We start from the raw sequence: 102012 nt of genomic DNA, 5'->3' as shown, positions 1-102012 counted from the left end.
GCCCGCGCCCGATCGCTTGAGCCGTCCTCAGCCACTTCTGCCCGAGAGCCCCGGCCTGGGTCCGTCCTCTCTCCTCCAGGGCCCAGGCCGCCGAGAGCGAGTCTTAGGTCCTGCAGACCTTGGAGCAGAGGCCTCCACCCGCCTCGCCCAATTCCACAGACCATCATGTCTCTTCCGTGTGAAAACCCTCGCAAGCCCTTCCTGGATCAGCCATCCCGGGAACACCCCCGTCCACCTCTTCCTTCTTGCTTCACCGCCAACGCCGTAGTGGAGTTGTCTGTGCCCTACCTCCAAACTCCCTCATCTCCCTCTCTCCTCCCTGCTTCCCCCAGGCTAGGACATCAGTCTTCTTGGAGGCCACCGGTGAGGCCCAGCCCCTCTTCAGTGCCCCCTGAAGCACTGTGTTTTCGTTGCTCCTGGAACTGCCCTTGGCCATTCTCTCCGTGAAGCCTTCCCTGCCCAGGCCCCACGGTCCAGCCCTCCTCCTTCTCCTGTTGCTTCACTGCAGCTTCTTTAGGCCCGGGAGTCTCTAGGGCCTGGTTTTCTCTAGTGGGGGTTGGGGTGTGTGTGTGACCTTCATGAAACCACCATCCCCCTATTCAGAGTTTCCAAAACCCACCTGTCCAGCATCTCCTCTCTCCCAGTCTCTTAGATTCCTTTTCATTCACTTAAGCGATATTGGTAAAGTGCTTTGGAATCTGTAACTAAGACCACAGGTACCTAAAACTGGATAGTGTCTCCGTTTCCTCCTCTGTAAAAGGGGATAATGATAGTCCCCACCTTACAGGGTTTTTGTGAAGATTGGATGAGATCATGCCTTATGAAGTAGTTAGCTTTGCTGAAGCACATAGTAGGTGTTTCATAAATTTTAGCTTTCCTTATGATTTTTTTAAAAGATTTTATTTATTTGACAGAGAGAGACACACAGCGAGAGCGGGAACACAAGCAAGGTAAGTGGGAGAGGGAGAACCAGGCTTCCCGCTGAGCAAGAAGCTGATGGGGGGGGCTCGATCCTAGGACTCTGGGATCACAACCTGAGCTGAAGGCAGATGCTTAACAGACTGAGCCACCCAGGCGCCCCACTTTCATTATGATTTATGGAGGACTCTGTGTTTACCAGCCCTGTACCCAGTGTGGGGGAGAAAGCCACAAGATCAGCCAAAATAGACAAGGAGAAAACCCTCAGGAACCTAGCAAAGTACAGTCCCACGCAGCACGTGAACAGAGGGCGCTGGGCTTTGAGAGGAGTTCCTGGAGCTGAGCTGGGAAAAAGGGGGCTTGAGAGAACTTGATTGCTGTGCTTAACAGAGTAAGGAGGAATTTGGAGTTTATAGGAAGTAAGATGAGAGGAGGTGGGGAGCGATGGTGGGTGTTGCCCCACGTGGGAGGGTAACAGGTGGAAGGAACTTCTCTGAAATAGGGTGGCCAAAGTTGTTGATTTTTATGTTGTTCATTTCTTCATCTCTTTGTGGGCTAAACACACGAAGGCCTCATGGGAGTAGGTTTTCTTCTGTGTGTGTGTAAATTATGGAAAGGGGATGCTCCTTACATCTGGATAGCACACATGAGTGTATTAGTTGTCTATTGCTGCATAGGAGGAACTCTGAAAAGCATAGTGGCTCAAAGCAGCAATTTCTTGGAGCAGGAATTCAGGAGTGTCTCTGTTGATCAAGGTCTGTTACGAGGTTGCAGCCAGATGGTGGCTGGGCTTGGCTCGTCTAGAAGGCTTCTTCACTCGTGTGTCTGATGTCTGGACTAGGAAGCCTCCAACAGCTGGAGCTGGAACAGCTGGGATTTCTTGGGATGCTCTCTCCTTTATCTGTTTGTGGGCTTTCCATAGGGTCTCTCCAGCATGGCAGCGTCAAGGTAGCCGAACTTCCAACACAGCAGCTCAAAGAGAGAGGGAAACACCAGACCGCAGCAGAATTGCCTCTGAGGACTGGAGTCACACAGCATCAACGTTACCACATTCTTTTGGTCCAGGCCATTTCAAGGGGTTGCCCAGTTTCAAGGGGAGGCAACAGAGACTCTACCTCCTGATGAACCAGTATCAACATAAAAACATTTTGGGGCACCTGGGTGGCTGAGTTGGTTAGGTGTCTAGGCATCTACCTTCGACTCAGGTCATGATCCCAGGGTCCTGGGATGGAGTCCCACATCACATCCAGCTCCCTGCTCAGTGGGGTGGCTGCTTCTCCTTCTCTCTCTGCCTGCCACTCCCCCTGCTTGTGCGCTCGAGCTCTCTCTCTCTCTCTCCCTGGGTCTCCTGCATACACGCGCACTCTCTCTATCAAATAAAATATTTTTTTAAAAATGTAAAAACATTTGAAGAGGAGCGTAGAGTATATGTGTGTGGGGGAGTGGGATAGAACATATACCAGTGCAGCCACCATTGGATAATGTAACCTATCACACTTGGGCTTAGAACCTGAACCATTTCAGTGGAAAGTGAAACTCAAAGCAGGGGCTGATCAAGAGAAATTGTAGGGAGGGCTTTGGACCCACAAATCATGGACTAGAGGTTGGGCCAGTCATATATAGCTCTTAAGGGGCAGGGAGAACCTGAATAAATGGGAAGTTATATACCCACATTCCTGGATAGGAAGACTCAATGTTGCAAAGATGTCAGATTAACCTAGGGGCACCTGGCTGGCTCAGTTGGTGGAGCACTCAACTTTTGATCTCGGGGTTGTGAGTTCAAGCCCCATGTTGGGTAGATATTCTAGGAGAGAAACGACATGAAATAGTCAAGAAAATTTGAAAAAGCAAAAGAGAAATGTCTTTCCCCACCACAGATCAAAGCATACTATCAGGGAGTGATCCAAATAGTGTTTTATCAGCCCAAGAATAGATTTTTTTCTTTAAAAAAAAAAAAAAGAGAAAGACCACACGTGTGTGCCTGCGCGCGCGCGCGCACACACACACACAATCATGTTTAATTTATGAGAAAGGTGTATATATTTAGTTTATGATAAAGGTTAAATTTGAAGTCATTGAGGAGGGGAACCTAGGTGGCTCAGTCAGTTAAGCCTATGACTCTTTTTTTTTCTTTTAGATTTTATTTATTGATTTGACACAGAGAGAGAGATCACAAGTAGGCAGAGAGGCAGGCAGAGAGAGAGGAGGGGAAGCAGGCTCCCTGCTGATCCCAGGACCTGAGCCACAGGCAGAGGCTTAACCCACTGAGCCACCCAGGTGCCCCAAGCCTATGACTTGTGATCTCAGCTCAGGTCTTGATCTCAGGATTGTGAGTTTAAGCCCCATTTTGGGCTCTACACTGGGCATGGAACTTACTAAATAAATAAATAAATAAATAAATATCACTGAGGAAAGAGTAGCCCAGTTAGTACATGTTAACGCAACTGGATACATAGTCAGAAAAAAATTCAAGTTTTGGGACACCTGGGTGTCTCAGTCAGTGAAGTAAGCATCTGCCTTTGGCTCAGGTCATGATCCCAGAGTCCTGGGATCAAGCCCCAGGTCAGGCTCCCTCTCAGCAGGGAGTCTGCTTCTCCCTCTCCCTCTCCTTGTACTCATGCTCTCTCTCTCTCTCTCAAATAAATAAATAAAAGATTTTTTAAAAATTCAAGTTAAGGGTGCCTGGGTGGCTCAGTGGGTTAAAGCCTCTGCCTTCAGCTCAGGTCATGATCCCGGGGTCCTGGGATCGAGTCCCGCATCGGGCTCTCTGCTCAGCAGGGATCCTGCTTCTCCATCTCTCTCTGCCTACCTCTCTGCCTACTTGTGATCTCCGTCTGTCAAATAAATAAATAAAATCTTTAAAAAAATTTTCAAGTTAAATTTCTATATTAGTATACAAAAATATATTCCTGGATAAATTAATTAGGGATCTAAATATAATGATAACAAACTATTAAAACCTGGAGGAAAGTGTTTTTTTTTAAATTTTGTAGTAAAATAAATCAATAAAAACAAATTTGTGGTAGGGAATACTTTCCTGAGCAATACACAAAACCATGAAAGGATGCTCAAGTTTGACTCCATAACCTTTAAACATGTCTTTATAATAAATATGTATGGGGAAAATTAAAAGACAGAAAGGAAATATTTATAATATATATTACCAGACAAAGAATTAATATGGATGGCTTACAAAGAAGTCTTACAAGTCAACAGGGCAAGCTCTAGCAAACATTTATTTTTTTTTAAGATTTTATTTATTTATTTGAGCTAGAGTGAGACAGAGAGAGAGAGCACAAGCAGGGTGGAGGGGCAGAGGGAGAGGGAGAAGAAGTCTCTGGGCTAAGCGAGGAGCCCAATGCAGGGCTTGATCCCAAGACCCCGAGATCATGACCTGAGGTGAAGGCAGACACTTAACTGACTGAGCCACCCAGGCATACCTCTAGCAAACATTTAATGGAATATCTAATTTGAATCTCCTACAAGCTTTTAGAGAATGAAAGAATACAACACTCAAACTCATTTTGTGGGGCTAATATAACTTTGATTTTCAAACCAGTAATGGGAAGCATGAAAAAGGATATTAGTGGCCAATCTGTCTTATGAACACAGATGGAAAAGTCATGTAAAGTATTAGAAGACTGAATATAGCAATCTATTAAAAGATACATTATGACCAAGTTGGTTTCATAGCAGGAAAGTAAGGATACTGTAAAGTTAGAATATCTAGGGGGGCCTGGCTGGCTCAGTTGGTGGAGAGTGCGACTCTCAGTCTCGAGGTTGTGGGTCACTTTTCCTCACTCACTAATGATTCGGGCACTTGGGTCGCACCTTCCCCTCCTCTCAGAGTCCTGCCATTTGGGGTCCTTCATTATTTTCTCAAATGACTCCAACACCTTGGATTCCCAGTGCCTTAACCACCTCCTTCTTTTCTTTCTTTCCCTCTCTTCTTCTCTTTCTTTCTTTCTTGAGAGGGAGAGAGAGAGAGAGACAGCGGGGGTAGAGGCAAAGGGGGAGAGAGAGAGAGAGAGAGAGAGAGAATCCCAAGCAGGCTCCACTCCCAGCCCGGAGACCAACATGAAGCTCAGTTCACAACCCTGAGATCATGACCTGAGCCAAAACCAAGAGTCGGGCACTGAGCTGACTGAGCCACCCAGGTGTCCCCTAACCACCTCTTTTCTAGTGACTGTCTCCTCCACTCCATGTCAGCCATATTCTCAAGGCCATCTCTGGGGCTTTGGTCTCATTTAGAAGTGCCTCATCTCTGAGAAATTAAAATCAATCAATGCTGGGATCCCTGAGTTGCAGTGTAAGAAGTCTGACCATCCTGCCGGGGAGACTACATGGAGAGAGAGGCCCAGCTGATCCCAGCCTTCCAGCTGTCCACCCCAAACCACCAGGCATTTTGAACCTTCCGGACCAGACTGATCACCTGCTAAGTGCACCTGACGGCCTGAGCAAACACCGCAGGGGACAGAAGAATTGCCCATTTAAGCCCTAATTCCTAATGCAAAAAATTGTGAGGTTTTCTTTTTAAAGATGTTAAAACCTTTTTTATTTTGAAGAATTATAAACTCACAGGGAACCTCAACAATAGTACAGAAAGGTCGCATGTTCCCTGTACCCAGTTTCTCTCAATCATAGCGTCTTACATAACCATAGAGCAATAACCGAATCAGGAGGTAACAGCACGATCCCCACGCATCGTGATTTCCAGCAAACATGTACTGTATGGGTTCAGATAGTAGTTCTGTAGTTTTGTTATATATTATAAATATACAATTTCTAAGTGATTGTGAGTGGTATTGTATTTTTTTTATTAGCATGCAATGTATTGTTTGCCCGAGGAGTACAGGTCTGTGAATCATCAGTCTTACACAATTCACGGCACTCGCCATAGCACATACCCTCCCCAATGTCCATAACCCAGCCACCCCATCCCTCTCGCCCCACCCCCCAGCAACCCTCAGTTTGTTTCCTGAGATTATGAGTCTCTTATGGTTTGTCTCCCTCCCAATCCCATCTTGTTACATATTTTCCCTCCCTACCCCCTATGATCCCTCACCCTGCTTCTTAAATCCCTCATATCAGAGAGATCATATGAAAATTGTCTTTCTCTGATTGAACTTATTTCACTTAACATAATACCCTCTAGTTCATCCATGTCCTTGCAAATGGCAAGACTTGGGTTTTTTTTTTGATGGTTGCATAGTATTTCATTGTGTGTGTGTATATATATATATATATATATATATATATATATATATATATATATAATATATATATACCACCTCTTCTTTATCCATTCATCCGTTGATGGACATCTAGGCTCTTTCCATAGTTTGGCTATAGTGGATATTGCTGCTATGAACGTTTAGGTGCACGTGCCCCTTCAGATCACTACGTTAGTATCTTTTTTTTTTTTAAGATTTTTATTTATTTATTTGACACAGAGAAAGAGAGATCACAAGTAGGCAGAGAGGCAGGCAGAGAAAGAGGGGGAAGCAGGCTCCCTGCTGAGCAGAGAGCCCAATGCAGGGCTCGATCCCAGGACCCTGAGATCATGACCTGAGCCGAAGGCAGAGGCTCAACCCACTGAGCCACCCAGGCCCCCCACCCCCCCTTTTTTACATTTGTATCTCCAGGATAAATACTCAGTAGTGCGATTGCTGGTCACAGGGTAGCTCTATTTTCAACTTTTTGAGGAACCTCCATACTGTTTTCCAGAGTGGCTGCACCAGCTTGCATTCCCACCAACAGTATAGAAGGGTTCCCCTTTCTCTGCATTCTTGCCAACATCTGTCATTTCCTGACTTGTTAATTTTAGCCATTCTGACTGGTGTGAGGTGCTATCTCATTGTGGTTTTGATTTGTATTTCCCTGATGCTGAGTGATGAGGAGCACTTTTTCATGTGTCTGTTGGCCATCTGGATGTCTTCTTTGCAGAAATGTCTGTTCACGCAAAAGATTAGTTCCTAATTTCCTTGATTTTCCCTATTGTCTTCTGTTTTCAATTTTATGTCTCTTGTTATCTTTGTTAATTACTTCATTGTTCTTGCTTTGAATTTTGCTCTTCTTCTAGGTTGTATGGTGGGAGCTTTTTAATAGACTCTTAACCATACTTTTCCTGGTTATTTTTAAGTCCTTGGCTGATAATCCCAATATCTGGGGGTTGTCTATGGCTCTGTTTCTATTGACGTACTTTTGTATTTGACCTCACATTTTCCTGGTTTTTTGTTTGCTCATTTAGCAAGTCTCTTAGTTTTTATTGTATATTGGGCACAAATGATGTGTTGTAGAAACTCTGAATTGTGTTATAGTCCTCTGGAGAGTGTCCAATGTTTTTTTCAGCAACAGTCAATTTACTGGTGGATTATCTTGAACTTGTGTATGCTGAATTTTACTCATTTTTAGGGTAATTCTACTTTTGGCTTTGCTCCTAATCCTTGGGTATATCTTTTAGTTACATGATACAGAATTTTCTCCTAAGGTATCACCCTTCTGGGACTTTAACAGAATGCTCTGGGTGTTTACCAAGCACTTCTACATTGGCATAACTTAAGCTCCAAACTGTCTTCCTTGCATTAGGCAGTAGCTGAAATCTTGGCTCAGTTCCTTGATCCTTCCAATCACTGATTTCCACATGGGTTATTTGGAATCTTGTCTGTGCATGTGCTGCTCAGAGGTTAACCATGAATTCAAAAGGAGTTAGCTGATGGACAGATTTTTGGCCATCTCTCCTTGTGGCTTTTTTATATCTGGGGTTTTTCCCTTGATCTTTTATCCACTGTGGCAGCCCTGAACTCTGTTTTCTGATTCATCAAATCCATAGAATCCTAGCTTTTTACTTGATTTTTAGCTTGTCTGTTCTGTGAAGACTAATGGATCCCCTTGGCAGAAAATCCATATAAATGTGGACCATATCTAATGTGGTTCTCTTCTTTTAAATGCTGAATCCTCCTCCAGTTCATGGTTGCTTTTGGTCACTTTACAGTTTTTTGTTACATATTTTGACAATTCACTGCACCATGACCAGAACTGGAATTCAGCCCTGTTTAACAATTAAACAACTATTTAGTGAACATCTGCTTTGTACAAAGTATGTATACTTTTGAGTAATATAGATAGACACAGTTTCTGCCTTGACAGCACTCACACTGGGAGACAGGGGCTCAAGTAAGAAAGAAGTGTGCTGAGGGCTGTATTTGGGGAAATCTGGAGGACTGCTGGGACCTAGAATATATTGATACCAACTCTCTACTAAGCATTTTGCTAGGGATCCTGTTTGCAGCCCCTTCTCAGAGATCCTTAGTGAAACTCAAAACCTCCTTGAGCTTTTCTTTCATTCTTCTCTCTTTCCTTTCTTTCTCCCTCATTTCTTTCTTTCCTTCCTTCCTCATTCCCTGTCTTTTTTTCTGTCTGTCCCTAGGCACTGTCCTGTAGTCCAAAGTTGTGATCATCCTTAGCTAGTCCTTAAAGACTCCACCTCCAGAAAGCCTTTCCAGACTATACAAACTTTACAGCCCAGAGAACAGGATTGAAATTCATTTTTAAAATGTTTTATTCCACCAATATTTCCCAAGGACCTGCTATGTATCAGACCTATAGTGTGAGGAAATGATTAAATAATTGACATAATCATAAAAAGGGTAGCTAAGAGCTACTAATTATTGCAAAGATTTTATTTATTCATTTGTTTTTAAGTAAGCTCTACGCTCAATGTGGGACTTGAACTTGCAACTCCGAGATCAGAAGTCCCATGCTCCACAGACTAAGACAGCCAGGTGCCCTTCGGAACTACTAATTACTGCTAATAAAATGTATCATCTGCATAGTTTTATGATTATAATTATTTTATATTTATAATCATACTTATTGAGCACCTGTTATAGGACATTGTACTAGTCCGTTCTGTGGGTTTTGTTGCTAAGTCCTCACAGCACTCAGTGAGGTAGGTCTCGTGACTATCCCCATTTTATGTAAAGTCTAAGGCTTAGATGAACAAATGGTTTTCCCAAGGGCACCCAGTTGTATTTCCACCATTTCTGGCTCATGGTAAGTACCAATTATGTGCTTTTCCTCCCTCCCCGCCCCTTCCCCCCAATGATCACAGCAATTTGGGCTCTGCGCAAAAACGGATGACAGAGACGGGAGTGGGGCTGAAATCCAGTCCCAGCCACAAGCTTGCTACAAGCTTTTATTTTGCTGGTCCTCGATTGATTTGCTGGTCTTCAATTGGGCCACTCCAGTGTACGATCCTCAGACCTCTAATCTCTAACCTTCGGATTTTCTGCTCTTTTCTCCCCCACTCTGATGGGGAGGAGGGGTAGGCGTGGAGAGTACGAAGAAAAGGCCTGGCTCCCTTGTCCACCGCCCCGCCCCCGCTTTACCATCCCCCCTCGCCCCGACCGCGGTTCCTGTTCTTCAGGTAGTCCAACTCAAGGCCAGCAGGAAATCAGGCTACCTGGTACTCTGGCGCCACCTAGTGGTTCTCTGCTGCAGCACACAGTGCCGACAACTTGACAAGTTGGAAAAAAAAAGCCTCTATCTCAGGGAGAAAAATTCGCGGGGACATGAAATGGGGAGAGAAGAAAATAAAACACGGTGGAAACTCAAGGAGGGAGCGATCATAGCTTTTGGGGAATTAGAGCTTAGAGTTTGTATTCGGCTAGACTGGGGTCCTGATTCGACTGCATACGAATTGTGTGACCTTGGGCTAGTCCCTTCACTTCTTTGAGTCCTCCGTTTCCTCGCTGGCAAGATGGGGGAAAACACCAATGCCTCTTGATGTCCGGGAAACGCTTAGCACAGTGCCAAGCAAGCTTTGGATATTTACTTTAGGCAGAAGGAACTTTGTAAGCAAAGGCAGGGTACAGGGCTAGTGTTTAGAACACAGGGTAGGTGACTTGATCCCCCTTCCCTGCTAGAATCCTTTCCTGGAAGGGAACCAGGTGCCCATTCTAGGCTGAGCTCCAGTCCTAGGTAGGTTTGCTCACTCTGGACTCCGGCTGCTGTCATATGCCTGGGCAGAAAGTGCCAACCTCTGTATTCCCTTCTTGCACTGGAGCAGAGCTCCTCCAGACTCCTCTAAGCTGCCCAACCCTGCTCCTGGTTCCACCTGACCCCCTATTTGTTCCATCTGATTATCTCCCAGTGCTGGTGCAACACTGACAGACTGTGGTGCTGGCTCCCATGAGCTATTTTCTCCTGGTTTTCCTCCTACCTCTATGGCTGTTCCTTCTGATGTTCCTTTGTGGGTTTCCTTTCTCTGTACACCCTTACTTACCACTCCGAAGCATCCTGTCCTGTCCTTCTCTTATTCCCCATGTTCTTCCTGGGCCATCTTACCCCCTCCTCTGACTTTTACTATCACTTCTGTGTCTTCTGCAGAGCCTCAGACCCGCTTATCCAACAGCCTTTTGGATGTACCATAGGCAGTTGATACGTTCAAAATGAAATTATCTGTTGGCTCCCAGACCCATTCTTCTTCCTGTCTGGCCTACACAGCCAATGGTTTCTCTGCCCTATTGCTTACGTCAAAAATATGGGTGTCAGCCTTGACTCTACTCTTTCCTCCCCCGGCTTTATCACCGTGCTCCACTCACTATACTCATGTATGTTTATCTAATTCTTCCACTTCTCTCTCCCCCTGCCTCTGCCTCAGCCTGGACACCATCCTCTTTTGCTCATTGAAGCTGCCTCTGAATTTGACTGTAGGCTTCTTTGCTTCTTGTGTTCCCTTCTGGAAACTCTAGGAGAGAGTCCATTTCCTAACACTGTTATCTTTTAGAGGCCTCCCACATTCTTTGATTTATGACTCCCTTCCTCTATCTTTAAAGGCAAAAAAGTTACACCTCTCTTATCATTCTCCCCTGGTTGGAGCTCCCTCTACTTTTCTGCTTTCTTCTTCCACTTTTAAGGACTCTTGTGTTTGCACTGGACCCACTCATTTAATCTAGTGTAATCTCTCCCTCATAAGATCCTTAACTTAATTATATCTACAAAGACCCTCTTGCCGTGTAATCTAACAAATTCACGGTTCTGGGGATTAAGGTGTGGACATCCTTGGAGGGCTCCTATTCTCCTACCACAGTCTTCTCTCTGACCCCCAAATATTCATGTCTCTCCTGCATGCAAAATACACTTACCTCGTTCCAAAGAGTTCCCAAAATTGTCTCAAAGTCTCAGCCCATTAAAGCATCAACTCAAAGTCCAAAACCAACCTCATCAGCTCTCTTTCCCGGGTCTCATCATCAATATCATCTCTATTAGCTATACAGTGAGACTCAGTGTGGTCTATGCTGAGGTAGAGCTCCTCTCTCTGTGTGGACCCAAGAAACTAGAAACAACTTCTCTCTCCCAGAATAGAATGTCAGGACCTGCATATGGTCAGAGTCAGAGACATTCCTGTGCCAACAGAGAGCAAATGGAAGAAATAAAGGAGTCCTGGGTCTCACGTAATTTCAAAATTAGGATGGTCAAGCTCCTTTAGGCTTCAAGTCCTAAGATGATTCTCTGTAGTTTAAGGCTCAGCTCTCTGAGTCATATTTTTTTTCTTTCTCATGAAAGACAGCACCTGCTTTCAGCTGGACCGTTTTATCAACCTGTCTCCTGCCTGCAGAATTTTGGAAGTCCTGCTGCCTTCTTTTATTTCAGACTCTCTCCATCCCTTTCAGTCCAGGTGCCCCCAGTTTCACCCAGTGTAAAAGTCCCAAGAACCCTGTGGGTCTCTCATGTGTGTCTCAGGGAATCGCTCCCTCACACCAGAGGCTCCTTCACAAGATGCTCTCTGGATGATTCCATTTCTGCTTTTGGCTTCCATTGAGACAGCTGATGTGATCTATGAGTCACACACTAAAGCTCTTCAAAAAGCCTTTTTACGTGACCACCTACTTGGACCTTCACATCTTTCAGAGATGCTAACAAAAGGTCGCCCAGGCACACCCTCAGCTTTTTCTCTAGAATACCCTTTTCCTGACAGTGACTCTCTTCCTATTAATATAATTTGTGATCTAGATAGGCTGCGAATTCCCCCACAGCACCAAGGCCCGGTTTGTGTTTGTCTGATGGTTCTTTTCTCTTCTCAGTGTACCTCTGTCCTCTCCCACTTACTGCCAGCCTCAAGAAGCCAGGCCACACTCTTAAAGCTTTGTTTGGAATCTTCTCAGCAAAATACCCAAGTTCGTTGTCCATAAGTTCTGCTTTCCACATGACAGCAGACATGCGATTCGAGGCTTCTTACTACCGTGAAATGGGTTTCCAATAACATGTTCCTCATTTCTTTCTTAGCTCTTATGGGCAGCACCGTAACATCCTTTAACATCATAGTTCTTTCAAACTGAGATAAAATCAAAATGTGAGCAGGCCTGCCTCCTTTCTGAAGACTCTAGGGGGAGTCTATTTCCTTTCTCTTTTTACCGTCTAAAGTCTTCCCACATCCCTTGGCTTGTGGCCCCCTTTTGCCATCTCCAAAGCCAGCAACCATACATCTTTGTCTTCTATCACAAAATCTCCTCTGCCTCTCTCTTCTTCCTCCCTCCTCCCCTGTCGTGATGCTTGTGGTTACATTGAGCCCAGCTCGTTGATCCAGGGCAGTTTCCTCTTCTCAAGAGCCTTAATGTAATCACCCCTGCAAAGCCCCTTCTGCCTTGTCATGGAACATATTCACTGGTTCCAGGGATTGGGATGTGGACATCTGATGGAGCACTGTTCTGCCCACTGCACCCTCCAAATGTTAGCCAGTGTGATCTCACTGAACGGACTCGGTCATATATTTCTCCTGTTTTAAAACTTGTAATGGCTACCCATGGACTTCGGGATACAGACCAAATTCCTACCTCGGCTGATCTAGAGCAACTTTTGTGATCTGGTTGTTCTTGCTGTTAAACACTGTCTCTCATCTTTCCCTCCCTCCCGCCTCAAGCACCCTGCATTGCAGCCCCACTGCCTGCTGGCAGCCTCACAATTTCCACGATGCCATCAAGGTCATGGTTCAGCTAGCTCTCTCTTATTGTTCTTCGGGTTGAGTTTAGGCTTCATCCTCTTCCAGAAGCCTTCCCTGGGTTGTGTGACCCCCCTCTCACCCCCTCTTTCCTCTGCAACATGCTCCAGCACTTTCCCCATCAGGGTATACTGTATGGCATTGGCATGACCATGAACTTCTCAGCCTCCTCTGGTAGACCGCAAATGCCATGAGGGCAGAACTGTGTCTGCTTCTTTGCTACATCCTCGGAGCCCAACCCAGGTCCACTATGAGAGAGGCTCTTCATGAGTGTTTGCTTTGAGACGTTAACGGGAAGGATTCCTCCCAGCTCACGCTTTCCGTTCTGTGAGGTCTCATGGCAGGACAGGATCCTCATTGCTCGAGGACTTTGGCAGAGGTGTTGAAGGCAATCATCATGAGCTGTGAATGGGAGTGGCAGAAGCGAGAAGGCTGAGCGGCGGGCCAGACCACTCACTAATGGCGGTGCCAGTTTCAGCTCATTCCCAGCTCAGGAGACAACACGGTGACCTGCTGCTGTCACACTCCAGATTAGTCAAGGAGGAGTTTCTTTTCTGTTGCTGGAAAGGGACTTGAAAGGTTGGTGCTTATTTGCTTTACGCTGCGTTGTTGTTAGTAAAAAAACAAAATAGTAAATAGCATTCAGATTCCCACCTCTTAAAAATGTCCCCTCTCAGCTTTCTTGATAAACTTGATCAAAGAGGTAAAAGACCTAAACTCTGAAAACCATAAAGCCCCGATGAAGGGGCTTTGAAGATGATACACAGAAATGGGAAGACATTCCACGATCATGGATTGGGAAAACAAATATTGTTAAAATGTTTGTACTACCCAAAGTAATTTACACATTAAAAAAAAAAGATTTTATTTGTTCTAGAGATTGAGAAAGCATGAGTGGGGGAGGAGTGGAGGGAGAGGGACAAGCAGACTCCACGCTGAGTGTGGAGACTGATGAGGGCCTTGGCTCCATCTCACAACCCTGACATTGTGACCTGAGCCAAAATCAAGAGTCAGCTGCCTAACAGACTGAGCCACCCAGGGCTCCAGCAATCTATACATTTAATGCAATCCCTATCAAAATACCAATAACATTTTTCACAAGACCAGGACAAATAATCCTAAAATGTGTATGAAACCACAAAAGACCCCAAATAGCCAAGGCAACCTTGAAAAAGAACAAAACTGGAGGTACCACAATCCTAGATTGTGAGATATACTACAAAGCTGTAGAAATCAGAACAGGATGATATAGGCACAAAGATAGACACATAGATCAATAGAAAAGCAGGGACAATAAGTAAGCCCATGATCATACGGCCAGTTTATCTATGACAAAGGAGGCAAGAATATGTAATGGGAAAAAGAAGGTATTTTGGGGCGCCTGGGTGGCTCAGTGAGTTAAAGCCTCTGCCTTCAGCTCAGGTCATGATCCCAGGGTCCTGGGATTGAGCCCCACATCGGGCTCTCTGCTCAGCAGGGAGCCTGCCTCCCGTGCCCCCACCCCCACCTGCATCACTGCCTACTTGTGGTCTCTGTCTGTTAAATAAATAAATAAAATCTTAAAAAAAAAAGAAGGTCTCTTTAAATTGTGTTGGGGAAACTGGATAGCTACATGCAAAAGAATGGAACTGGACCACTTTCTTACACCATACACAAAAATAAACTCAACATGGATTAAAGACCTAAATGTGAAACCTGAAACTATAAAAATCCTAGAAGAGAGCACAGGCAGTAATTTCTCTGACATTGGCTGTAGCAACATTTTTCTAGATATGCCTCCTGAGGCAAGGGAAGCAAAAGCAAAAATAAACTATTGGAGCCACGCCAAAATGAAAAGCTTCTGTAGAGTAAAGGAAATAACGAATAAAACGAAAAGACAACTTACTGAACGGGAAAAGATATTTGCAAATGGCATATCAGGTAAAGTGTTAGTACCCAAAATATATGAAAAACTTATACAACTCAACACCAAAACCCCCAAATAATCCAATTAAAAAATGGGCAGAAGACATGAATAGATATTTTTCCAGATAAGACATACAGATGGGGGCACCTGGGTGGCTCAGTGGGTTGAGTGTCTGCCTTCAGCTCTGGTCATGATCTCAGGGTCCTGGGATCAGGCCCCGCATCGGGCTCTCTGCTCAGCAGGGAGCCTGCCTCCCCATCCCTCTCTCTGCCTCTCTGTCTACTTGTAATCTCTCTCTCTCTCTCTGTCAAATAAATAAATAAATAAAATCTTAAAAAAAAAAGACATACAGATGGCCAACAGACACATGAAAAGATGCTCAACATCACTCATCATCGGGGAAATGCAAATCAAAACCACAGTGAGGTATCACCTCACACCTGTCAGAATGGCTGAAATCAACAACATAAGAAACAAGAATTGGTGCATATATGGAGAAAAAGGAACCCTTTGGTGGGAATGTAAACTGGTGCACACACTGTGGAAAACAGTCTGGCGATGCCTCAAAAAATTAACAATAGAACTATCATTTGATCCAGTAATTCTACTACTGGCTATTTACCCAAAGAATATGAAAACACTAGTTTGAAGAGATATATGCACCCCTATGTTATTGCAGCATTATTTACAATAGCCAACATATGGAGGCAACCCAAGTGTCCACTGATAATTGAATGGATAAAGAAGATGTGGTATGTATGTGTGTGTATACATGCAGACACACAAACATGCAGACACACAGACACACACAATGGAATATTACTCATCCATCAAAAGAATGAAATCTTGCCATTTGCAATGACATGAATGAATCTAGAGGGTATTATGCTAAGTGAAATAAGTCAGAGAAAGACAAATACTGTATGATTTCATTTGCACATGGAATTTAAGAAACAAAACACATGAACAAGGGAAAAAAGAGACGAACCAAAAAACAAGACTCTTAACTAGAGGGAGCAAACCAAGGGTTACCAGAGGTGAGGTGGGTGGGGGAGGTGGGTGAAATAGGTGAAGGGAATGAAGAGGACACTTATCGTGATGAGCGCTAATGTATGGAATTGTTGAATCACTATACTGTACACCTGAAACTAATTTAACAGTTTTTTTAACTGTTCAATTTAACAGTTTAATTTAACAGTAATTCCAGTAAACTATACTGGAATTAAATCTTAAAATAGAAAGAAATCCACTTTCTTGAATCTCACTCAGCTCTAGACTATTTCTACCAGGTCATGCTGACCATCCCCACCCTCCCACTCCCCCACCCCCAGCAGGAAGCAGGTGGCTGAGAGTGGAACACTCCAGTTTACAAAATAAGCTTATGTCACAGTCTTCTTTTTCAGGTCCCAAGTTTCCTATTCAATCTCTCTGAAAGAACCAGTCATGTCTCCATTTAACTGCATCCCATTACTTATTCATTCTATAAGCTTTTTTTAGAGTGCTCAGTACTGAGCCTGCAACAATGAAAGTGATGTTTTGGCAGTACTGTGCAGATAAGTAGAAACATGATGGACATTTCCTTGAGTGTCTGGAGCAGGATATTAATTTGGCACCACCTAAGCCAATCGTCTTTAAACATTTATTCTAAATTTATTTAGCAGAGAGGATGAATACTATAAAAAAAAGGTTGGAGAAGAAGATCTTTGGGGGAAGTATTCTCTTTCTCTCTTATTATATACTAAGCAATTCAGCTCTGGCCCCAAACTCGCAAAACAAATGTTCTGCAACTGACTAGACCCACCCACCCTCTTTATCTTTTTTTTTTTTTAAGATTTTATTTATTTATTTGTGAGAGAGGGAGAGGGAGAACACACAAGTAGGGGGAGTGGGAGAGGGAGCAGGAGGCTCCTGGCCAAGCAGGAAGGCTGATGCAGGGCTTGGCCCCAGGACCCTGGGATCATGACCTGAGCCAAAGGCAGACATTTAATTGACAGCCACCCAGGAGCCCCTCACCCATCTTCTTTAGAAGTTGGCTTTGGGGTGCCTGGGTAGATCATTTGGTTAAGTGTCTTTTTTCAGCTTAGATCATGATCTCTGAGTCCTGGGATGGAGCCCCACATCAGGCTCTCTGCTCAGTGGGGACTCTGCTTCTCCTCTTCCTCTGCCACTTGCCTTGCTCATGCTTACTTGCTCTCTCTCTCTCTTAAATAAATAAAATCTTGTGTGTGTGTGTGTGTGTGTGTGTTTGCATCACCTTCAGTGGTTCCTTGAGCAAAGTCTTGGAGCCTCAAGCCCTACATGCACACCCAACAGTTAAACACAGTTCTCTTGAAAGGAGTTTAACTTTTTTTTTCCTTTTTTAATACAACCAGTATTTATGTTTCCAGGGTTTCTGCTTATTATTTGGGGTCTAGATCTGCATGGGAGCTGGCCAAGGGAAGAGGAGAAATGAGGTAGGGATGAGGGGTATGAAGTAAGGTATGGTATCCAGGCAGGAGGAACAGCAAATGGAAGCCCATAGGGGAGGAGAATCCTGACCCTTAGAAGAACTGAAATTGCATCTGGCTGGAGGGCAGAGGTAGGGAAAAGTGTGAAGTCAGTTTTTCCCTCCTCTTATATATCCTATTAGAAAAATAGTCTTCAGGGGTGCCTGGGTGGCTCAGTTGTTAAGCAGTTGCTGTTGGCTCAGGTCATGATTTTAGGGTACTGGGATCAGGCCCGTGGGCTCCCTGCTCAGTGGGGAGCCTGCTTCTCCCTCTGCTTGCTGCTCCCCCTGCTTGTGCTCTTTTTCTGTCAAATAAAGAAATACAATCTTTTAAACAATTTTAAAAAAGAAGTCTTCACACTATATGTCATACTTTTCAAATCATTTTTTAAAAGATTTTATGCATTTATTTGAGAGTGAGAGAGAGTACAAGTAGGACAGAGGTAGGCAGAGGGAGAAGCAGGCTCCCCACTGAGTAGGGAGCCTGACATGGGGCTCAATCCCGGGACCCGGAGATCATGACCCAAGCTGAAGGATGCTTAATGACTGAGCCACACAGGCTATCCTCAAATCATTTTTATATCTATCTGTGATATCCACTAGAATATGCATGAGGAACTAGATGAGATCAATACAACTGGTCTCCTTGCCCTCTTCCTCCACCCTCACAGAAACACATTACTTAACTAACCTCTACATTTGCAAAACTGTGAATAATGCTGTGAAGAAAGTCACAATACATAATTATTAATGGATTTGGGGGATCGTTTCCTTCATATAGTGCTAGAATTAGAGCACAGGGTCTGATCTGTTTTTTATATTTTCATTTTCTTAATAATATACTTAGGAGTGGAATTGCTGGGCAACAATTTTAATCTTTAATATTACATGTTTATTTTTTTAGTTTATTTTTAATTAATTAATTTTAATGAACATATAATGTATTATTTGCCCCAGGGATTTTTTTTTTAAAGCTATTTAATATACTGCTGGAGGTTTTCCAGAAAAAATTTTTAAACCAGTTTAAACTTCGAACAACAGTTAGTGGAAAATATATAGTTCCCTATATACCTTAACAACACTGGGTATTATAATTAAACTTCTTTTGCTGACTTGGTGCATTTCTCTTAATAAAGCTAAATATTTTTCTTATGTTTATTAACCACTTATACTTTTTCTGTAAATTGCCTTCAGATAACTAACTCTTTGTCTTTTTTCTATTTGAGATTTTTTTATTTGTAGTGGTAGGACTTTATTTTGCCAATTTTGTGGTGCATATTCAAAAACAAGCTTGTTGCTTGCTTTTAAACATACTTTTTGTTTTTTAACATACAGATTTCATTCTTTTGGCAATGTGAATTCTACAATAGTTTTTATCCTTAGGAAACTGTGGTGGTAACCTCCAGATAATCACCTTTTAAAAACTGATTTTGGTGTGTTTCCAATTTTTCAGTATTATAAATAGTGCTTAAAGAGTATCCTTGTGGGGCGCCTGGGTGGCTCAGTGGGTTAAGCCGCTGCCTTCGGCTCAGGTCATGATCCCAGGTCCTGGGTTCGAGCCCCACATCGGGCTTTCTGCTCAGCGGGGAGCCTGCTTCCTCCTCTCTCTCTGCCTGCCTCTCTGCTTACTTGTGATTTCTCTCTGTCAAATAAATAAATAAAATCTTAAAAAAAAAAAAAAAAAGAGTATCCTTGCATTTAGCTGTATTTACTGCTTTAGGAAAATTCCTGAAACCAGAATCATCATGGATATGCATTATTCTAAGATATCTAACATATATTCCTGAATTGTTCCCCAGAATTGGGTTAATAAGTCACATGCCCCTGGGGCGCCTGGGTGGCTCAGTGGGTTAAAGCCTCTCTGCCTTTGGCTCAGGTCATGATCCCAGGGTCCTGGGGTCGAGCCCCGCATCGAGCCCCGCATCGGGCCCCCTGCTCAGTGGGGAGCCTGCTTCCTCCTCTCTCTGCCTGCCTCTCTGTCTACTTGTGATCTCTGTCTGTCAAATAAATAAAATCTTAAAAAAAAAAAGTCACATGTCCCCGCCTCCAGCAATATACAAGATTACTGGTTTTCTACTTTCCAGCCCATAAGAGGGTATTATAATTTTAAAACCTTTGCCAAAATGACAGATGAAACTGATTTTATTATTCCATTAATTTGTATTTCTTTCTAGTAAGAGCAAAATTTTTATTTATTGATCATTTTGTTTTTCTTTTCTTTCTTTCTTCTTCTTTTTTAAAAAGATTTTATTTATTTATTTGACAGGGTAGTGAGAGAGGGAACACAAGCAGGGGGAGTGGGAGAGGGAGAAGCAGGCTTCCTGCTGAGCATGGAGCCCAAAGCGGGGCTGAATCCCAGGACCCCAGGATCATGACCTCAGCTGAAGGTAGACGCCTAACAACTGAGCCACCCAGGCGCCCCGTCATTTTGTTTTTCTTTCATCAAAGTGCCTGCTCGTATCCCCTAGCCTGTTTTTCTATTGGGACTTTTAATTTATAAAATTTTCTCACAATTGCATTTCTGTGACTTTTTCTGAGATCAGTATTTCTGCTTTTCGTTGATGTTGCTGCTATGTTATTTAATGCATAAGCTTTTATGAGTTCAGTGATAAAGTGGAGGTTGAAGTAGCCCAGTGTTCATAGTTAAGACATCATTTGTTAAATACCCACAATATCCCAGATCCATCTCATATATTCTTTCAAATTTTTGTAACCACTCCTTTAATCCCATGTTAAGGAGGAGGACACTGAGGCACACAGAGGTTAAATATCTTGTCTGTGGTCACACAGCAAGTAAGTGGAGGGCACTTTATAGTTTCTAATCCTCATGTTCTTTTCTGTGCAGTTCAAGCACCCTCCCCCTGTCCATTCTCAAGTCACTTACAGGAGACATTTCCCAACATGGTAGCTCGTAGGGAGCTGTTGGAAAGCAGAGGGCTGGTAAGTCATAAAGAAGACAAGTGTTGTCTCCAACCATTCCACAGAGTTGAGGTTGGTGGAGTGGACTCTCCAGCCCTCTAAGAGGCTATGTGTTAGGGGGTGAATCTTGCTCTAGTGAAGACAAGCAGGTATGTGTCCAAGAGATCCCAGTCTCAAAAAGCCATGAAATGGTAGCCTAGCTAGGTGCTCTGAATTTACTGAATGAGCCACAGGATGAAGCCAATAGCTACACATCATTAGTACCAGAGACCAGGCCAGTTGACCCAGCAAAGAAATCAGTGGTTTCCTCAGCCATGACCTTCAGCAGGGATCAGCAAGGTACTCAAACAGAACCAGCTGTGCCTCAGGGTGCATCAGCACCAGTTACACGGGACTCAGATCGGACCCATCACACCATGTTGGAGATTAGCAAAGGGAACAAAGGGCAGTGAGCAAACCTGAGGTCCCTGCCCCATGACACCGTAAGATCATGACCAGAAGAGACCCAGGAACCAGTGAGGACTTTGGGAATAGAGAAAAGTGGGCTGACTTGTCTCTTTCTGGTAAGAGACAAAACCAAGAGGAAGATGGTATTCTTGGTGCAAAACTGAATCTTTGCAATAGTTTGCGAATCTGGGCCACTTCCTGTTTAGGCACTAGTTGGATCATATGTTTGGGTAAGTGGGGCCCCGACTAGCTGGGTCGAGGGAAGTTCTTACCTAATCAAGGGCACTAAGTGTTGAGGTCTTTTGAGTCTACTTGGATGAATATTTCCAATGTGTGGTACCCAAAGGGCTAAGAAAATAAAACTCGGGAATTAATCCCAAAGAACCCAAATAACATCATTGGTGAGCAGGCTTAGCCATGTGAGGGACATTTCTGTGTCCTCTTCTGAAACAAATGTTTTTAAAGTTCTGTTGTTCATTGTGATTTTTGTAAAGAAATTTCTTTCTGAGTTAAGAAAACTAAGTGATAATATTCTGCCCCATCCACCATGATTGCCCACTCATTACGAAAAATGATTGCAAGCCTCCAGAGTTGAGACTTCTGAAGACTCAAGGTTGGGAGCAGATCCAATGATCCCACACTTTACCAGGAACCACAAGGGCAAATCATGGACAGATTCTCTTGCACTCATCCTACTCCCCTTGGAAAAAGGTACTCCGGTTCCATTTTCTGGTGCCTTCCTGGGGTGCCATTCTGGAGTGTCCCAGCTATGAAGGAAAGCTGGTAGAGCTTTTTCACAGGTGTCCCATTCCTTCATTTCTCATTGTATGGGTATGGTGACAGTGACAGGACTGAGAGAGGAGGAACTCTGTGACCTGGCAAGCATTTCTCCCATATTGGAGGAGAACCTGTCCCTCTCTTGACACTTGTTGGAAATTGTCCATTGCAGAAATTGCAAAGAAAGGGCTCTGGATGGGAAAATGGAATCCTGGTTCTAGTGTGAGGTCTGTCCTTTTCTAGTTAACCTGGATCTAGAATCTAGAGTCTGAATTTATTCTGGTGATAAAAAAAAATAATGACTAATTCTTTGACTTCTTAAAGAAGTGATTCCTAAATTAGTCTGAGTTACACATGTCTTTGCAAATCTAGCACCCACTCCTCAGAAAAGTACACATACCCACACAGCCAAGAAACTTGTCATATGATTGCAGAGCATTGACAAAGTGCCAAAGTCCATTTGTGGACCCAGATAAAGATACTCTCTGACCCTTAAAGATACTAGGAAGAGTGTGGAGTCCAACCTCCTCAGCACAGCACACAAGGCCCTTTGTGATCTGACCTCTGCTCCTTCTCCAGCTTCTCCTGATGCCCGTCACATACATCCTCTCTAACAATTTGCAATTCTCCTTTCTCACTTCTGCACTTTCATGCATGCTAATTTCCCTGCCTGACATGTTCTCCCTGATTGCCTGGAAACTGTGATTAACTCTATTAAGGAAGAGTTAAGCACTTCTTTTTTTGTGTGATGGGTATGAAAACGGGGCATTTTGATGGGCCATTTGGCCAATGATAGCAAAGTAACCACAACGTCAAATCTCCATGTTAGAATGTAAGAAGTTTTTCTTTAAGCCATGTGGCAGGACAGGTTTTTCTGTCCTGTCTTCTCCATCGTTCTCTCCCCTGGTCATTTCTGATGGAAAGGGAGCCTTTCGACAAAATGAATTATGACCAGAACCACTATTCCATGAGAGACTGATAACATCAGTAAGAATGAGATTTCTGCCTTCGATTCTCCTATCTGAAGAATTTGGAAGTTCTAAGCCTATTCTTGCAGATCAGTGTTAAGATCTTTGGCTACTTTCCCACGTGAAAGTCAGGAATGAGGTTATCTGTGGCTCTGACTGCCACAGGCCCTGTGGCAGACGTTATCTTCTGGCTGGCCACAGCCATTCCCAGCTCTTTCTCTTCTGCTGCCTCCCACTGGAGGGGCTGGAAAGCTAGATACATGCTTTCCTGGTTGCCTCTGTAGTTACGTATTAAACCATGAAAACTAGTTCTGGCCCAGGAGTCCTAAGAATTTTTAGGAGAAGTTTTACTTTCCTGATAAAAGGAACATCCAGATTGGAGACATCCCTTTTCCCTTCTTCCTGCCTTCAAAGATGTTGTGATGTTTGGAGCTGTGGCAACTATTTTGTGACCATAAGGCGATTTGCATGAGAAGTGGTTCTCAAACTTGAGTGTGCATCAGTATCATCCAGGGGGCTTCTTAATATATAGACTGCTATGCCTCACCCCCAGAGTTTCTGGTTTCTGGGTCTAGGGTAGGCCTGGGAATGAGCATTGCTAACAAATTTCCAGGTGATGCTGCTGCTGTTAGGCTGGGAGCACACTTTGAGATCCCCTGAACATGTGGATGAAAATTCCACAGGCTGATGATGGCAAAACAGGATAATAGAGTCTGGATGCTGATGGCCTTGTCAGGAAGCTGAATAAATGTAAAACAAAACAAAACAAAACCCTGCTTCTGGATTTCTTGTTCTGTCAAAAAGTCACTATTTATTATTATTATTTTTAAAAATATTTTATTTATTTATTTGACACACAGAGATCACAAGTAGGCAGAGAGGCAGTCAGAAAGAGAGAGAGAGAGAAGGAAGCAGGCTCTCCGCCAACCAGAGAGTCCAATGTGGAACTCCATCCCAGGACCCTGAGATCATGACCTGAGCCAAAGGCAGAGGTTTAACCCACTGAGCCACCCAGGTGCCCCCAAAAGTCACTATTTATTTAAGCTGTGGTTAGTTGGGTTTCTTAAGATGTACATTCAAAAGCATTCTGAACTTTCAGGGAGCTGGGCACTATGGAGCAGGCAAAAGGAGAGAAAAATCCAGAAGAACACTCATCCTGACTTAGCATGGAGTCAAAACTGCCTCAACAGGAAATAGTTTGAAACATCTCTTAGCAACATCTTACCTTTGATAAAGGTAAGATTGTGGGGTTTTAAAAATGCTAGGGCCAATTAAATTTTTTTAAGTCAAAGTAAAACTTGTACATAGCTAAAAAGTCAAACAGTTATACAAGGTTTATAATGACACATGATAATGCCCTGCCCCACACTTAACCCATCCTGATGCCTACTCCTCCACGGCAGTCATTCTCAACTTTTGTAATGCTTCTTCTGGAATTTACAGATTTACCTAAATGACATGCTTATACTACCATTCCATACCTTTTTGTCTTTGTTTATTCACTTTCTGCTCTGGAAGATAAGAATTCAGATTTCTTTTTGTATATCCTCCCCTCTTTCCGTGCCATAAGTGTCTTCTCCCACATTTTCCCAATGTTAGGTAATAACATTTTGTTACATTAATGCTTGAGGTCTGTGACGTTATGACTAAATAGTATTGGCAGATGAACCTTAATTACACCTCTTTTTTGGTTAGACTTGTCAATAATCACCCCATTTTTTTTATTCGCTTCATTTTTATGAATCTCTGATGAATTCATCCACGTATCCTCTGACAAGAGGAGACCTTCCTTTTAGTTCCAGCATATTGGCTCATCTATATGTTTCAATTTTCTTGGCGCCATCTGTTTTAAAGTTTCTGTCCTGCAGCTCCAAGCAAGAATAGGCATTCTGCAGAACCGTCACCCAGGAACCTCCCCTCGCCAGCACACTGGGAATGACCTTTGTCTTTTCCTGTGTTAAGTGCTCTGTTTTCTGATTTGATGTTTTACTTTTTTTTGTTTGTTTGTTTATTCTGATACACAAGGGAGGTGACCTGGTTAGAGTTCCAAGAGGAAGCATGTAGCTTGATACTAAAGAGGAAATTGAAGAGTTTACAGAAAGGGCTTTTTTTTTTTTTTAAAGGTTTTATTATTTATTTGACAGAGAGAGGGAGAGAGCACATGCAGGGAGAGAGGGCAGAGCCAGAGGGAGCTGAGCAGGGAGCCTGATGTGGGGCTGGATCCCAGGACCCTAGGATCATGACCTGAGCCTAAGGCAGATGCTTAACCATCTGAACCACGCAGGGGCCCCAGGATTTTTTCTTTTTTTAAGTAGTCTCCATGCCCAGTATGGAGCCCAATGCAGGGCTTGAATTCATGGCTCTGAGACCAAGATCTAAGCTGAAATCAAGAGTCAGATACTTAACTGACAGAGCCACCCAGGTGCCCCTAAAGAAAGGACCATTTTAAAAAGTACGGGCAAGGTTAAAAACACCAACAAACAGCATGATGTACATTGGGGCTAGCAACAGCAAAAAAGCTGTTATCCCCAAAGCCTGAAAGGGTGAGAGGAGAGGGTATTCCCAGAACAGCCTCGGCTGTAGGAGAACGCCACATTCACAGGAATCTAGCTCTCATTTAGGGATGTGATGTTTCTGCCAGCAGGGAGGGAGCAGAGAAAATAGCTCTACCTCTCCCTACCTCTGCCTCTGACTTCCCTGTCATGCCTCCCATTGGCTGAAGCCAAATCAGAAGCCAGCAAGAGTCCAGTGGATGTCTTACCCAGAGGTTGCCTCTGGGGGCACAGAGCTTCCAGGAGAGTGGAATGGAAGTAGAGGGGCAACAGAGCACAGCCAGCACAGGAGGTAAAAGTTTGAAATCTAGTGTATCTAAAACTGTCTCTACTCAACACACTGCCTCTAGAGAAATGCTGTGGCTCGTGTGGAATTCTGGGTTGGTGACTCTTGTTTTCCTCAGAATTTTAAAGGCAATGTTCCATTGTCTCCTGGCTTCCAGAGTGGCTGTTGAGAACTCTGTGCTATTCTGATTCCTGATCCTTTTCATGTGACTTGTTTTTGCCTTCCTGGAAACTTAAGATCTTGTCTTTTCCCCCAGCATTTTCCAATGTGGTGAGGGGTGAGTTTCTCTCATTATACAACAGGGTCCCCAGAGTAGGCCAGATCAGGTACACTTCCTCAGTCCCTTGAAGGCCCTGAAAAGGCCAGAAATATAGATGTAGGTGCCCACTCTCCTGCATCAGTACATAGCTGCAATGCAACTGCTCATGTGTGATGTCTGGTCATTATTAGGCACCTGTGGACAATACAGCAAGATTGCCATGGTAGGGAGTGAGGCTGGCACTACTATAGACAACTCTGCCTCCTCCCTCTCCCAGAATCTGAGCTGGTTGAGGGTAATGGGCGATAATATTTTAAAACTAAGGGTGAGGAGGGAAGAGGGAGATATTTGGTAGGAGTAGTAGGAGTAGGGGGCACAAACTCTTTTGAAGAAAGTGATAGGTTGGTATGGTCTGAAGTCTGTTCCCATCAGGCTCCTCTGGTCCCTGGTGTAGGGCCTGAGGCCCTAGATTAAAGGGAGAGGTTCAAAAGCCAGCCAAGCTGTCTTTAACAAAGACTGTGAGATGGCACACAAGTCATTTAGGACCCAAATGACAATGTGTGACACAGAGTTGGAGAGAGGCCATTCAATCCTTGGCAAGGGATTGCCTGGAATCCAGAAGAGTCTTGGTGCTATGGACATTAAGAAATAGCACTGTTGACATAGACACCAGCTTTCTCATAGTGGGCTCCATCAGCAATGGAAAATTAAGGCTCTTCCAAGAGTGTCAGGTTATGGACATTGACAGCCTATGCACTAGGAAGTGGGCTTTCACCAGACATGAAATCATTTGCTACATTGATCTTGGACTTCCAGTCTCTAGAATTGTGAGAAATATATTCTGTTGTTTATAACCCACCGAGTCTATCGTTATGGCATTCTGAACTAAGAAAAACCACCATTTTGAATGTTGATGGTTGCCACGACAGAGGGAAAGAGAATCAGGGGAGTCTCAAAGTAGCAAATAAGTGATTTGGGTGTGAAGCGACACATGTCCTTTCTGCTTAAACTCATTGACCACATAAGAGGGCCAAGAAATAAAATCCTACCATGTGGCCAGAAGGCAGAGAGTCAGTAATATTTACTGAAGAGAATTAATAGTTTATCACTCACTTTGCATCAAGAGCTGTTCTAAATATATTACAGGCACTAACTCAGTTAAGCCTCATAACATGAAATAGGTTATGAAATAGGTCTATGAAATTCTATGAAATAGGTCCCATTAATATCATCATCCCCTTTTATAGATGAAATAACTGAGGTACAGAGAGGTTAAGTAACTTGATCAAAGTCACACAGACAATAAAGGTGAAGCTGAATGAATATTTAAACCCAGTCATTCTGGTCCTGTAACAGGACTATGGAGTCTGTCACTAGATGGGAAAATTTGAGAGGCACAGTCAGAGGTGATGGAGAGTCACTAAAGGATTTTTAAACAGGAGGGTATGATTTAATCAGATTTGCTACTGAGAAAGCTCTCTCCAGAGAGTAGGGTGAAAAATCGAATTGAACTAGGGTTAAACTAAGGCAGGAAGTCTATTTGCATAGTGAAGGGATGGAGATGAGGAGGATTAAACTAAGGCACATTTACTACAATTAACTGAGTAATCTTGAGCCTCCATTCCATCAGCTTGAGCCTCGGTTTCATCATTTCTTGAAATACAATTATGGTAATACCTATCTTAGTGGATTTTTCTGAGGATTATAAAAACAACATAAGCAAAACCTGACGGTTCTATGGCTCTGGAATTACAGACATCTGAATTAAAAATCCCAGCTCTACTACTCACTAGATCATTAGTTTAAGTCTCAGTTTGTTCATTTATAAAACACGTGTTTAAGTCAGAAACGTTAAATGAGTTAAAGTAAGAAAAATGATTACAAACTGGTTGTAGGTTGAGAAAATTAGCTCAAGAGAAATGCAGAATTCCGTCTAGAAAAATAACCGAGATTTTGTTTAGGAAAAATACCTTAATGAACTTATGTGTTTACAAAAGTCAAGTCTCTGAGGCATGACAAGAAGGGAAGAGATTTAGACCAGAGAATTAAATAATTTTGATTAATAAAGTAATAGAAAATTTTGGTTTTCCCCTGGTGAGATGAAAGTTTTGAGGGAAACCTGGGCTTGGGAAAAAGTAAAGATGGAGGGGAAGATTTCACTGGAGAGAAATATGAGCATCTGGTCTTAATCAGTTTCCCTGATCCATTCTTCCCCTGGCAGCCAGAGTAAGCTTTTTAAAACCATTAATTAGATTATGTTGTTCCCTTACCCCTAGCCCAGTGCCTGAGACTTAGGAGTTTCTCAGTAACAATTTGTTGAGTGAATCAATGAATGAAAACATTTGCCAGGGAGCAGGTGAATCCCCAAAGAAAAGGACTTTTTTTTTTTTAAAGATTTATTTATTTTAGGGTGCCTGGGTGGCTCAGCGGGTTAAGCCGCTGCCTTCGGCTCAGGTCATGATCCCAGGGTCCTGGGATCGAGTCCCACATTGGGCTCCTTGCTCAGCGGGGAGCCTGCTTCTCTCTCTGCTTCTCTCTCTGCCTCTCCCTGCCACTCTGCCTGCTTGTGCGCGCTCTCTCTCTGACAAATAAATAAATAAAATCTTAAAAAAAAAAAGATTTATTTATTTTAGAGAAAGAGAGTGAGAGGGGGTGAATGAGGGCAAGGGCAGAAAAAGAAACATCAGGCAGACTCCCTGCTGAGCACAGAGCCCCTTGTTGGACTGATCTCAGGACTCTTGAGATCATGACCTGAGCTGAAATCAAGAGTTAGCTACTTAACCAACTGAGCCACCCAGGTTTCCCAAGAAAAGGACTTTTGTGGAGGAGTTCTGTGTAGTGAGGGTGGTTTGGGGACGTTGATATTTTTTAGTTTTATTTTTTAAAAGATGTATTCATTTATTTAGGAGAGAGAGAAAACGCACAAGCAGGGGAGCAGAAGGCAGAGGGGAAGCAGGTTCCCCACTGAGCAAGGAGTCCCATACCAGACTCGATCCCGGAATCCTGGGATCATGACCTAAACGAAGGCAGCCACTTAACTGACTGAGCCAGCCAGGGGTCCCTGAACACTGATGTTAGTCAATTAAGTAGTTCTCTATTGTGTGTGTGTTTTTTTTTTTTTAAGATTTTATTTATTTATTTGGCAGACAGAGATCACAAGTAGGCAGAGAGGCAGGCAGAGAGAGAGGGGGAAGCAGGCTCCCCGCTGAGCAGGGAGCCCGATGTGGGGCTTGATCCCAGGACCCCGAGATCATGACCTGAGCCAAAGGCAGAGGCTTAACCCACTGAGCCATCCAGGTGCCCCTCTATTGTATGTTTTGCTGTAATCACCCTACCTTTTCACCACAACCCTCCAAATAACCTTCAGTGAAAGTCTGCTGCACAAAACTGCACTGTTTGGGGAGGATTTAAGAAATGAAAGAAAGTATCCAGGCACCAGGTAAACAATGTCCGAAGATGGCAGGAAATCTAATGAACAGAGGAACCCAGAGTTCAGTGGGAGCAGCAAGAGGTAACCAGAATCCTCTGAAAACTTGGGGAGGACGTGCTGTCCCCCTTATCCTGGATTAGGGGGTTTGGCCTTGCATTTGGCTGTTGAAGAAAAGAATAAACGGATGACTTTGGAGTAGCTGCAACCCTTAGGTTACATAAGAACGATAAATATTTAACTCATAGAGACATTTTGAGGATTATATTGGGATAATTCTAATAAAGCGCTTAACACAGAGCCTGGCACCTAGTAAGAACTCAGCGAATGTTAATTGTTGTTTTCCTTCACTTTCCTCCACTCCATTCATTCTTTTCCAAGGACACGCAGGAGGCGTGCCCACTCCTCCCTCCGCCCACCCCAAGCTCCGCCCCTCACTTCTGCCCAGATTGGCTCCTGAGAGGCGGAACCGAGGGAAGAGCCCTGTGCGACGCGGTAGGGGCGGGGCGCATGCGCGGGCTGGGCTGGGTGGAGGTGGAGAGGAAGAGCTGCCGGAAGTAGGCGACCGAGGTGGTGGCTGAACAGGCGGCAGCTGCCAGGGAAACCGAGGCGCGGGACGCGCGGCCCGCAGACAGGCCGGCGGAGAAGGGGGGGGGTCGTCCCTGCGCGCTCCGTTTCCCTGGGCTGAGGGTCTCTAGTCCGGCACCCTCCTCTGGACTCGGGCCTTTCCCTAAGTCCGCCAGGGGGCGCCGCACTGAGGGGGCTGCAGAGTGGGGGGCGAGTGCGGCTGACGAGAGAAGGGGCGCGGGGCCGGGCCCGAGTGGAGGGGTTTCCCGCCCCGCTCAGGAGGTGCCCCTGGGCGGGGGACCGGGAGTCCTCACCTCCCGTCTGAGGCAGAGGTTCCTGGGGGCGGGCAGGGCGCATCGCCCTCTGCCCCCGCCGGCACCCTGGCCATGACGGGCAAGTCGGTGAAGGACGTGGATCGGTACCAGGCGGTCCTGGCCAACCTGCTGCTGGAGGAGGATAACAAGTTCTGCGCGGACTGCCAGTCCAAAGGTAGCGTATCCCTTCCGGCGGGCGAGGGGTCCAGCCTCCCGCCGCGTCTGGGAGGTGACCTGTGTGGGAAGGGGGTTTCTGGAGCTTAGGCCGCCCGAATCCTGGTAAATGGTAAGGCGCGCTCCTCTAACTGAGGAGGCTGCTGGGTGTTCTGCGGCGCCGGCGCCGGGGTCGGCGTGGGGAGAGGCTGCGAGGGCGAGTGTGAGTGCTTGGCCGGAGGGGTGGGGGCGGGAGAGCGGTGGGGGTGGCAGTGGCGTGGTGTGTGCAGGTGAGAATGTCTGTATGTTAGGGCTCCGAATGAGTTCCGGGCGGATTGTCTTTCCCGAGGCAGCCCAGAGCTCACCGCCTTATACTTACAAAACGGGGGGATGAACTGCAGTGTGTGTGTGTGTGTGTGTGTGTGTGTGTGTAGGCGGGGGGGGGGGGCGCGGGAAGAGGCTGAGAGAGGGGGAGGAAGAGAAGGAGGGAGGGGGAGGAGGGAAGTGAGATGACGGCAGGAAAACCGCTTAAATAATTTTTTGAGGTGGTGATTGTTGCTGCCCGCTATCTGCTTAGCAGCTCCCTCTGTCATTTTACAGTCTTGCTGAGATCTGACAGAGCATAGGTGGCTTTCTTCTTCCTGGATGTATGAAGTGGGAACCTGCCTTATGCAGTGACACAGTGCGGATTTCTAGACAGCCTAGCCCTGGCCGTGGAGTGCGTTGGAGGCCGTGTGTGTGTGTGTGTGTGTGTGTGTGTGTGTGTGTGTGTGTGCGCGTGCGCGCGCGCGCGCTTGTGCGGTGGCAGAAATTAGCAGATTGTGGCTGTAGTGCAGGATTCGTTTAATCAGTGGAGAGAAGGAAGCAGGGGATGCATCAGATTTGTTGCTTCCGTGGTCATTACCCTTCCAAAGGTGAAAAATGATCACTGTATATTGTTAGAACGCTTTAGTCTTTGTTTGCTGTGCCCTCCAAGATGCAGGATTTGATCTGATTAAAAATCAGTAGTATAGGAAAGCTGGGTTATAAGTGAAAGCTTGGTTATTAGCACTCAAAATTTATAGATACAAACTTCTGTAAATATTTTGTCTCCTTATTTTCTTTCTGAATTCTTTGGAATGTAATTGGAGAAGTTGGGAAAATTCTTTTCCCTTTGGAGAGAAGGGGAGAGTTATATTTTGGGAGCTATTGTTAATTTGCTTCTGTTCATAATGCAGTGGATTTGCCACCGTCGTTTGCCATGTAGCATTTTGGGTGCATAGTATACACCAAAGATTCAAATGTATTTGTGTTTATCAATATTGGGAAAGGAAGTACATGTCTAATTGATGCCTTTGGGTAATTACCTTTTATTTTGGAAAAAAAAGATTATGTAAGGAGAACAGGGGAATGATACATTGGCTTAAACATCTAGTAGTATATTTTAATGTCCTCTGCCAATAAATAAATGGCATGTACTTTTAGGAAAGCATGTCTCCAGACTTCTTTCTTGCATTTTTGCCTTAGTGAGAAATTGCTTTAAAAAGTATTTTAGAATCCATTTATGTTGAGTAGGTTTAATTTCTTATAGTTGAGTCTTGTTAAATCTCATCCTAGACTTTTTGGAAGATTTAGTTTAAAGTTTAGGAGTATATTTCCTGGCTTTACTCAAATTTCCTTTGACCTCAGTTGACAGATCATGAGTCACAGTGAAGCATCCCACCAGAGTGAACATTGCTACATTTGGGGAGTCAGATGCCATTTTGATGATTAGTACTACCCCCAACTCTCTGTTTCTCCTACCACTCATACTTACTCATATTCCAGTGAAATATAGCATATGGAAGAGAGAGCTTGATTCATGACTTCTTCCCCCAAATTTTCCATTGCTCTTTATCAATAGCATTAGTAGGGATCAGATAATGAAATATTAGTTACTTCTTGATGAGAACTAGTAACTGTCGGGTTGTAAACTTTGTTAACCCCTATCAATGGTAGAATCCTGGTTCCTGAAACGATTTTTCAAAAATTAGTTTTACATTTTGGCTTGGTGGCTTCAGTGAATTGGCCATTGTATTAAACATGAAATGATGTGTCAGTCATCTTTCAGTTCAGTTAAATAACATGTTGTTTAGGCCTCAGTTTATCCAGTTTGTATATTATCTAGCTCCTTCCACACTTTCAGCCCTTCTCACTAATTTTCCTCCTCCTTTTCCCTAATTTTGGTCGTCGTGATGATCACACAGACAACTACTGGATCATACAGAAGGAAAAGACACTCGTATCAGATTAAGTTACCTATTAGCTCTGGTAAAAAAATACATGTAGTGGGAGAATGTATTTAAAAACTATTGGGTTTGGAAAATGAGATTTGTTTTTTTTTTTTTTTTTTAATTTTTTTATTTTTTTATTTTTTTAAGATTTTATTTATTTATTTGTCAGAGAGAGAGAGGGAGAGAGAGCAAGCACAGGCAGACAGAATGGCAGGCAGAGGGAGAAGCAGGCTCCCCAATGAGTAAGGAGCCCGATGCGGGACTCGATCCCAAGACGCTGGGATCATGACCTGAGCCGAAGGCAGCTGCTTAACCAACTGAGCCACCCAGGCGTCCCGGAAAATGAGATTTGGATCTGAGTTTATCCCTGTCTCATGTTGTTTCTTTGAAAATTGAGAGCTAATCATATAGGACTTGGTGAGTGATTGCTAATCTATTAATATTAAATCAGATGATAAGGCCCTGGACCACAGACTATATGAGCAGTACTTTTCTGATGTTCTAAAATAACCCTTTGGCAGTGGCTCTTCTTTTAAAATCTTATACTTGTTTAAGGATCTTACTATCTTTGAATATGTAATGTGAACATCAAGAGTAGAGAACAAGCACATGTCTTTACGTAGTACGAGTTTTGTTGATTCTGGGATTTTTAACTCTTTTGAGCATAAGACACACCGGTTTCTGGGACCCCTAAGGCATTGAAATAACTCCTGTGTGGCAAAGAAAGCTGCTTAGATACTGCCTTAAAAAAGTGCTTTGATTTACTTTTAGGCCCAAAGATATGGTTTCCTCATCACTCAAAGACACTGTGACCTTTAGGGTAAATTTTTGAACTGACTTAAGTAGTGATAGAACAAAGGACAAACATACTAAAAATTCCGGATACGTCAAGTGGTAACTCTACCTAGTTTAGACTGGGTCCCATTTTTAGATAGATCCTTGTGAGGCTGTACTAGTTCAAGGCTTAATCATCAGCTCTGCGGTTGCATATTCTATCAGTGTGCCTGGAATAACTCCTAATCAACCTCTTCAGAGACCGGTTTAAACAAGGCACTCTTATTTACCATGTAAGGATCTATCTTCCTGATGACCCGAGTTCCTGTGTCCACTACTGGGATATTACTTTCTCAGTACCAAAGTTGGTAAAAAAAAAAAAAAAAAAAAAAAATTTGAGAGCTTTTTAACAAGCAAAGAATTAAAATAGAAGAGATTTGATGGTCTTGTGGAATATTTACTTTGGTCTGTGAAACCCCACCTGGAATTCTGGAGCTTGGCAGAAGCTTTGTAATATTTTTTGTACTTTTCCCTTCTGCTGCATCCTATCTCTGAAATGTTTTACCTTGAATTACCAAACCATTGCCTCTGTTCCAGTTTCTATTATATACTTTAAGATTTAAATTTGCTTTTTGGAAAAGGTAGCACTTTCATGTGTTCAAAATATAAAAGGTTGGGGCACCTGGCTGGCTCAGTGGGTTAAGCCTTCGGCTCAGGTCATGATCTCAGGGTCCTGGGATCGAGCCCCATATCAGGCTGTCTGCTTGGCTGGGAGCCTGTGCTTCCCCCTCTCTCTCTGCCTGCCTGTCTGCCTACTTGTGATCTCTCTCTCTGTCAGATGAATAAATAAAATCCTTGAAAAAAAATATAAAAGGTCCCGAGGTAAATATGTACAATGAAAAGTTGTGTTCTTATTCCTGATCTCTTAGCCACCATTTTCCCTTCCTAGAAGTAACCACTTTTGGTAATTTCTTAGGGGACTTTTAAGAAAGAATATATGTGCAGGCAAACAACTACATTTAAATATATTCTTTTGCAGTGCTTTTATCAAGTCGTAGTGTATTATTCACAGTCCATGGCACCTTGCATTTTTCAATCAGCAGTATAACGTGGAAAGCATGAAAGTGCTCTCCCCATGCATGTTGAGCTTTCTTCATTCTTTCAAGGGATTTTCTAAGGCTCTATCTAGGGTTATCTTGATTAAGTTGAAAGATAGGCCGAAGTGATTTGGAAACATCTGCTCTTGTTGAAGGCATCTTAGTGTCCTAGGCTCATCCATAGCTCATATGAACCCACCTTTGAGGTGGCAAAGAAGCAAAATAATGGAAGGGGCCGTCGACTTGATGTTGAAACATCCAGTTAAACTCCTTCACTCTGTTTATTTTAGCTTTGTGACCTTCAGCACCGCACTGAACTTTCTCAGTTAAATTTTCCTCATTTGGAAAATGAAATGCCTGGGAACTAAAGTGTTACACACATGTAAGCATTGCTTATTACCACCATTGCTGGTCTTATTTATTCTGTCTTGGTTTTATTTGTTTCACTTTCTGACTCTATTCCCTTAAATACTGTGGTTACTGGAAGCCATGGTTAGAATGACTCACCCAATAATTCCCTAGTCTTTAAGCCAAAACCATCTCATACATATGGGGGTTCTGGCATTTTTGCAGATGGACTTTATAGTACCCTTGAGGATGGACTCTGGATGCTTCCTCACTCTTTAAACTTGTATGAAAGATTAGACCAGGGAATATTTGTGTAGAAATTTTCTACAGTAGTCCTAAATTTTTTTTTAAAGAATTTATTTATTCATTTGACAGAGAGAGATCACAAGTAGGCAGAGAGGCAGGTAGAGAGAGAGAGAGAGAGGAGGAAGCAGGCTCCCCGCCCAGCAGAGAGCCCGACGCAGGACTCAATCCCAGGACCCTGAGATCATGACCTGAGCTGAAGGCAGAGGCTTAACCCACTGAGCCACCCAGGCGCCCAGTAGTCCTAAATTTTAACTCCAGTAAATTAATCTCTAGCTTTGCTTTATATTTGTTTCGTGTTGATAGATAGCTAAGTCCTTGCTTGTTAAATAGTATTCCTTAGAACATGAACTTTCCTGTCAATTTTTAATTATTTTACCTCTATCTGTGGCACCTTTTGAGAGGTTAAATAAAAAATTCCATCAGATTTGGACAACAGAAGTTTTGTGTCCATCTCTAGTTGTTAAACACCCTTCTCCAGCGAAGATTAAATAGCTTTTCTGGGTTTTTACAGCTAATGCACCTTAACTCGGACAGTCATGGTTAGGTTGACACAGTTACACTGAAAGTAATTTATCAAAGTCCTCATTAGATTGTCTTTTAATATCAACTTGTTAAGCCTGTTCCCTGGGAGATACCTTCCTGTTTGTTCTCCTTGTCCTTTAAATATCATTCTGTGGCAGTGGAATAGAGAATAAAAAATGCCTTATCATCTAGGGGGAACTCTGCAAGCCTGCAATCCCACACTATATATATATTCATTCTGAAAATATTAAGCACTTACTTTGTGTCAGACACCGTATGAGGATATGTAGTAGATTCAAGGACCCTGTCTTTGGTCGAAAGGATCATACAGTTGAATGGGGAAGCAGATGTGTAAACTGATAAATGATGCACTGTGGTATTATCATGATGGCATTGTGTGTAGGGAGAATTGAAAGCTCTGGAGAAAGCAAACAAGTCTGCCTCAGGAAGTTATGGCTTCAAAGAGACAAGTAGGCTGTCTTGAATGATAAGCATGACTTTGCCAGGTGAATTTAGGGAACTTGGCTTTCTAAGCAGAGGAAACAGAATGTGCAAAGCCTCTAAGGTATTGAATGTGTGTGTTGGGGGGTGGGATTCTCTCGTGTATTTTAACTGCATCTTGGGGCGTGGCAAGGGATAAAGGTAGGCAGGGGCCAATAAGGTTAAAATCCTAGCCCTGTAGTTCATTTCCTGTGTATTACCGAGATTATGAATATGCTTTAGACTCTATGTTGTGTAAGAACCCCATACCATTCGAAGTCTACCTGCTACTCAAATGAAATTATAACCATTGCAGACATGAAATGTTTCCTAACTGATGAGTAGAAGAAAGATCTCAGTATTGTGCCCACAAGACCAACATGGAAGTGTACATGAGTACATGAAATTATCTTACAAAAGTCTAGTGAAATGCCAGCAGTAGATATTATGTCATTTCTGAGTTGACACTGAGTTTTTTGAGGCTGAGTGCGCTTATATACTCTAGTGGTCTAAGAGTGCTGAATATCTGATGTGTGCTCTTGGTTGCTCGGTGCTCAGGAAGTGTAAGCAGGTAGCTGCAACCTGATCTCTCGGTATCCTTTTCAGCAAACCTATTGCTTTCCAATAAATGAGAAAACTACTTTCTGCATTTTTCATCTGATGTCATTATGACATGTAGGTGGCAGCTTTCTTGGGCACAGTTGTCTATATAACTAACTGTTCACCACATGAGTCATTGTCTGTTTCTATTCTTCTGCCTGAAAATTCCGTCTTGGAAATGATGTCATGCAATTAGTGACTGCTGCACTTTACTCATTATGCACATTGCAGCTGGCTCTGTATGTTATGTTGATGGACGCCACCTATGCCACAGCCAAGGGACAAACTGACTTGTTAAATGGACTCAGACTCAACTCCTCCAAACATCCCCTGTAGAAAAGATGCTAGGCAGTAATCTGCATAGAACACACATATGTTTTACATTTTAAGCATACAGTGCCTAACTTCTGTTATTGTGTCTGCTTAAATCCTTATCACAGTTGTACTTCTGTTTGAGCAAGTGGCCAGTTTAAGTAGATACTAATTTTGAAGAAGTTCTGTATTGGCCTCTGGAATGTGACAGTTCAGCTTACCACACTGAAAAGGTAGGAACGAAATCTATGTAGAGTAGAACACCTTAAGGTTAATTCACTTTTACCAAATTCCTCTATTGTTAAAGAAATATTCCTATATTGATAAACTTTTGAAAAATTATACTGTGCCACTGTTAATGTGTCTACTAGAATGTAAGCTCCATGAGGATAGGGTGATTGTGCTTGTTTTAATTCACCGAAGTATTCCCAACACTTAAGAGTAGTGCTTGGTATAGATGGAGCTCTTAGTAAATATGTGTTTGAATGAATGAATTGATCCTGTCATCTATAAATTGTTTGTTTTTTATAAGAAGAAATCTTAAACAGGTTATCTGAATATTTGTTTAATTCTTAAGAAACCTAAGTTTTAAAACATATTTTAAAGTCAGGGACCTAGCCGAGAAACAAACCCCACTGTAGATAGTACAAACAGAGGGAATTTTTTTAAACAAAGATTTTGTTTATTTATTTATTTGAAAGAGAGAGAGAGAGAGCACCGAGCAGGAGTGGGGAGGAGAGGGAGAAGCAGGCTCCCCACTGAACAGGGAGCCTGATGTGGGGCTCCTTCCCAGAACCTGGGATCATGACCTGAGCTGAAGGCAGAGGCTTAACTTACTGAGCCACCCAGGCGCCCCAAGCAGAGGGATTTAATATACAGACTAGGTTTCATGGATGATGTCAGAACTTAGAAGGTAAATGGGCTGGTGAGGCAACCCAGAGATTAGCAACACCTGGGAGCTAGTGTGTTTTTAAGGAAATTAGAAGGTGCTGATGTCACCAAAGGCCAGAAGTCTGAGCTATCTGGTATGAGCTAGAAGCATGGAAAGAAAAGCTGGTGGCAGCAGGGGCTGTGACTCTATTAAGAGAGCATTACCCTGGCTTCCCTTTTCCTCCTCCTCCTTTATCTTATCCTTATCTGTTACCTTCTGTTGATGGAACTTACCCAAAAATTGGTTGGCAAGAGAGCCTGGGAGTTGTAGCTCCCACTGATGGAATGGAACAAGGTTAGGATCCAAGTGGAAACATGCTGAGGCACTAAGGCACTTAAAAAAATCTCCCAAGATGTAATTCTTCTTCCTTGTAGGTAAATGGTTGAGTTATTTTGAATGAGAGATAAGGGTTTTTAGGCAGATACAACCTTTGTGCTTCTAAAGAATCTTAACTTGCTGAAGTAATACTTAGTCCGAGGAAGTACTGTAACGACTCAGTCATTGCCTAAATAATTAGGATGTGTGTCTAGGAAAATTGGCTTCTGTTGAATCTTCCAGGAGCAGTTTATCAATTTGGTTACTCAGGAAATAAGTTTCCCATCCTGTTGATCCTGGGATGCCTTGGGCATGATTGTGTGTGTGTGTGTGTACACGTGTACATATGTGTATGTACACGCATACATTGAGCTTGTCCCATCTACAACTGGAAGACTTGAATCAACACGTAAGATGTACAAAGAGAGTTTTGAGGATTGTAGCCTCATGGTACAGATTAGACTTGCCTTGACAGTTACGGAAATTACAGTAGAGCTAATTTTCCTTATGCCACATATCATTTTAACTGGTCTTATTGGTTTGTCTGGGGTTTTTCGCCCACGGCTTCAGAGAGGTTAGCACTAGGGGAGGGAGTTGAGACCACTGATAACTTTCTTCTGGGCCTGAAAAGTATTTTTTGTTTTATAAGGAAGGTTGCTGCTGCTCCATTTAAAGGCCAGGCTTTCCAAGTTATTGCTGGTAGTTTTTCTTTTTGATTATAAAGTGTTTAATGAGTTACGTGATAGAAGTTGGGCACTTTCTCGAAGGGCATTTTTTTTGTCAATCAGGTCACCTGCCTTTGGGCCCCTGCTACATTAATGGAATTGGTGGAACTAGGCCAGCGAAGATTTTTAGTGGAGTGTGAGTATGTGTCTTCTTAGGCTGTTATTTTCCACAGAGGCCATGGGTAGGGGACTCTGAGTAAAGTTACCGTCTGTAAAAATTGCATAGGGTTCATTGTTTTTCTCTTTTCTACAAAAATTAATTTCTTCTTGGCAGGTATAATTCACAGATGTAATTAAAAAGTAATTTGGTTCTAAAAAACATATCAGACTGCTTCCCAGAGTACCAGTTCTTTTCAGCCAGTTCATTTCAATTTAAGAGGTACATCTGCATTTTTGATGCCTCATGTTTAATAATTACGACATTTTGCTACTGTATTTGACTCTTCCGTTTTCCAAACTTTCTCCTTCCCTACCCCACTTTTCTGGCTCCTGTATTTCCCCACAGGCGTGTGGATGCTGGTCCATTGATGGCTGAACTGCAGGCCCCTTCCCAGTGGAAAACCCCAGAGATGAGCCAAATCTGCCTTCAGCTGTGGCCATCCATCAGTGTAAGGTTGCCCAGGCGGTTGTCTTCAGTTTGTCCAACACTCCTCTGCCCTGCGCCTTCTCCCCACCCTCCCTCATGTGTGGCCAAAACTTGCTCTGGAATCCCACCTTTGTAACATATCAGTGGGTAGTAATAACATTTTAATATTGCTGCTGCTTTTCATCTCCAAGTAATGTTAAGTAGTTCTCCGACCATTTTTGTTGACCATAGCCCTTCCCCGCCTCCAAGTCTGCATATTTCCTGTGTGTGTTCTGGGTGCTTTTTTTTTTTTTTTTTAAAGATTTTATTTGACAGAGAGAGATCACAAGTAGGCAGAGAGAGAGAGAGAGAGAGGAGGAAGCAGGCTCCCCGCCTAGCAGAGAGCCCGATGCGGGACTTGATCCCAGGACCCTAAGATCATGACCTGAGCTGAAGGCAGAGGTTTAACCCACTGAGCCACCCAGGCGCCCCTTCTGGGTGCTTTTAAATGCATGTAGGATACAGTTTATTTAGGAAGTTTTGGATTTCATAAGCCCAACTGGAGAATGTTGATTTTTCAAAAATTTCAAGTCAGGACTTTCAAAAAGAAATTTCTTAATCTGAAACAATGAGAATTGGATCCCTCAGGCTCCATGTCCTTTCTCCTCACCCAAAAAATAAATGTGTAGGGGCGCCTGGGTGGCTCAGTGGGTTAAGCCACTGCCTTCGGCTCAGGTCATGATCTCAGTGAGGTCCTGGGATCGAGTCCTGCATCGGGCTCTCTGCACGACAGGGAGCCTGCTTCCCTCTCTCTCTCTGCCTGCCTCTCTGTCTACTTGTGATCTCTCTCTGTCAAATAAATAATAAATAAAAAAATCTTAAAAAAAAAAATAAATGTGTAATGTTCTCATTTTATGATGTGTCGAAAATAATAAGGCAGATACAGGAGTAAGACAGACCTCTTCTCAGCTATAGTCAATAAGCCTGGCCTAGCGTGATTTGAGGAAATAGAGCACCTTTTCTTTTTTTTCTCCAAACTAACATGCTGTCTTTCACAGCTAGTGTTGGGAAGACCGTAAAATCCCCAAGCCTCTACCACAGAGCTTACATCTTTAGACTGGGGTTTACTGATATTAATCCTACAGTGTTACTTCCTGAAGTGCACTGAAAGTACATTTTGTTGTTCAACTTCTTCCTCTTTCCTTGCCTTACTGGAAGTCCCTCCATGTGTAGATTTAGAAATGAGTTCTCTGGTGTTTCAAGCCTTGAGTTAAACATTTTGTCTTAATATTGTTTAGATGGTTGCTTTCCTTCTTACGCTTTCAAAAAATAATTTCTTACAGAATTTCCTGTGTGAGCCGGTAACATCTTAGGCTGCAGTGTGAAGCTCGGAGAGGAGAGGGTGCTGTCTTCTTCTTATGGATACTTTACCACTTGGGTCATAACCGGCACAAGCCCTTCAGTGAGAAATAGGAAGGAAATCCCCTGTTCTTACCATGATGCTTTTATTCAAAATAATAATGAACAGCACAGTTAACGGAAAGAAATTTAAGTGTGACGGCTGATTTGAGAAAGAAAAAGTGAAAAGATTCAGGCACTTCTGCTATGTTGAAAGCATATTTGTTGAAAGAATAGCTATTTGGAACCGGAGACCCTGTCTCTCTGAAGGTAGGCCTGAGGAGTTTGGTTAGAGGAGCTGTTTCAGAGTGAGGAAAATTGTGGGAAAAACTCTTTCCTGAAGTGCGAGTGCTGTGTTAACATCCAGCTTGTAGGTGAGAGAAGGGAAGAATTATTAAAGAAGCACTGGAAGGAAGATTCCAAAGCAGTTCCTCTGAGCTTTCCGACTTTGTTCTGAGCCTAGTTTCTGGACAGGAGTCTGACACAAGTGACTCAGATCAAGGGACCATGCTGTGGGCAGAGTAAAAATAGGGCTCAGTTTCATTAGGCTTCTTAATGCATTGAAGGAAGAGAAAAGATTCATTACCATAGACCAGTTATTTTTTTGTCTTGTGGGATATTGGTGAGTGGGGAGGTGTGAGCGTCCATACACTTATTAGCTAGACGTTATTAAATGCTATTTCTTTAAAAAACACTTCGGGGTGCGCCTAGGTGGCTCAGTCAGTTAAACGTCTGCCTTTAGCTCAGGTCATGATCCCAGTGTCCTGGGATCGAGTCCCACATCGAGTCCTGCATCGGGCTCCCTACTCGGCCGGAAGCCTGCTTCTCCCTCTCTCGCTCCCCCTGCTTGTGTTCTCTCTGTCAAATAAATAAATAAAATCTTAAAAAAAAAAAGACTTTGTGGCGCTTGGGTGGCTCGGTAGGTTGGGCAGCTGACTCTTGATTTTGGCTCAGGTCATGATCTCAGGCTTGGGATCAAACACCCCTCACCCCCTCACCCCACCCCGTCACCCCTTCGGGCCCTGTGCACAGTGCTCAGCAGAATCTGCTTGTCCCTATCACCTCCCCCCACCCCCGAGTTCTCTCTCATAAATAAATAGATAAATAAAATCTTAAAAAAAAAGTGCACACTTTTTGTGAAAACAATCTTTGTGAAAAGATTTGGAGAGAAAATCTTTGGGATGTGAAAAATATAATGATGGAGAAGATATTTCACATAATCCCTATCATCCATTTTTTTTTACTTGCACTTATTCCATAATAACTTTATGTCATTATTATTTTGCTTAACATTTATCATAAGCATTTTTCATGACATTAAAAACATTTAAATGGGGCACCTGGGTGGCTCAGTCATTAAGCGTCTGCCTTCGGCTCAGGTCATGATCCCGGGGTTCTGGGATCGAGCCCCGCGTGGGGCTCCCGGTTTGGTGGGAAGCCTGCTTCTCCCTCTCTCACTCCCCCTGCTTGTGTTCCCTCTCTCGCTGTGTCTCTCTGTCAAATAAATAAATATTTAAAAAAAATTAAAAAAAATAAAATTTAAATACTTTTATTATGTTCCATCATTTGAATATATCATTACTCACTTAACTCCTGCCCAATTGTTAGACATTTGAATTTTTAGATTTTCAGTATTATAAATAATGCTACAATGTAAATTTTTCTGTTGCTGTTAGACTAATGGATTATTTATGTGTTCAGAGGTGAGTGGTCACGGGGGACCTCTAATTTTAAAAAAAGTTTCAGGACGTCCCCTGGGCTGAGCCCATGCAGAGACAGCCCTGCTGTGGGGTCATCATTCTGAACTGCTTCATTGTAGTGGACATCTGTTGAGGCAAGGAGTGGAGAGCTGCAGAGAATCCTGACTTGACCATAAGGAACAGATTTATGGAACATGATCACAGAGAGATGGGCCAAGATATATTCTTTTTTTTTTTTTTTTAAGATTTTATTTATTTCTTTGACACAGAGAGATCACAAGTAGGCAGAGCAGCACACAGAGCGTGCAGGGGAAGCAGACTCCCTGCTGAGCAGAGAGCCTGATGTGGGGCTCCCTGAGCTGAAGGCAGAGGCTTAACCCACTGAGCCACCCAGGTGCCCCCCAAGATATATTCTTATCTCATGCACCGTCCTCCACATTATATGCTTAATACATGGAGATATTGTTGGGTTTTGATCAGCATCTTGTGTTGTTCATACAGTCCTCCTTCACTTAACCAGGGCACTGGGAAGGTGGAGTAGAGGTCCTACATTGGTAGAAGGGGGTTAACACTACCACGTTTTTGTTTTTTTGTTCTTTTTTTTTTTTTTTTTAAGATTTATTTGAGAGAGAGAGAGCAGGGAAAGAGGGAGAAGGAGAGGAAGTCTTAAGCAGATTCAGCACTTGAGTGCGGAGCCCGGTGTGGGGCTCAGTCTCAGGACCCTGAGATCACCAGGAGTCGGGCGTTTAACTGACTAAGCCACCCAGGCACCTCTGTTTTTTTTTTTTGTTTTTTTTTTTTTTTTTGTTTTGTTTTTTAAATCAGAGCTTTCCTAGGACTAGAAATTCCATCAGGACAGGGACTATGTCCCTTGTATATACGTATGTCTGATGCAGCATCAGACACACAGGGTCTGTGCCTCCATTGTGAGCTCTCTTATTCTATTAAGGTGTGTTTGGATCATATTCTTTTTCTGTTTTGTCTTCTGAAAGTCAGCCTCATGCTGTTAACTCAGATATTTGAAGATCTGTGACATTCCAGGAATCTGAGCAGGTGAATTTCATGGCTGCTTTGTTGTAGTTACTTCTTTGTGCCATTTCTTTTTTGTGCTTTTGGCATCCGTGCCGCATTGAAAGCTGGAGCCAGTCACGAAGCTAGTACTCTGCCCTCTCAGTGGGAGGTTTTGGTGTGATGCATCATCTTGCATCTTGGGAGAACGGTAGCATGGGGTGTGAAACAGGAGGCTGGAAAAGCACTCCTTTAGCCTTTTTGTGGGATGGGAGTAAATATTTAGACACTGTTTTCAGGTGCTGCAGAAATTAATAATAACCTTGCAGCAGTTTTAGAAGCTCTTCTTGTATCCCCTGGAACAGGTTTGTTTAATTTGAAGAACCTTGCTTTAGCTCTTTTGAGGCTGTGATTTTTTTTCCTAGAGACCTGCCCTGGGTTCTTCTACACAATGTTCTTTTCACAGGACCTTTCTATCCACACACGGCTGACATCTGCCCCACCCCCTTGCACCACACCTGATCTGAATCTCATTACACCCAATTCTGAAACATCTAGTTTTGAAACGTGGTGGTGTTTTCTTTTTGAAAGGGCCAAATCTTCACCCTTTGTTCTCCTCCCTTAAACCAGGGCTGTTTTGATGACTAACATTTAGCTTGCCACTGGACTGACTGTTTGTACTTTGATCCCAGGATTAATTTCTTGTCTGCTGTTTGTTTGGAAATGAAAGTTCTCCAGCTTGTTTGGGTACAGTTGTGATTCAGTTAAACTGGCACTGATTTTTCCACCTGTTTGCCATTGGTTGACGCTCCTCTGATGTGTTAGGAAAGCTGCTGCACACCATTGGGGAGAGAACGTCATGTGTCCATGGTCTTACACAAGGCTTTGTTTGTGGACTCAGGTTTTGTGTAAAACTTCCTTTTGCTGGAAAGGCATGAGCCTCCCTTCAAATAATTGAAAAGCACATTCTTCCTGGCCACTTGTTCTTTTTTTTTTTTTTTTTTAAGATTTTATTTATTTGACAGAGAGAGATCACAAGTAGGTAGAGAAGCAGGCAGAGAGACAGAGGGGGAAGCAGGCTCCCCGCTGAGCAGAGAGCCCAATGCGGGCCTTGATCCCAGGACCCTGGGATCATGACCTGAGCTGAAGGCAGAGGCTTTAACCCACTGAGCCACCCAGGCACCCCCTGGCCACTTGTTCTTGAGCTCTAGTATCTTCTCCACTTCTGGGCTTCCTTTGAGGAAGAAGAATGTGGGTAGGAAGGGGTGTAAACGAACCTTCATATACAATCTTAGATGTTGGGCTTCCCAGTGGTAGAGAGTGAATTGCATATCACAATAGAAAAGACCACCTAAAGAACAGGATATCAGTTTAGCCACCATCATTGAGCATCCATGTATAAGCCATAGTCGGGGTGTATAAAGATGATTCTAATTCCAGTCCAGCTGCTGATTTCTTCTATGAACTTGGGTAAATGACTTTATCTCTCTGGACCTTAGTTTCTCCAACTGTGCTTGACCAGATAATCCTTAAGGTTCTTGCCAGTTTGGGAATTCTGTATCTAAATGTTTATCTGTTACAGAACAAGAGAAGAGACTCTTCCACAGAATTGGTAGTTCTTCATCTCACATGCTTCAAACTAAATGGCCTAGAAATGATGCCTGTAGAGAAGGATTTCTGAACCTCAGCATTGTTGATATTTTGGATGCTTCTTTGTTGAGAGGTTATCCTGTGCCTGGTAGGATGTTTACCAGCATCCCTGGCTTTGCCCACTAGATGCCAGTAGCATTCTTTGCCCCTGTTCCTACCCCCCAGCCAGTTGTGATAATTAAAAATGTCTCCAGACATTGACATTGCCCCTCGGGGGAAATTGCTTCAGTTGCATTGCTCCAGGAAGAGAAGAGGGATACTGTTTGAAGGTGGGCTATTTTTAATATGTGTTTTCATATTGTTCCTCTTTTGCTTATTACTGATCCTGGGGATGGAGAATGAAGAGCAACCTCATTGGTCAGGGGCTATATCACTCTTCTTTAGTGGCTTCTTTTTAAGATATGCCTTTCTTAACGGGATGGGCTCCCTTTGCATCTTCAGTATTTTTTCACAGTATGAGTAGATGCTGGTTGTTGCCATGAGAAAATTAAGGCTTTAACCTGAAAGAACCTAAAAAATATACAGAAGTAAATGTCCTTAGAGGGTGAAGACAATGACTTCAGGTGAATCAGATGAGCTTTTGTTACCTGAAATGAGGTCATGAGTGATAGGAAATTCTTTCAATTAAAGTACCAAGTTTTGAAACACCAGGTCCACTTGGCCAACTTTGAAATGATTGCCTAGGGGCACCTGGGTGGCTCAGTTGTTAAGCGTCTGTCTTCAGCTCAGGTCATGATCCCAGGGTCCTGGAATCGAGCCCCATAACGGGGTGCCTCCTCAGCGGGAAGCCTGCTTCTCCCTCTCCCGCTCCCCCTGCTTCTGTTCCCTCTCTCACTGTGTCTCTCTCTATCAAATAAATAAAATCTTAAAAAAAAAAAAGATTGCCTAGCTTTTAGCTCAGTGAGCCCTCCCTGTACACCTCCTTCCCACAGCCTGCTGTTAGCCATTGAGGTAGTGATTGAAATGTACTAGTTCTCTTATGAGATCTATTTTTAATACTTGTTACTTTTGCTGTAATATGTTGATTTTAGGTTGAATGACTTTTCACCCACCCCATGCCATCTTTTCCTCATTTCTTGCAAATCCATAGTCTTGACTGGGTTAGGTACTGCTTGTCAACTGGGCAGAGTACGTTTTGTGGGCATCCTTGCTGGGATGCTTTGGGATTCCAAAGCCATGACTGAGACACTTAAGCCTGTGTCAGTCCCTATCCCTCCATCCTGGCAGGCTCTGTGTTCCATCCCAGCTGAGCCTTTGCTGGAGTAATTGCCCACAAAAAGCCTTCAAGCCAAACAATTGTTCGTACTGAGATAGTCTCAGTGTTTAGCTCCTAATGAAACAATCTCCTTCCTGCCCCCAATGAAAGCAGCTATTTTTTTATTTCCTCCCTCCCTTTTTGGAGATGCCATGTCTCACCCAACACTCTTCTATCTTATTCATAAATGCTTTAAGCAGAGTCTTTGTTCAGAGGAAATTGGCTAGAGCTAAAATATCATGGGCTACCCAGGAGACAAAGAGCATTAAGGGCATCCTTAAGGATACCCTTTCCCTAACTTTATATGTAGGATGATATGTATTATCTTTGTGTGATTTTCTGAGTAAATAAGCAATTTAAACCTCAAGTCCACATAAGAAAGATACTAGGTTTTTTTTTTTTTTTAAGTATACTAAATTAGTTGTTACATAAAGGAGCTTACAGATATAAACAAAGATAAAAATAAAATCCAACAACAAAATAGCCATAGATGAGTGCCACAGGACAACAAGATGCTCTGGGAATCAGGGCAGGAAGGAGAAGAGGCGAGATTGGGAAAGTGGGTAGAGCAAGATTTTAACAAAATGATGTTTTGCAAATAGAAGTAATAGCCCAAGTACAGCTATTTGTGAGAAATCCAGAGTTAATCAGGAAAGTATAGGTAGTCCAGTTTTCCTTATTGACCAAAATTTAGAGCCTCCAAAATACGAATTCAGGAAGGAGTATCCAAAGTAGAAATGATAGGTGCCCAGGAAGCTCCAGTGTGTCCTGCCTGCTTCTCTTTCTCACTTGGGGTTGCTTCTCCTGGATTATCAACGCTTTCGTCATGTTGCCATCTCTGTTCTAAAGCTCTGGCTCGTATAGAGACACAAATCACTTCCTTTGATTCTTTCCCCTTAGCCCTGTTAAGACTGTTTAGAACTCTGAGTACAAAGGGAAAACAAAAAAGGGAATTTATTAAGAAATATACACCCCTAAAAAATAATCCACTATTTTTGGACTAAAAAATAATCACCCTTTCAAAATTTAATTGCTGATCCTCCCTTGGTTTGTTCCTAGTCCCTGTTCTACTTCCTGATCCTGAGGTCTCCATGCCTTAGCTTTATGGGACCAGTGTAGCTTCCTGCTTACTTGGCTTGATTTTTTTTTTTTGCTGAGCACCATGCTCTCTCCCATGAGAAAGGTACTATCTAAGGATCCACCATCCAGAAGTTTACTCTCCAGAGAACTTGACCTGAGGTAAAATCCAAATTAGCCTTTTAGTGCTGCTGCTCACATAGGGCTCTTTTACTCATTTCTCTGTAGTTAGGCATCCAGGTCTCTTCCTGAGGTGGTTGACGTGATAAGAGACCTCATCCTCCAGGTGGAAATGAAAGTTCTCCAGAAAGAGTGGGACTTTCCACTTGGAGGCCCAGCAGCATGTACTACAGCTTGTATACTGCTCTCTCATGGGAGCATTTATTTAACAAGAACTGTTTTTTTTTTTTTTTTTAAGAGGGGAAAACTTTTATTTTGACTGCCTTAAAATTTAAAAACAGTTAAACAGCAAAGCACATTTTTTTGAAATAGCAAAGCACATTCTAAGTGAAGTAACAATGGTTAAAAGGAAATTTAAAAATTAAGAAATAATTGCAAAATGTTAATTCTGCTAAATTTATCTATGAATTTAGGGCTAAATGAATATAAATATTACTAAGTTTAGCTGGGGGTGTCATTTGCCTTTTGTTTGTGTTGAATTGTTTTTGTTTGTATTGAATTGTTTTTGTTTGTATATTTGTTTTTTGGGGGGGTGTCAGAGGGAAAGGGAGAGAGAATCTCCAGCAGATAGGGCTCGATCTCACGACCCTGAGATCATGACCAGAGCCGAAATCAGGAGTCAGATGCTTAACTGACTGAGCCACCCGGGTGCCCCTGTGTTGCATTGTTTTTAAAACTAATAAAAATTTATTGTGATAAACGTTAAGTTACTTTCGTAAATTTTGAATTAACAGCTCATAGCATTTCCTTTATTGTTTTAAATATCTCTATGTAATCATGTCAGACTTCAATTAATGGTTTAAGTAATAGTGAATATTTTATTTACATCAAAGTGCAATAATTGTACGGTCCAATTCTGGAGAGCCCAATGAACTGGAAATAACATGTTCCTAAGAATGACATAAGCAGTTTCTTAGGAATTACAATGAAAGCAAATGCAGCATCCATTAAATAACAGCCATTTCCTAAAAAGAGATAAATCAAAATTACTTTTAAAGAGAGAAATAGGCAAATGTCCCATGGTTGGATGTGGATGTTCAGGGCGCAGCTGCTGTAGAAGCTAAATCAAACCTACATGTGCCCCTGGGTCCCTCGGGCCTCATGGTTTAACCCTCCTCTTTCCTGGGGAACCTGATGAAGGAGAGGGATGCCCTGGCCCTTTCAGGCCTCCGCTTGTTGAATAGCCACTGGGGAGAAGTTGGAATTTAAACTCTCTTTTTAGCCAATTTTTGTCTGCTGTGACCAGTTTCTTTTCTTAGCTTATTGAGCTTTCCTCTCAGTCGACAGGGAAGCCAACCAACTTTGTTGAGCTTTTTTCTCATGGGACATACTCCATCTTTGGCAGAGGAAGTGTTTCTTTCCAGTTCTTTCTCTAGGTCTTTGGCCCTCTCTCCATAGAAGCTGCACTGCTGATGTATACCGCTGATGCTTTTGTACACTTTGGGAAGTTTCTTCATTTCTAAGCAGTACGTTACCTTGTTGATTAGCTTTCTGCACGTTTCTTTATATGTTCTTGCTGTAGCTGGGTCAGTGTTAGAAGTTTCAGCTAAAGCTCTTGAATGTCACTTGTAAGCTGTGAATCTTCAAACTGCAATGATACTTGCTCAGTTTGGAAATTTCTCTTTGGACCTGTAAGCTATTTTTTCATTAGATTTTCTTCACATAATTTTTAAAATGTTCCTAGCTTTTTCCCTTCGGGACTTTTTAAGGAGATGTTTAAGTCATGGATGAGTTTCTTCAGTCGACTTTGGACTTTGGACTAGGTGGTCTCCATTTTCTGATCCACTCTTTCTGTACAATCCCAATTGCCATCAGTCACGTATCTCTAAAGAGAGCAGGCAGGCATGTCATCTCCAGCACAGTCTCAGTCGGAGATTTTTAGCTGGCTGTCCGTTTATCATTTACAGCCTATTTCATGTGTGTCTTAGAATTTTCAAGCGTTTTTTTCCCTCCAGTTCCCACACTCTTTGCTTCCACCCTGCGGCTTCTTGGGAAAGCAGCTCTAGGCTTTCCTGAAGGTAAGTATTTTCAACCATACCATCCATTCTTTTCCTCTGAAGTTGTTCTACATTCTTCCAAGATGCTTTTAGTGTTTTCGGCGCCAGTCAGTAGGAATAGGAGAGATATTGATGTCTCTTTGAGTGGCCATGTGTGCGTCCTTGAAGACAAGCCATCATCACTGCATGAAAGGAAAGCTTAGGGGGCTCACTTTTCTGTTCTTTTTCAAGAAAGCCTATTGTGTCTTCAAACGAACAGGTGGCCATGTTCAGATTTGTATTTTTTGTGGTATTCTATGTTCATAACATCAGAGGACTGGCCTCCATTGGAGGTATCAGCTTGTGTAATCAGCTGAATCTTCTTACTGACTTTATGAGATTCTTCAACCCTGGCCAGAAAATCTTTTGACTAGCTCTTTTTCCCTCCTTAAAATATGTTGGCTCTTTACTGTAAAAACAATCATAGGAGCACATACCAGAACTTCCCAGGGAAACCCCAAGAGACTTGGGCCTTGTTTCAGGCTTTTAGACAGCACTACCAAGAATACTGCACAGCCATTCCAGGACTGGCTGGAGGCTCTGTGGTTGGAATCAGGGACTCACCTCGCCCAAGAGTCCCTCTGTCTGTGCCCCTTTCCTGAATGTGAAAAAGGCCTCTGGGTGTCTGTGGGGAGGATTTACCTTCAGACATTTCTCTGTAGCTGGAGCATAGCAGCCGGTATTGTACACACAGTTTTAAGGGGGAATTGATGTCTTTATTGGCATATAGAGGTGAAGAGAGGAGTAATAAGAATTAATTCTAGAAGGGCATGAATCAGGCAAGAATTTAAGCCACACTTAGGAGTTTGAAGTTCACTAAACCGTGGGGGTCCAGTTACATGTCTTTGAATGGGGTGATAACATCATCAGAACATACCTTGCTAGAATGTCCTTTTCAGAACCAGGAAAAAAAAAAAAGGCCGTACTGGACCTGCCCTTCCCCTTCTGAAGTGTTCTGAAGAGTTGAGTAATAGTGGTACAGGTTGGTTGATTGGGTAGTTTTTTTTTTATTACTAGAAACATCACCTAAGTATGCACTAGTTATCCACTGCTGGGACAGACAGGAAGGAATAGTTACAGCCTAACCTACAGTGAATCCCCACCTACTACTAACCAGGACAGTAAGACTGGTGAGGCCCTAAATTTACTAGAAGTTAACTGCCCTTGAGTCTTTTCAGAGTAGCTCAATGAATTTTAGAGATAATGTTACTACCTTTGAGAAGAGGTAGGTTTCAGAGATAATCTTATCTAGGTAAGGAAATTGACTCTTGGAGAAGTGAATTGACTTGCCTGAAGTCAAACAGCTGATGAGTGGCACAGCTTAGATAACCCCTGTCCTTAACGTTGTGGCTGTGGCAGCGGGGGCTAAGTAAATATCAGGAGGTCTGTACGGGCATGTTTCTGACTAGTTCAAAGCAAGCACTGTTTTTGCTGGGATATCAAGGAAGTCAAAAGCCACCGTGTAAAGTTGCTGAGCAAAGCTGCTGCATGCGGCTGTAGACATGTGCCTTGTTTTGGCCCCTGGCCTTTTGGCTGTGTTATTATTTTGGAGTGATTGCTTTAGGCCCCTTTTCAGTGGTATTTAATTTTTTGGTTCTCCCTTACCCAAGGGCTGAGCAAAGTCAAGGCAAATCCAGGTCTGTAAGCCCTACTAACACCTATAGAAAGATGAAGAATGTCTGCTTCCCTGTTGATTTCTGAGCTTTAATGTCTTTAGAGAAAAGACATTTTAAGTTAACTGTTGGAATAGGTTTAGATGTAGATTGACTAATCATTTCATCAGTGAGTGCTTGGCAGCGTTGTACTTCACTAACCTTTTTTTGGTTTACCTGGTAGGAGGATATGTTGCTTTGCTTCATCTCCACTGATGTCATAGCAATCTGGTTGCTGTCTCTGTTCTATCACTGACCTCCTGGATTGAGTTGGCTCATCTGTTTCATCCTTGGTTGTGTGTATGTGTAGCTGCTATCTTTTTTTTTTTTTCTTTTTTCTTTAAGACTTTATATACTTATTGGAGAGGGAGAGAGAGTGGGGAGAAGAAAAGGGGGAGGAAGAGGGACAAGCAGACTCTGCACCAAGTGTGCAGCCCCATGTGGGGCTCTATCTCAGGACCCCGAAATCATGACCTGAGCTGAAACCAAGAGTTGGATGCTTAACCGACTGAGCTACCCAAGCGGCCCTGAGTAGACACTATCTTAAGTTCCATCTTTATCTTGCATACCTTGTTATTTTATATAAATATGGGAGGAGTCTAGAAGAAGCACCAGGAGATAAAAATGCAGAATAATGGGATTCAGTATTAGGAAGGCATCTCTAATAGTGATTGTCATCTAACAGTGAGTATAACCACCTTTTGAAATGGTACATAACTCACTTAGCACTGGAGCTGTTCAAGGAAGACCCAGATGGTCTCCTGTAGAAGGATAGCCTGCATTCAGTGAGGGATTAGACTCAGTGACTGCTAAGGTTCTTTCTACCTCTGATTTCCCAATTTAAAATTCCTTCATGTAGTATTTACCTTTATTCTCTAATCGGTCTCATAAAAGTTTCAGTTTGCTTTGTCTCAAAGATTCAAAAAGCTTAACTTCTGCTTTTCTCAAATACATGAACGTGGACAGTGTCTCTTTTGTGTAAGAGGAAACAGCATTTTTGTAAGACAGACCGGATGGAAAGGAACTTCTCTTGCAGAACATTCTGAGAGCAGAGGTTGATTGAGTAAGCCCTTATTTTGATCTGATGGTTCCTTAAAATGTTCATGCATACAGACATTCAAAGTTACTGCTTATTGTTATTTTAGAAGAGGGAACTAAGTGAATTTTCTTTTGTGTAGATGAAAATTGGCTGGTAAACATACCTCTCAGCAGCCTTCCTTAATTTCTCCAAGATGACTCTGGTGTTTCTGCGTATTCTTTGTATTGAATCAGGGGGTGAAGGGACATGATGAGTGGAACTGAGGTAACATTAGAATTGTTCTTTAAATAATCACTGCTTCTTTATCACTCTGACTCCTAAATTTTGTGTTGGGATTTAATGACGGACCAAGTCAAGTAACCCCTGTTTTCAAACCAGAGTTTGTTGATTTAGCTTACTCATGTGTCTGTCACATTCAGGCCATTTTTCAGTGCCAGTCACAGGCTCCACAAACTGACTTTGATTCAGTTCCTTAGATTCATCAAGACCTAACATCTTCATAAATTGATTATCTCATGCTGCATTCTCAGAGCCATTGAAGGTCCAGAAAGGGACCCCCAAATTACCTACAAATCAGCTAGTAGAACTGCGGTGTAGAAGTCACCTTGGGGCTCGTGGTTTGCCCATCCACTGTGCAGGTTTCTCTGCTGTCCCTGAGAGATGTTCGTCCAGCCTTTGCTTGAACACCTGCACTTAACTGGGTTCTACCATTTCTGGATAGGCTGCATTTGTTTTCACACAGCCTTAATTGTTACAAATTTCTTCCCCAGAGTGTGCTAAAATTAACTTCTACTCACTGGTGCTAGTTCTGCCTTTGGAGCCTCACCAAAGTAACCAATCCCTTTTCTGTGTGGTAGCTTCACCTTTAAGGTGCTTGAAAACATTCATTTTGCAAAACAGGAAAAAATTATATATACTTTTATTGATGACTTCACTTAACAAATATTAATTTTGGATGTACTGTTTGTAAGCATTGGGCTAAATATTTGAGATAAATGATGGAGTGTGGTCTCTGCCTTCTAGAGCTCCCAGTCTATTTAGGGCAAGAGAGACTCGTAAGTAACTAGGTATAATAAGATATTAAGTATTAGAAGAGCAAAGCATACACTGACTACTAACCATGAAGAAGATCAAGGTTTATTCCATTAGAGGGCCTCAGAGAGGAGGTGACGTTGGACTGGGTTTTGAAGTTTGTGAAGCAGGAAATGGGGAGAAAGCCATTTCAGGTAGGAAGAATGGTATAGGTAAACAGGTGTGAGTACATGGCAAGTTTCAGAATGATGATTTGCCCAGCATGTGTAAAGCACAAGCTCCTGGAGGGTTTTATATGTCATGTTAAGGTGTTTCAGCCTCTCCTGCAGCCAATAAGGAGTCATGGATGGCTGTGTTGTTTTCTAAATATCTGTACTGTTTTTTCTGATTACAAAGTAATAGAAGTTCATTGCAAACAATTCAGTGAGTACATAAAAATATAGAGAAGAAAATAGGTGTTTCACAGCCCTACTGCCCAGAAATAATAGCTTTTAATATTTTACATATGTTCTTCTAGACATTTTTTCTGTGCACATGCATATATTTATTCACACTCTTTAAAATGGAATTGTTCTGCATATACTGTTTTGAAACTCAATTTTAAGATTAGTATACTGTGGGGGCATCTGGCTGGTTAAGTCAATGGAACATGCAGCCCTTGATCTGGGGGTTGTGGTTTTGAGCCTCATGTTGGCTATAGAGATTACTTAAAAATAAAGTCTGTTTAAAAATTAGTGTAACATGGGGCACCTGGGTGGCTCAGTGGGTTAAAGCCTCTGCTTTCAGCTCAGGTCATGATCCCAGGGTCCTGGGAGAGAGTTACAACATTTATGTAATTTGTTATTTCTAATTTTTATTAAATAATTCTAAATATATTAATGAACGTTCTTAATATATGTGTTCTTGACCTATTGTTTCCTTGATGAATTCTTACCTGTTCTTTTCCTGATGAATTGAATGGGTTGGGAGGGGGGAGTCAAAGAATTTATTTACTTTTAAATAATTCTTGCTCTCTGAGGAACTATGGCATGTATGTCCTGGGAACATGACAGCAAACATCACAGGTCTGCTGTCTGCTCTTGTGGCACTTGGTTAGTGGAGAACACGTGTTAAACCATTACACAAATAAAAATATGATAAAGTGTGGTACGACTACTTAGGAAAAAGCAAAAGTAAATGAAATTTTGTAACCTTTAAAAAGTCCTGTCTTTTACTGATGTACATGAAATTATATACAGATCAAATGGTATGATATTTGAGATTTGCCTCAAAATGTTCCAAGGTTGGGAGAAAGGGAAAGTGTGTGGGAGTATAGCTGAAAAACCATTAGCCAGAGGTTTGTAATTGCAGAAGGTGGTAGTTAATCATACTCTGCTTTTGTGTGTTTGAAATTTTCTATAGTAAAATGCTAAAGCCAGAAGAAAGATTAACATCTGGTTTAGATTGGGGGCCAACGAAAGGTTCGTTTGAGGAGGAAACTTTACAGCTATGACCTTTGGTATATATAGGAGTCGACCAGGCTACAAGTGGTGGATAGGGGTCAGGGAAAGAGTTTTTTAGGCAGTAGGGTCCACGTGTACAAAGGCCAAAAGCCCTATGTAAGGAGCATGTTGGTTTTTTGAGGAAATGAAAGAAGACTGGTATTAGAGTTGGGAGGCTGGGGAATGTGGGCATGGGCTAGATCACATAGACTTTGGAGACCATGTTAAGTATTTTGTTCTTTAATCCAACAGTGATAGTAGAAAGTCTTTCACAGTTTTACACAGCTGAAAGATAAGGTTGCTTTTGCTTCTCTGAGAGTTCAAGCTGGCTGTTTTGTGGAAAATGGTTTTGGTTTGGGGCTAGAGGGGAAGAGAACATAAAAATAAAAGTGGAGAGACATCAGGAGGTTATTGCACTAGTCCAGGAGATCTGGAGACTTCATATTAGAGAAATAGCATTGCCAACAGAGAGAAGGGATTCTGAACTGAGAGATATTGTGGTCTTGGTGATAGCGTAGATATGGGGGATTGAGGGAGAAAGGTGTACATTTCTGAGTGGTACAGTTGAATGGATGGAATTGTAATTCACTAAGATCCTAAGAAGAATGGAGGAAGAACAGGTTTTGTGGCAAGGGATTGAAAGCTTAGTTTGGAATATGCCATTCAGAAAATTCGCTCCAGTCTACATTTTCACATTTCTATGTGAGACCTGTGTCACGTTTCTTTCAGGGTTCTGATCTGTACAGATTTGAGTTTTAGAAAGATTATTCTGGTTGGAGGCTAGAGACCAGTTAGTCTGTGAGCTTTTTGAGTCAGGGAATCTTACCTGTACTGTGTCTGCCTTTGTATCCCTGTACCTAAGCAGGCAGTGTTGGCATATAGTAGGTACTCAGTAAATAATGTTCAAAGAACAAGTGCTTATAGGTGAGATAGGTTTAAGTAGAGATTGATAGACTTGGGAGTTTCCAGGGTAGACTCAACAGGGCTTGGATGTAAAGATGGAAGAAATTTTTTTTTCTTCCTTGGCCCTTGGTGTTGAAGAGCTTTTCAATTGCTCCAGGATGCTAGCAAGTCTCAGTATGTGTAGCCATCGATGTATCAGTGTGGTTTTTTTTGCTCAGTATTTATTTGTTTAGAACTCCATCGGTTAGAGATCAACAAACTGTAATTATTATACTACTAGCTTCAAGCTATTTGTAACTGTAGTTTTTTTTTCTCTCTCTGCTAACTTCTCAAGCCCAGAACCCTCTAAAAGCTTAGCAGCTCTGGTGGTGGGGGAAGTTGTAGCAGCAAAGGAAATTTATAGCAGAGCAGCAAGCAGTAGTTGGTATGTAGAAGCTGTCCAGTAGTTGAATGTAAATAGGATTTACTTACATGCTTTCCATTTTACAAATGGAAACATAAGCCCTAAAAAGACTTGTCAGAACATATGCAACTACTCATTGTAAGCCCAGATTTCCCTGATCCTGAGGTAGTGCTTACCACAGTCAAATTCTTGACAGATCAACCAAATCCATATACTTTTAAATTTTTCACGGATTGCTAACATGACTACATGTTAGTTTTACTACTACTTAATGCTTCTGGAACCTGCTCTTCGGGGCCTGTGGAATATGTTCACTTAGCCATGACCTTGTTCTTGTGTTGTGCTAACTACTACCAGTTTATATCGCTTCTCTATCCTGTTTGCTTTCAAAATGGTTGATAATATTGCCTCTCAGAGTCGCTTTCCATCTTCAACTTGGAAAGGGGTATCTTTTGTTATTTCCTGCTTTGTTGCCATGACCAATGTGTACTGAACAATTGTTTTTATCTTTGAAAGTTTACCAGATTTAAGTAGGCTGGCCTTGTTGCAGCAATCCCAGGTACTGTGGAATCCAAGTCTGTCTGTCAGATTGACATTTGGGGCCTTTATATGTGTGGTGAATACATGTGTGGGCACAAAGGCAGGGTGGGCAAGTACAGCAGAGAAGGGGAATAGGTGGAGGTTTAGATAGTATATTTTCAAGGAATATTTTCAGAAAGATAAAGGAATCTGCTTATAAAATTTCATGTTTTGTAGAATATTTGAAATTGGATCCAGGGTAAATTTTTTCTTTCAGATGTTTAGTCAGTCAGTTTTGGTTCTGACATTTTAAGACTAGAACTCATATTTCTGTCTAAAAAGAAGCGTTCTGTGGTGTTGCATAGAGTGTTGGTATATGCATATTAATGAGTTAACCAGCCTTTACAGGAAAGATGATGAATGGGAAATGGGTACTTGAAATCTCATTCTATACCATGTTATTACATGTAGCTCTCTTATATTATCATCCCTCTGTATTCTGTGAGGTACGCATTTTATAGATGATGAAACTGAGGCTTAGCAAGTTTAAGTATCTCTCTGAAGGTCATGCAGCTAATTATTAATGGAGCTAACATTTAAACCTAAGCTTTTTCTGGCTGCAAAAATTGTACTTTTAAAAAAAAAGATTTTATTTATTTATTTGGCAGAGAGAGATCACAAGTAGGCAGAGAGGCAGAAAGCGGGATGGGGAAGTAGGCTCCTTGCCGAGCAGAGAGCCAGATGCGGGGGCTGGATCCCAGGACCCTGAGATCATGACCTGAGCTGAAGGCAGAGGCCCAACCCACTGAGCCACCCAGGTGCCCCCAAAATTGTACTTTTAATAACAAAATTTTCCTGCATTTTCAGATATATAAAGTAACTTTCATCTTTTGTGTTTTCCTCTTCTCCAGTTTCATAATCTTTTACGGTGCATGTAGTTACTGACTAATCAATCTAGTGGCTTAAAACTAAAGGAGGCTGAGTGAGCTACAACTGTCACTATTCCACTGGGAAAAGGTTGTGGACAGATGTCGGAGGGGATCAGAGGAGGCTGTCTGACTTTTCATGAAAATAGTATTGCCTGCATTTCTGTACTGAGGTCTTGTTAGTGGCTCCATAGTATCCGGTCTTGGCCCTGTGTTTCTCAGAGGCAAAGAGACTTTACATACTCTATAATGGGATCTGGAGAAATTCCACAGTTGTGACAGTGGCTTAGAGGATTGGGAATCAGCGTCTGTGGACTTAGGGCCTGGAAGCAAACAACGTAACATTCCACAGCTAACTTTTAGTTAGTGTTGTGGCTTCTGGTTGTGTTAGCAAACAAATATATTTTAACTATCTCCTTACGCGTTCTAGAATCTGGAGCAAAGAGAAAATGGTAAAGAATCACGAAATATTAGCTTTTGGTCCCATTATTAATCCCCTATAACTTAAATCATACACCTGTATTCCTTTATGAAAACTGTAGCCCAGTGTAGACACACAAACCCAGAGAAACCTCATTTTTATCTGTTGAGGCCTTTCATTTTGTTTTTATAGAGTTCCTCACCAGTGAAAGATATGTATTCATCATTTGTGTGTATTAGCTGTGTGGCAGACCCTCTGTGCAAATCCATTTAGGGATTTCAAGCGGCTGAAGGTCTTTTCAGAAGATAAATCTGAGCCTATCAAGATAGTTGCAATAAGAAGTTACTGGGATAAAATTTCAGGCAGAGAACACCATCTGGTGGTTATAGGGAGGATTGGAGCTTTCTGTATTTATAGTATTTGCCATAGCATCTGAATATTAAGAAAATTACATTCTTATTTATAATTGTGAATTCAGATTTCTAAGAATAATTTTTTGCCATACAGTTCTAGCATTGTTTCATTAAAGTGGCTGTCAGAACCTGCAGACTAACCAAGTAATTGTGTCTGGCAGAATTGAAGTCCAGTGCCCTTGGCTCTTCCAACAGATCCTTTTTATCTCTGTAAAGAATCATTTGGTGTCTTTTCATTCTTTATTGCAACCTCTAACTTTGATATCATGCTTATTTTATATGGTAAACCTCTGCCTAGTGGAATGATGGAGAAGGAAACACTAGTGACTTTTCAGTAATTTTTTGGCAGGTATCATATAAAAGCAAGTTGTTTTTTTCCTGCTTAAAAACTATGAAGAGGAGTTTGATGATTTTCCAGAGTGATTAATAGAATGAGCAAAGTTGGCAAGGGGTGGGAGATTATATAAGCTTTTATTAAAATGTATACCTGAGATTTCTTTTTTATTGCAGTAAGCATCTTTGTTATTTGACAGTCTTGAATTGAGAGAGTTCTGTAGTTGGGTAAAGTGGGGACATCAGCTCAAGGGGAGAAGAGCCTATTAAGTTAATCAGGATGCATATTTTATAGGCCTGGTGGGGAGGGGAAGATAAACAAAGTTTTAAATTTCAGGCTGAGACTTGGGCTGGCATGGCATGTCTGTATCTTTTTTCCTGGTAGGAAAACTGAATCCAGGCCCGACAATCATTGAAAAGTTTCTTGAGAGAAGGCTATTCACACAAGATACTAAATGGAATGTGATGTGACTTTGCACTGTTCTCCTGGAATACTTTTTTATATGAGTAACAGTGTTATAACATCTGCATTTTAGCAATCATATTATCAAATACTGTAAAAAGCTGCTCCATACATACATGCCCACATACTATATAATTCCACTCACATGAAATATCCAGAATTGGCAAATCTATAGAGACAGAGAGATATGTGGTTGCCAGGGTCTGGTGGGGAGGAATTGAGAGGAAATAGGGGGTGCCTTTTAATGGGTTTGTGATTTCTTTTGGGGGAGATGAAAATGTTTTGCAGTTAAATAGTGGTAATGGTTGTACAACTGTGTGAATATACTAAAAAAACCACAGTACTGTATCTTTAAATTTAAACTAAACTTAAAAAACAAAAAAGGCACTGATCCTTGGAGGAGTGAACAAAACCATTAAAAAAGGTGAATGTGGTAACGGTTCCCTCCTTTATGTTCTAGCAGAAATGTTGTCTGATAATCTAAGTATTCCCACTTGGGCCTTGAATGTTGTTTTAATTTGTGTTTTATTGCCCTGTTCCTGACCTTCACAGGGCCACGATGGGCCTCCTGGAACATTGGTGTCTTCATCTGCATTCGATGTGCTGGAATCCACAGGAATCTGGGGGTGCACATATCCAGGGTAAAATCAGTTAACCTCGACCAGTGGACTCAAGAACAGATTCAGGTACTTACATAGCCCAACAGTGAGTCAGCTGTTCCCCTATTTCCATGTAAGAGTAGTTCCATATGAATTTCAATCATGTAGGGCACAAGGGTGAAGATAAAAAAAAATTTAGTTGTGAAACACTTATGTCAGATTCTTCTACCTTAAGAGAACATTCTTACTCTTTCTGTTTAAGATATAAGTTATTCTACCCATATTTTCCCTCCTTCAAAACCCAAAGTCTGTAGTCTAGGACCCCATGGATATACCCCCAAGGTATAAAGGGGGCTCTTTGGATTATTTTCTAAGGCCCCTGGGATGTGCAGATCTAACATTTGTAGTTTTAGATAGTTGAGCGCACGCACACACACACACACACACACACACAAATACTCCAACTTACAGACATATTTTATTGCTAAAATATGTGTGTGAATCTTGCTTGCTGTTAGGTTGGTGGGCTGGGAGTAAGACACTTATGTTGGTGAGTCTCGCTGGCTTAAGACCTGCAGCTCTATGTAGCTTCATTCTTCTCTGTTCTCTTCCCACATCAAAACTTTTAGAAGTAATTAAGACTTTTTTCTTTTTTTAGTGGGGTGGGAATGGGAAGAAAGGATCCAAAGAAAATAGTTGCTACAGTTGGTGATGGAAATAAGAGGTTTTCTTAACCAGAAAAGACTTTAGAAATTACTTTAGACTGCTTTTATAGAGTCATCAAAGTCTAAAAGATTATTTGTATTTTTCAGTTACACTTTACTATATCTAATGAAGGAAATTACATGCCATGGAGGTAGTTGGGAATTTGAAGATAAAAAATTCAGGGATTTGTCCCTCACAAGTGTTAAGGAATCTATTTAAAAGGCCTAATAGGAAGCACATGTCTTGGTAATAAAGCTGAATAGATTAACAGTATAAACTCAGAATTCTAGTTATTACTCAATTATTGCCTGCCTGATTACATACTGATTATTGCCTAGCAAGTAGACATTTTAATTGGTAGTTGCGTGTCTTGAGATTTCAAATGGGGTATTGAATTATTATTGAATTAAATATATCTTGTCAAATTTTTCAATAAAAAGCACGAAGGGGTGTGTGTGTGATGGACAATCATGGAGGCAAATGATCGGCACTGGTGTGGAGAGAATTGTGGATGGGAAATCAGAGTATGCACATGGATCTTGTTCTGCCACCATCGGGTTGGTTCTTCAGTTGTAAAATGCTGCAGTTGGGCAAGAAGTTTTTCAAGTCTTTCCTCATCTGACATTCCATGTTTCTACATCTGTTTGATTGCAGTGCATGCAGGAGATGGGAAATGGAAAGGCAAACCGACTTTATGAAGCCTACCTTCCTGAGACTTTTCGGCGACCTCAAATAGACCCGTATCTTTTCTGGAGCGACTTAGAAGGCTGACTGGTATTTTGGTGTTTTGGGAGAGTCACACAAGACTCAAGCCCCTTGATCCGACTGGGCCATCTCTATGTGGTGTAGTCAAAGTCTTGCTTTTTTCTCTCCTGCCACCAACACATAGAAAAAGCATATTTATACTTTCTAACATCGGAATGGTGCTGTCACATGGGGAAGACTCATTTGGGAATTAAGACTGCAGTGGCTCACTGTGAATTCTCCCATAAAGTGACATCTCTGATAGTTTTTGAATCTTTGAAACTATTGTGTGCCAAAAAGAATAGATTACTGTGCTGTATTGAATCAGCAAAACTACCATTCATTCTTAATGCCTTTTCTGTGTCCTCTGTGAAAGGACGAACTGTTATTAACCAGTTAATCAATAACTTTCTTCCCCCATCCCCTCAACAGGGGGTAGCACCCTACTCACAAAACCAAATGTCATAAAGGCAGTGCTTCTCAAAATGTGGTTTGTAGACTTTCTTTTTAGAGTTTGCTTTTTGCTGGGTGTGGGTGGAACCTGTTAAAATGCAGATTTGGGGCCCTTCAGAAGAGATACTGATCAGAATCTGGTCATGGCGCACAAGGGCTTATAGTTTTAAGGGGCACTCCAGGTGCCTTTGTATAAGGCCTTTGACCCAGGGGCTTTAAAATGGATAATTGGCTGCTTTACCTGTATTCTAGAAGAGCCTCAGGTTCCTCTGATGTCAGTATGAAGATTAATCCCATTTGCTGTTATCATTATCCTGAAGGAAAATCATAGGAAATGGTGATTCCCTGCAGTAACCATGAAGGAAGCATTTTAAGGTTGTGGTCAGGAAAACTGCATGTGAAGAAACAGGAGCCATATGGAGAAACGAGGCAGGAGGGGAAGAGGAGGACAACATTCTGTTGAATACAGATCGACCTGTTAGAGTCATCCTATGGGAAAGATTTGTTTGATTTATCCTTAATAAGCTTTTGCAGAGCTGTCGAGGGATTTATTCGAGATAAATACGAGAAGAAGAAATACATGGACCGAAGTTTGGACATCAATGCCTTTAGGGTTGGTTATAAATCTTTCAAGCTTTGTTCAAAATAAGTAATTTGCTTATAAATCAGGCCAGGGAAGAATTTAAGAGCTACTGAAATACTCCAAAATCATAAAAAAAACAAAAAAAAAAGAAAAAAAAAAAGCTAATTATTGAATCAAGGCCACAAGATATCATGGAGCAGACTTTCATGTCAGGGGCAGACAGGGCAAACCATCAGTGAGTTCTTTGCCTTGACCTGTATTTAGGCGTTAGTGATTCCCAGTTCCAAATTATTCCTTCAGATGGAGATGTTGGACATACTAGTAATATGTCTGTGTATCTATGTGTATACATGTCTGTGTATATATGTATTTTTTTTCTGTAAATGAAGTCAACAAAATTAACTAAATCACCAAAGTTTTCTTCAGTTTAACCAGTGTGTATTACCAGTGTGTTGATGGACACAGTGGGACCCTGTTCCCAAAAAGGGTTTTAGAAGGAGACTACCAGTTGCCAAGCTCACTTTCCATCCTAGGCATTTGGTTAGAATATGAAACACAGTGTAACTAGGACAAGAATAACATACAGGTGAAATACAAAAGGTTTCTGGAAGAAGGAAAGTTGCCTGACTAGTGACAACTAAAGAGGAACCAGTATGACAACCTTAAAAAGCCTTTGATAAATTCTATAGTAAATTTGCTTAGGAATAATTGACTATTTCTTTAGCTTCAGAAGTATAGAGTATGGGATTCTCCAGCTCTAACATAAGTCCAATCTATCATCTAACAGTTTTGTATTTTAATGGAGGATATACAGGACTCTAAGCCCTTCCAGGTAATTTAAAGTCAAACTAATTGGAATCTGCTCCGGATTGATCTTTTGGGTTTTGTGAAAAGGGGCATCAACTAGCAGGTGAGTTTCAATGTAGGCAAGTAAGTGCAGGGTAATATATTTAGTTAGGTAAAGATAATTCCTTCTCAACTTAGTATGAGGGACTCTTACTTCATAGTCATCCAGAACCTGTCATAACTGTTCCGTGAAAGAATCAACCCGGTGTAGAGCCACAGCTTGGATGGCATCATCAAAAAGAGTTTGGAACCAAAGCACACACATTTCCTTTGATTTGTAGAAAACTCGTCTGTCTGCTCAGTGCTGTTCATTGTACCAAAAGATATGAAATCAGATGAGGTCAGAGATGAGTATCTGAGATAATCCAGACGATGGGGGAGGAGGGAAGAGTTGCTATATGAAGATAATGTTCATTCAGACTTACATTGCTGGTGTACCATATCCATGCAAACAGCCTGTTTTACTCACTGAATGTTTTCACTTAGGAAAGAAATACCTTCTGTTTACCAAAAAGCTCTTCCAAGAATTTTTATTTGATGTACTTAGTTTTTGAAAATATTCTTGTGAAGATTTATATGCCGAGAATTAATATTTGCTAAGTGAAGGCAGGTAATAATCAAACTGAAAAAAAGTGACTCTGTTAGAGTATTATTTTTAAATGGACAGATAAAGTATTTTTCACTTCAAGAAATAAAGTGTTCTGTATTAAAGCACTACATCATGTATGAAACAGACATAGCCACATGTGTTCTTTGCGATTATAATATCATATTACAGATAATAAGAAAATTAAAGTGGAAAATCCATGCCTACCTTTATCATCTTTACCAGTGATGATCACCTTGGTGTGTTCCCTCTTTTTTGTAGTTACTTTTAGGAAGCACAATTATAATAGTTATATAAATTATCTACTATTTTCATTCAGTGTAGCATATTATGTATTTTTATGTTACTTATATAATGTTCATAACTTAATTGTTACATCCTTCAGTGAGTTACTAGATCACAGTATATTCTATATCACAGACAATGTAGAAGACAAGAAAGGTTGTTTAAATGTTTCTTCAGCATAAATAATTCTGGGACGAACTTCTTGGTGCATAAGGTTATATTTCCACATTTTGGATTATTTTCTTAAGATACATTACAAGATATGGTATTATCTATGGTATTATCTAGTATTTGTCTCTTTTTAATTTTGCCAATATACTTTCCAGAAGTTGCACTGTTTTATGCTGTCTTCTAGGCATTGTAGAAGAGTGCTAGTTTTACTTGTTCCCTATCAACACTATTATTACTGAGATCTTTCTCCCCTCAAGAAAGTATTTTATTTAAAAAAAAAAAAAAGAAAGTATTTTATTTTATTTATTTTATTTTTTTAAGATTTTATTTATTTATTTGACAGACAGAGATCACAAGTAGGCAGAGAGGCAGGCAGGGTGAGGCGGGGAGGCAGGCTCCCTGCTGAGCAGAGATCCCGATGCCGCGGCTCCATCCCAGGACCCTGGGATCATGACCTGAGCTGAAGGCAGAGGCTTTAACCCACTGAGCCACCCAGGCACCCTGAATATTTTTTTGAATGTACTTCCTCTTATAAGTCCACGTTCTCAAGTTGGTTCTGAGGTTCTCTTTTGCATTTAGGTATTTATTTGATGTTAAAAATGAGACCAATACATTATAATCTATGAAAGAATTATGAAACGGCCTCTGGAAGTAACAAAAACTGAGAGACTTTCTAACCTCTTATTTTTGATGTGCTTTTTTTTTTTTTTTTCAGGCAACTCTTTCAGGACCCCCTAAAAGGGATACTTTAATCCTTTTGCTCTTTTTTTTTTTTCCTTTGGCCTTATTTCCTTAATTTTTTGTCTTCCTAATATTTAAGCTTGAAGTTACAGTTTATTTTCTGATTTTAAAAAGAGGAGAGGAAGATTGGGAGGATTTATGATTGAATTTAAAATCACAAAGGATGGGGCGCCTGGGTGGCTCAGTGGGTTAAACTTCTGCCTTCGGCTCAGGTCATGATCTCAGGGTCCCGGGATCGAGTCCTGCATTGGGCTCTCTGCTTGGCAGGGAGCCTGCTTCCTCCTCCTCTCTCTGTCTGCCTGCCTCTCTGCCTGCTTGGTCTCTCTCTGTCAAATAAATAAATAAAATCTTTTTTAAAAAATTACAAAGGATGTATGTCAGATAAGATGAACACGAATTTATTTACTGGTGTACCAAAATGAGGGGGACCCCTCAAAGCATAAGCAAGTTAAACTTGGGTCACAAAGGGGCAGCAAACTGGTGAACGTTTTTAACTTCCGTAGGTAGCTGGATTCGCATTTCAGGAGTCATAGGTGAGTTAGACAGAACAAGGAGGTACTTAGTAATATGTGAAAGATGCCTCTTACAGCATTGAGGCTACTGTGGTGCAAAGAAACCCCCATGTTTGTCAGACTCCTGCGTCAGATTCAACAGGAATTTTTTCTGTCCTTTTTGCACATTTGGAATTATAATTTGTCTAACTGTTGGTCACCATGGGGCCTGTGTTCTTTGTCTTGTTTTGTTAAATCATTACAGAAAGAAAAAGATGACAAGTGGAAAAGAGGAAGTGAACCAGCTCCGGAGAAAAAAATGGAACCTGTTGTTTTTGAGAAAGTTAAAATGGTAAGTGGGAAAGTCTTCGCACTGGGATGGCCTGGGGTTTGTGTATATGTGGAGGGGAGGGGAAGGAGGCCTTTTGGTGGGTGGGGTGGGGTTAAGAGCATACTGCACCATTTTACTTGGGACCAGAGGGTTCCACATTTAGATTAGATTGCCTGGTGCCATTTCTGATGTTTTCCCATTGCCTTGTTGCCTAATCTGCTCTGTGACTCTTCTCTTTGGGGCCAGTGAGGGTTTTGGGAACGGCATCTTGCCCCATCTGAGCTAGAGGCACGTTCCATGCCAGAATGTGTGATACCTCCTGAGTAGATGCTCTGTGCATCCTCTCTCATTAGACGCTCTCTACCTCATTTTCCTGTTGCAGTTAAGAGCAGTCCAGAAGCTGGGCTGTACTGATCCATTTTAATCCTTCCTGTATTCTTGCTCTATCATCTTGAAGTAGACACCTTTCTTTTTTCCACAGGACATTGTGGCTATAGTAGTGGATACTCTAATGTAAGAGCTTGGAATCTTGGGAGAGAGGACTTTTTACTGTTTGCTTAAGGAAGAGTCTTTGATTGTCATTCTGAATCGCACTGTCTGCAGAACACAGTCATTAATGATACGGGCAGAGTGAATTAGGTAATCTTTAAACTGATCTCCCTTTTGGTATTAAAGTTTTTCTAATCACTGGGAGATTTGTTGGCTCTGGGCTTTTATACCCTCAGACACCTACCTTTATTCTTGGCTTTTTCTGGGACCGAAACCTGCTATTTTTGTAGGATCTTCTGATCTGTGGTTGTCTTGGTTTCAGAAAGCCAGACAAGCACAGATGATACCTTTTTCACTTTAGGTTCGGTTTATGCACTTACACTTCCTGACTTGACACTTGCTGAGTTTTCTTTCTTTGGAGCTCTGAGTAACGGCAGCCGTACCACAAGAACACCTGTGGCTTTACAGTGCCGAAGGGAAAAAAGCGTTCAAAAACACATGCTTATTTCTTTCTTTAACATATTTTCACCTTAGCCACAGAAAAAAGAAGATCCACAGCTACCTCGGAAAAGCTCCCCGAAATCCTCAGCCCCTGTCATGGATTTGTTGGGCCTTGGTAAGAGTCAGACTCTCCCACTCCCATACTCTTACACATTATGATGAATTCTCTGTCACCCTGGGAAGATAGATAGTGATGGGATTCTTTATTTTGTGTCTTCATCGCTAAGACGGTTCGTTCATGTTTTTCCTGTTGTTTCACCTCTCAGCAGTCATTCTAAGAAATGTTTACACTTTTCAGAGCAATAGTATAGCGTAGCGGTTTGGAGTTGGAGTCCCATCTCTGCAACTTACCATATGTGTGACCCTGGGTAGTTTACTTAACCTCTGAACATTAATTTCCTAATCTGTGTCATAAGGATGATAACCATCTCTATTTCAGAAGTGTTGTTGGGAGGATTCAATGAGATCGTTCCTCTCAAGCTCTTCGCCCCTTCCCTGGCACGAGCTAAGTATTCAGTAAACGTTAGCAAGTTTCACTAAACCAGCACCCATGAGCCATGCCCCCATCCCTCTCACTTTCAGGTGCAGTGTGTTTCTGAGATGGCCTATTAACCTTGTGGTTATTTTTCTCCAAACCTTTGAAACCCTGAACTAGTGGTCTGCCCCTTTCAGAAATAGAACCCATTCTTTACCTTTCACAGATCTCATGGCTGTACTTTGGTTTCAGTGCATTTCTGCTGATTTAGATTCTGGGCTATTTAGGTTTATAACTTTTATACCTTCCATTTATCTCTGAAAAAGAGAAAAGCTACGCAGCTGTTCCCCTCAAATAGCCAGAAGGGAGCCAGCCAGCCCCTTTGCTAGGGGGCTAATAAAGCCTTCAGGTCTGGGTTTCTGCTGCCCCATCCCAGATAGCTGGGCTCCAGCCTTCTCCAGCATGCTCCAGGGAAGGTAAGGTGAGGCCTTTTTTGAAATGCTACATCCAAGCTAGGTGGTGTCCAAAGCCTAGATTTCCAGGTCCCTGATGGAGCATATAGGTTTTCTCTGTGCACTTTGTGTCTAGAGTAGAAGGAAGTCATGGGCTTAATGAGCAGTGCTACAGTTGAGCTTTGCTATCTCTTACCAGATGCTCCTGTGTCCTGCTCCATGGCAAATAGTAAGACCAGCAATACCCTAGAGAAGGATTTAGATCTTCTGGCTTCTGTTCCATCACCCTCTTCTTCAGTTTCCAGAAAGGTGAGTCATGTGGATGCCTTAGGATTAAAGAACATTCTGAAAAGGATAATTTTGATAAAGTGGAACCAAGCCATACTTCTTTGGTGGAGTTGGACTTAATTAGTTAATTAATTAATTAGCTTTCTTAATTCTTGATTCTTCCCTTAAACCTTGTGTCATCTCTGTTACAGCCTAGGATTACTACTCATTCTCTTTTGTCTCCTGCCCAAAAAAAGTGGGTCTTTTGAGTGGGCTTCTGTTGAAGGTGTGTCTCACTGTAAAAGCTGATACTTCAGGTCAGCTCCCCAGCATGGGGGTTACTGCCAGAGAATTTGTAGGTGTGAAAGACTTAAAACTGTTAATGACTACCATTGGTGGACTACCTACTTATGACCAGGCACAGTGCTAAGTGATTTTGTATACCTGTTTGCGTATTTCTTTTATAACTTAAAATATTTACCACAGCCCTGCAAAATGGGTATTTTATAGATGAGGAAACATTAATTCAGAAAATTTATGACTAGCCTCTCGTTATGCAACTAGTAAGTGGCTGCGCTGGGATCTAAACTCAGTTCTCCGTGGCTGCGTCATTTGTAGGTTGATTTTTGTTTGTTTTTCACCGAATCCCTTGTTCAACTGTGGAATAAAGAATTGCACCAGAGCTTAACTATCAGGCGTTTTCAGTATTTGTGTGGTAGAAACGTTAGGAAGCTATTAACTTGCCCATGAATTCTTATTGCAGATGTAGAAGCAGCAGAGAAATGAGGGCGGTCCTTACCGAGACTTCTGTGAGGACCGTTCCAATTCTCCCCTCTCCCCCTGCCCTCTTTGCCCTAAGGTTGTAGGTTCCATGCCAACTGCAGGGAGTGCCGGCTCTGTTCCTGAAAACCTGAACCTGTTTCCAGAGCCAGGGAGCAAATCAGAAGAAACGGGCAGGAAACAGCTCTCTAAAGACTCCATCCTTTCACTGTATGGATCCCAGACACCTCAGCTGCCTGCCCAAGGTAGATTTCACGGGGATGACAGCATTATGCCAGACAGAGACATGAGGACTTACACAGGAATTATTTGTTGTAATAGGGTGTAGTTGCCTTGGGGGCACAGGACATTATACCCTAAACAGGCCTGAACATGACATTCCTTGTGAGGTTACAAAGTGTCAGCAGGTAGATATTAATGTAACTCAGAGCCATACTTTCGTGGGGTCTGGAGTCCCACTGCTGTAAAGTCTGACTTAGGGTCTGGACCTGGACCCTGAAAGGAAAGTGGCTAGGTCAGCAGTCCACTGGTAAGCCATCGCGTCTTGTAGGGAATCTCACCGTTCTGCTATGTAAAAGAGCATTCTGAGTTGAGTAGAAATGCTACTCAGAAATTTTAGCTGGCAAGGAGTAAGTAGCCAGTGAGCTTGGACTGACTTGGTGTCCTTTCCTCTTAAACGGTTCTCTGTTTATGTTTTCTTGGCAGCAATGTTCATGGCTCCGGCTCAGATGGCATATCCCACAGCCTACCCCAGCTTCCCTGGGGTCACCCCTCCTAGCAGCATCATGGGGAGCATGATGCCCCCACCAGTAGGCATGGTAGCGCAGCCCGGAGCTTCTGGGATGGTTGCCCCCATGGCCATGCCTGCAGGCTATATGGGTGGCATGCAGGCTTCAATGATGGGTGTGCCAAATGGAATGATGAGCACCCAGCAGGCTGGCTACATGGCAGGCATGGCAGCTGTGCCCCAGACTATTTATGGGGTTCAGCCCGCTCAGCAGCTGCAGTGGAACCTTACTCAGGTAAGCTACCCCATTTTCCTCGGGACAAGAGTTTGGAGCCTCCCTCAGGGCTGTCTCACGTCACCTCTTCCTTATCCTTTGAACCCTTATAACGTGAATGAGATAATGCGAGACATTCTTAGGTTTGCCACCCTCCCCCACCCTTTTTATTCCTAGAAGGTCTACCTAACATCAGACTTTCTGAGGAGTTCTGGGTTACTGTAGAATGAGGATAATTGCCTCAGTCTTAATTTCTCCACACAACTCCTCAAAACAAGAATTTTTTAAAAATCTATATAGGTAAATAAGGAATGCACATAAAACCACTCATAACCTATGACTGCCACATCTAGTAGATGGTATACTGCAAACTTCACATTACGTGGCAATAAACACCCAAATCCAGCAAGGCCAGCATCAGAGAGACTATGTGGAAAGAGGGGAGGGAGCAGAGGGCTGGAGGTGACAGAACACAGACAAAATCACCCCCTGGAAGGAAGGCCTATGAGATACTAGAGGGATGATGAGAGGAGGTCTGAGACTTGCCAATTAGAACTCTGGTTATGTGGAGAATCGAAAATGAGGGTCTTGAAATATATAAGGTTAAAGGTGGTAGCTCTGGAAAAGCATTTCTTCTAAGTAATGGGGTTGACTTAGAATCTTAAGCAGGCTCCATGCCCAGCCAGTGTGGAGCCTCACTCAGGGCTTGATCTCACAACCCTCAGATCATGACCTGAGCCAAAACTGAGAGTTAGATGCTTAACAGACTGAGCCACCCAGGAATCCCCTGTGGGGGTGACTTAGAAGGGAGAGGCACTCTTTGGGGACCTGATAGTGAAGGGAAACTAAGAAATGAGAAGTGGAAAAAGGGAATCACAAAATGAGAAGATAAACCATCCTTTCCCTTCCTTCCAAATAATTTCACTATACCAACAGAAGAGGGCACTCTTGAACTAAGAAATCTAGTAAGCCTCCCTGAACTCTCACACCCATTTATTATTCCTGATTTCAGAAAAATAAGGCACTACAAAATAAATAGAAAGTGGCAGGTCACATTTATACAAACTATTACTAGAAGAAAATAGAAAATGAAAATCAAAACACACCAAGAAATGAAAATTCTCCCCCCAAAACAACCATGAACAGAAGAAAACTGTTACACAAACCACCAGCCTGAATGAGATGTCCTTTAACACTTGAAGACAAAAACAGCTTGAATCAGAAATATAAAAACTCAGAACCAAAATGGACAAAAACTGGAATTTATGAAATGAAACTTTCCGGAATTCAGGAAAGAAATTGAAGAGACACAATTATCTTAGAAATAAAGTCTGAATTACAAGTTAAACAAAGGAGAATAGATTCAACTGAAAATATACTTGGCATTGAAGAAAGGCATGACACAGGTCAGAGAATGGAAACTAAATATAAGAAGCAGGAAAATAAATCTAAGAGAAGGTAAAATAGAAACTAAGCAAAGAAGGCCTAACATAAATATATTTGGAGACTCCAAAGAAGAAAAACTAAATAGTGGAGCAGAATTAATATATTTAAATCTATAATACAAGAAAACGTCCTATAAATAAAAGAATAAAATATTGAAAGAACCCACTGTGTAAAAGTTGACCCAGAATGGTCAACTCTAACATATATCCCTGTAAACTTTCAGATTTTATGGAACAAGAATAATTCTCAGGGCTCCAACACTCTATTTACCTCCCATCCCCCCAGATCTGCCATTTTTTATGAGACTGACTTAGGACCTTAGATCTGCCATTTTTAATTTTATTTATTTATTTATTTAAAAGATTTTATTTATTTATCTGACAGAGATCACAAGTAGGCAGAGAAGCAGGCAGAGAGAGAGAGAGAGAGGAGGAAGCAGGCTCCCTGCTGAGCAGAGAGCCCAAAGCGGGGCTTGATCCCAGGACCCTGGGATCATGACCTGAGCCGAAGGCAGAGGCTTTAACCCACTGAGCCACCCAGGCGCCCTGATCTGCCATTTTTTAAAGATGAAAAGAACACTCAGCTTGACATTAGACTTAATGGCAGAAGACATTAGACTTCTAACTGCAGCATTAAAAAAAAAAAAAAGACAACAATGGGAGTAGTATTTTCAAGATGCATCCATGTCAGACGAGTATTTCACAGCCAGACAAGCAATCCTTCAAGGATTGAGGCTATTTTCAAAAAATCATGGGGCGCCTGGGTGGCTCAGTGGGTTAAAGCCTCTGCCTTCGGCTCAGGTCATGATCCCAGGGTCCTGGGATCAAGCCCCACATCGGGCTCTCTGCTAGCGGGGAGCCTGCTTCCTCCTCTCTCTCTCTGCCTGCCTCTCTGCCTGCTTGTGATCTCTCTCTGTCAAATAAATAAATAAAATCTTTAAAAAAAAAAATCTTGAATATGCAAGAAATCAGAGAATATCCTACATATAAGTCTTTCCTGTGGAATGTACCAGAAGATAAACTTCATCCATCTAAGAGATGAGTGGGGACATTTTGGCAAAAGGGCTGATAGTGAATATATGTTTTACTCAGAACAAATAATGGTAACAGGAGGAGAAGGTAAAAAGGAGGAGGTAGGATCAATTGATTTTGCATAGGAAATAGGTGGGAGTTGAAGGGTATAATAAGCTGACATGTCAAATGGAAGAAGCTTGAGTAACGAATAAAGGAAGCAAAAGATAGAAGTTATTAGTATAAAGTTAACCACTAGAACAAAAAATGAAACTTTATAAATACCCGAGGAATACTTTACGACAAAATGGAGTACGTAGACTATGAAGTACAGCAAAACACAGTAAAAATGTGACATGATAGAATCAAGACCAAACATCAGTCATATCAACAGGTAGCTCTTTTATGAAAAGAGAAAGATGTTTGGCTTACAAAGCAATGCCTAATTTTACACTGGATACAAAAATATCCACTGAAACAAAGTGATTCAAAGTCTGAAAACAAAGAGATGGGTAAAAAGAGGTATTATCGGAGCAGCATGTGTGCCCACACGTATGCGTGCACACACTGTCTTTCTCAGGTTTGGGTGACAATGTTTACCTGCTGTATAAGAACTACTTTCTTGTTTTCCTTTCTCTGTAGTCTGGAATCATTTATATAGGTCTTTGGAGATTGGGTAGAATTCCCACATGCAATTGTGTGGACCTTTGTGTAGTAATTTAATAGCATTCTCTCTTTGTTCTGTGAAAGTCAGTTTTGGAAAACTCTGTTTACCTAGATTAGCTAACTCATCTGGGATTTAAATTCATTTATCAAAGGTTAAGCCAAGTAGTCTGTTTCATGATTTTTTTAAAGTTTCCTCTTTCAGTGGTTATTTCTCCCTTGTCATGTCTTATTTGGTATGTTTGTGGTTTCCTTCCCTCTTGCCATTTCTATTAGGCTAACTAGTGGTCTATTTTGTTAATTATACATATATATATATTTTAAAAACCCATAGGATTTTGTTTTATTTAGTCTAAATTTTTTCTTTGCTTGTTTTTGACTTCAATTTATGGTTTATCTTTATTATTTCCTTTTATATGCTGCCTTTTGACTTACTCTGATCTTCTTTTTCTAGCTTTCATAGTTGGGATTTTAATTTGCTCTTTTCAGTCCTTCATGTTTATTTGTATAAGTAATGAAGTGCTATGAAACTGTTGAGAATATGTCAGGACCCATGAGCCAACTTCTAGAGGTTCCAACTGTCCAAATATGGGACAGTTTGAACATCAAAAGGAATGACACTGATGGATTATAACATTAAAGGAAAAGAAATCCTGTAGTGATATATTTTTTGAAATGGGTATGGGAAAGAGGGAAGGAAAGCCTTCTTTACAGAGAAGAATGGCAACTAGTAATTGTAGAAAGAATGGGATATTCACATATTCTCAAAGAAATACCCTTTAGATTACTTACTAATTACAACAACAAAAAAACCCAAAAACCTCATGGTGGATAGTACCCTAGTAGAGTGCTCAAACGTAAGATTACCAACAGTGGGACAAATAAACATTATGTGCTTCTTGGTGTCTGGTACCAAGAAGGACATGATATCACTTCCATAGAATTTTTTGCCAAAAATGTTTAACTTGGATCCAATCATGAGAAAATGTGAGGTAAAACCAAGTTGAAGGATTTTCTGCAAAGTAACTGGCCTGGATTTCGAAAACAACGTCAGGAAAGAAAAAGTGGTGGGGGAACTGTTCTATATTAAAGGAGACTACAGAGATATGAAAATGAAATGTAACCTGTGTTAGAGTATTGTGATCATATTAAATTTTTTATATTGTGGGTTTAGGAAAGTGTTCTTTATTATGAGCTCCTCCTGACTTACTAATTGGTGAAATGTCAGGACATCTGCTGTTTTCAGTGCTCATCAAAAATGTACACTTAAGGCACCTGGGTGGCTTAGTTGGTTAAGCAACGGCCTTCAGCTCAGGTCATGATACCGGAGTCCCGGAATCAAGTCCCGCATCAGACTCCCAGCTCCAAGGGGAGTCTGCTTCTTCCTTTGACCTTCTCCCGTCTCACATGCTCTCTCTCTCAAATAAATAAATAAAAATCTTTAAAAAAAATTTTTTAAACAAAAAATTTTAAAAATGTACACACACACACATATATATATATATATATATATATATATATATATATATATGTACAAAGGTCCCATACAAGATATGCAGATCTCAGAAAATAGAACAAGGTATTAACAATTGTGAATTTAAGAAAGGATATGTGGGTTCCATTATATTGTTCTTTCAACTTTTCTATAAACTTGAGGTTTTTGTTTTTTTTTAAAGTTGGTGGCAGGAAAATAGCCCTTCTCCTCAAGAAAAGAATTTAACACAGAAATGTACTGGGCTTGGGAGATTTAAGGCATTTTTCTTGATAAATAGTTTCCTCTCTCCACTGCCAGAGGCCAGTCTTTCAGTCTCATTCATAAAGAGGTCCTAGCCCTGCCCAGACCTTATTCCACTGGTTCTTTTCTCCCAACAACTTCCCCCTCACACATTGAAGACCCATTGGCCTTTTCTTTTTCTTTTCTTTCTTTTCTTTCGTTTTTCTTTTTTCTTTTTTTTTTTTTTTTGCCTGCCTTTGTTCATTCTAAACAGTCCAGTTCCCTTTTCCTTTTCTCTCGGCTTGAGCACACACAAGCACTTTCCCTGGCACTGACAGTCACGACTCTGCTGGAGATAAGACAGGAGCGCTGCTGTGGGGGCTCTGCTGCATACTCTCGGGGCTGGCAAGTTCACAATAGGCCCCTTCTTTTTAGGATGAGAGACTAGAAAGGAAAAAGAGAATAACGTCTCATGCTGCTTTTATGTTGGCTAGCTCCGGGACTGCTTTCCCTCTCTGAGCATTAATCTCTGCCAGCATCTCCCTTCTGGGAAGTCCTTATTTACGTGGTCTGGAGCCCTCAAAATGGTCTATTAAGGTTCAGGGCAGATCTGTACCATAACAATTTCCCTTTGTCTCATTCAACCCCTCCCTGCAGACGGAAGGACTCCTACCCTGCCTTTTTGCAGTAATTGGCTGCATGCCCACAGCCGGATCTGAAAGTCTCCTCTCTCCCTTTCAGATGACCCAGCAGATGGCTGGAATGAACTTCTGTGGAGCCCACGGCATGCTGACCTATGGACAGTCGATGAGCGGCGGAAATGGACAGGCAGCAAATCAGACTCTCAGCCCTCAGATGTGGAAATAAAAACAAAACACCTGTATGGCTACCACTCTCCTCAGTCCTCTCCCTCCCGGTTTTCCTCTTTCCCCAACTCCCCGATCCCATTCCTTTTTCCTACCTCTCTGTTTGGTTTAGAAATTGCTCAATCTGTCATTTGGGGTTTGGCATTCTGCCCAGCCCAGCCACTTCCGGACACGCAGACCTCTCTGTTGCTTTATGTTGTATGTGTCCCCTCGCCATCCCGACTTCCTCTGCAGCCTCAACCCCAGTCCTCTCCTGGCACCAGCACCTTAGGAATTGTTGGCAGAAGGCACTTAAACTGTGGGAGAAAGGTGCATACCTTTGAATACCTTTCCCCTGAGGTTAAACCTCCTATCAGACTCTCAGAAAGGTCTGGAGGTGTTGTCTTTTAGGCAAAGAGGGGAGGGTTTAGAGGTACTTATGTATGTGTTGCTAGGCTGTTTCTACATGTTTGAATTTTTGGTTGAAGAGGGAGATATCATGCTCCCATAATTTATGGGAATGAAGAAAGTACTGAAATCAAATTAAATACTCCTTGGGTCTTAGATCACGTTGGCCCTAGCCCTGGGCTGAGGCAAACCCCCTCCTGTGGGGATGAGCAAAAATATTACTCTACTTTGCCCTGAATTGCTTTCTGGATCTGAGGCTTCAGGACTCATTGCTTCAGTCAGCCTTTATTAGCACCAAAGACTTCACAAAGGTCCCACACAAGAACACACCCCTGCCCCACCTCCATCCTACATGCAGTGGGATCTGGCTCTATGGCTGGAGGACCAGCCCCTCCAGTGGGAATGCAGAGCTTAATGTGTGTACTGCTTGTGTGTGTGTGTGTGTGTGTGTGTGTGTGTGTGTATTTCACCTCCCACTCTTTCCCCATCTGCTCTGGGTGTTTTTGTTTTTGTTTGAGGTTTACACAGAGAGGAGTTAATTTATCAACAGCCTGAAACTGTTGCCAGTTTTTCGTATAGTTTAAAAAAAATTGCAATCTCACGCACAGCTCCCTTCCTCCTCCCCCACCCTCCCGATCTGCCAATCACCCTTTCATGCCTGTGTATCCCAGGCCTCTCTGTTTCCCCACCTCCTCCAGGTGTGTGAGGCAGAGAGCCTGGACAGCTTTCCTGTCAGTCATTGTTCACCCTACTTGAAAATTAAAATAAGAAAACTTTGCTTAAGAGATTTCACCTGTGGGAACCACAATTCCTGGTTGCCTTTCTCCTGTGTATGTGTAAATTCCTTAATAAATATTGCAGGGAAGGACCCTTTGCTTGGCTGTTAATGTGTGTCACTCATGGAGGAGGGTGAGTTGCATCTTGGTTTCCTGCTTTCCAGTCGTAGTTCCCCCACTTCCTGTATTTTAAAAAAATTTATACTGGGAATGCCCAAGGACCAGGCCCAGGCTCAAGCAGTCAGAGAGGGGACCTTTGTCCTTTGCCCAGTGGTGTCTGGAGTTGTGAGCTGAGGAAACTGTGGATATCTGCTTCTGCTAGAGCCACAGAACATCAAAACTAGAAGTCCTTTTCTCCCCCACCAGATAGAGAAGCTGAGACCCACTTCCTTTCCTCCCTCCCTCCCTTCTTTCCTTTGAGTACACCTTTTAAATATTTCAGAGGTAAATGAGAGGATAGCTCAGTGGCAAAGGAAGTAAGCTCTGGATCTGGCTGCCAAAATTCATGTCCCTTTCTGTGCAAGCTACTGAACCCTTGGGTTTCAGTGTAAAATGGAGCCTAATGGTCATATTTAAGGTCAAATGAAGCAATTCCTGTGGTACATTCTGCACAGTATCAGACCCTTAGCATTCGACTATTAACAAGTATCATGTGCCAGACCTGTGTTGGGCATTCATTCAACAGATATTTAATAAGTGTTTTTACAGTGTGCCAAACACTGTCATAGGCTCTGGAATAAAGCAGTGAATCAATACTTACCAATTTCATGGGATGTATGGGTAGGACAGACAATAAACAAGTAAATAAACTGTTTAATTTCAGATATAAGATAAGATGAGTAAAGGGGAGAGTGTGGGTGTGGGACCTCTAAGATGGAGTAGTCAGGAAGTGACATTTGAACTGAGACCTGACTAAGCAGCCACTTGTGTGGAGATCTGGAAAAAGAATAGAGCAAGTGTAAATGTATGCTCTGGAAATTGTTTGGCTGGAGGAATCAGTCTGGGAGTCATCAGGGTATGGATGCTATATAAAGCCATGAGATCAGATGAAATACCTAAGGAGAAAGCATAGGGAGAAGAGGACTCTGCCTTGGGGGCCCATCAGCTTTTAGAATTTGGGAAGAACAGTTGAGGAAAAATGAACCTGACATAGTTCCTGCTCTTAAGAAGCTCACAGTCTCATGGGGCAACAGACATAGAATTGCTTAGATGGTGTATTATGGGAGCCAAGGGGCCTCTAGCCCAGTCAGGGGAACCTCTCTAAGGATAAGGGCATTGAGTTGAGTCCCAAAGGAGAGGTAGTAGTTAACCAGCAGGTTGGATGGGAATAGGGAGAAGAACATTCCAGGCAGTAGCACCCTGTGAACAAAGACCAAGACACCTACAAGAGCACAGCTCATTTGGGGAAGCACAAGCAATGCAATGTTTGTAAGGTCTGGCGTGAGATGGTATGGGGAGAGATGAGACTGCGGTGTGGCCAGCCCAGACCATGGGCGTGTCCTATACCCTCGGAGGGAGTTTGGCCTTAGTGTTATGAATGGTGGAGGGACATGGTCAGAGTTGAGTTTTAGGCAGCTCACCCGTGCATTGCGGCGAACAGTGTGTTTGAGGGAACAAGCCCAGACTTGGAGCAGAGAGATGACAAAAGCTGAACTAGGGCCATGGTAGGTGGGGGGAGGAGGGATGGAGTGGCTCAAAGCAGGCTTTTGAGCTGCTTATGAGGCATGGGAGATGCTAAAAGGCGTTCCACAAAAATGTTGAAATAAGTCTGGGAAAGACTACATGTTCTATCACCTCTTGTGCATCTAGAATATAATATCCACATAGTAATGGCTCTGGAAAGTCCCATGGTAAAGACTTAAAAAAAAAAAACAAACCACAATAGATTTTATTTAAGGCAGTTTTAGGCTCACAGCAAAATGTAGTGGAAAGTACAGAGAGTTCCCATATGCCCCCTGTTCCCCATTCCCACAGCTTCCTTCATTATTGGTATTCTGTGCCACAGTGGTACAAATCCTCTGTGCTCTGCCTGCTCATCCCTCCCTCTTCTCTAGCCCCTGGCAACCACCGAGATACACACACACACACACACACACACACACACACACCTACTTTATTTTGTTTTGTTTTTTTAACTGTCTCCATAGTTTTTTCAGAACGTCATGTAGTTGGAGTCATGGAATATGTAGCATTTTCAGATTGGCTTCTTTCACTTAGAAATATACATTTAAGATTCTTCCATGTCTATTCGTGGTTTGAGAGCTCATTTCTTTGGAGCAATGAATAGTATTTCATTGTCTGGATATACCATGTTTTATCAATTACTGACAGACATCTTGGTTGCTTCCAAGTTTTGGCAATTGTAAAGTTGGTGTAAACATTCAAGTGCAGGTTTTTGTGTGGGCACAACTTTTCCAGTCATTTGGGTAAATAGTATGGAGTATGATCACTGGATCATATATCAAGAGTATGATTACTTTTGTAAGAAGCTGCCAACCTCTTTTCCAAAGTGGCTGAACTATGTTGCATTCCCATCAGCAGTGAATGAGAGTTCCTATTGCTCTGCAGCCTCGTCAGCATCTAGTGATGTCAGTATTTTTAATTTTGGCCATTCTAATAAGTGCATAGTGGTATGTCATTGTTTTAGTGTGCAGTCCCCTAGTTCAAATATGTTGAACATTTTTTCAGATGCTTACTTTGCATCTGTATACCTTCCTTAGTGAGGTGTCTGTTGAGGTCTTTGCTTATTTTAAAAATTAGGTTGTTTTCTTAGTGTTGAGTTATAAAAGTTATTTCTGTATTTTAGATAACAGTCCTTTTTCAGAGGTGTGTAGTTTCTCCCAGACTGGCTTGTCTTCTCATTCTCTTGAGTAAAGACCCCTTTTTTTGTGGTTTTCTAGCATTTACCAAGGTGTATTTTTCCATGAAATTCATTTTTTTCTGGAATACCTCATAACCATAGAATATTATTTGGGAAAAACAACCAGAAAAAGTATTTTAGGAAGTAGAATGGGGATGAGATGTGGGATGGAGGGAGAGAAAGGAATCAAATCTCCCATGTTCCTAGCATGAGTGAGAAAGAATTTACAGGAGGAGAAGCTGACTTTCCCCTCTTAGAGGGTAGATGTAGGAAATTAGAAGTTTGGTTTTAGGCATGTTGAATTTGCATTGCCTGTAATATATTCAGGTTTGGTTGACCAGCTAGAAATGGATTTGAGTCTGAGGTTTGTTCAAGGAAGAAGCTAAGATGGAGAAATGAACTTGACAGTCAGCCCCATGGAGGTGGTAATTGACGCCATGGGAGTGGAGGGGATCATATAGGATGGATTTTTAAAATACTGGGCCACTGGGACAGTATCTTGGGGAAAGTACTAATTTCTAATTAGGGTTAAGGAGGAAAGCCCCAAGAAGGAGAGGAGGTGGTATGGGAATGAGGAGGAGGAGCAATTAAGGAAAGCAAAGCAAAACAAAAAACTCCCAAGGAAGGGCAATGTCAAGGAACCCTAGGGACATCAGGGAGGGATGATCACGAATATCAAGTTAGTAGGAAAATCCATTGAGATACAGACTGATAAAAGGACTATTGAATTCAGCATTTGGAAACTTCTGCAGGAGCAGTTTTAGTGGAATGGTAGGTTGAAGAGTGAATTGAAGGAGTTGAAAAAGTAGAGAAACAGGCTCTATTCAGTTAAATATACATGTTAGGTTTTAAGGGTTACTCTTAAGAATAGAAATAGGGTGTAAATCACCAATCAATGAAGAGGGAACCTTAGAATAAGACAATGCAAATAAACAAAAATATCAAGCCTCTCCCTCAAGCTTCAGACAGTAAGAAGAAAAAGTAAGCATAGAGAGGTGCCTGGGTGGCTCAGTTGGTTAAGCATCCAACCCTTGGTTTCAAATCAGGTCTTGATCTCAGGGTCGTGAGATTGAGCCCCAGGTTGGCTCCGTGCTCAGCATGGAGTCTGCTTGAGATTCTTTCCCTTTCCTCCCTCTGTCCCTCTGCCCACTCACACGCTTGCACATGCGTGCTTTCTCGCTCTTAAATCTTTCTTAAAAAGTAAGCATAGAAAAGTGGAACGAATAGAAGTAAAAATGCAATAAATGGGCTATTAAAGATATTGAGATTGTCAGATTGGATAATTAAAATAAATTCTTTGGCATCCTAGACCTTTCTTCTAAGACCACTTTCCTTCAACTGAAGTATATCCTTTGAAGCTCCTTTAGTGAAGGTCTCTTTGAGTCTTGCCTGAAGTATAAGGATAGGAAAATGTTTAAAATAAAAGAATGGAAAAAGAAAGAGCAGGCAAATAATCAAGAGTCAGCAGGGATCAGTATATTGACAAAATAGACTTTCAGACAGCATTATTAGAAACAGGATTTCTATGTAAAAATTAAAGGTTCAATTCAAAAGGAAAATATTATTCTAAACCAGTATGCATTTTTAAAGCCTCAAAGTAAAGCAAAAATTTATAGAATTTCAAGGAGAAAGAGACAATCTACCATCAGTGCATAAAACAAGCTCCACCAGGCTTTTTTTGTAGGTACTGAGAGTCTAATGCAAAGGACCTAAAAAAGCATGATGATTTTGGAAGAAACAAACATTTGGAGAGACAATACTACCAGATTTTAAGATTTGTTATGAAACTAGAGTAAGACTGTAGAACTGGTACAAAATAGACATAGACCAACAGAATAGAATACAGAACCCAATACACATTGATTTATGAAAGTGGCAATGCAGAGCAGTGAAAAGAACAGTTATCCCAATAAAGGATGCTGCAACATTAGACATAGAGACAGGAAAAAAGTGAAAGTCGACCCTCTACCTCACACCATAATGAAAATGACTTCTAGATGGACTGCACATCTGAATGTGAAATCAAAATGGTAAAGCTCCTAAGACATAATAGAGAATATCTCATTCCTGGCAGAAGGAAAAACACTGAAACAGGACTTAAAAAGCACTAATCATGAAGAGATTTATAAAGTTGGCTAGATTAAAAATAAGAACTGTTTATCAAAAGATTCCATTAAGACAGTGGAAAGGCTTGCCACAGAATTAGGGAATATATTTGAAACACATGATAAAGGGCTTACATCCAGAATACATGTAGAACTCCTGCAAAATAAGAGACAGCCAACATAGTGAAAACTAGGCAATAGAGGCCTGACTGGTCGCTTCAGGGGGTGACCCAAATGACTAACAATTACATGAAGACATGCCCAAGCTCATTAGTAATTATTGAAGTACAAATAAAACCACAGCGAGACATTACTAAACACCTACCAGATGGCTAAAATGGAAAAAGATGATCCAAGTGTTGACAAGAATGTAGGAGCAATGGGAACTCTCCTACACAACTGGTGGGGGTATAAACAGATGCAAGTACCCAAATGTCCATCAGCAAAAGAATGAATAAACTGTGATATACTGATACAACAGAATACTAAACAGCAATGGAAATGATCAAACTATAGTTCTATACAACCACACAGAGGAATCTCACAAGCTTAACGTTGAACACATTTTTCACTATATCATTGTTTTACCCCTAAATATTTGAGCACGCCCTTCCTAAGAATGATAATAGTCTCCTATATAACTACAATACCATTTTCATACTATTGTAAATTAATAAATTCCTATCACCCAAAATTCAGTCCATTTTCAATTTTTTTAAAAGATTTTATTTATTTATTTGTTAGAGAGAGAGATCATGAGCACAGGCAGACAGAGTGGCAGGCAGAGGCAGAGGGAGAAGCAGGCTCCCTGCTGAGCAAGGAGCCCGATGTGGGACTCGATCCCAGGACGCCGGGATCATGACCCGAGCCGAAGGCAGCCGCTCAACCAACTGAGCCACCCAGGCGTCCCCATTTTCAATTTTTGCCACTTATCCCAAGAATGTCTTTTGTTGCCTTTTTTTTTTTTTAAAGCCAAGGTTCAATCTAGGTTTAGGCACTGTAGTTGGTTGCTATGTGTATTTGATTTCTTTTTGTTTGGAACAGTGCCATCTTCTTTCCTCATGCCATCGGCTTTTTGAAGGGCTCAAGCCAACTGGTAGAAAGTTCTACATTTTTTATCTACCTGGAAACTGAAAATTAGGACTAGAGGCCCAATTAGATTCAGGTTAAATATGTTGGCAGGAATATCTCATAGTTTATTTTGGGTACATCATATCACACCAAACAGCAAATAATACCTGGAGGAAGGGGCTTATGTATACAGTCACTGGCAAAAAGAAGATGCACTCATATGAAAATATTGAGGGTGTTCAATCAAGAAGAGAAGGATATAATTTATAGTATAGCTGTATTTATTAATAGGGATGCACCTACCACAGAGCTTAGATTTAATGTCATGCATCCAGCATCTGGGCATGCTTTACAGACAAAACTAAACATAATATTGACCAATCCAGGATCCTGAGATGATGGAAGTCCTTTGTCTAACGTGGAGAAAATTTATCCAAGACTCAGGGAACTGGAATGAATTACCAAACATGTCACCCCTTTTTCCAACCTATCCCTAGAAGAACCCTGAAGATATTACCTTTACCAAAGGCTTGAGGTATCTTTTGTTATAGAAGTACTAGAATAATTAAAACATGACTTAGCAGGTGTTCCCTGTAGGTCAAGAATGCTAGTGACATGTACTTCCTATTTTCGGGAAAGTTGGGATATTCCAAAATAGAAGTCTTTAACAGTGACCTGCATGCAATTTATGACAATCAGATTGGACACAAGATCTTTAGAGGTAATTAATTGGGATAGAGTCCCAGATAAATGGCTGCACACTAAAGTCTTATTTGACTGTATAGCAAAAATTTCTCCAGGCCTAGAGAGAGATGTCATCAAGATAGAAATGCAGCCCTGCATTCTGTTGTTAGACCAGCACTAGTTCACAGATCTAGAGCTGACTGAATAATGTGGAGGCCAGGTATCCTTGAAGGGGGAGCTTAGTAAGACCCCTATAAAAGCACATACTCCTAGCTCTCCCCAAAGGGACCCATTACCATTTTATCTGGGTAACTACACCAGGGCAACTATGCGAACACTTGGGCAACATTTGGATACTAGCTGTTAGATATCACTAATTCCTGAGTACCCAAAATGTTACTGTCCATAAGTTTGGGTGGGAGCTTATGGGGATCAGGTAATGGAGTTTTACCCAATTCAGCCTCACCATAGGCCTGGTGGAATCTTAAGCCCTTAAGTTCCTGCGTGTTTAGTTGGAAAAACTGTCTTTAGCAACTGATGGAATTCCCACATTGGTTTGTTGACCTGTGAAGTAAGAACTCCTAAGGAATGAATGGAGAAGAGGAAGCTCCTAGAGCTCTTCCATCCCAAACTAATGAGTCAGTAACAGTACTACATCTCTGGGGAAATTGTAGAGATTATTGTGACCAGAGAGACATAACAGATGCATTGTGATGCTTCCCATCACATGTCCATTTAACTTGTCCATCTAGCTGGTGCAGCAGATGGATGGGTTTGGAAGAAGACAGATTATCATTAACTTAGTCATACTAAGAGCTCCAGACTGAGTGATACCCACTGCAGCTGCTCTTCCAGAACTCATTTCCTTATTGAATCAAACCAGGATAGTGCATGACACTTGATAGACAACCAATACCATGATAATTTGTGAGAGGGCATCTATCCCTTTTGTATATATTTTGACAAAAATATCAGAAGCAGTTTGGCCCCACCTGATAGAACAGCGTATGAGTTTACCCTTCCTTCTGGAGAATATGCCAGCTCTTAGATCTATGCCACACTTAGTCTATAGAGGCCTTGACTGCATCACTATGGTAGATTATATTTTCCAGAGATGGCTCACTGATGTATATCCCATCACACATGTTCATCTTATAAGATGACGTTGGCATTCTTCCGTTGAAAGGTGGGATCATTTTCTCTCCCCTTGAATAAGTAGAACTTCGTAACTGCCTTGACCAATAGAATGCAGCAGATACGACCCAGTGTGACCCCCGAGGCTAGGTTATGAAAGGGAAATATGGCTTACCATTCCCCATCCACCTCGGGTTTCTTGCCCTTCAAACTCAGCCACCACATTTGGTAATGAATAAACCTTCAGATGATTCCAGCTTTTTGCCTTTGAGTTTTTCAGTTAGGCTCCCAATGTCATAGAACAAAGGCAAACTGTCTGCTCTGTGCCCTGTCTAAATTCTTGATTCATGGAATCTATGAAAGATTGTAAATGACTCTTGTTGTTTTAAGCAGGAAGTAATAGGCTATCTGTACCATAATCCAATCTATAGGGAATACAGCCACATCAATGAATTATTTTAGGCATGTTGGGATAACCCCTTTAAAGTCCTGAACTCTCTACCCTCTGTATTAAAAGAGAAGTACAGTACTTGGTAGTCTCTTTGGATTTGTTAAGAACATGTATTGTTGATGGGTGTGTTAGTCCAGCCAATTATTGCACTGACCTGAAAGGCAGTCTACTTCAAGTAGAGCCCAGAAAAGGGTTTCTTCTACTTCAGGCTACGGGCAGCTCTGCCCTCAACCCTTATGATTTCTTACATCAGTAGCAGATCAGAAGACTGAATGGAGACTCTTACAGCCCCAATTAAAGAACCAGGAAGGAGGCAACTATGGATTTTGAAGCTATGCCCTCTTTGGCAAGTAACTATTTTCCCACTTGGCCCTGGTGGGGATTGAATCCCAGATCATGAGACTTAGGTGCCTTGAGACCAGAGCTGCCCATCATGAACTGGGCGGTGGTCTGCCTGGGCCATATCCTTGGGGAACACCCAGTATCAATAATACTTAGATCTTTTTCTCATAGGCCAATTGGAGTCATTGGAGACTTTTTTTTTTTTTTCTAATTTGTTGCCCAGGGAATATAGATAGACCTGAGTGGAAGCATTCTGGAAAGAAGGATGGGAGTCTTGAGTTCAATATGTACATTTTCCTTTAACCTTGCCCCATTGTCTCTTCCACTGCTTCAAGTGCACCTGGTGTCCTTCAGTTCAGAGACTCTTCTATTTTATCCTCCCCTGAGACTACTCTTCCAGTCCCCTGCAGAGAAGTAAAAGGATAGTCACTTTGACTACATAGTGTAGAGGTGTTGGAAATCTAACTGCTTCTGCAACAAATTTGTAATATTCTTTTTTAAACATCACTTACCCCATTTTCAGAGGTACCCAAGGCAACTCATTGCTTTGCTTTTTGGGATTCTGCAATGTAAATTGGATTGCTTCTTGGCTTTCTCCACTGCTTGCCTCATATCCAACCTTTTCAGAACTCATAAGTCTGTCATCATTCATCCATCCATTTTCTAGTTTCCAAAATTTTGGGTTTTTTTTTTTTTCCTCTTCTCCATTCAGTTTGTCCCTGTGAGTTTATGGCTTTGGTTTCTCTGTGTTATGATGGGATCTTGTGAGGGAGTAGAGCCAAATACATGCATTGCATCTGTTTCCGTTGGTTAGACTGTAAGATCACAGGATAAAGACTGAGAAGGCAGAAAGGCCAGGGGATGAGACCCTTTTTTTGTGAGGGTGTATTGTTTTCCCACAGGAGGGAATTGCAGACTTAGAGCCTCAAAGCAAAGTGTACCTATGGGATGGGGGTTGTGACCACAGTCCTTGAGAAGTACCATGTTGTCCAGTACTTTCTCTTTAAGAGAGTTCAAGTTAGGGGCGCCTGGGTGGCTCAGTGGGTTAAGCCTCTGCCTTCAGCTCAGGTCATGATTTCAGGGTCCTTCCCTCCCCACTCTCTGCCTGCCTCTCTGTCTATTTGTGATCTCTCTCTCTCTCTCTCTGTCAAGTGGATGGATAAAATCTTTAAAATGAGAGAGAGAGAGAGTTATTTACAAATTGAGTTCTGAATTTCCCTGGCTGTTCCATAAAATGTGTCACAAAACTATAGTGTCTGGTTTATTCATTTTGTGGGGACTTAAGCAAAGCAAGATGAAGATGGCTTTGTTCTGTCCCATTGTGTCCAAGGATGGAGAAGGGGCATTAGCTTTGAGGACCTACCTCTAGTGAAATGAGTAGCTGCAAACATAAAAGTCTGAAGATTGTTCCAGAGAAGATCAGAGAAGAGAGAATAACTTCTGTTTACTCTCATGTATTAGTGAAGTTGTCCCCTGAAAAGAAAGGAGGACTCTAGCAAAATTCTGGATTATTTAAGTGAGGCGGCAAGATGATTTATAAACTGAATGAATTCACTAGAGGAAGTTCAGAACCAGGGGTGACTGTGGCTTTGAAAGACAACTTTGTTACATATTTATCTTTTTAATTGTTTAATTAAAGTGTACCCTACGTGTAGGAAAGTACACAAATTATAATTGTATAGCTTGATAAATGGTCTATGTATTCATTTTAATATGTACTAAAAGAATTAGAACTGGTACATTAAAATTGTAATTTCAAGGTTATTGCTTGGGATGAGGGTAATGCTGCCTGGTAAGGCATGATAACTCACCTTACAAGGAATGTGTAACTTACAGGATCATTGTTTAGGCTTTCAGTGACTGATCTGGGTTCTCTTCGAAGCAGATTCTGAGACAAGGATGGAGTGCAAGTAGTGGATTTGGGAAACACAGGAAATACCAATCAGGAAGTGGGGGAAATAAGACAGGCAAAGATAGGCAGCCAGTAAAGTGCATACTGTTAAACTAGTTGCCACTGTCGGAGACAGATTAGTCTCACCAAAACTCTGGGAAACTGCAAAATACAGACCTCAGAATTATGCCACCTAGTGGTGACCAGACTGGGCATTCTCTTAGCAACGCCAAGAGTCATTGGTGTAGGAGGGCTGGTGGTTGTGGTGGTGGGAGGGTAGTCAGTGTTAATTCCTAGACATTGGAGGCAGCCCAGCTTCAGGCAGAGAGGTGCAGACACTGGCAACTGACATCCACTGGAGCACACTGGAAGGTCTGAAGGATATGGCACAGGACACAGATAGCATTAGCTACCATAACTACATTTTCCATCCAAAATGCTTGGAAACATGGATAATATAGATGATCCTGAGTGCTAGCCTGGATTTCTTCTGCATTCTCTTCAGCATTCATCTGCTAGAAGTTGACAATCACTTGTTACAGAAAAGGTGTGGAAGGCTGTATCATTGTAAATTGGAATTGGGCCTCTCTATTGATAACATTAATTTCCTTTTAACCCGATCATAAATCAGTGGTTTTTTAAAAATGGCATTTCTAAGAGATAAGACTAAAAATTGTAATGAAAATATGAACAGTTGTGGTGTCTTGAATGAAATACAGTGTTTATGCCCAAGGAGAACCTGGGGATGAATGTATATGACAAGTACATACTGAAGCTGTTAAGATCGTCAGTCATCTGAGAGTGCGTCCCTGAAGTCTCACTTTCTCTCAGTTCCATGAAGAGATGGACAATGATTTTGAAACAGCTTCTGTTTCATTCAGAAGCTCATTGGTTCTCCCACAGAAGAACCCCCATTTGTCTCTTCAAGATGATAAAATGACTTCCTGTTTCTGGAACACATGTACTTTGTGGGAGCATGTGCCTAAGAGGCACTGGCTCAGGATATAGTTATCACTTTGTGAAAATGTGTGAAGGAAACCTAACTCAAAATGGATTCGGGAAGCCATGAAGGGAGGGCTCTCACTAGCATCACTAGTCACAGCTTGCCTAGTCCAACAGGAAGAAGGGAGATGTCCAACAGGAAGACGAGGTGCCTGGCAACAGCCTGTGAGAGGCCACCACCACTTCCACCTCCTGCAGGCCAGTGAGAAGCTACCACCACCTGAACTCTCGCTTTCCTTCAATGCATTTTGGTTCAAAACAGCCCCTCCCAACTTCCTTCTTTCCTCTATAAAAGGATGCTCTCCTCCTTTGTTCTTTGGACCTGCCTGTTCTTCGGACCTGTTCTTCTTTGCTTATCCTGAATTGCAATTTCTCTGTTATTCCGAATAAACTCGATTTTGCCAGCTGAATTACTTAGTTTTCTCTTTCAAAATGTTGACAACTTGAACAATCTAAATTCAGACCTGCAAGGCAAGGTTTGTACCTGTTTTCCACTTTAAGGATGGAGTGCATTAAATTCAATATTGTGTAACTGGAGTTGGGGGCATGCCTCTTTAAGAGTGAGCTGGGACATTTTCTTTGGATGATATGGTTAATAACTCAACTGAACTAGTCCCTGAGTCTATATTTTGAAGATTATGAAGAGACATATGAAAGACTTGATAAAATGTCTTCATAAGGGTTTTCTGATCTAATGGACTAGGTGAGGAGATTTTCCCCAACATCTATGTAGACATAAGCAAATATTTTGAAGAATGTATTCTAGATATTGAATTAGATGTCCTATTGGGGATAATTTTGGTGAGTTTCCAGCTCCATGAGAGAATACAGTTAAGTATCTTGCCATCATACACTATGCATGGATTTCCAGCGATGGCTCATATCAAAATGGAAAAACAGAAACTTATTAATATAGAAGCTCACTTTCTTTCTTTCTTTCTTTCTTTCTTTCTTTCTTTCTTTCTTTCTTTCTTTCTTTCTTTCTTTTTTAAACTAAGGGACATGAACCTAAATCTCTCCTCCCTTTTGAGTTGATAAACAATTCTGTTCTTTGCATTGAGAAATTTATTTTCAGATATGTACTTTAAAAATTGTAATTTAAAAATTGACTGTTTAGGGGACACCTGGGTGGCTCAGTCAGTTAAGCATTTGCCTTTGGCTCAGGTCATGATCCTGGGGCCTTGGAATCAAGTCCTGCATCAGGCTCCCTGCTCAGGGGGGAGTCTGCTGCTTCTCCCTTTCCCTGCATCTCCCGTTGCTTGTGCTCTCTCTCTCTCTGATAATTAAGAAAAATCTTATAAAAATAAAATAAAAATTTTAAAAAATTGACTGGATTTAGTAATTGTTTTATTTATTTAAAAGTTTAATTTCTTCTGGGTGGCTCAGTCAGCTGGGCATCTGCCTTTGGCTCAGGCAGTGATCCCCGCATCCTGGGATTGAGCACCGGGCATCGGGCTCCCTGCTGAGCAGGAAGCTTCTCCCTCTCTCTCTGCCCTCTCTTCTCTCTCCCTCTCTCTCCGCCCCTACCCCTCCATTCGTGCTCTCTCTCTCTCAAATAAACAAATAAAATCTTAAAACAAAATATTATAAGTTTAATTTGTTGGATTTAATATTTTTATTATATTTTATGGCATTGCTGCTTTCCTATTTACAGTAGACAAATCATTCTCTTGTTGAGTACATTTGTTGAAATAAAAAAGAGATGTGAGAGCTTCAGTGGGATACAGCTAACATCAATTGGGATAAATCCCCAGTTCGAGCTTACGGTTATAATAGCCTGCTTCTAGATCATGTTATATTGCTTTTGTTTCATTGTACATGTCAACAACCTAGTATGTATTTTTCTTTATACCCTATATTCACATAATCCTCACTATTGTGTATGCATATATATGTGTGCATATACACACACACAATTACATATTGATGGGATAATTATTAGGCTTAATCATATGAAATTGCCTTTTTGTATGTTGAAATTGATTACATACCAGGAAGCTCATATGGTTTAATCTAATATTTTCTCACTTAAAAATATCTCATGGAGGGGTGCCTGGGTGGCTCTGTCGGTAAAGTGGCCAACTCTTGATTTTGGCTTAGGTCATGATCTCAGGGTCCTGGAATCAAGCACTGAAGGGGCTTCTGCACTCAGCAGGGAGTCTGCTTGAGAGTCTCTCTCTGCCTCTTCCTCTGTCTACCCTCCTCTTCACGAGTGCACTGTCTCTCAAGTAAATAAATAAATCTTTAAAAAAAATCCCATGGAAATCCTGCCAAGTGATGTATAGCTCCAATTCTTTCACAAGGCCTTGGTGTGCGGGTATATCATGATTTATTCAGCGGTTTCTGTACTCTTGGGCATTTACCTTCACATTTTCCGCTGGTAGAAATGTTCTGCAGGAACCATCCTCCTACATTTGTCCTTTGTAACAGTGCTTTTGTTTCCAAGAGAGCGTGAATGCTTTGTCAAAAGAAGTATATATTTTTTATTTTAAGAGATATTGCCAGATTGATTTCCAAAAGGCTGGTGCTTACTTTTTCTCTCTCTTTTTTAATTTTAATTTTTTTTAAAGATTTTATTTATTTTTTTGACAGAGAGAGATCACAAGTAGACAGAGAGGCAGGCAGAGAGAGAGAGAGGGAAGCAGGCTCCCTGCCGAGCAGAGAACCCGATGCGGGACTCGATCCCAGGACCCTGAGATCATGACCTGAGCCGAAGGCAGCGGCTTAACCCACTGAGCCACCCAGGCGCCCCTTAATTTTAATTTTTTAAGATTTTATTTATTTACTTGACAGACAGAGATCACAAGTAGGCAGAGAGGCAGGCAGAGAGAGAGGAAGGGAAGCAGGCTCCCTGCTGAGCAGAGAGCCCCATGCAGGTCTTGATACCAGGACCCTGGGATCATGACCTGAGCCAAAGGCAGAGGCTTTTAACCCATTGAGCTACCCAGGCGCCCCCATATCTTTTTTTTTTAAAAAGATATATTTATTTGAGAGAGACACAGAGAGAGAGAGCATGCATGAGCAAGGGAAGGGGTAGAGGGAAAGGAAGAGGGAGAAAGAAAGACTCTTCAAGCAGATTCCCATGTGGGGCTTGATCCCAGGACCCTGAGATCATGACCTGAGCCAAAATCAAGAATCCAGCATTTAATCAACTGAGCCACTCAGGCACCCTGGTGCAACTTCTATTAGCAACGTATGGGAATAATCTCTCTCTGCATTCCCATTTGCAATAGCTGTTATACTTCTTATTTTTGACCAATTTGGGTAGAAAGCAGTATCTCATTATTACTTTTAATTTCCATGTTTGGCTATTTTTCATATGCTTGCTATTTGGATTTCTCTTCTGTGATTTATCTAATTCTGTCCTTTGCCCATTGTACTGTGGAGTTATTTTTTCTCCCTCTGCTCCCACCCCCTTTTACATGGCTGAAGCTAATCTGAGATCAGTAGTTGAGATATTGTTATCGACCGTGATTGCCGAGGCATCAGTTATGTGCACTGTTGGTTCTAGATGTGTTGAGTTTAATTGCTATTTTATTTTACCTTTTTTTAAAGATTTTTTATTTATTTATTTGACAGACAGAGATTACAAGTAGGCAGAGGAGATAGGCAGAGAGAGAGGAGGAAGCAGGCTCCCCATCGAGCAGAGAGCCCGATGTGGTGCTCGATCCCAGGACCCTGAGACCATGACCTGAGCCGAAGGCAGAGGCTTTAACCCACTGAGCCACCCAGGTGCCCCTTAATTGCTATTTTAAATATCTTAATAGTTAGAGAGTGACTTGGCATTACAATGAAAAAACTGTTATGTTCAGAAAGAAACAGAAACCCAGCAACATGAGATGTGATAAAATGGGGCGCCTGGGTGGCTCAGTGGGTTAAAGCCTCTGCCTTTGGCTCAGGTCATGATCTCAGGGTCCTGAGATCAAGCCCCGCATCAAGCCCCGCATCGAGCCCTGCATCAAGCCCTGCATCGGGCTACCTGCTCAGAGGGGAGCCTGCTTCCTCCCTCTCTCTCCTCCTGTCTCTCTGCCTACTTGTGATCTCTGTCTACCAAATAAATAAAATCTTTAAGAAAAAATTGATGTGTAAAAAAATCTAAAGAGCTCTTTCATTAAGTGTAACATAAAATTCTAAGCTAAAGAAAGCATTGTGCATTAATTTAATTGCAGGATTTTTTTGTATTAGTGCTACATACATAATGGTGTATTTTACCATAAATGGTATTTTAGAGTCAATCAAATACCTGTTTTGGCACGCCTGGGTGGCTCAGCGGGTTAAGCCTCTGCCTTCCGCTTGGGTCATGATTTCAGGGTCCTGGGATCGAGTCCTGCATTGGGCTCTCTGCTCCTCGGGGAGCCTGCTTCCTCCTCTCTCTCTCTCTGCCTGCCTCTCTGCCTACTTGTGATCTCTGTCTATCAAATAAATAAATAAAGTATATTTTTAAAAAGTTTTAAAAAATACCTGTTTTGTCTGTCATCTGGATTACACATGTATTTCATGTCATATTGACTGTTTCAGACATCTTTTGCTTATAAAGGTATTTAATTTTTATATAGTCAAGCATGTTAGTTAGGTTCCCAGACTTGGTTAAAAGCATTTCTCTCACTGTTAAATTATATATGTACTCTCTTGGATTTTCTTGCAAGATTTTTTTTTCTTGTAAGATTTTTGTTCTGTTTTTACATGTAAGGGTTTAATGCAACTGGCATTATTTCTTAATATGGGTTAAGAGAGAGATCTATTTTTGTTTTCTCTCAGATTGCTAAATACTAAAATTCTATAAGCTTCATTTATTAAACTACCATATTTGTCACTTACTGAAATCTCATATAAACCAGAACCTATTTTTGGATTCCCAAGTCTGTTACATTGTTTTTTTGTTTGTTTGTTTGTTTTCTTTGTCATTTCTCACCAGTATCATAGTTACATGGCCATAATGACTTTTTGGTATGTTGTAATATCTGGAAGGCAAGTCCTTGATCACTGTTTGTTTCCTTTTCTCTTTCCAAAAAAGAGAATTTTTTTCTCTTCTTGGACCTTATTCTTAAGATCTTTTTAATCTAGTTCAGGAATCAAAGTGAAACCCTGTTGGAATTCTAAGAGGAATTGCAATGAAGTTTTATATTACTTGACAATAATGATCAAATCTCCCTCAAGTGTAATATACTTTTTTACATTTATTCAAATCTTGTTTTATGACTTTTAATAATGCTTGTTTTTACTGCTCTCATCTACATTTCATTCTAGATGCTTCTTTCTTTCAAGATTTTACTTATTAATTTATTTATTTTAGAGAGAGAGAGAACATTAGCAGGGGGAGGAGCAGAAGAGGAGGAATAAGCAGACTTTGCCTGAGCAAGGTGCTGGACATGGGTCTCAATCCCAGGGCCCTGAGATCATGACCTGAGCCGAAATCAAGAGTCAGTCGTTTAACCAACTGAGCCATCCGGGCATTCCTATATGCTCATTTCTAGAGTGAGAAAGATATTTATTTTGTGTGTATTTCTTATGAGGCAAGTCCCTCACATGAAAGTCTCCCATTTATTTTAGTTTTTATTCAAGACTCGGGTTTTTCTAGACGGTCTGTCATATATCATATTATCAGCAAAAGGACACATATAGCTCTAACTGTTCTTTTCCAATATATTTGCTAGCTTCCTTATATTATTGTATTTGATAAATCCTCCAAGACAATGTTTAAAAATAATGCTCTGGCAGATTTCTGATTTTAATCAAAATGGTTTTAGTATTGCATCATTTTAGAATACTATTTGCTATGGTCTTTTGTAAATAGTTTTTTTATATTCAAGTAGTTTCCTTCTAGTCTTCTTTTAGTTGGGTTTTCAGTATATTAATCAGAACAATAGTTGACAAAGAGTAAGTGCTCTATAACTACTTGTTAAATAAATGTATATTAGTAATGACTGCTAAATGTTATTAATGCCTTTTGATTTTATGATTTTGCTCTTGACCTTGCTTGGTCATATATAGTATGTCTTAAATGCATTGCTGGCTTTATTTCCTAATATTTTATTTGGAATATTTGAAATAATCATAAATTTATCTATTTGGGGTTTTTTTTGGTACTTAAAAATCATGTTTTAGCATCTTTCTTGCATCATTCAATGAATCAAGGAACATGCATATTTTTTCTCAGTCTGGAACACTTCTTTGTTGAGAACTGCCCCCTACTCGTGGGGGTGAGTGCCCAGAAACCAGGTCTACTAGGACCCTGCCTGCCCATCTGGTCACCACTCACTGATTAAATTATCTTGCCAAGATCTAGAATTTTGAATTGAGCAACAGACACTAGGAGATGCTAAAACTGAACCATATTAAGGGTGGTGGTATAGAGTGTAGAGGGCAACCCTTTGAGCACTAACCAGATACACTGGTCCCTAAACTTCCACAGACTGGGCTAATCACTTCTTCCTTGGATTCCCAAAGACACTCAAGAATCCTGCCAATTATTATCACCACCACCACCATCATCCTTTTAACTTAGAAAGCAATTCTGGTGAACTTGTTACTTGCAAAGAGGCTTAATCACAAAACTATTTGTAGAGTCACCTCTCTGAATATTTCAAAGCTTAACTTTCCCAAAATTACATGATATCTAACATGTATAGTAGAAATCCCATTTGATTTGTTCCTTTTATACACCAGGTGTTTAGTGTCCCAGCCAAATTCAAATTCATGTTGAACCCCCAAAGGGACTATATTTGGAGATAGGGGCTTTATGGAAGTATTTAAGGTTGAATGAGGTCATAAGGATAGGGTTAGTGTCTTTATTAGAAGAAATACCAAAGAGCTCCTTCTTTCTTCCCACATACACACAGGAAGAGGTCATGTGAGCACACAGTGAGATGGCTCCCACCTACAAGAGAAGAGGTCTCAGATTGCAACCTATATTGCCAGCACCTTGACTTTGGACCTCCCAACTCCCAAACTGTGAGAGAATAAATTTCTGCTGTTTAAGTCATACAGTCTGTAGTATTTTATTGCAGCAGCCCAAGCAGACTAACACAATTCCCTCAAATGGCCAACTAGTGATCTAATGTCACTTATTGAACCATCTATCATTACCCCACCAATTTGAAATATCACTTTTTATAATATATTAAGTTTAAAAAAAATTATCAAGTCTGTTTATGGGCTTCCAAAACCATGTCATTAATTTATGAGTTATTTTGACACTAGTTTTATCTTGATTATTGTCCCTCTATAATACAAGATTATATCTTACATCATATTGGTAGGGCAAGTTTGAATTTATTATTGCTGCACAATTTTATTGGCCATTCTAGAATATCTGCCATTCCAAGTAAACTTCAGCATCATTTAACTGAGTAGAAAGAAAAGTTGAGGTTTAGTGGAGGAGCATTAAAGTGGAGGAAAAGTGACATACTTAGAATGCTCCATTTCATTCCATGAATGTGGTTCTTGTCATAGTCTATCTAAATCAGTAACTTTTGTAGTTTTATTTATAATGTTCCACATAATTCTTATTCTTTGCCATATTTTCCAATGTTTTATTATGAAAATATTCAAACATACAGAAAAGTTGGAGTAATTTTACAGTGTGCATTCATGTATCACTACCTACCATTAACATTTCACTCTATTTTATGTGGTGTTTTTGTTAGGCAGTGAATGGGAGCATAGACTGCCTGGATTCACCACCTGCAAAAGGTATCATGCAGGGCAAATTACTTAACTTTTCTTATCTGCCAACTGGGAATTGCCTCAGGGGGTCTTATGAGGACTAAATAGGTTAAATACATAATGCACTGAGAACAAAGCCTCGTGCTCTGTAACTACTGTATGCCAAGTGCATTAAACTCCTTGGGCCGTTATAACTAAATATCATAGACCTGGTGATTTAAATGACAGAAATTTACTTTCTTACATTTGTGAGGCTAGAAGTTCCAGATCAAAGTCTGGCAGGGTCAGTTTAGGGTGAGAACTCTTTCTGGCCTGTAGATGGCACCTTCTTGCTAAATCCTCACATGATCTTTCCTCAGTGCCTACACCTTCAGAGAGTGAGTCCTCTGGTGCCTCTTCTTCTTCTTTTTAAAAATTTATTTATTTTTCAGAGAGACAGGCACAGCGAGAGAGGGAACACAAGCAGTGGTAGTGAGAGGGAGAAGCAGGCTTCCCGCGGAGCAAGCAGCCCGATGTGGGGCTCAATTCCAGGACCCCGGGACCATGACCTGAGCTGAAGGCAGACGCTTAACGACTGAGCCATCCAGGTGCCCCTTCTTATAAGGACACCGATCCTGTGGGACACGGGACCCACCCTTATTGCTCCATTTAATCATAATTACTTCCTCACTCCACATACAACTACACCAGGGGTTTAGGGCTTCAACATATGAAATTGCAGAGGTGGGTGGGGAGACACAAACATTCAGTTCACAACAGCTAGCAGGTACATAGTTTCATTTTATTTTCTAAATTTTTTGTAAGCTATTGATGTAGAAGTGTTTTTGGAATGATGTACTCCTATTTTGTTGAGGAGACAAAACTCACCAATAAAAGTGCACTAGAGTATAATCATTTTTTAGAGAATACATAAAAATGCATGAAAAAAACATGTGTGTGTGTGTGTGTGTGTGTGTGTGTGTGTAAGTCTGCACCAAATGTTAGCAATGCTTATCTCTGCTTGATGAGATTCTAGGTAATAATTGGTTTTCTTTTGTGTATTTTCTGGCATTTCAGAACTATAAGGAAAGCAATTAACATAAGAATGTATTGAGGGGCGCCTGGGTGGCTCAGTGGTTAAAGCCTTTGCCTTTGGCTCAGGTCATGATCCCAGGATCCTGGGATCGAGCCTCACATCGGACTCTGCTCAGCAGGGAGCCTGCCTCCTTCTCCTCCTCTCTCTCTCTCTGCCTGCCTCTCTGCCTACTTGTGATCTGTCTGTCAAATAAATAAAAATCTTTTAAAAAAAATGTATTGATGGCAGCACAAAAAACGACCTGATCATGGTATTCTTTTAGTAAGACACGGGATTCCATTCCATTCTCAGTCTTTTCCACGTACATATGAAGTAAAAGCACAATGGATTCGTTTATAGCAACGTTGTTCGGGAAAAAAAGTGATACAGACGTTTCCCTTTTGTTAAGGGTTTCCAGTCTCCCCATGGAAACATTCACTTGCTTCCTGCCGGCCGAGGGCAGACGGCTCTATTCAGTAGATTGGGTGGGGACAAGAGCACCGGCTCCCCACTCCTTCAGCAGGAGTGGGGATGCCGAGCAGCAGCGAGCCTGGAGCGACGGAGCGACCCGGCCGCCGGGCGAGCATCCTGGGAGACGCCGCGAGCGGGACGCAGCCCCGGAGGACGCTGGGAACCACGCGCGGAGGCCGCTATCGCGCATGCGCACCAGCCACGGCTGCGCTACGTGGGAGCATCTCCGAGCTGTGCGGAGGGCTGCTGGCCCCGGGGCGAGGGAGCAAGGAAGGGCAAGCGGGGCTAGCGGACCAGGGGGTGAGCGGGTGTATTGTGCGGGGTCTGGGGCGGGGGCCACGGAAGCGCCGGCTCCGCCCCGCCTGCGGTCCCCCGTGGCGCGTGGTGCGCCCAGCGGCCCGGGGTCGCGCCCAAAGGATGCGAGGTCCAGGCTTGGAGAAAGCCTTATTCTCTCCGTTGCGGGAGGAAGAGACGGGATTGCAGGGGTTCCGTGATTTGCCTCGGCCAAGCGAGGCGAAGGAGCTGGGATTCAAACCCAGCGCCTTTGGGATTCTAAATCTCAAGACTAGTTTAAACATAACTACCTACAACAAAGAACTGGGCTTTCGTCATCTCTTTGTGCTTCACGACACCAGCACAGGGGTTTGGACCGCGTGGGCTGCGTAGACCCACCATCTCCTTGTATCTTTTGTGAAAAATATTCGCTGATTGGTGTAAGTTCTAGAATTCTGACTGTGGACTCAGCTTTCTAGATGCTTTTGCTGACTGATATTTTCTGTCCAGTATTCCCAGGGGGCTGCTTAGAAACCTGGAGCCTCCAGCTGCCTGCTGAGGAGAAGGATGGAGCTCAAGACGAGAAGGTCCTTGCGAGCCTAGACATTAAAAGGTCCAGACTCCGGATTTTGGTACTGTATGTTCCCTGGGTGTGCGAGAGTGGAGGACTCCAGCACAACAGTGAAGCCCGAGGTCCCAGCAGTTTGCGTACCCAAAGTGGCCCAAACCAGATAGGACCTTCTGCCTTGCGGGCTGAGGCAGAGAGCCCCAGAAAGGAGTGCTGAAGTCATCATGCTACAGCAGCTCCTGATCACCCTGCCCATGGAGGCCAGCACCTGGGTGAAGTTGCGCCATCCAAGGAAGGCCAAGGAGGGGGCGTCCCTGTGGGAGGACGTGACTAAGATGTTTGAAGGAGAAGGTGAGAATAGACTGTTTGGCGGGAAGGAGGAAAGGCAGTGTCCTCTAGTGTGAGAAGGAAGGTAGAGAGCTGAGCAGAAGCATTCTTTGGGGAGGCAATTGGGTAAAAGGTCTCTGGAGTTCTTGATTATGGCTCCTGGCCTGGGGTTTTCCTGAATAGTAGTGGTCAGTTCAACCTGACCCCATGATCTAAGTGTCATGGCTGTATATGTTATTTCTTTTTCATTTTCCCCATGGGGGTATGGGGCAGGGAAGACGTGCCTAATTTTCTTTATTTTACAGTGGGGAATTTTGAATCAAATGAGAGACCTGTCCAGGCACTTGGTGGCTTGGTCAGAAGTAGAAGGCAGCAGGGAAAGTACCAGGTGAGCCTGGAGTATCTTGTGCTAGAAAGCGAGGAAGAGGGCAAAGACTAATGGACGTGTATCAGCAGGATGGCAAGTTTTGACAAACTTAGGACTGTTTAGTATCCAGATTGATTGTAACACCTTGAATAAATAAAATTCCATAAGTTCATGATGAATCTTAAAATAGAGAAAGGGGAAAGACTCATTTACCAACAGTGGTGGTGATTCATACACTGATTTCTTACTTTGAAAATAAACTGTTATGGGAATGAAGAATGCATTTACCTTGGATTTTAGATCATTTTCAGTTGCTGAGGAAAAGCTTTTTACTGAAAATAACTGCCAATAAAAAGAATAGAGGGGCACCTGGATGGCTCAGTGGGTAGGCCTCTGCCTTTGGCTCGGGTCGTGATTTCAGGGTCCTGGGATTGAGCCCTGCATTGGGCTCTCTGCTCGGCGGGGAACCTGCTTCCTCCTTTCTCTCTGCCTGCCTCTCTGCCTGCTTGTGATCTCTGTCTGTCAAATAAATAAATAAAATCTTAAAAAAAAAAAGTAGAAGGAACGATAGACTATTTTGCTATAAATGAAATAATTGAAAAGCTAATGGGGAATAGGGCATTCCCAGGATGCCAAAGTACTGCCCCCATAAATTACTTGCTAAAGGAAAGAATATTCTTTTCCAATGGCGATATCTGGTGGTTACTGTTTTTTGTTTTGTTTAAGATTTTTATTTATTTACTTGGGAGGAAGAGAAAGAAGCAGGAATAAGGAGCGGGGCTCGATCCCAGGACCCTGGGATCATGACCTGAGCCAAAGGCAATTGCTTAACCAACTGAGCCACCCAGGTGCCCATGGTGGTCACTGTCCTTAACTAAGTGTGTCAATGATGGGATAACCTCACATTTTGTGTCTTCTGGGTAGTGTAATATAAAGCACATGGTATCACTCATGAAGAATTCCTGCCAAAATATTTAACCCGATCCTAAATTGAGCTTAAAGCCTGAACTTCTGTTTTAAAGAAAATACAGCAGATAGAGAAGTAAGGTAAACACTAGCACAGTCAGACTGCTGGTCTCTCAAAAAGCCAATGTCAAGAACGAAGGGGGGGGACGCCTGGGTGGCTCAGTTGGTTAAGCAACTGCCTTCGGCTCAGGTCATGATCCCGGCGCCCTGGGATCGAGTCCCACATCGGGCTCCTTGCTCAGCGGGGAGCCTGCTTCTCCCTCAGCCTCTGCCTGCCATTCTGTCTGCCTGTGCTCATTCTCTCTCTCTCTGACAAATAAATAAAATCTTTAAAAAAAAAAAAAAAAAAGAACGAAGGGGGAAGGCCTATTCTAGGAGACTACAGGTAACAACCACTTTGGAATGTATGACCCTTGGTTGGCTCCTGGGCTGGAATCAATACAGAATAAAAGATAGTTTGAGAAGAGTTGAGGAAATCGGAATATGAATTATTAACTTGCTTAGGTGTGATGAATGGTATTACGGTTATGCAGAAGATCCTTATTTGAAGTATTTAGGGATGATGTATCATGATGTCTGCAACTTTGAAATGGTTCAAAAAATACATAGATAAATGAAGCAAATATGGCAGGTGTTGACAATCATTGAATAAGGTGGTGGTTATATGGGTGTTCAATCTTGATGATAAAAAGTGGGGAAAAAATATAAGGACAACAATTCATTTGCCTTAATTCCTAGTTCATATTTCTGGTACTTCAAATGCAGTCAGTATTGGAAGTCTAGCAACCCGCCAGTGTGTTATGCTTAACCCGTTAGCAGATAGGGAAAAAAATGAATCAGATATTTTCTACCCATGTATTCATACTAATATCCAATTGAGGGAGATAATTATATAAATAAATAAAACAGGTATCTGAGATGGATATCCAAGTAGAGATAAAAACGAACTTTGGAAGAGTTTAGGGAAGAGGATGCTTTCTTCACATTAAGAGTGTTTGAGAAAACTTCACCTGAACCGGTCCAGAAGGATGTCTCAGTTTTTCACCAAGTAAGAGGTATGTTCAAAGAACGGTGATTGGGGCTATAGGGGTGGGGGTATCCAGTGGATGAAAAAGGGTAGAGAAGCAACGATGGACTGGTTGTGGAGGATCTTGAAATCTACGGCAAAGTATTTGGATTTTTCTTTCTTATCAGTAGGGAAACTTTGAGGATTTTTGAGCAGAGGAGTGGCCAAGTAGATCTGTGCTTTCAGACCAGTGTTGACCATTGGGGAATATTAATGCCCAAAGCCGTGTACTGTAGTTCCTTTTCATTAAGGAGGCTCCAGCCTGCTCTGAGTTGCTGTAAATGTCCCTCCCTGTGAATGTTTTGGGAGAAGAGCCACGTTCAGCATGTCTGCAATCTGTTTTTCTATTTGGGGAGAAGTAAACCTCACAACTCTTTTCCTTTCTCAGTTTTGCTCTCTCAGGATGCTGATGAGACCCAGGGAGAAAGTTTCGAGGATCAAATCACCTCCAGGCCCTCAACAGTGAAATCTCAGGTGGGTTGGATTTTCCTGTCACTTTCTTGAAATTGTTTCTCAGCTTTGAAGAGCCCTGGACTTTGATTTTCTTTGGCTCAACTTGCTGGATTGGATTTTCTTAGCATGTTCTAAACCAGGCCACATTGATTGATTTCACATATAATTTTCCCACCAATAGTAGAAGGTTCCTCGTAATAGAAGGTTCATCATAATAGAAAGTTCCTGGGGCGCCTGGGTGGCTCAGTGGTTAAAGCCTCTGCCTTCGGCTCAGGTCATGATCTCAGGGTCCTGGGATCGAGTCCCGCTTCAGGCTCTCTGCTCAGCAGGGAGCCTGCCTCCCTCTCCTGTCTCTCTCTGCCTGCCTCTCTGCCTCCTGTCTCTCTCTGCCTGCCTCTCTGCCTCTCTGTGATCTGTCTGTCAAATAAAAAAAAAATCTTAAAAAAAAATAATAATAGAAAGTTCCTCAGGAACCTTCTTGTTTCAAGCAAACCTCTTGTCATTTATCCAACACATTTAAAAGTCATGGGGGATGGGCTAGATGGGGGTTGGGGATTAAGGAGGGCACTTGTTATGGTGAGCAATGGGTGTTATTTGTAAGTGAGGAATCATTAAATTCTACTTCTGAAACCAATATTACACTATATTCGACTATATTCTAACTAAATTTAAATAAAAATTTGAAAAATGAAAATAAAAAATAAAAATCATGTTGGTATGTGTGTGTGTGTGTGTGTAAAGGTAATGTAGCTCTTGCCCTAAAATGTGTGTGTAAAATTATATA

The 102012-nt window shown here is 41.9% G+C and overlaps 3 protein-coding genes across 7 annotated transcripts in view; all 3 read left to right on the top strand.

Moving 5' to 3' along the window:
* Positions 1 to 29528: 29528 nt before the first annotated feature.
* SMAP2 (small ArfGAP2) lies at positions 29529 to 76570 on the top strand. The gene is made up of 10 exons (XM_047724595.1): positions 29529 to 30001; positions 59648 to 59781; positions 61054 to 61139; positions 62131 to 62209; positions 65586 to 65672; positions 66675 to 66756; positions 67768 to 67877; positions 68695 to 68860; positions 69321 to 69637; positions 75191 to 76570. The coding sequence occupies exons 1-10, from the start codon at positions 29899 to 29901 to the stop codon at positions 75314 to 75316; spliced, it is 1290 nt and encodes a 429-aa protein (XP_047580551.1). The 5' UTR covers positions 29529 to 29898; the 3' UTR covers positions 75317 to 76570.
* A 19100-nt stretch (positions 76571 to 95670) lies between these two features.
* Positions 95671 to 97995, top strand: LOC125097533 (uncharacterized). Its single transcript, XM_047725208.1, has 2 exons — positions 95671 to 95710; positions 97258 to 97995. Exon 2 carries the CDS (start codon positions 97269 to 97271, stop codon positions 97872 to 97874), a length of 606 nt encoding a protein of 201 aa, XP_047581164.1. The 5' UTR covers positions 95671 to 95710; positions 97258 to 97268; the 3' UTR covers positions 97875 to 97995.
* A 21-nt stretch (positions 97996 to 98016) lies between these two features.
* The window catches only part of ZFP69B (ZFP69 zinc finger protein B), an 11434-nt gene continuing 7438 nt past the window's right edge, over positions 98017 to 102012 (top strand). Inside the window, exons 1-2 of one of the 5 annotated variants that reach the window (XM_047725171.1) lie at positions 98017 to 98113; positions 101164 to 101249. Coding sequence is in view for 3 of the 5 variants with exons in the window: in XM_047725167.1 (XP_047581123.1) it covers positions 98274 to 98400; positions 101164 to 101249 (213 nt within the window). In the remaining 2 variants the exon portion in view is untranslated. Of the gene's footprint in view, positions 98114 to 98245; positions 98401 to 98744; positions 98765 to 100062; positions 101250 to 102012 lie in introns of those variants that run through there. The other 4 variants (XM_047725167.1, XM_047725168.1, XM_047725169.1 and 1 more) reach the window with 4 other exon arrangements.

The sequence above is a fragment of the Lutra lutra genome, chromosome 4, assembly GCF_902655055.1.
Source record: "Lutra lutra chromosome 4, mLutLut1.2, whole genome shotgun sequence".
Classification (NCBI taxonomy): Eukaryota; Metazoa; Chordata; class Mammalia; order Carnivora; family Mustelidae; genus Lutra; species Lutra lutra.
The sequence above is the reverse complement of the archived record's forward strand: the minus strand, read 5'-3'. Positions and strand labels throughout refer to the sequence as shown.

What these genes read in the sequence shown, in the direction of transcription:
- SMAP2 (XM_047724595.1), top strand. Translation starts at nt 29,899, where the DNA reads ATGACGGGCAAGTCGGTGAAGGACGTGGATCGGTACCAGGCGGTCCTG. An exon ending in GGACTCAAGAACAGATTCAG is followed by an intron (nt 59,782 to 61,053) that starts GTACTTACATAG and finishes GTTTGATTGCAG; the next exon opens with TGCATGCAGGAGATGGGAAA. An exon ending in TTTTTGAGAAAGTTAAAATG is followed by an intron (nt 65,673 to 66,674) that starts GTAAGTGGGAAA and finishes TTTTCACCTTAG; the next exon opens with CCACAGAAAAAAGAAGATCC.
- LOC125097533 (XM_047725208.1), top strand. Translation starts at nt 97,269, where the DNA reads ATGCCGAGCAGCAGCGAGCCTGGAGCGACGGAGCGACCCGGCCGCCGG.